This window comes from Haliotis asinina, chromosome 5 (genome assembly GCF_037392515.1).
Source record: "Haliotis asinina isolate JCU_RB_2024 chromosome 5, JCU_Hal_asi_v2, whole genome shotgun sequence".
In the NCBI taxonomy this organism is placed as follows: Eukaryota; Metazoa; Mollusca; class Gastropoda; order Lepetellida; family Haliotidae; genus Haliotis; species Haliotis asinina.
Window position 1 is genome coordinate 13,439,796 of NC_090284.1, and position 111,801 is coordinate 13,551,596.

The following is a 111,801-nucleotide window of genomic DNA, read 5'->3' on the forward strand; positions in this document are numbered from 1 at the left end:
ACCATGTTGAGCACTAGGTCTAGCAGGGACTCTACAGGTGCTTGTGCACTGTGTGTCCACTCCTCCCTTGTGTGTTATTTGACAAAACCTGGTGATCAGCCATGGATGGAGATCTTCACAGCAAATATCCAGTCTTCCTGAAGTTCTAACCACTCATTCTGTAGCATGATTAAGAAAGACAACAACAATATCCCATGGGGTTAATTCTATCAAAATTTATTTTTACTGAAAATAGAAAGAGCTGAGTGTGTGATCATTACATACAAACCTGGAGATGTCTGTGTCCATCTACAACAGCAGAGTATGGTAGGTCTGCATATCTGACAGTTTTACAAACATTTTTACATCTACACATCTATCAACAACATCCAAAGGGCCAGTATCATGCTGAGGCCTTCACAAACAAACTTTGTATGAAATGCTGAAGCTTTGAGAAGCATTCCACTAATGGATAGCTGTGGCGAAGGATGTATGCTTTCATTCCATGGCATTCCAGGAAATGAGAACTTCTTCCAATAATTTCTGGATGTTACAGACACAGACATGGCCCTTTTAGTGATATGTCTAGATGTGTAAATATAGTGAGGTTCCAAAACTGTCCAGCACACATTCTATAACATGAGATACAGGCAACTGGTTTTGAAGCAATGGAAAGAGCAGGAGCATATGTACACAGTGCATGTCTTGGGATAACTCGCTACCATTTCAAAATATAAAAAAAATCCTGTGAAACATCAACAGAACAAAACAGGAATTACAAAAGTTCTTTCAAAATCTTTTCATCTTACAATCGATTTCAGTCATGTTAACTATATATAATTAAAACTTGACACCTGAAGGAGCATCCACAACCTTACATTTAGACTTCTGATGTACATTACCTGGAGGTCTTAGTATCTAATAGTTCACTGCTAGCCCACTGTCATCCTACACAAACTAACAAGATTACTTCCTCTTTGGCATGTTTCTTTCAATTATGGGAGTAATTTAACAGTGGGAAAAATCCTTTAAAATTTAATTTGTTCTGCATTTGTAAAATTCCTCCAAATTATTGGAAGGAAACCAGTCTTCAATCTTCACCTGTGCACAAAAATATACATGCTCCATATTTTAATACGTCGTAAGGGTGAAAGTGGAGAACAGAATACAGATCATGACATACATGTTGGTATATCATAGTGATATTATATCGATATATATGACCATACTAATTTCCTAGTAAACATAGTATGTATACTGCTATATAGTTGAATATATTATGCAACAGATTCATTAGATAAACAATCACAAACAACTAAGGATATAACAGGAGTTAGTGCAAGTTGACAGTAACATGAGAAGTGTTGTGACCTCATTTAAACCCAATTTGTTGATATTGATATTACTTTCATATACTTCAAACAAGAGCCATTGAAGACTACAGGACATGAACAGTTGTAAGGATAATAGCGGTGTCTGTACCATATGGCTTTACATATTCATTGGCCTATTTACACAAGTGAAACAATATTTGGGGGCAACAACAGTGCAAACCGTTTTCAACTATCATGTACACGTAACAACAGCTGTACATTCTTGAGATCATGAGATAACCGATAAATCCACACTTTTATACTCTATTGAAACGGTCACAGAATCAGATATGGTCACTAGTATTTGAGGATCTATGTAAAACTGAACGTTTTCAGTAGGAACCAAATTTAGATGACAACCACTGCCTGTGTTCTGGACAGAATTTACTTATTTTTCAGAATTAAGTTGTTTCAAATATCTTTCTTTTAATCACCATGCATGCACACTTGGACATAAAGAGTGTATACATACTTTTCTATCATGTGAACATTGGCAGTTCTCTTATCAACGCTGACACTTTAAATATGTGTATTTCCTTTGGCAATGTTAGTCAAAATGGCCATGAAAGGAGGACACAGCAAGCCACTGCTACTATCATGGAGATAAAGGTGAAAGGCCAACAAAAACCAAAGCTGGAAAAAGAAGAGGCACCAATGGTCCTGGAATAAAGGAAATGTTTGACTCCAATAAAACAGACTATGCTGCTGACAATGTAGACACATCACTGCCATTCTGGAAACTATTCTAAACATGTGATGAACCTGACTTGTCTTGTCATTCAGCAGTAGTAAGGTAACATTAGTGAAGTGGTCATATGAGGCAGTCTTGATGGGAATCGGGGGACCACAACAGTTCACACAGGACATTCGGGATAAAAACTAAACAAATTCTGGTCATCACACTTGCATTCTGTCGGATTCAAACACTTTAAACAGAAGTGTATTAAGATACTATGTGCAAAAGATGAAAAAGCTGTTGGTTGTATTGAAGACTCAAAAATGTATCGCTCGGTGTGTGAAATCTATTACCAGTGCCTTTTAAACAAATTTGTAAGCAATTCTGGTTCTTATTTCCCCCCTAAACATGACTTTAGCTCAAATTGGGTTAGTGTTGTTGGATTCCTTATTAAAAACAGTCCATTGTTCTAATCCAGTTACAAAATCCTTCATATAAAACACATTTTTTGCACATAATATCTACAAAAACATGCCATTCAGATCTTGTATTTCAGTTACTGGCATTGACCTTGCTGACAGGTTCAAGGTACATCATCACAGCTAGAGGTATGGAGGTATGTCAAGCACTTCAGAACCTCGGTTTACTTTTACTCTAGTGTCTCACAAGTACCTGCTGACAGTGAGGTGTGCCTTAATTGCCCTTCAAACACTGAACAGTATTACAAGTGTTCACCAATAAATGTAGAACACATCATGCATGTAAATTTTAAACAGGGAGGAAACACCATCAATTTGGCCCCAATATAACCTTGACCAAGTTGGGTAAAAGCGAAATATATCAACTTGGAGCGAAACATTCCAGTCATGGTTTTGGGGATCACAGCTTGTATGCCTTGCAAGTAAACATTCCTATTTTTTCACATATTCTCTAACAAAAAAACCTTCCAACTTTTGTTATTTCCCTGTCATACACCACATCCACCCATTCATCAATGATGGCATCATCATGAGGCTTAGCATCAGATACCCTGTTGGATCCGCTGATACTGTGGGGTCAGCTTATAATACCAATGGCTCTCAACACAAATGTTTGTCTTAAAGCATATTACAGAACAGAACCTATCTGACATGATGAATATGTGTTTGGCTTTGCATTCTTGTTTATCTGCTTGAAAATTCATCTTTGATCCAAAGAAAGCATTCTGTTGGCTATACCTAAAACACATGTCGATAACACACCTTTGACAACTGAAAAAAAATACAACTAAAACTGTGAATTAATGCCAATATTTCACAAATCACAGATTATCCAGTTATCAATATTGATCATTAGTCTCACACTGAACACATACAGACACATGAGCAGCAGATTGGTACAGTCTAAGCCCCACAGTGAAAAAAACCCTCTTTAAAAATATCTATCACACATTTGTTTAAGGCAGAGGGTTATCTGGCATCACAACCTTAATACATACATTGGACTAATTTATTTCCTATGTTTTCCATAAACCTAACCACTCCTACACACTAAACAGGTGCCCTTTTCATGATAGACCTAAGACAATTGTTTTTCTCTTAAGTACATTGTGGGTTATTCAAAGAGACCATGTCCAATTTGTAGTGTAAAATCTTACTGAAAAACAACAAAATGTGTTTGACGTAAGTCACAGAAAAAAGCAATTCATCATTGTTGAAAATCAATCTGTGTAATCAGGATAAAGAAAATTACATTTCAAGTGTTTTGAAAAGTACATTAATTTAATGTGTTACTATTTTGAGATAAAAGTAAAACACGCCTAAATAAATGCAGGTGAAGAGGTTGTGCAAAGTAATAACAAGACGCGCTTTATGATCGTAACTGCCACAGCAATTGTACAGTCTAAAGCAGTGTAACCATAATACATAGATGTGAACAAGCAGACAACTACTTGTCACTTTTGTTATTCTTGTACCCTTTCAAATGGATAATGAGTATATGAAGTACTACACTACAGGACATTTTGAAATATGCAAAAATATACCATTCAAAACAAGTAGGAGATATTCGATTTAGCAAGCATCTCACCAGCCAATGCCTGGTTGCACGTGAGAAAATGTGATACATCTTCATCCAGATGAAACTTTTCCCAAAAAATGGGATAAATTGTCACACTTTCCCTTAATTTCTCTTCATCTGTTTCGTCCTTGGCTTCATCATTTGCATTGTATCTATCTTGTAAATCCTATATCCAGTACTTTATTTGAATGGTATATTTGATAACAAGTTAATTACAAGACTGAAATAGTAAACAGCATGTAAGAAGGTAATTTGAAGAATAACTAGCAGCTTCATATCTCAGTTACCATTCCCCAAATGTAACTCTAAAACTGCAATATTGGATAATTTACAGTTATTTCAAAAAGATTAGAATTAAAAGCTAAAACTTCAATTACATATGATACAAATATTCAAACATGCTCAAAACCACATAAGTTTAGAAAACTGGAGTAAGCTACTTCAGGAAAAAGTTACCTACAGAAAAAGTTTCACCCTTGAGAAAAAAGCTCCAATAATCAAACACTAGTTAAAGGGCTTCATCACTACTGAAAAGAAAGGTTTTGAACATGTTCTCAAATATCCTTTAAAGACCCTACGTTCCCTTTGGGGGAGAACTGTATGTATTTTAGTTGCATAGTGAGGTGATTTGTTCATTCAATGACATGTTCCAACAAAATCGACACATTCCACAACAAACTTGACAATTAAACCTTCAAAGGAGGAAAAGAGTCCAATATCAGGTGTGCAACCCTCCAGTACGAAATAGGACTAAAGTAACTGTAAACCACACAAAACAGGAGACAAAACACCTGCTTTGACACCCATGAAACCATTCCTTGAGTAACAACTGAAAACCACAATAACAGGAAGAAAAGGAGAAAACTCTAAAAAATATCACCTTTCAATAAAATGGACCAAAAGGAAGGTGACTGAACCAATCAAAACGATCTACCAATTACGTAATCTGTGGTATGAACAATTGCACTAGGCTGCAAGAACAACCTACAGCAAGATGCATGTATGATATGTATACTGAGAGAATCATACCTCGGAGACAATAAGCACAACAGAACACTGTTTGAAACCCTCGTCAGAATGTGAATAAGAACAAACAGGAAGAGAACAATACAACTGTGTATAAAAGACAAGCTTGGTTCCTGACAATTATTCTGTGGAGATACTTAACATGTTATACACAATTTCTAGAAGTATAAAACATCGTTGCGAGAGATTGCCATCAATTTCACCATTACCAGCAATGTTAACAGGAAATTCACCACTTCCACTAGATGACCAAGTACAGTACTGTGAATTTGTGTCTTTTCTCAACAGTTATGTTAACAGTAAGAACTTGACTAGCTCTTGTGTCTGTACTAGACGTATATCCAGTATAATGAAGGTTGTCACAGAGACCTATGGCCAACCTCTCGGCAGATTGTCCTAGTACTGAGGAATGACAGAGTAAGTAAACTTAGTCTCAGTACTTTTGTTACACTCCTACACTGAGTCACAACAAACCCTAGTAGGAGATCACGTTGTATAACCTTTGAGCAATCTTTGACCATCCAATCAAACGTGAGATGGCCAAACAGATTTAACCAATCAGACAATGGCTACAGCTTTGAGTTTGGTGGGACTTACAAAATTTCCCAGTCACGGACACTGATCACTCAACACATGAAAATCCGCATAAAAACACAGATATTTAACCTGCAGAATTTATACTTATGGGTTTCTGATGACATGCTTACCATAAGCCAATATTTCCGCAAGCTGGCATCCTTGAATATTGACAAAATCTCTATTTTCAGTGGCTGTTTACTCACTGTGTTGTAGCGTGCTCCATGTGCATCACCTCTAGTGATCATACGGAAAATAGCATATGGAATCATTCTGGTACAAACCTTTTCAAGGTAAAAGTTCAAAAGGTATGAATGAATGTCCACTTCTGCAATTTGGTAAGCAGTGATCTGATTGTTCAATCTCAAAAATTACCTGACGCAACCTCCTATTAAGGTTTGATAGACTCAGTGTAGGAGTGTAACGAATAATACTGATACTAAGTTTACTAAGACTGTGAGGAATGATTATAAAGGTTCTAACAGTAATGCTTCTATAAGGGTATAAACATGCTGGTATTTACAGGCAGTCCTTATGTGCACTGTAGGCAATCACAGGAATAAATTGACAACCAGGAACACATTCCACAAAACAGTCTCAGCACCACGGCAATCATACGTCTGTATTTAATACACATTTTAAGATTGTCAGAATGCTGACCTTGTACTGCGAACAATGTCCCAGAGCTTTATGATATATGACGTTTCTTACAGTGACTAATGTTCTGGCAAATATTCAAAAGAAATCCCACCAGATTAACCTGTACTGGTTGTTTTCTCAAAATGCTGTCAATTTTGTCTATTTTCACCCTCAACTGCAAGTATGGCAAATCTTAAGGAGTTCACTTACAGAGGAGTAGGGGCCTGTTCGTCACACCTGCCACAGTGACACAACTATTGCCGTCAGTACCATCCACTGTTAAATTTTATTGCTCATACTTAGTCTTCTTTCAACATCCAAAACAACTTTCATTCCCCAACAAAGGAAATAAAGACCTCTAGTCATTATACGACGGGGCCTCAGGTACCTGTTCCACGAGTCAATCTTAGGCCAACGCACTTCCAAATCGTGCCTACTAATACAGATAAGACAACCTCGTCAATGGCACCATCCTGCTAGCATTCTTTACTACTGATGTAACCCATAGTTAAACAACCAGTTAAGTAAGACAGAGCACTAAGATCATTTCATGGAACTGGGCCCTGGAGAGAGTCAGTAAACCCTTCGGATAACATCTTTTGTTCTCATGGTATAACAGTTACTATATTCCCCTATATTTCTGTGAATATGACAGATATGTCCCTTCTCCCTGATATGGACATCTCTGACTCCAACTACTCTCTGCAGTGCACTATACTATAGCAACATCTGTGCCTGTGCTTATGCCGAGTCCTGTTTGAACTTGATTTTCTCTAGTTCTGTGATCGGTAGGTGTAGCTGCAGGGGGTCACGAAGGCGACGGAGGTCATGTTCAACTTGCGAGACAGCGTCACGCAGTTCGTTGTACTTCTGAACATCCAGATTTTGCTTCTTTGCTTGCTTGTAGAATTTCAACAAGAACTGGCGATCTCTTACATCTGGGAAATTGTACTCCTGAAAATACATGAATTAATATTACCTCAAAGAGATCTTCACTCACCTTCAGTGTTCTGAATGTCTGAAACTTGTGATAAAGTAACTACCAATAGGGTAGTCTTGCTCGCAGACATGGCTGATACATGTCCTTGTATTTTAGTTGCCCATGTATGTAATGTCGATCTCGTGTCTGTCACAGGCTTGGATATTTATAGATCGCCATTACACACAACCCAAACCAACCTGTGAAGGTCCCAGGGTATAACAGGCCTTCAGCAACCCACGCTTGCCATAAAAGGCGACTAGTCGTAAGAGGCGACTGACAGGATCGGGTGGTCAGGCTCGCTGACATGATTGACACGTTTCCCAATTGTGCAGATTGGTGCTCAGATTGTTGATCACTGGATTGCGTGGTCCAGACTCAATTATTTACAGACCGCTGCCATATAGCTGGAATATTGCTGAGTGCGGCGTAAAACTAAACTCACTCATAAACCAAACCACATTACAGCTGCTATATTTATGTCAAATGATGTGAACAATTCATCAGGGTACCAAGGTGCTCAAACCTCTTCACTCGCTAAAGCATGATCAAATATTTTGCAATGACATACAAATCAGGTAGCTGAAAGCTGGGTTAACGAATACATCTGTCTGTTTGTTGCAGATACATGATGGCAGCCTGTAAATAGTCAAGTCTCAACCGGACAAACCAGTGATTGATATTATAATGAACAATTCACACCATGGGGCACGATGACATGCCAATGAATAAGTGAGTGAATTTAGCTTTTAGCAATATTCCAGCAATATCAGCAGGGAAGACCAGAAAACATCTGTGATATCTCCCTGGTATACGTTCCGATAAATCTCCACTATACCCTGAATACAACTACGGCTTGGTTTGATGAATTTATTACCTCCCTCAGCTGACTTTTTATCCAATCAGGTATCTATGCTGGGAAGTTGAATGTACCAAATCACTTTCACTTTTTAAATTACAATCAGTTAAACTTGGCCACACAAATGATGGACAGACATTCTGAAAGAGGTAGAAGGAGTTCTCGCATATTTATTTGAAAGTTTCGGACCTGTAAATGTGTATGATTCCTCCAAAATCTGAGTCACACTGCGAACAAACCTCTGCAGCTGCCATCTTTGTTGACACTGGCCAGCTCGGTTGTAACAGCGGCTTAGCTGATTCACTACTGTGAGAATGCAGTGCCATAAAGAGCGTAGATGCATCATGGCTATGCACAGTGGATATTTATCAGAACGTGTATCCTGGAGATATCGAGGATGACTAGAAATGGGCTTCGCACAATGCATCCCATCAATGAAGTGTTCCCCTCGATCCCAGGAAGGTGCCATAAAGGAATCTTAAAACACACAATGTCAGATATCCTAAGACCTGATGTGTAGATGAAAAATCTGTGAGCTGCTCCAAAATCTGTGAGCTGCTCATAGAATTACATTCATCAGTAACCTTATACGGAAGAGCATGGCCAAACTGCAAGAAATAGATACAAACATAGTGTTCCTGTGTTGATTCTTATGTGAACATTGTTTTGACCCACCTGTTTTGTGACAACAAAGTAAGCATACATGGCCATGGTGGTTCCATACGTGACGAAGTAGGTCACCGGCTCCATGATGTCCCAGGAATATTCCCACCAAGTCAGTCGGGCAAGGATGCCGAACTGAAGACCCATCAAACCAAGGCCCAGCCATGTCAGCTTTGACGTGTAGCTATTTGACTTCATAGCCAGTTCTTGTTTAACCTTAAACAAATAAATATGAAATGATCAGAAGTGAGTACTGATGGCCATACAACAGAAAGATTTCTTCCTTGACGTCAAGGTCACATTCTCAACAGAAATACACTGTTATTTTGCTGTAAAAGAAACAATTAAGACACTAAAATAATTAAATCTTTGGGGGAGTTGTGTTGTTAGCAAACTGAAGATACCAAGCCCTCCCTTTGTTATTAGAAAATATTGAAAGACAAGTATTTCCTTTTAAATTGCCCCTTCCAAAATAGACGTCAAACGATTTTTTTGTTACTTAATTTGGATACAACATCACAGATTCATTCAATATTTCTCCACCTACAATGATTGTGGGAGCAATGGTCAGCATTACACCATTCATATTTCAGTGGCATGTTTCAGTACATTGTACATGAATATCCAAGAGCCCAAGGGAAATAACTCGCCACCCCAAATTGAGGTGCCTTCGATGACAGTGCCAACAGTGTCCCTTACATACCATTCAAAAATAGGGAAAATGTTCAGAATCATTCCAGCCATGCAGAAACAAACAGTCTCCACAGAGAACTGGGCAAGTCTTAAGCTGCCTCTGAATGATATTGATGACTGAAACTAATCTTGTTTTAATTATGTGACTATTTGTAGGTTAGTGGAAGCATTAATGAGTCAGGTAATATTGACACTGTGAAAAAAAGATTAAAGTATTTCATAGGATTTTGATGGTGGATAAAACAGCTAGATATTGACAACCAAGTCTCTGACAAGGTAATAATGCTGTACATAATCCCCCTGTTTTCTCCAGAGGTGAGCTCATGGGAACATCACTGGCAGCTGAGGTGTGTGTAGATGGAACTTCACATTGATTTTAACATTAAGTCTGAGAGTACTGCTCCTATATTTTAGCCACATGACGTCCCAATATCCTGGTCCAGATTCAGATTTCACTCAAAATGCCGCCACCTGTTTAATTCACATAAATCACATTCATGATCAATTGGACCAGATCAATACTTGAGATAAATCTTCTTTTTATTTCTTTCACTCCAGACAAGTTGAGAAATAAAACTGATTAAAATCCGAGTAGGCATATGCAAACACAGCTGGATCAATGAGAACCAGCAGCCATGAGAACCATGTTACCACTGGATTACAATACTAGCCATAATGCCATGCTGGATTTCTTTTCCTGTCATGTTAATATTGATATATCAGCATGAGTTCAATGTCCTTTAGTAGTCAGGGGCGTTGGGGTAGCCTAGTGGTTAAAGCATCCATTCATCACAGTAGAGACCTGGGTTGGATTCACAACGTGGGTACAATGTGTGAAGGCCGTTTCTGGTACCCTATGATCTACTTGCCAAAAGCGGCATAAAAGTAAACTTACTCAACTTTAGTGAAATAACGTAGTTAGGTTTTATGATTGACTTGCGATACAATGAGCAACAATATGCTGTGAAGTGTTATGATACAAGAATCCATTGATTCTGGGTTTGAAATCCAAGATTCACTAAGGTGGGTGAGTGAGTGAGTTGAGTTTTACGCCGCACTCAGCAATATTACAGCTATATGGCGGCGGTCTGTAAATAATCAAGTCTGGACCAGACAATCCAGTGATCAACAACATGAGCATCGATCTGCGCAATTGGGAACCGATGACATGTGTCAACCAAGTCAGTGAGCCTGACCACCCGATCCCGTTAGTCGCCTCTTACGACAAGCTGAGTCGCCTTTTATGGCAAGCATGGGTTGCTGAAGGCCTATTCTACCCCGGGACCTTCACGGGTCGATTCACTAAGGACTTGATTTATCAGGTGTTGTACATAAGTATGTGTAATGTGATGCTATATGTGTTGCAGATGATGTGAAATGCCATATTGTGATGTGACTATATTATTCCTGTCTATCATATTGTGTACTGTGTTCTTGTATACCATGGGAGTGTGGCCTTCAGTATGAATACAGACTGATTGATCGATTCAAATAATGATTGGTTGATTGACTGAAATAATGATTGATTGAAATATAGACTGATTGATTGATTGAAATACAGACTGATTGATTGATTGAAATACAGACTGATTGATTGATTGAAATAAAGACGGATTGATTGATTGAAACAATGACTGATTGATTGATTGATTGAAATAATGATTCATAATAGTTTAAGTGATGTCTGTCAAGAATTTATTTGGTTTGATAAAAGTGACAGATATGAAGGGTAATTATCAAGGGCAGGGACTGGCAAAGTGTAACATATGCCAAAGGAAAAGGCGTGTGTGGGAGAGTTTAGTTTCACACACACACTCAGCAATATTCCAGTTTTATTACTCGCCTGGTAAAGATACTTCAGAGTAATACTTTAAGGCAATATTACAATAGTGTAATACCGCTTGACGTATGACGTCAAAATGGTTAAAAATTGTGACGTCACAATGCTAATGTTGCTGTTCCATTTTTTCTAGACCTGCTTGACTTGCGGAAAGCTGAGAGTCATCACACTGTAGACAATTTTGCTGCAGTTTCTGTCAATTTATTTTGGTGAGTAATAAACTGAATACTAAACTTGCTTCTGAGAAATACCATTTCTATTAAACTCGTTAAAGATTTAGTATTAAACTCACTTTGGCTCATTTGAAACCAAATAATTAACTTGTTTAATAAAAATGGTACTACACAAAAGGTCACTTAGTATCCTCTATATGGTGATGGTCTGTAAATTAATCCAGTTTGGACCAGACAATCCAGTGATCAACAGCAAGAACACTGATCTGTGCAACTGGGATCTGACGACAAATCAGTAAGGTTGACCACCCAATCCTTTTAGCTGCCTCCTAAGACAAGCATGGGTTACTGAAAATCACTTCTAAACTGGATCTTCATGTGTTCTAAGGAAAAGGAAGTAGAAAAAGAGGAAAACGTAGATGAGACCGTCATGTCAAGAAACAATAAACAACTCTAGTGGTGAGATGTTATCACCAAAGTTCACATCATCAATAACAAAGGGAAGACAACTGGAGGGGAAAGACTATTCTAAGGGAGATAACTACCCGTTCTAGAGGTGCCAGCTGCACTTTGAGGTCCTCCAGTTTCTGCTGCAGCTCTTTCTCCCGCTCCAGCTGATACTGCTCCACGTTCAGGGTGGAGAACAGGGTCGATATCAACGCCTTCACGTCGGACAACATCACAGCATCCTCACTCACCATGGGGCCTGCAAACAAAGTAAAAATATAGAAAATATTTTCATGCATTAACACTCCGAAATTAGCCAACACACCAAACCCACTAAACATGAATCGTCTACTGTTTTGAATTCAGTAAATGAACTAATTTCATGTACATCATCAATAATCAAAAATAATTTCACATCTATTTGGGGTAGTGACTTTGCCCAATGGTTCAAGAGTTTACTCATCACACTCCAAACATAGGTTATATACCACACAATGGTACCATTTTTTAAGATGATTTCTGGTGTCCCAATTTTGATGTAATATTGCTAAAAGCAGCAAAAAACCATAAACACTCATGAACACACTACAATTTGATATGAAAGGCATTGACAAACTCATGCACAATGTTTCATAACTGACAGGAAATTGTTGTTTCTAAAGAAGTAAAACCATGCTTCAAACATTCAATAACTTACACAGATTTAGACAAATGCAAACATCAAGTTTGACCATTGCAACAGGTCAAAATGGGCAACACATCGTCATTAGAAAGCATATCTTGTTTGACTCTTGTTTGCATCATATCGTTAACGAATAATTACACCCAATATCATAGCTATGCACATTTTTAGGCACATTTTTAGGTGAATTTGAGGTGACTTGATAAAAGGGTATTTGCGCATACATACATGATAGAAATTATTTGACAGACAGACAAAGATGTCACAGACAGATGACATGAAGAGACAGGCTCCAACATGATTTAAGTTGGTCTTTGATCTGGAGAACAACAACGTTAAGTGTAATATCACACTTTCAGACAACATTAGATCTGCTTGTGGACTAATCCCTTGATTGGTCTTGCTGTAATGCAGGGAAGACAGGCAAAGTGCGTAAATTTGCTTTCTCCTGTGTGTACAGACAGCAATCAGGTTACCTAAAAGCATGGCCAGACTCGTAGACTTAAAATCCCACTTCAAAGCTATAGTCACATTCCCCTGGATTTACTGAAGCAGTCATAAAATCAATCCACAGAGTCAAAACCTAATTATGGCTTGAGGTGCTTTTTCTATTCTGGTGGAAAGGGGTTAATGTGCTATCTGTGTGCTATGGTTCACCAGCACTGGTACTGTTTGCTGGTATGCCATCCTCCTACACATGTCATCACCATCATTACTGTCTATACGAGAGAAGATGCTGGATCAGTAATCCGCAATTCAGCAAACACCACACATATATACTGCTCACTAGAAGTATTACTATCTTGTATTACTGTATAAAAGTATTACTATATTGCAAGAAGTTAATTCAGTATGGCACTGAAGTAACATCAAAGAATCAAATAGTCCTTTATTTCTTTTGAGTAGCATATACACCAGCAAAAAGCACTTTCTAGGCTATGAAAGAATTATCCGTCAATTCCTTCACTGGTAATACAGAAGATATAGCAGCCGTACATAATTTATACTGTCAACACAAGGACAATACTGAGGTATAGAAGCTTACGGCTGTCAACTGAAGCCACTGTGTTTATATGTGTTGGGTTAGGAGAATGTAAGAGGCGTAAGGTCAGATCAAAGTCATGCATCAGTGAAAATATACATAGCTAATCATTCAAGCACAGAGAGGTAGTATAACTACACAAATTCTGTTTAGCAGACTGTCATCTTTTATAAATGTACTCTTGCACACATAACTGTCAAACAACTGCAACAAATTTTACAAAGTTTTATCTAGACCTGTCTAGAGCTGATACATGGCTGCAAGTTCAAAGTCAGTAAAACTTCACAAATTAACCTGTGGTATATCATGCATGGCTCCAAGTCCAAACTCAGCAAAACTTCACATATTAACCAATCAGTGTACTGATAATAATAGTTTACGTACTCAAGTGATATGACTCTATATTTCCCTGTATGCTATTTCTGATTTTATTTTCCCACACAGTTCCTCCAATGAGACAACTCTAAAACCTGTTCAGGTATTACATCACCAATGCAGCAGGATGATTCATTGCATGGAGATCTGTGAAAGGGACTGGTCATCCTTTATCATAGCATTTCAACATGATTGTATTACTGCAAACATCCAATGCTTTATACCTCTTCCCATAATGAGGCATTTGTTTCCGTCCTGTACATACATGCTTGTCTCACCAGTCTCAACAAATACCTGCCAACCATGACAGAATTTATATTCACTGATAGAGAGACCGTGCTGATGATTTCTGTACTTAGTGCCTAGTCAGTGGTATTTCCGCCATGAAGAGGTCACGATGTCCAGATGGTCTGGTACATACATCAAAGCATTATTCCCACCAAGTAACTGCTCTAGCCAACACTTCCCATTATAGACATTCATGCATCAATTATTGATTACTTGAGCCTCATTACGCTGGAGATGCCAGAACATCAGGATACACCAATCTGACACAAAGATATCATGGTTGCACTTTCCTTCCTTCACAGTTTAATCAAACAGGAAATAAAGAACAATGTCTACCAGAGATTGATCGTGTCTCATCTCTACACAAAACGTAGAAAATACTAGGCTCATAGAAAGCTTGATGTATAGTGTCAAGCCTTGAGAAACACTGAAAAAACATTTCTGACAAGTTTATTGTTTTCTGAAAGATTTCCTCCTCCTTTCTGGTTCTAGGTGCACAAAATTACACTGTGCTAAAGCAGTTATTTAAACATAAAAATGAGATGCTAATCCAACACTGTTTGTTCTTTACAGATGAACTCAATATTCCAGTCATGTCACAACATGACATGACATGACATGACAGTGATTGATAATGTAAGCAACATCTGGGGTACCAGTCAAATAATCCACATTGCATGATCAACATAGGTGTCTAGGGACAAACTTCTAACCTGGAATCCCCACAGGATACATTGATGCAGTGATGAAATCAGAGGTAGTATAATGATGAGAATCTTGGGTCCTAGTCAGGTTCAAGGTGAAACCCTTTTCTAGTTGGCATGCTGGGCTGATTGTGTGGAATTACCTCTCTACTTAATGCATTATCTATATGATTTTTTGGATCACAGAGAATGGAACTTACCTGCCTTTTTCAAGAAATGTTTTGACAATTGTCATCTGTAGGAGGACAAAATAATAGAAAATTATGGATCTAAAACTTGAGCACCATTATTTGCTAGAGAACTTCTTTTTTCTGACATTAACAGGAATACAAAGGTAGTTATTGCATAATGTCATGGGAGTCATGTCACTGTTGCGTGTGGGGCACAACAAGAAACTAATTACCCAATCATAATAACAACTAATAATGTGTGCATCAAGTTTCTATTTCTATTCAGTATATATGACTGCACCCTGTAAACAGTTCAGTGATGGCATCATGAGTTTTGGTCTACTTTCTTTGACACCCATCATCCAAGGCAGTGATTTTCACTACCCAATCATGCTGGTAGCCTCTCTTAACAATCATGGGTTGCTGAAAACACAGTCCTTATAATGATCTTCACAGGGGCAAGTCTTCTGAAAGTTCAACTAAAACTGACTATGGACTTCATACTTAGTGTGATGCAATATAACTGATATTATATATAACTGATGGATGCACCTGTCTGGCTAAAGGTTACAGATACATGTGCCCAGAAATATGCATCAATTCTCAATACTGGGTTACACTGTCATTAAAATATCATATTCCTGCTCTCCATGACACTGCTACTAGGCATGAAATATGTATGAAACTCGTAAACCTAGAAAAGGCAAGGAAAGCGCTTCACTTTCATCTATCATCTTTCTAGACTGTCTTCTGAATAACCATATAGATTCCCACACCCTTCAGTGTTCAAATACAGGCAAACCGTATCACGAGTGTAAGTAATACATTATTCAGCTTCACAACCCACAAGATCACATATCACATGCAGTCTTTCATCACAATAATACCATTACATGGGCATTGTTATTCCATCATTAGATTAGGCATTTGCATTCTTCTGGTTATATGGGTGTGAAGATCATTACTAGCACGCCAACCTTGCAGTGTGGCCAGACTGCAGGGACAAGAGATGGCTGTACACAGCTTAGACTTTCCTGCATCCATGTATGACCAGTGTTGGGATCAATACCCCATGTGGAGGTGTGGTATAACAGAACAGAAATGTACTGACCACAGATCACAGTGCCATGATACCTGGGCAGCAATATGAAGTATATCACCATAGGTGGGAGCGCATATTTGAGATACATCACCGTGACACGATGTTGCTGGAGGAACCACATCAACTTAGGATTAAGACTGATAATTGAGAAAATATCACAGTCCGATATTGTAAGGGCTGTGATATGATTTATATCTGATTCATATATTGTGAGAGTGAGTGAGGGAGGGAGGGAGCGAGCGAATGTATTCAGGCAATATCAGAAATGGCCTTCATACATTGTACACATGGGGGGGAATCAATCCCAGTGGAAGTGTAACCATGTAACCAGCATGGGAATAAAGCTTGAGGTGCTGCAGGTCTCAGACAATAACCGCCTTCTTGTAACCCAGAACCATGGGTATAGTGCTGACAGACCTAGCTAGACCAAACCAGGCCTGGAATTTCAATCAATATGAATACAGAGTATTGTCAAAAAGAAATTGATTATGATATATTTCAACATCAAGGAAACTCCCTCGGAGTAGACAGTCCTTCATTTCTAGCATCTGTAGAAACTTCCCTTAACTTCACACAAAGATAAATCTCCTTAAAACAGATAAAAGACTTTTCATTTCCAATTTTTTGCATTATTACATTACTGAGTGAATGGTATACTAACGCTCTGGAACACTCCTGAGTGAAACCAGAAGCCGTGAGTCCAGATATCCAATAATCATTAAACCAATAAATAGCATATGTCTACGTGCCAGAACTTCCAGAAAGGGCAACTTCTGGACTGTGAGCCAAGTCCTGAAGGATCCCATCATTCAGTTAAGAAAGTTTGATTCTCATTTCAGCAAATACAGTGGAAGCGGTCAAAACCGGCATTTGTCCATTCCGGTAAGCTGTCAACACAGGCATAAAATCTCAGTCCCATTTGAGGAATTCACATATATCACCAGCTCTCTAAACTGGCATATTGTCTAAAATGGATTACTTCTTCAGTCCTGATGCGTGCTGGTTTAGACAGCTCACTCTGTATGTCTTTCTCAAACCAACCTAGGTTATGGAATGAATCAAAGAGAAACTCTCCCATAAACAACAAACAGGAGCACACAATCAGCATAAGCGTCACAAAAATTTATCAAAGATGTAAGAAATTGGCAGGATAACAATTTCCAGCAGAGCTACACCCTGTATCAACCTTGATATATGGTCCGGAGAAAACTGTTGATGTATATCACAACACCAAACTCTGATTTGAATCCAGCATATTTGGATCCAGTGCACACTGACAAACTGACTGGGGAATCATATTGCAATTTAAGCATGCTTTATCAAGTGAACTCAATGCATCATATCAGACACATATATATGTACATGACCTACTTAAGATTTTCAAATTTGAACAAAAACCCCAAACCAAGTGTTTGCCACTAACATGGCAGTGTCCCCAGCTGACAAAGAAGAATGAAATCTTCATAACATATTCATTACTCCTTACTTTCTCCTCACACACACACAAGATGCGTAAAATGACTGGTGTCTGGATAATCACCTAACGTAGGCTGTCGACAAAATTCAGGACATTAGTTGCAATGATTTATTGAATATTGCGTTAACATAATTTCGAAAAGTGAACAAAGTGTTATGGTCATATGGAATAAGATCAAGGTCATCAAAATCCACCGGTGCCTGTATAATTCCCCAATGTAAGCTGTCAGCAAATTTGAAGACACTGGGTACAACAGTTCATGAGATAGCACATTTTCAAGAGTTAAAGCGGTCAAAGAGTCCTGATGACCTTGAATCAAGGTCAACAAAATCAACTGGTGTCTGTGTAATCCCCCAATGTAGGTTGTCACCAAATTTAAAGACATTCAGTACAACAGTTGATGAGGTATCGCATTAACAAGAGTTTGAAGAATGGTCAAAGAGTCGCTGTTACCTTGAAAATAAGGTCAAGGTCAACAAAATTGGCTGGTGTCTGCGCATTTTTCTAATGTAGGTTGTCACTAAATTTGAAGACACTGGGTACACCAGTTCATGAGATATCTCATTAACAAGAGTTTGAAGAGTGGTCAGAGAGTCGTGGTGACCTTGAAAATAAGGTCAAAGTCAACCAAATCTCCTGGTGTCTGTGTAATCCCCCTACGTAGGCTGTCACCAAACTTAAAGACATTGGGTACAACAGTTCATAAGATATTGTGTTAACAAGAAATGGGATGCATGTACAGACGAACGGACGGACGATGCTGAGTACATAGTCCCCCATTCCGCATTGTGAAAGCGGACAATAAAGCAGTGTTGGAAGCTTAACATAAAATCCAAGACGTCCTTATCACAATTCAAACATTTAGGAGGTTTCCCAATACAAATCCTAGAGATAACAACCTTATGAATCATGACTATTTTCATACCCTGTTGACTGAGTTATACAAGGTAAGCCTCAGAGACAAATAAACTGCTAGCACCAAACATATCTGAATTTACTACCTGAGCTTTTTGGTAGAATTCAGTGTGAACCTATGGACTGTTTGCTCAGTCTGTTAGAGCTAAACACTCTCAACTATCAAGCAAATCAAGTACATGCTGGCATATGTAAACAGTGTTCATGACTGACAGTTTGCTAGATCCCTAGAAGAATCTGCATCTAGTGGAAAGTTAGGGTGAAATATTTCCCATGTGCAGCGGTATCATAATAAACCATTCATTGCCAAGACATTACTGACATGGCACCTCGATCTATAGCTGTCCCATATACAACATTACCACGGACTAACGGCCAGCATAATGATATTCCACACTAAGAAACAGCCATCGTCAGACAATGAACAGTCTGCTTCATTAAATCAGTTGGAGGCACTTTGCACTAAGTCAAAGAATTACTCAAGTAATGGACACAAACTAAATATTCTGTGAGGGTATAAATCCTATATTGCTACAAGTAAAGTAATTGATATCATATAGAAAAAAAACAATCAGTTTTCAGGTTCCTATGAATGATTTTTATATGAATTAAGGGTGTTTTCTCAATGTTTCTGTCTATCAAGCTCATAACTGTGGAAGAAAGCCTAAAGTTTCTTTTCTGCTACTTTCAGAGTTTCATTTCAGCTGTAGAATGGAGGTTAGTAAACAAAAAAGTTTCATTCAATCAAGTTTTTGATACATATGTAACAACTGACATCACTAATTCATTCAAGTGACTGAAAGTATGCGGCCACCTGATCCTGTTACACATCTCAAATGTGAGAGATAGACAGAGAGAATGACAGGAGAGAGAGAGAGATTTTGCGCCGCTAATGGCAATATTCCAACAAAATCATGGCGAGGACACCAGAAAAAGGCTTCACTCTGTCTGTCCACTGAGAAGTAACAGTTAGACCACCAGCATGTTTGCCACACATGACACATTTCACAGAGTCTTTTCCTATGAATCTGAAGAAGAAACTGTTGAATATATGTGATGTAATTCCTGAACACTTTCTTGGAATATGAAATATATATACTGCTCATCAGAAGTTACAGGACACAGGACTCTAGTTTCTTTGTCATGGCCTTGACACACTGACTAGAGTCACAAGTTAAAAAGCTGGTTGGTCTTGACATTCACTTGATGAGTATACATTTTCTCTGTTCAATCAGCCTGACTCCCATCAGCCTCCACATGAGTTACCCTCGGTAAAGAAAATGACTTGAACAGCAGCAATAACAGCTCAACAACCCCTCTTAATTTGGCATTAAAACTGCAGAGGCATAAACTCTTAGCTCTTAAGTCTTGAACAAACAGTTTCAGAGATTGACACGTCAAGATTTTCCAAAATTAAAACAATGCAAAAAAATACTTCAAAATGAATGCCTCCAGTTAAAAGAAAATGATATCATTCCAGTAACACACTGGTTTCAGACATATTTCGAGCAAGACATAAATGCATAATTTCATACCAATACTGTTTCAACCCAGTAAATCTTGAAGTTTATTACTGAACAAGAGAAAAAACACAAACATTAGTTGTCAGAGTTATTGATAAACCATATATATCACAATATTAAATCCCTGAGCATGAAAACAAGAGACTTTTTAGGAAACTATCTCATGTGACCTCTTTTAAGTGCTTAGAGGACAGAAGGGCTTGCAGCTATCTGCTTTGAGTGTAAATCAATCCTATGTTAATACATTTTCCTTCAGATACTTCTGAACCTTGCAGATCTGTGACATCTCAATCACAGCTGCCAAATATGATTGCAGTATTTATACTCTCTCAGAGAATGTTTTTCTATCTACTTCAAGCACCATTACTCCAGTATTCTTGACACACAACTGATATCAATGGCTGTTCTGGAACAGATACCCTATTTGCGACCCAAAGATGAGCTAGTCATCAAGGTTGGAATTTTCAAAACCTAAATGGTTCACTACTGGTTCTCTGAAAACATCCACCCTCTGTTGACTATTTCAGCTCTGGGTCGAGAGACAACCTAAATGGTTCACTACTGGTTCTCTGAAAACATCCACCCTCTGTTGACTATCTCAGCTCTGGGTCGAGAGACAACCTAAATGGTTCACTACTGGTTCTCTGAAAACATCCACCCTCTGTTGACTATCTCAGCTCTGGGTCGAGAGACAACCTAAATGGTTCACTACTGGTTCTTTGAAAACATCCACCCTTTGTTGAGTAACTCAGCTCTGGGTCGAGAGAGAACCTAAATGGTTCACTACTGGTTCTCTGTTGACTATCTCAGCTCTGGGGTATCATTGTATCGGTTTAAATACTGATGATACTAAAATGCTTTCAATATGAGTTAGTAGACAATAATATATCTATTCCATACAAATGTCTTCTGTAATATATGCAAGAAAGCATAGATTCACATGTAAATTTTCACTGCCTTAGCAGTGCAATCTTTGGTCAATGGACACATATTTGAGCGTGATGCTTGAATCTGTGCATTTTACTGACTAGCTGGTCATTACATAAAGCTAAGCTATCTCTTCTGGCATGGTAATTTCACTACCAAGTTGCAAGACCACATTCAAAAGTTCTGTTCTATGCTGCAATCACAACCACTTTTTATTTACATCACCTCCAAAAAGATCTTGCATAAAGATAAACCCAAGGCTTATTCGAAGTGGCCACTTCAATGAGTTAGAGAAGTATCGGTTTAACTGCTCCAGACTTGCAGTACTAGATGTTTCATCAAAGCAGTAATTTGTCGATGTATATAGAAATAGATACACACAACCACTTACCAATATTCCAATTCTATTACAGCTGTCTAAAATAATCATGTCTGGACCAGTAAACAAGTATGGACCTCATAATCAGGTTATTGACATTATGGGCATTCATTTAGAATACAATGACATGCATGAACCAAATCAGTGAGTTTGACCATCCGATCCCCTCACTGCCTCTAAGAACAAACTGCAGCCCAGTTCTAGTAAGGATCTTCACAAGGGTCTCATTCTCAGAAAAAAAACAACTAAACTAGTATGTTTCTTAACTGGAAATATTGAGTGTGATGAGCTATTTCATATTATCAGTGCATGCTATAAATATTACCACATCTTACAAAGCAGATGGTTAGGCACTCTGTGTTGTCATGCATCTTTGGTAGTCTGAGGGTTAAAGTGTCACACAGGGGTAAAATGTGCGAGGTTCATTTCTGAGGTAATCCCCTGTGATATTGGTGGAATATTGAGAAAAGCAACATAAAACCATAACCCAGTCTTTCATACTCACTGTTTTCTCCTGTCACAGATGACCTTCTATTGTATTTTTGTAACATACCTATGAAATATTTGTAAGTGAGATATATTCCATATGGACCAACTGTCTTTGACACAGGAAGTACAGAGATTCAGGGAAGCTGTCCACATCCCAAAGACTATCATGTTTCTCAAACTACACATAAAAGCTCAGTGGGAGTAATGAGACTGATGACCATTCCATCATGTGGTTGTTACTCCATGCAACTGAAACATCTAACAACACTCATAGAAGACAATGTTCTCTTCCATGGAAACACGAGAAAGTTAATTTGTACTAAAATGTCCACTTGGCTTTGGTCTTAGAATGTATAAATGACATGAGTTCTTGTTTGAAGTGAGTGAAAGAGTGAGTTTGGTTTTATACCACTTTTAGGTATTTTCCAGCAATATCATGGCAGGGGTGACCAGAGTGAGTGAGTGAGTGGGCGGGCGGGTGAGTGCGTGAATGAGTGAGTATGGTTTTATGCCCCTTTTAGCAATGCTCCAGCAACATCATAACAGAGACACCAGAAATGTGCTTCACATGTAGCTACATGGGGAATAGAACCCAGGTCCTCTGCGTGACAAGCAAATGCTTTAACCACTACGCTTCCCCTACCTAAACTTGTCTGATAAAATTCTGTCAGGGAGTTAATCTTGTTTAACATGACAGTGAGCCATAATCCTTATGTGTTACACAGCATGTAAACACACAGCTATGATAAGGTGAAGGCACGAGTCACTGTGCAATGATTAATAAGTGTACCATTGTTAATCAGAGTACAATGGTACACCATTAGCCAAGGTGCAACCACCTGAACCCCATCTCAGACTCAACATGAAATACCAGAGCATTCTGGTAGACTGGCTAGCTGCTGGAGGCACATCACTACAATGTGCAGGTTACAGTGACAGTGAAGGTTATTATGTACTGACCTGTAGCTTCATGTTTCAGTGTGTAAATGGTGATTGAACACACATTTACACACAATACTTCCATCAATGCTTCCCTCACCAAATCACATGGACCAGTCATCTAAGGCAACGCAATTCGTTGTGAAGAGTTGCATCCCCTGGGTATGCAAAACACCTTCAACCATGGGTTTGAATCCTGCATGATTCTCTTTGATTACATTTCTAGACTTGTTGGTTTATCATAGATTTCATGGAAGCTGTAAACACCTGACAAATCAGTGATCAACAACAGGAGCATCGATCTGCACAACTGGGAACCAATGACGTGTCAACTAAGTCACCGAGTCTGACCCCCCGAACCCGTTAGTTGATTCTTATGACAGGCATAGTCACCTTTTATAGCAAGCATGGGTTGCTGAACAACTCTCCTACCCCCGTCTTCAAGGATCATACTGGAGTGGGTGAGTTTAGTTTTAAGCCATACTCGGCAATATTCCAGCTATATTGGGGTGCTTTGTTAACAGATGACTCTGGACCAAACATTCCAGTGATCAACAGCATATGCATTGATCTAAACAATTGGGACATGACAACATGTGTCCAAGTCAGCAAGCCTTACCACTTGATCCTGTTAGTCAGCTCTTAACGACAAGTACTGAGGGTCAAATCTAACCAGGATCTCCACTAGTCTAAACTGATCATAAATGACACAAAGTCTGAAATAGTACCCTGTAGATGACCATTTCAGACTGCTGCTTCCTCTGGCAAACCCAGGGGAAATATCCTATCCAAGGAACCACATGGTGCAAAGTAGACAGACCAAGAGATGGCAATACAACTAACTACACATAATATTCATCGATCAGTCCATATATTTCACCTCTCCATGCAGTGAAGATCTGCAAAGCGCTACATTCACATGACCATCTCTCCAGTTCAATCATCATCCAAGGGACAATAATAGAGCATCCGGTTTGGAAGATGGATTCTGCATTCTTTCAAGAAAACGTAAATAAATAATTCACTAATATTTGATATTTATTTTATGGTTTTCATCACAAATATTTCTCATCTTCTGTCTGGCTTTCATTCAAATGTTTGCATGGTCTGCAATATCAACACTGATGTCCTTGAGCTGTATGTGACACAGCAGTCTCGAGCCAGGCAGTCAGGTCATGAAGCGTCATACCCTCATGACAGCCATGAGTCAAACATGTTTGACTGGGCACATATTCCGACACTGGTATTACTAGTAGTGGTAGGATTAATTACAAAAATTGAAGATTGGTCACAATGACTAAATGGCCAATCATTCCATCAAGATTCCTCACAATCAAACACAAACAATTCTGGAGCACTTTCTGCATTGACAATACATTCACAAGCATGCCTAAAAACTTCCAGATCAATGATGTAATATGACATACACTACAATGAGGTTCATTGGAAACTTGGGTATGAACCTCTAAACGTAACAGATCTGTATCTGGTTTTGAAAAAAAATAGAAAAATATTTGTCACAAGGCTGGTTTTCACTGTTACATTTCATGAGCACACGTTTGTTCCAAGTCATGATTTTGTTTACCTTCAAGACCCCCTAAACACAATAGTCATTCTTTAAAGGATTGAAAAAAAACCCGAAGAACTACATGATTTTTTTCTTTATGTTACATAATAATAACCAGGAATTTCATAAATGACACTAATCAATTATTTTCGATGATTGATCGGTTGTAATGAACCAATTATTGACTTATATAACAAGCAAGATCAATGAATGACCAGCAGTCATCTAGTATTGTGTATGCTCAGTTGTCTATACTTCAGTCAAATTACACAGGAATACAGAAGGTGGTAAAATGTCTTTTAAGATCATGAACAAAAATTATTAACAAGAATTTTAAATGTTTTAATGGAAATAATGAAAAAAACAATGAGAGATATACTGAAAAAAGTGTCCAGTTTTAGTTTTCACATCTATCATGTTTTTCAATATGCATAAAAACATTAAAAGCTGTTTAGAAAAAAATTTGTACTGAATGACAGAAAATTAACACTGTCATGAAATTCACCCACTTCTTGAAAAAACGTATTAGTAACTGACTACCTAACTAATTCACTAAGACAATAATATTCTGATAGTCTCTATTTGAAACAGAACGTCTCTAATTCCAAAGAATGGTGACTCAAATGTCAGAACTGTTCCAGAGAAAATACTCCTGAAACATAACAAGCAAGATCTATTCCTATGGCAACCCACCAGATCGGCATATTGTCTGATCTCACAATTCCTTCTCACAATCTTGCAGATGACACAAATGCAGCCATCAGATCAAGAGTGATTTGATACAGACAAACAGGGAGCAGAACAAAAGATGTGAGTGGCTCCTGTTTACAGTATGACATTTCTGTTGGAGCCATTCCAGCTAAGAGGATCTGTGGTTATCAGAGGAGGCGTATCTGCACTTCAGTTTACATTTAGCAAATCACACATAAGCCGCAACTGCTCATTCTGCTGCATTAGAGACTGTGTGACTGTCTTGATGTGCAGGTTTTAAACATGGACAAAGGCCTGTTGATGGGACACAAGGAAATGATCATGTGTAGTCTGTTCGTGTCGCATTAATCATGCCATATAACAGGTCCACACTGATCCAGAGACACATACACACTGATTTCTTACAGGATTCTCAAGGCAATAATTACTCTTTCCAAGGCTAAAAGAAAGATCAAAGAGCTTTCAAACAGAATTAGACAGTTCAGATTGTGTTACTTATTCAGAATTATCCAGAAGTCACATTCAACGCTAAAGTTAACATAAAATGCCAACATGTCCTTCTTAGCCACTGATTTGGAAAAAAATAACGATTTCTTTTAACAATAGAAGTATCAAAAAGTCAGTTTAAGGTTGTGGTCCAAACAAGATGCCACCTTGGGCCAACCTACATTAATGCACACTGAGGAAGAACAAGATAAAGCTAACCAATATCAGGAAGCCTAGAGGTCTATGTTCCACATAAACAAACCTAAGATAATAAATATAATCTGCAAAATCATCTAAGTTATTCAAAATTCAAAGTACAAGGTTCTCATCACAGTCCACATACTGGGCTTGTAAGTAAAGGTTACGATACCTGACCCACTGACCCCCTCTCCCCCTCCACACTCACACAAACCACCACACACCCACCCCCACCCCCGAGGAAACAATAAAATGCCCAGCCTCCCCTGTTAACAACTTTACCTTGTAAATTGATAAATAAACTGCTTCAAATATATAATGTTTATAGTGTTTGAAAAACAGTCATGCTTAGATCAGTGTGTCAAATTGTCCATTAAAGTCTCAAAATTTGATTAATTTGGATCATTTGCCGTTTCTATATGTTTTCTCTGCTGAAAGCATGACTGCTGCTGACAAAAATCCAGTTAGTGAGATCTGGACATCACCAAATTAAGTCTATCTGTGACTAAGATATGTCACATGAGGTCTATCTGTGATTTAGAGACCTCAAACGAGGTCCATAAAGCACAGACAGACGTCATTTGAGGTCTTTAAGTCACAGATAGACCTATCTTTGTATCATGAAGGTATTACTGACAGATTCATGTTTCAGTGTGTAAATGGTGATTGAACACACATTTACACACAATACTTTCATCAATGCTTCCCTCACCAAATCACATGGACCAGTCATCTAAGGCAACGCAATTCGTTGTGAAGAGTTGTATCCCCTGGGTATGCAAAACACCTTCAACCATGGGTTTGAATCCTGCATGATTCTCTTTGATTACACTTCTAGACTTGTTGGTTTATCATAGATTTCATGGAAGCTGTAAACACCTGACAAATCAGTGATCAACAACAGGAGCATCGATCTGCACAACTGGGAACCAATGACGTGTCAACTAAGTCACCGAGTCTGACCCGCCGAACCCGTTAGTTGATTCTTATGACAGGCATAGTCACCTTTTGTAGCAAGCATGGGTTGCTGAACACCTATCCTACCCCCGTCTTCAAGGATCATACTGGAGTGAGTGAGTTTAGTTTTAAGCCATACTCGGCAATATTCCAGCTATATTCCAGATTAAGGTGCGGTGCTGAGATGACGTCACCAGAGGTTTATTAGTGTTGGGAGTGAAGGTCACAAATGCCTAGTCCTTGACACACAAAGTATCCTCTTTATTTCACACACTAATCCAGGGAAATGCTATCATCAACTGGTCCCCTATAACGCTGTCTACTCTGTCAAACATAAAATAATTAGTGTGTGGCAACATGCTACTAGTTAACTTCTAAATGCCTGCGAAATGTCAACACATGTCATGAGATTCATGCATCTATCCTTGGCCTTGTAGTGATCACACCTTAGTATCACGCCTAGAAGCCACCACCCAGATCTGTAGATAAAGAGCTATTGATTCTGGAATCACAAAGTGTGGCACAGAATGCACTCAGACTCTCTCCATCCTTACGTGTTTCTGGTGGGCTGACTGTAAACTGCTCCTCGTTGATGAGCAGCTTGAAGTCCGAGCGTAACAATATATCAATAGTGGTAGACCTCGCCACTCGACTGCCATCTGAAACAAACAAAAGTTGCCGTCAAAATTGTCTGACTGTAATAATGTAACAAGCATACTCACAACAGATGTCTTTAAGCTTTCACAAGAAGTGTTAAGGTGATCATCCGAGGTGTTGAGGTAGGTGTTAAAGTGATCAAGAAAGGTGTTGAGGTGATCATGTAAGGTGTAAAGGTGATCATGATAGGTGTTGAGGTGATTGTGGTAGGTGTTAAAGTGATCATGTAAGGTGTTGAGGTGATTGTGATAGGTGTTAAGGTAACAATGTAAGGTGTTGAGGTGATTGTGGTAGGTGTTAAGGTGATCATGTTAGGTATTAAGATGAGTGACCGAAGTTAGTTTAATGCCATACTGATTAATATTCCAGCTATATGGCAGTGGTCTAAATAATCAAGTCTGGATCAGACAATCCAATGATCAACAACATGAGCATCAACTGTGCCACGGGAAACCGATGACAGGTGTCAACCAAACCTGACCACCAGGGGTTGCTGAAGATCAAGTCTAACCTGGATGTTCACAGGGTAGGTGTTAAGATGATTATGGTTGGTGTTAAGGAGATTATGAATAGTGAGTGAGTGAGTGAGTGAGTGAGTGAGAGCGGTTTTCCGCCACTTCCAGCAATATTTCAGCATGCTTTAACCATTAGACAACCCCACTGCCCTTATGCAAAATGTAAGCTGATTAAGATGGATGTTCAGTGATAATGACAAGTGTACATGTTTTGTTACAGGTTAAATGTGTTATAAAGACATGTTCACATTAAATTTATGGAAGAAGAGGAAGAAATAAATAACATCAGTCTATTTCTTCACATGGGACATTTGCTTTTAAACATGTAAAAATATCCAACACAGGGCTGGTCATTCTAAGCTCATCTCCAAATAACTGAGCTCTGTATTTTAAAATGCTCCATTACTATTTTAACTTTTGAAATACAGGAGGAGCAAACTTTGAAAAAGGTCCTGTATATAAGGGTAATTACTTTCCTAAAACTTGTATGTATAATTTGTTCTTGGCTAAGATATTGCCAACATATGACTAACTTGTAACTAACTTACTTACTAACTAACTTGATTCTGGCCAATGATAAGGTTATTTGATAGAATACATACTGTCCTCATGCATTTCATTTTGCATTATCTTTCCAACAGCAGCATTCTGCTCAGAGGGAGCCAATAACATTATCTAGTACAGATGCTACATTCCTTCATGTCACGAGTCTTAATTACATGACAGAAAAAAAACTTGTGTAGACCTATCGAAACAATCATACTGTTGTACATCACGTCTTTATTTTTTGCTTTGTGCACTCATAAGCCAAAAAATACATCTGCATTTTAACGTGTATGGACCTGTCTGAATGAAACAAATGGGCTTCAGAAAATACGCTGACTCAGCAAAGATTTTCTTGATGCCATATTATGCATCATCTATCAGCAATGATGGATCTTTATGGCCTTAAACACTTCTTTAAAGCTGTGAAATATTTGATGCATGCTCCAAGTGATTTTTCAACTTAATCATGTCACATAAGATTTGATCAAACGGAGCTGAGTTGGTTAGATAACTCCTCTTGAAATCATCAAGTCACCAAACATCAATCAGGAAGTCCTTCCTGCCAAGGACATGAGTCTACAAAACTGAACATTTGCTGTTGTCCATCTAATCAGTTCAGCAATCTGTGATCATAAGAACACAGACTACACAAATCCGCCCCACAAACTAAGCAAACTCGGGCAAAGATTGACCAATGTTATTACAAAGACATCAACCATTCATGTGGCAATATTTACCCTAGAGAGATGGAGACTGTGATAACTTCACAGAGCCGACCTCATTCAGCTTTTAGATATATTGGTCACTTTGCTCAGTAAAGAGTCTCAAAGGTAAAATTGATCAGATGACCAACTGACTGGGGTTCTAGGTTTTCAAGAGATGTTGGCCACTACTCCATGACAGCCAATCTGACAGGTGAGGAACGTTTACTTATTGCTAAATGGCATTAACCCTCCTTGGTGAGCAATCAACTGGTGAGGCCCTGCACTCGGACAATGTAATCAAGATAATGGCGGTCCTGAAGAATAATGTCTATGTGTAGAAGAGTGAGTAAGTGTGTTAATGCCTCTCTGGACGTTATTTCAGTTAAACCACAGCAACTCAACTAAGGAAAGCAATGATGTGCTGAATGTTGGTGAATTTTGTTGAATGTCACTTTAAAAAGAATCCCAATTAGGTGACGGCACCACAGGTAGGCCTGAAGGAATAGAGATTTCAGGCATTTACCACTATGATGAAACCCAAGAGCAAGTGAGTGAATTTCATGCCGCTTTTAGCAATATTCCAGCAACATCCTGAGAGACACTAGAAAATGGGCTTCACACACTGAACCTATGTTGGGAATCGAACTCAGGTCTTTGGTAAGATGAGCAAATGCTTTAGCCACTCATCTACCCCACTGACCCTGTAACCCTAGAATGTGGATATGTAGTTGAAGAATCGAGTGAGGGATTCAAACCCACAATCACAGGCTTCTATGGAGGCGCCAACTGGTAAGCTTTAAGATAATTGGACCTTCTCTGCCCAGATGCATGTTGTAGATGCGAACCTCCTTGATAAAGTAAATGCAGGGCAGATCAAATTTTCTGTGCCACAATAATTTCCAGTGAGGAATATAAATTTACATTTGTCACTGCAGTGTAAGTTGTCTAATCAGCCATCTGGGAAGGAAACCTACAATCTGCTCAACAACAGTCTTCCATGAGGCTGAGATAGTGACAGACTCATCTGGCGCAAAGTGATAAGCAAGTGAAGAATGTTTTCAGCAGACTTGTCTTCCATTCACGGAAACCATGTAATCATGTTCATGGACATCATCATTGTATTGAAACACAGATGATACTCCGAGGGACAGTGTGATCAGCTCCATTTCAAGATGGCAAGGTTAATGAAACTGTGCAGAATATCAGGCTAATGACATGAAATAAGTACTTAGTCAATAAGCATTTGGAACATTTAGGTGTTTCAGCTACATTAGTGATGGTGCTAAGGACCCATGAGGACTGGCAAGGGCTTATCTGTGTGTTGTAGTGCAACAGCCATGCTAATAACACTATCAACTCAAATGGCCCATTTTCTGAATTTGCCTTATCAAGCTTCATCAAGTAAAGAATTAAGGACTACAGATGAGGCAAATGAGCCAAAATAAATTTCAATAATATTTTTTTCATTTCTTGAAAACAAGTCCATGAACTACTCAGAATGACACTTACATACTGTGAATACTTGACTAAGTTTTCTTATGAAGCAAGTACTTTACATGTACCAGAAAGAAAATTCCATCTCAGCAGAAGGACAGAACTGTGGAGGTCCAGCCGAACTGATCCAACTTGGCGGGGAAAAAACAAATTAATGAAATCCATTGAACACAAATGAAAAATCTAATTAAACCATGGAGTGCAGAAACCTGTAAAGCAGGATTTAGGGGCACACTAAAAGGATAAGTCTCAATACAAACTGAAACTAGGGAGAAGTAAAACCAAGTTAAATCACCTCTGAAAAAAAATCATGAATGTAAATGAAATGACCTCGACACACCTGCAGCTAAGGCAGTACAACCCAAATCTATTTTCAACTCAAGGATATTTTGACTGGTCGGCAAAGGACTTAACAGTGTGCTGGCTGTTATTAGTACTGACTACGTTTGCAGGTTTGCAACTGGCTTAACACTTGTTCTCTCCAACAACAAAGAAACAAGCTAGAAAAATATTCTCCTTTATTTTTTCTGTACTTCCCAAAACTGAGCTGTCTTTGAAAGTAAGCTTCTACGTCTTCATTTTAGATAATTACGACCAGCAGTGAATTGAAAGTGGCTGAATTTTGTGTAAAACAGCAGTGCCATGGTGGTCTGTAAATAATAGAGTCTAGACCACACAAACCATTAACGGAGACCATCACCAACATCCAAAGCCACAGGGCAAGCTGACACACAAGTCTCCGAGCCAAACCATTGTCAACACAACCAGTCTTAGCTATTTCTTAACCATTTGGCCCAGGAGTTCCAAATGGGTTATATGAATTCTCAAAAGTTTCACACCCCACCATATTCATTGTAAGCTTTAGAGACTGTGTAAGGATTGTGTTGACATAAATTGATTAAGTTAATAGCGGAAAAGAAGCAGTTTTTGATTGCCTGCTGAAACAAATTCATTTTGGTCTAAAAAGTGAAGAAAACTGAATGTATTGCAGACGAGCAGAGATAATACTTGAAGCCATGTGTCACTACACAACTGAATCATCTACAGGTCACCCTTTATATAAATATATGCAACTGTGGTCCTCAACAACTATCCAAGCAAGGTGACATGTGATTCTGGGACAGAAGCCTTTGAGTCATGTTTCTTATCAGCTGAATTACTGATAAAAGTGTCATTTATGGTCAATTTGATCCTGGAGTATTTTACTCCAGGAGTAAATATACCTTTACTTTACCTCCAGAGCACCCTGGAGTAATCTTACTTCAGGAGTATAAATACTTATGAGAATAAAGTCGTATGTGAAAGTCAATTTACTTACCGTAAGTAAGTTTACTTACATGTGAAAACATACTCCTGGAAGTAAATGTGTGCATGTAAAAGCGGTTTTGGAGTCACATAATGATTACATACAGATGCTGTTAAATCCTCATGTTCTGCCGTTTCACCATAATGCATATATCTTGAGTGGATATTCCCACTATTCATACAACAAGAAACACATCATTTTCAAATTATTGGTCCTTGAAGATCACCATTATTCACATTCCCTATTAAAAGTTCAGGGGCATATCACCAACATGATTAAGTTTGAAACACTCCCTTGACTGGAGCAGGAATTTAGAAATAAAATTTGAACTAGAAAAAAAATTTAAAAATTAAACACAAGCCTCCATATCAAATTAATTCAATCTTGCTTGAACTTTAAATGTTATTTTACCTTAGGAAGATAAATCCAAGTCTTCCCCAAGGTATCCCACTAGAACTGTCAGATCAATATATATACTGTATTAATCAGAACCCATGAACCAGCAACACAAAACAGAGGGCAACACATGCCAGGAGCACATAAAAACTTGGTGATACCTATTTCAATGCTTCAGTCGCTGCAACAAGAGAGCCAAATAAATTGGAAAATCATTTCCCACCTCATTTGTTGTAAACATTTTCCCAAGATGACCATTTCTAGAAATGATTTCCACTTAAAGTCCCCTAACTAGGTGATAAAGTATTTCTCAGTATTTCTTGGGAGGTTTGCAGAGTCAATTGTTCCAGTGGAACATGGGCGCTGATAACTTGTCCACATCAAGAAAGCTTTTTGCAGTTGTTTTACATTTTGGAAATTGTGCTTGCTTAGCAGCACTGGCACTTTAAACATTAGGCACTGACATGTATTCATTGACAAAGTTGTGCAAGACCAAAGGAGACTAGGTTTTAACAAAATCTAACAAAGATGTTTCTCTACAGCAGCTGTCTAATCAGATGGGGGCTTAAACAGAACAAGTTTACGACCATTTAAAGACCCTTTAAGGGACCAAAGCAAGCTATCTCCTAAAGGATGAGAGGCCAAGGAAATTAGTTTTCCCAAGCAAATCATCAGTATTGGTTGCAGTATCGATGTGTCATGAATAGAGATGGGGACATCGATCATAGAAAGGAACCATACCATCGAGCCAATGTGCCCATACTGTACAACTTAGATAATTTGCCGTACGCATTTGAGATAATTTCTGTCACATACCTCAGGATACTCCTAATGAATTTGACACAAATTGACATGACGGCTTAAAGCGGACACACTTGTTGCGGTATCTGCATCAATAAATGGGGGTCACATCATTGAGATGACGCTGACAGGTAGGGTGCTCAGGAATAACTGTGAAGGATTTGGATTATATTATAAACTATCAAGGCATAAAATATTTTCAGTCTTGGAGTGAAAAATCTTGACCATGGTTCAAATGGATTGTTTGAGTGAGTACGTTTAATCATACGAAGCTTTTATCAATATTTCAGCAATATCATGGCAAGGGAAACCACAATTGGACCTCACATACAGTATCTATGTGGGGAATTGAACCTTCAACTTCGGCAACACGAATGAACACTTAAAACACTAGACTACCCCAGACACTCTATCTGTTAGGCCACAGAGGCAACATATCAAAAGTGTCATCGGGAACATTCTTGATATCTCCAGGGTATACATTCCTATAAATCTCCACTATTTCCAGGATGCATCTACCCTGGGTGCCTTCATTACCTCTCTTTACCTCTGCATCATTTAAATCGGTTAAATAATTTAAAAAGCAGAAGTGATTGATACGCTCAACTTCCCAACATAGACACCTGATTGGATAAAAAGCCAGCCAAGGGAGGTAATAAACTCATCGGGCCAAGCCATAGATGCATTCTGGGTAGAGCTGAGATTTATCTGAACGTATACCTTGGAGATAGCAAGGATGCATCAGGAATAGATACAGTCACAACTCTGTAGTGAACAGCAAGGACTTGCTGTGCCACTAGCTTTGGTTGGGTGTCACCGATTAGTCATGCCCCTGTTCAGTACATGAGACAAAGGGAATACATATCTCCTCCATCGGTAGTCTGACATTCGTACTCAAGGATCATACAGAAAGGGACAGACAGCATATGATTTGAATGTTGATTCATTCAGTAAGCACTGGTTAAACAGGGCCATGAGCTTTGAAAAGGACATGTCATCAAAGCATCAAGGAACTAAATAGATTATTTTCTGTGCTAGCTTGCTTGAAGTGTGAACCAGTCCATGCAATGTAAACACTGAGTCAGACCAACATAAGTTCTGGCTTTATGAATTTTCTTGGAATATTATGTACTCAGGAGCAGTAGTCATATATTATGTTTTTGTCAGTGCTGAGTTGAAGTTCAATATAACATTTTCCAGTGTGCACTTGACGCAGATTTCATGAAAAATAATCACATAACAACAAAGATCATTTGTTCATACATATTAGTTAAATTTCATGTCAGCTTTTACGTGATTGACTTCAGACTCACAAAACAAGAAAATAAATTAGAAAATGGTTCAAAAGAGAACATACTGTAACAGGCACCTATACACACATTATTTCTTAATGTTTCGTACATGAAAGAGCCAAAAAAGGCAGCCTGCTAAAGTGATGATAAATGTCCTTGTCCTTGTTGACCACTGCAAACAGAAGGGACCTTCTCACAGACATCTCCTGACAGATCTAAGACTAAGTCATCACCAGGCTTCCATCGGGATCAGTATTAATGGAGGTAGCTGACAGTATGACCAGCACTAATGACCAGTGTCTTCAGATCGATGGCAACAAGGCAGAGTCCAGCTCTGTTGTACTAGAAACACTCATTCTCACACACTACATGTCAGCTACCTTTCCTTGATGTTTCCACCAAACAAACTCTACTAATTTTACACAAAGGCATCTCGAGACAAGGTTTATTCATTGTGGTCTTCAATTCAACATAAAGGTGGAGAGTCCCTGTTACAACAGTCTGCCATTCTGGCAAGAAGAAACATTTGTTCTGGACAAGAACGCTGCCGATGACCCTCGTCTTTCTCTCAGTCCCTGAACTACATTATTATCCCTTCTGCCCAGCGATTCCTACAATGCCATAGCACTACATGAAGTAGATTTCCCCAGGTCATAAATCTCCCAGCTCACTGGGACTGCTTTTCAATTTGATGGGTTTGTTGGTGACTATCAATATTATAGACACTATGGAAAGTCCCGGGATAGAACAGGCGTCTCTGCTTGTCGCAAGAAGCGACTAATGGGATCGGGTGGTCACACTCGCTGACTTGGTTGACACATGTCATCGGTTCCCAACTGCAAGACATTTCTCCCCTACAAGACATTTGCTCTGTGTGGCCTATTGTTGCCAGGATTCTATTGGCAGGAAACCAAAGACATAAACAAAATGGTAGATAAAATATTTCAAGCTATTCTGGCATAAAAGAGAAAATAAAAGTTTGTCTCGAGAGCAAAGTATTATCAAAATCGGTAGTTCATCCAGGCCCTTCAAATGTCAAGGTGCATGAAAATACACCTCTGCATATCCTTATTGATTATCAATTATTTGTTCAAACAAAAACTGTGTGTTGTCAATAATTGATTGAAACAGTTTCCATGCCAACTCTTTATTAACTTTCAAAAACATGCCCATGGCATGTTCAAGTGGACAGCATGATGCATTATAAAGCTGAGATAGTGTGGTTTGTCCTTTACAAAAAATCTCCTCTTCAACAGAATTTGGCAGGAAGAAAGACGAAAAAACGGCTCCTTCCTACCTACAATTTGTTTGCAGAAAATTAACCAGCCATGCTGTTAATATCGCTAGCTGACAGCACACCTTTGGCATTTGACTTAATTAAAACCAACTGTCCCCAAAGCCATGTAACTGTACTCACTCCAGTTAAAAAGAGAAGAAAATTGGTTGACGAAATAGCATTTGATGGGGTCTCCATCACAGAGTCTGCACTCCTGGAGATGAGCTTTGTTTCTCTTTCATCTTAGTTTGTCTGGATAAGGAAAAAGTGTGACACGCAAAACACCATGGTAGCTTGATAAACTGGTTTTGGATTGTTCAGATGTACAGCACTTTTATAACGTGCTATTAAATACAAACCAATATCCAATCATTGTGCCAGAGATGTTGTTTCTGTAAAGTTCACAAGTAAAATCGAGCTTAGTTCATTATCTGAATTTGAAATGGTAGCAGTAAAATGATACTAGTTATCAGAATATATTTATTCAATGCAGCAAGCATCATGTTTGCATTTAGCATGTATTTAAAATTACCACAAAATAAGATTTTCTGACAGTACAAGTCATGAAAGTTTGCTAAGCTCATGGTATCGAGTCTGTTTGCTGTTTAACACTTACGTGAGCAATATTCAAACCATATCATGGTAGCCTGAGTAAAGATAACTCAAAAGGTCATTTATACAGCAATAACTCCATGCCACACCAGCATGTTCTAAGCTTATAAAATATAATGGATATTATTACCTGGCTCACCCCTGAGGCTTTCAAAGTGAGAGAAGTTTGACAGTCACATCATTATTTTGTCCCACCAGGTACCCATTCATAGCTGGGTGAACAGAGACAATTAACAAACTAATTTGCCTAATGTCACATATGCTCAATATGGATGTGAAAAATGTCTCATATTTAAAATATGTTCATGATGGATAATTGTTATGGTAGTTCAGCATCATTAAGACTATCATATCACTGTAGAAAACGGTTTGTGCATGACTTGACTGACAGCAGAATAAGGACATGTCTATTATAAAGAAGCAGTTTTACATTATGTAAAATGCATTGCCAACTTGTGCATAAATCGACATCTAAGGAACACTTATCAAACAGTTCCTTGTCATACACACTACAGCAGATCACTTGATTTAACAAGGTCTTGGCCCTCTCTATTATTTAACGCCGCATTTATTTATTATGGAACGCCCCACTTCTCAATTTTCAGCTATTTGACATCGGTTTGTTAATCATAGAAGCTGAACAGGACAATCCCGAGATTGACATCACTAGCATCAGTCTTCACATTACAATACGATGACATGCATCAACTAAGCCAATGATCCTGAATACCCAATTGTCTCTTATGAAAAGCATGGATTACTGAAGATCAATTCTATCTAGGATCTTCACGGGTCCTAAGCACTGTGACTTCTGTAAGCCAAATGGAGCTCTGGAAGTAATAGCATTAAGACTGTTTTGTCTCTGCTGGTTTATAGTGAAGTGTCTTCACAACAAGATGTTGCGCAAATCTGGATGACAGGTCTTGCAAGTACATCTTTACAATGACAGGGGTCTTGATGAGGTGCTGACAGCTCTATGATTCTATTACAAGAGTTTGTTGAAGGGTGACAGTAGTCTGACTAAGATGACATATTACGCCTTTAAACCAAATGTCAATCTGGTATTAGTCCAATATCCCTGCTACAGAATGTGGTTATAAATTGTGTCAAGACATGTAACAGCCTACCCGTGACCTTTGGCAATCGATCATGGCCAGCTGATACATCATCACTTGGCAAAATTGACATGATGGCACTGAAATGCAGTGTGAAGAAAATAACTTGCTTCAAGAGGTAATGTATATATATATATATATATATATATATATATTACCTCTTGAAGCAAGTTGTACTTGTTGTATAGGCACTTGCTATATATATATATAACTTCTCATACATACGTTCATTTGACAGAAATTTTCACTTCACTCCAGTTTAGATGACTGGCTTCAACTTGGTAACATTCTCTTGTTTAGACGATTTCTTTGAAATTTTGAACAGTCCACAATGAGAAATAATTGCTATGATCCACATCACTGTCAACTTAATATCAAAGCCACATTGAAGAAATTGTCATCTTAAAATGTACATTTCAGTCAGGTTGACATCATAGTTTTTATCTCCATGACAACCATCTTTCATCAAATGAAAATAATATAGCTCTGCTGAACTGTTCCATCCTAATCTGACATTGTCACTCACCATGGCTACTCTAGTGACTTTGATGTCTGCATCTCTGTTCTCGTGGTCTCTGCATCCAGAAACATCAAGAAGAGTGCCATTCAATCATCTGACATATGAATTTGAAACAGAGCTGAAGATAAGTACAAATCCATTTAGAACTGATAAACAGAGTATGTAATTAGGCAACTGTGATTTCCTTTGACCCTGGTATCTTAAAATACTGAAAATAGGTTTGGGGAAACTTCTGCAGTCTCAACACGAAACTTTATATTTAGCAAACAAACAAAGTGATGTTCATAACATATGCATCTAACATAGTATCAAGCAGGAAGGCAATTCAGATTCAGTATACAAATTCCAATATTTCCCCCTCCATAGGATCCAGTAATGTCTATCTCAGCTTTGGAGGAGACAGGGACAGGTCTCAACAAGGTTCTGACCTCTCTATCATAATGGAAACATAAAGGTTACATGTCACTGCCCTACCATGAATTAACCAGCACCAGCAACCAGCACCAACAGGACAAAGAAATCAAAGTAAGGACTCCAGATATCAGAAGTAATGTCACCATGACATAAACAAGCATTTCCAGCTAAATGTAGGGTGTTGGGGGGATGGGGGATATGATACACAGCATCTGTCATGGACATGTAACTCTGCAAGATGGATGAGTTGCCTCCAGTCTTCTCAGGTCATCATAACAACCTGGCATAGATTCAGCTCACATTAAATGCTATTGCTGCATGGTGTGTTTCATCACTATAAAGGCCACATAGCAGCTTCCTCTTTCATAACCTTCTGTGAAGAACTCAAGGGCATACCAAAAAGAGAGTTAACAGCTAATAGCCCTGTCCACAGAGACCTGATTGATCCTAATCTTCAAATAGATGTGGACAGTTACTGTCTAAAATGCCGCTGATAAAAATGACTTGATGTTTCATAAAAAATGCAAGCACATAACATTTGCTCATAACTAGTTGGGCCAGTTTCATGTTGTGGCGTTGCTGAATAAATATTAAAGTAAGTGAGACAGTGTGTTCTGTTCTCACATAGCATTGATGATACACCAGAGCAGGTCATACCATCAACAGGTAGCAGGGATGCATCCAGCTCGTTTAGAAAACTGGTCCAATTAGCCCAAAGATTTCAGAAAGTGGGCCAACATCTATGTGAACAATGGTCACCATGATTCATGATCTTTCACAAGTTTCAGGCTTACATGAGTACTTCAAAGAAAGGCTGGCCCATGACCATCTTCAAGAATTCTGAGGAGGAAATCTGAGAATGATTTTATGCGACTGACACAATAATAACAAACATGTTCAGATTTTTGTTTTTGTGTGAATCATATCTGGCACTAGTACAACAGAGCCCCTAACCTCAACTTTATTTGCATGAAATTTGTTGCTATGACTTTTGAATTTGCTGAAGCAATGATACTCATATCCTGCAATCCTGTGGTCTGGATGCACCCTGGAGGTAAGGTGAGAAACTAAGATGAAAAGCTTTCTTGTCTGCCTATTGTTCTAAAGGGTGGTCTCAGCATTGTAACTTCTGACATTCATTGACAATAGTGACACAGCACTCACAGCTCACTGTATAAGTGAGTGAGTTCAAATATATCGTCATATCAGCCATATTCCAGCCATATCATGACTAAATCAAATTACAGCTAGTCAATAGTTGAAAGTAAATGAAAAATATCTGTCAGTGAAGGAGTTCACAGTATGAATGGCCCTTGGAGAATGACAAAGTCTCCCCCAGCTGGGGAAACTTTTAACATCCAACATATAATAAAAATACAACACATACAAAGCTCCAGATAAGGCACATATATGTATTTTTAACATGATAAAAATCACATTTACTCAATTAAGTACAAATATAAGAGTACAAAGACACATTAAAGTCACTTAAAACCCAATAGCTCTTTAATACCTTGCATACTTTACTCAATTAACTAAATCCTTTGTGTAGGATGATTTGTTGTGGTGCCCAAACTCTACAACAGCATTAGCAAATGTTATATTATGGCTATATATACATATACTAGTATGGCCATAGACACTGTCTGGAGTTTACTGCAGTAGTCACTTGAGTGTTTGAAAATGGCTGACGACTATATGGCAATACCAGAATTACTAAAAACTTAAGCCTATTGAGAAGCATTTGTATTTATATATTTAAAAGTCTTAATTACCCAATAAGGATGAAAAACTCTGAGCAAAAGTACCCGATTATTTAAATTATTGGGAGTATACCAAATGCTAGTAACTCCTTCAAACATGCAATTACTCATACATGAACAGACATGGGAATAAATACCCAATTGCTTGAAAAATTATCTGGAGCTCTGCATATATGTGGTAAATCCAACCCAAGTTACCCAAATGAATCAAAACAGCTAAGATGGCAACATGTACCTCAGCTGGGTAATTTGAAACTTGAAGCACTTGATGCTGTTTAATAACACTCCACTAGCACTCACGTCAACAAACTCAACATTTTGATCCTGTACCAGGATTCCTTCAGCTGCCAAGCCAAACAGATGAACTCATCCACTGCAAAGGTTGCTGTACCACATGGCACTTCCTGAAGTCAATTATACACTCTGACATGTGAATACAATCGTAGGAGGAGAAATTGACACACCCAACTCCATCGCTTTATTACAACATGGTTGTAAAACTTTATGCCACAGTCGGTGCAGTAGGTGCACCTTAATGAAATACATAATCACAAAACTGTCCTCCTGTTCTCAGTTCAGTTTTCAGACTCACAAGAAACATTTGTTGTATACTTGCAAAGGCCAGATCAGTTTTATTTCTTGTTTTACGGATGTGCCTGTCAAACCTTTTCAAGTTTAAGAAAAAAAGATAAAAATTAATTTTCCTAAATTTTCCTAAATCCCAAATTAAAAAAAGTGTTTTTTTATATGTTTTTGGGCCCCATATATTACCAAAAGTAGTAAAATGCTTTGAGCATCAAGAAGGAATATCACTTTGATTGGCAAGTTTATTTTTATCTTATTTTTTTCCGCCTGCCTTTAGGTTTTCTGAGAACAAGAATAAAACAATAAATAAAATTGATCTGGCCTAATCACATGAACCACTGGACGCCTCTTAAATACATGTCACGATTCAGGTTTTTACAATGTTTATGTGGTACACAACATCCTGCTTTAGCAGGTTTCAACACTGCCATCATAAAACATATTATCTATACAGATAAACATGTTCTGAACAGAAGTTACACTTGACCTTCTACTTTTCACTCTCTTAGCACTTCCCTGAGAGATAAAGAGCCACATACCTTTTAAACTGAGCACAAAATGCTTAACTCTAAATCTGCTTTCGAAAGAACTAGAAAACAGCATTTGATCATCGAGGAGTCCATTATCCAGTTATATCTGGACCATTTTATTTGGATCTTTGGATGATGAATTCAGTTGAAAGAGGCTGTGGAAATTTGAACATTTGAAGAAAGACGACACAGTGTTTCACAAGAGTAATAGTTGGATAAACCAGATTATGTCTGAATATTCTCAGAATGTTTTGTCTTTTCACTAAGTCATTACAAGACAAGCATCCAATGTTATTACACCTGACCTGAGTGAACATGGTGTAGTAAGTCACTAGGAGTTTGAAATGTAGGAATGGTTGGTTGCTTTGTTGTTTAATGTCAGACTCAGCAATATTCCAGCTATACGGTAGTGGTCTGTAAATAATCATGCCTGGACCAGACAATCCAGTGATCAACAGCATGAGTATCAATCGAAGCAATTTGTATATGGTCACATGTTTGAAATGTCAGAAAATCCACCACAACCACAATTCACTGAACTTCCATGAAAAGTGGGACATTATATTTATTAACTTAAGACTTGAATTTTACAGGGGTATGGTTATGACAAAAAATTACTGTAATGATCCAAACATTGATACAGTTTTCCCACTGTCAAGCCTGTCCACACCTATGAGTTTAAGATGTGCTAGGACCTGTGAGGGTCCGAGGTAGAATAGGCTTTCAGCAACCTGACTATCCTTATCATAAGATCTTTACTACTAACAGGATCGGGTGGTCAGACTCGCTGATTTGGTTGACACATCATCAGTTCCCAACTGCACAGATTGATGCTCATATTGTTGATCACTGGATTGTCTGATCCAGACTCAATTATTAACAGACTGCCACCATATAGCTGGAACATTGCTGAGTGCAGCATAAAACTCAACTGACTCACTCAGTAAGTTGTGCTGGGTATTCAATGGAAATGATCTTCCAGTGCACTAGTCACTCAGGTTTAATTAATATTTATTAGATGATATGTTACCACAGGTATTGGAGTTGTGAACTACTGACATTTAGCAACCATCATCTCCAAGGATAAATTCTAACCACAATATGAATGTTGCAATTATTGTGAATATTGATGCATGTGATAAAATGGTTGTCATTTCAGAAACCAACATGGGTATTCCATGAGGATTCCACAACAGGAGAGGTCCCCGGTAGTCCATGCTTTCTTCACTATGGCGTCTATAGGTCCCCTGTACTTGAATTTTGTTAAGAATGTGCATACCTTGACCAAAATTCTATATAGTACCATATGCTCTCCCAGGGCTTTTATAGGTGAGGTACTCAAGAAAATGCATTTGTATTAATGGAGATGATAAATGACAAGAAGGTTGTCAAAATAACTGGTTGGTTCAGCCTGTGGGTTCAATGAGTGACCTAGTTGGCTGTAGCTCTTGCGATCATCCAGAGGTTTGTCCCAGCTGATTAGTCACAGGTGGCCATTTTGAAAATGTTAGACACAGCACAAAGAAATAACCTTATACTGGGTCCACCTCAGGATACTTTGGTCACAAATCATCAGTGCTTCTGGGCAGATAATTGCAAAAGTTACCATGACCTTCATCCCCCAGCCTTGTTCAAATACACATGTTCCTTACACAACAAATAGTTCAAAGATTCTGGTTTGAGAACAACAAGGAGTGAACATTTCTCTGGCAAATACCAACACCAAGACCTTGATGTAACAGAGGATCGGTGACAATGTGACACGTTGTCATTACTACCTCTCTGTCATCACCCTAGATGCTCTATGATGGAGGTCTATGCGATGGTTACATCAGAGCTGCCACCAAGAATATCACATCTGTAGTGCTAGGGACAAAGGAATCTAATGCACCAAGAGCTATCGCACATGCTTTGAGGTGGTAATCCCCTTGATCTCAACATGGTTCGCCCAATTGAGATGTGACACTTTACCCTGGACAAGACACATCAATCTTGGGCTATATGACATGAGGCTTATTGAATATCATGGTCGTCTAGCAAATGTGATTGGTGCTGTGAAATATAACCTGTTCGGACATGCACTAGATAAAGCCCTCTTGAGAGGATTCAAGCTGAACTGTTGCAACTCGAGACAGATTCATTACCATCAACATGAGCACAAAGTGTGCATCCATGCAATTTACCATTTCAAACAAAAGACACTTACAAAAGGCCTGTTAGTGCCAATATTGTATGCACCTTTTCATGCAAGCACAATTACATTTGCAATACATGAAGATATATAGTTACAAATTGTATTCATTGTATTTAGCTCAGGTTGTCAGTCACCATGTCATTCCTAGTGCATCAGTAAAGAAAGTGATTTAGGGTTTCAAGACAATTTGCACAGTATCTTACATATAACACAACACAGCAGATCTGGTGATAGCAATCAGATGATCTGGATATGGCAAAAAGATTCAAATGTAAAAATACTAAGCATATCACATGGTAACCATTAATAACAGCTATACATATCTACACCAGCTTCATTAATAAACATGAAAAATTACATCTGAAATATGTCAATTATTGACATTTAATTGGTTTACACACAAATATATATTTTCTTATAGGATATGGCATGCTTTTTCAATATTGATTTTTTATGCTGTAATAACACAGCTGGGATGGGTTAACTTGTTGTCTATTGTATATGGATATTGTATATTGCGCTACAGAAATATTCTTTTTTTATTATAATCATTTATTATTGTTTCAGGTATTTAAGTCAAGTGGCTCCTGAGTAGCATTGGGGTACTCATGGTTAGTCAGACGACATATAGAGGACAATAACAATTGAATACATACTGCTTACACTACAGATCACTATGCTGTGATGTCAAAGCTAAGGGAGATAAATGCATTGGGCTTTATAAATAACATTAGGGATATCTATGACTTATCTAACATTTTTATTTCCATTCTGTAGTGTGTCTGTGGAATCTACATGAAGTGGCAGTAAGAGTTCCTCTCGTTCCCCTATCCCAAATAATATTTATAAATTGATAGACACTAGAATTACTTAAAAAATCTAACACAACAATTTCTAGAGGACTCACAAATATAACTATAAGCTCCCAAATTAAGTAAAATACATATGGTTGAACCACTTAGTGTTACCTCTGTTGATCTGAGGAAGAAAAAACATGGGGGAACTGAACTCTAACACTGCCATATCATAACCAAAAGCATCTATAATACTGTGCTCAACCTGTCCACATTTCTTACTTCCATTTAGCATGACATTTATAGTTAAGATGTCAAGACTGAACGTCCCTCATTATGACTTAAGAAACAGTTTAGAACCATTTATTATACATGTACATATCCAAATTTGGCTAAATGCCATGAGGGAGAATTTCTGTTTCTGTCACATTTGATTTTATGAAAAAGATGGATTAAGAACATTAGAAATGAATTGAACGAAATGAATTCAAATTTCATTTTCTCAGGTCTTCTGTATCTGAGGAGAAAACATTTGCAGATGACATACTGGTAATACAACACATCAAACCAGTCAAAATGATGCCCTACTTTGATTTTTACTATCATCCTTTCCTCCATTTTTCCTGAAGATAATGTGACTTGCCTTTGCATCTGATAAAAATGACAGATGATACCAACATGCAGGATGTTCAAGCATTAAAATATCAGAGATATAAAACAGACATGAACAAAATTGTGGAAATTCTACAACAGCATTTCAGTCGAGATTTCATACAATTACTGACATGAATTTTGTTGTCTTTCATTTACCCTAACTAAAACCAATAGATAGGCAACATGTTCACTTCAGAAGCCATTCTAGTACAGCAATAGCATAAGCCAACAGAAGCAATTACACAAACCTGAACAAGGAAGATGTTAAAGTAATGATAGCAACATCATCGAACTTATGAAGTGATACCCTTATAGTCAGGTTAGACTGATTGAATATAGAGGCTGGTCTCGAGTCTTGTCTGGATAAGCAAGTATGCGATAAACCCATGTCATCATCTCGAGAGCTGAAGCAGGAACATCACTGCACGTTGGCTTCATTCCACCATGTATCAAATGAATGCATCACAAGAGACCTCCAGCCCTCTGCCAAAACTGCATGAAGAACTAACTACTGTTTTTTTCACATGGGGTAAAAAGCCCCATAACCAGTTGTCACACTTTAGCAGACGTAAAACGTGCTACTGGCATATAATTGCTGTAATTGTATTCTTGCAGATTCTTCCACTGCGCCAGTAAATGTTGTCTGCTTGCGGCTCCAGGGATACACTGTAATTCTGGTGTTTCGTCCATCTCCAAATAACCTGTATACCCACTCACTCAGTTTCTCATGTGTTTAACTCCATCTTGAGGGTATCCCTTAATATTTGAGGTGCGTTCACTTTGGACAGCCATCTAGACGTTTAGATGTTCTGCACCCATGTAAGGAAACAGGGATTTGAAAAAGGTATGGGAGCAATACTACTTTCTGAGCTTGTTGCAAGCAATTCATCAGCTGAGTTAAAAATTACAACCACACATAATTCTTCACTAACATTTGCCATGAATGGCAAGTCACTTTGTCTAAGTCAGATGAAACATTGATTGACTGGGATAATTATTAATTCCAAACTAGGTATGTTTCAGGAGCTCTGGAGCACTTGATACTGTTCAAAATACTCTTCTGAGATCATTTTCCATTTTTATCTGAACAAATGACTTGCCTTTGCAAGCATATATAATGAAAACCACATCTGAAGTAGGATAAGCATTTCAGGTACACATATTTGATAGTGATTCTTAAACTCTTGCTCATGAGGTATCAGAATCATGCGATTAATTCTGCTCAGAAAACTTCCTCTGACTGTAGAAATGGTTTTGTTATTATTAAAACAGAACAAAACTACTTATCTGTAGCACCTTTCCAAATCTGTTGTTTAATGCTGCACTTAGCAATATTCAAGCTATATGGGGGTGGTCTGTAAAAATTACGTCTCGGCAAGACAATCCAGTGATAAACATCAAGACCATGATATACACAACTGAGACAAGATGACATGTCAGCCAAGTCAGAAAGTCTGACTATTCGATCCCAACAGTCACCACTTATGATAGGCTGAAGATTGAAGACCAGTTCTAATCCTGATCTTCATGGGTTTCCCAGTCTTAGTCTAAATATAGTAACTTGTGACCAGTCTTAAGTCTAGATATAGTACCTTGTGACTGGTCTTAGTCTAAATATAGTAACTTGTGACCAGTCTTAGTCTAAATATAGTACCTTGTGACAGTCAGTAAGGCACAGCATTTCTGTAATTTTCTGTAATTTGAACCAATAAGATCTGAATATAAAATATGAAAACAAACCAGATGGACATCAAATGACTTGAGGTGATCCGACTGACCTTCAATTTGCCCAAGCATAATCTATTTTTATCAAGACGACAGAGAACTAAAAAGAACTAATGAATTCCTCATATTAACACACTGTACATTCCCAAAGGAACAAATAATTTAAATAAGAGAAGAAAAAGTCTTCATCTAGCACTAGCTGGAAATTTAAGATTAACTTCCATGTCTCTTGTGTGTCTAATCCTTTGAAGCTTCAACCCCACAAAAACATGACCATGAAGACAGTATTCCTCGATGGGTCAAAGTTAGTTATCAGTTAAGTGCTATTTCTAAGAGATACTGTGGCTCCCAGGGACAAGTTTTCAAACTGAATACAATTTATCACGATAACCACGTAGCTTATTCCACTAATGAGTTTGTACACAGCACGATAACAAGAGTAGCTTAAACAGGAGTGAGAGGCAGACATGTTGCGTGAAAATGGTGAATTGGTTTATTCAGAGTTGCATGGTATTCCTCAGTTCCAGAGATGTCCTCTTTTTCTGGTTTGACAGCTTCATTAAAGTAATTGCACAGTGTTATGTTGGGGACAAATGAGGAGACATATCTCGAGAAGAAAGCCTGCCGTAAAAGCGCAAGGTCTTCAATGTACTTTTTAGCCTGGCTAGCTAGCCACCATGATAATATAACATTCAAACTGCATAAGTGAACTTAGTCAAGTATTCACCATCCTAGCAAGTGCAAATTAGCAAGCTTTCTGTTCATCGCTGCACCCTTCAACATCATTCAAGAAGGCATGACTGCTCAGCATCCCCTGAAATCCAGGTCTACAACCAACCATTTCAATCAAATATTTCAGTGTAACATTTAGCACACATCTCAAACCACAGCTTCTTCTTCTCGTAAACTTAATTACTCACCATTACTGTCTGATTTTTGTTGCAGATGCTGCATCCTTGGACAAGTTTCAAATAACCCCTTTGTTTTTGCTCCATGTAACATGACTAATAATGCCCTTCAATTTATACAATTCTGCTACTTGATGGTGATGACTATTCAATAACATGCATATCTAAGTTACACTCTGACAAAGATCAGCCCTAACATCCAAGTGAACAATACCATTATGTGATGGAGCTATCGCACACCTCTTACTTCCATAAACTTTGTGATGTTAAGGATAAAAGAGTAATAGAGATGAAATATAGCCTAGCACTGCACCAAAATAAAAGATGTAAAGATACAGTTTTGACACGACTGGGAAACTGATCACAGAAACAGAGTTTTGCTGGTTTCCATGGTTATGGCCGATTAATCAGAAAAATGAACAACCTCACTACTAGAATAACATGTATGCAATTGTTTCACATAGGAAAACTGAATGGGTTTAGAGTTATGCTGAGTATACAACATCATCACTGGCAGACGACATGTCTGCCGCTGATCCATATCTCCACCCACACACGATAAGCCAGGGAGCTCTCATTCAACAGTGTACCATCACTATCAACACAGCAATACAATAAGCAATATGCTTCTGTCCATATTGATCAACATACAGCTCCATTCTGGAGCAACATATACATTTCATTTGTAACATGAACAATGCATTGTGATGCATATCATGTTGTGATGTCTGACTCTGGCTACAGTTCGGAATGGGTTATTTTTGCTTTGCGCAGGTCACCTTTGGCTGATATGGGTTATCTGTCTCATTGTGAGTTGGTTTGTTGTTTTTTTGTTTTGTTGTTTAACGCTGCAGCAATATTCCAGCTATATGGCAGCAGTTCAGCCAATGAAGTGCTCAGCAGCACAGGCATCAAGCTACTCTTTTGGAATGCGATGACGTCTGTAAACCACGTCAGCAACAGGAGAAAGAAGGAGGATGTTTGTGTTATTAACATTAACTAAAAGTCCAATTACATGTCAACACCATGCAGCAGATTGAGTTTTTTCAAGATTTCAATGTTTGATTGTTATGTCATAGAATGATCAATATGTGATATATTATCCATGGCTGCTGCTGTTTTATACAATCTGTGCATCTCTTGAATGTCATGGTTTCAGTATTTGATGCATCATGTCATGATTTCAATGTTCGATGTATTATGTAAAAGCTTCAATGTAAGGTTCAATGTTCAATGCATTAAGAAAAGGTTCAATGTTTGATGTATTAAGTCAAGGTTCAATATTCAATGCATTAGGTCAAGGTTCAATATTCAATGCATTAGGTCAAGGTTCAATATTCAGTGCATTAGGTCAAGGCTTCAATGTCTGATGCATTAGGTCAACGTGCCATGATCGGGTTTTACATAATGGCTTTGCTATGTGGTGCCTTAGTCCATGAACTTGATGTCAAGGGGCTCATTCCTAAAAGCGATCTAAAAGCGACAGTAGCACCTCCCAAACTTCAACACAGACTTATGACTGTCATAGCACTAGGATCGCTTAGAGGAGCATGGCCCAGTTCATCATACCAAGACTTAGGTAGATAATTCAGCTGTGTTTACAAACGTGCTTCAGCATGGCAACTTACTGACCTTGTGTGTATATTGAGGCTCTGTCAATGCCTCCATCCTCTTCTCGGAGGAAGCGCAAGAAATCCCCCACTGTGTGGGTGATGGGCTTGAGGGTGAATTCACAGGTCTCCCTACGAGACGGTAAAGGCACTGAGAGGACTGGAAGGCCGTCAGAGTACTTGACAGTAACATCTGGAAAAGACAATGTCATCGTATCAATTGGGAATCAAATCTGCAGTATTAGCATATGCACATGCTATAAAAGCCTGGCCTTATTAACTGCCCTTTTGCCTTTCATCAAAAGTGAGTATGATTTTATGCTACTATTATCAATATTCCAACAATATCATGTGGGAATACAAGAAACTAGCTTGTGGGGAATCGAATGTCAGTCTCTGTGTACCAATCAGTCCCACTGTCCCATTTGACAAAAGAATAAATTCACAAATCCAAGGCCAGCACTAAAAAAATTGATAAACATAACTCTTATCTACAAATTTCAATGTCTCAGAGTCATTCATATTCATCAACCATTGTTGTCAAGACGATCGCAACAATAATCCACTAAGCACGCACAGACAAAAAAGTGTTAGGATTCAACAAAAGTTTTATATTATGGTTCATGAACATGTACAATGTTTCCTTTGCATCCTAAAACATAATCGTGTTTGTATATTCCCAAGCAAACTTTTACAATTAGGTTGTCACGATCAATTATCAATCTGTAAGTCCCTGCATAATTCAACAAGGCCTGGTGTAACAGAAGCAAGAACATACAACAAGAGAACACATAAACTCTTTCATTGGCACTAGACGACACAAAAATCAATATATCTCAAATAAAAGACACAAAGACACCCACTTAGGATTCAATTTCAAGTTTAAATATTGTGGGATTCTAGGCCTGTATAATATCATAGATCTCTATTCATAAATGACTTCAGCTATGATATGACAAATGACAAAGCAGTTGGTTCTTTTTTCAACTTCACTGACCAAGAGACCACATTCCACCTTAGGTTAAAATGAGTCAGTGAGTGAGTGAGTGAGTTTAGTTTTACGCCGCACTCAGCAATATTCCAGCTATATGGCGGCGGTCTGTAAATAATCGAGTCTGGACCAGACAATCCAGTGATCAACAACATGAGCATCGATCTGCGCAATTGGGAAACGATGACATGTGTCAACCAAGTCAGCGAGTCTGACCACCCGATCCCGTTAGTTGCCTCTTACGACAAGCATAGTCGCCTTTTATGGCAAACATGGGTTGCTGCAGGCCTATTCTACCCTGGAACCTTCACAGGTCAGGTTAAAATGAAAAAGTATCTAAAATAACACAAGATAATGATGACTGTTGAAAAGGGAAAATGTCTGAAAAATTAAAAACAATTCACATTCACATCAACTTCAAGGCTTAAGCAACTCTTCTCTAAACATTGATTGTCTCTTCAAATCTGACTTAAACATCGATTCATAATGTACCTCACTTTCAAAGAAAATTTTGAGAAACAATGATATATTCGTAATGACCTAATTGTGACATCTACGACTTTTTTACACATCTAATAGCTGTTTCGCACTGCTAGAAATGTATTGCTTCCATCACCCAAAAGATCAGAGAATTGACGCTGATATTCAGGATTAATAGAACACCATAGTCAATTCCACTTTTCATTCCTTCCCAAGACAGTCTCAAAATGGTGAATAAATGTGTCTCTGGATTCCCAAGGCCGAGAACCTGTCCTCTTTTCTGTCTGGTAAGAGGATCGTGTTGCAGCAGAATTAAAGAAACTACATTACAAGCAAGCTTTTTTCATGTCATGAAGCAGCACTGATCACTTAAAACAGGATCCTAGTTTATCTCAGTCATGCATACAAATGCCTATATTTGTTACCTTGATTGGAATAACATCAGAGTATTTATTGAGATAGCAACATAACTATCCGGAATTCCTATTAATGAAGTATATTTTCCATATCTCATTCTCCATGAATCACATTCAAAGCTTTAGCTCACACATAAGACTAAATCTCTAACTCTCCGAAAATTAGATAGAAATCCATTAAAAATAAATCTCTCTTGTTCTAAAGCTGCAGTAGAATATTTAGAATGCCTGAATGGACAAAAACTGCATCATTAAGTCAAAACCTACTTGAATATTATTTGTTTCATCTGATGATAGAAGAAGCTTCAACTTCAATCACTGAGTAATGTTTGATACCACTGCTACTACTAGCAATATTTGTGTGTATCAAAGACACCTGATGATATTCCCATCTTGGCCAGGTGTGGTTTATAACAGAAGCAAATATCTACACTGTTGCATAAGTGTACTTGCTTGTTTGTTGTTTACACCGCACTCAGCAATATTCTAACTACATGGCAGCAGTCTGTAAATAACTGGGTTTGGATTAGACAATCCAGTGATCAACAGCATGGACAATGATCTACACAGATGGGATACAATGACATCAGCCACTCTATCCACCTTATCATGTTAACAGCATGATCGTCAATCTACAACTGGGATATTATAAGTTATTCACTGGTCAGTTACCTCAACCCATGGTGCCCGAGGGGCCAGTGACCAACATACTGATCTCACCCAACACCTCAAAGTTAATTTTGAACTGTTTGAAGCATGGGTATCGGATCGTACACTTCAGCCAACCTGTGTGAACCAATCAATTCAAATCTTGCACCTTGCTGTTTTTTTCCCCTATAGGTATTGTCTTAGTAAAGCCGCTACGATGTAATTCCTGTTCTTAATATTCACAGGGACTATATTTGAAAGTTTTGTCAAAATCTTTTGGAATGCGAGCCAAATGTTTTCGTAGCCATAGCTAGACAGCACAAGAAAAACAGATTTAGAGTTATCTCCATTCCATCAATTTGTATTCGTAAAACATCGGTAATTTCCATGCATCATGCGTGATGCAATGTTATTTGAGGTAAGTACCACGAAGTAACGAATGAGTTGCTATTGGCAGCGGGGTGTACTACAATATACCTTGCTTGTACACAGGGTACACTGTAAATCATAGACGAGCGCTCAGCTAATCAGACAGTGACATTTATGTGCGAGGTATGATAACATAACATGTTTCAACCAAGTAATCAAACTAATCCCATTAGTCTCCTCTTGTGACAAGCATGGGTTGCTAAAGACCAATTCTAACCTGGATCTTCACGGGTTGTTGCATAAGATGAACACAAGATATCACCAGCCCCATTTTTTAAGAAATTCAGTGTGCTAAACTTAAATTGGGCGTTTGGGACCGACTTTCACCCTAGCTACGAGCTAAATCTAACATTACTTTAGGTCTCTAATGATGTCAAATCAGCATTTTCTAAATGTCAATTATGAAAATAAAAGCATCTAGCCTAGTGAAGTTTAAAAACCACAAGTGTCAGAATATCACCTTCACCTGTACCACCTTAGAAATGATTTTTTTAATTAACACCAACATTGAATTTTGTTACAACAACCCTTCAAACTGAAAACCACAACATAGAACCTTGAAACAACTTGCTATTTCTGTGATAATTCCAGCCTGACTTGATGTGTAATCACAACATAAACCAAATTACTGACAGCAACTCAAGTAAGTAACAGTGTTTATTCAATTTAACAAAAATAGCATGCTGGCAGTGTTCATCATTAATGCATGGTGAGGTTGACCTGCCAGAGCATAGACCTTGGAAGTGTTGTTCCAGCAATGACAACCTTAGGTGCCAGTCATGCAAAAACTCCATCTTTTCCTCAACAAGCTTGTACCTGGATTATAAGAGTCCATGTATCTACCACGATGTATGTCAGATATCTGATTGCCTTCTATTCCTAAGTATAGATTTGTCCTAGTAACAGACAGATTAATTTTCTTCCCACTAGTCAGACTGGGTGTCTAATGGTCTTGTGGCCAAGATTCCACGGCTATCAGCATCTCTGAGGAATGGCCTCGATTACTGACATCAATTGAACCTGAATGGCCCACACCATATAACAAGGAGTGGTGTCTGCCTGGTGCTTTATGGCCAAGTGTGTACAGGACATCAAGTTCACAATCTGTGTCACAATAACAGAACAGAATCAAACGATCATTCAATATAAATGTTCAATATAATTCCATGGTTGGATGGTCAGAAGACTAAGGTAACAAAGTGCATGTGTGCATGTGCACATGTGCACACACTTGTCATACAGCTTTGTTATAATGCTAGCTCAAAGAGATACCAACCAGCAGTTAAACACAAAAAACTTGCACATGCTACAATGCATACTCTTTACTTAAGACACTCTATCAAACCACATAAACAAATACTCCATTTCTCTCAATAATACTAACTATAAGCCCTCAGGGAAGCTACACATAGAGCATTCTCCACAAATTATGCATGTAGATTCCAATATTAAATTAAGAAATTCAAATGAATTAATCCAGTGTTGCATAAAATCAAGTCTTGCACCCGTTACCAGGTGAACATTATTTCAAGCCAACCCTATAGATACATGCCCCTCAGACTACTCCTGCACGTGTGATGGAACTTGTGATAGAAACCAGTTCAGGAAACACAGACAGCAGTGTGTGACAGTTTTCGATGTACAGCGCAAATGTTTACATTTCATATATGGCAAGTGTTCTCTGCTTGGAGAAGTTTCAGTTATTGATTACATGTAAGTTGTAAGTAATAATAAGTCTTTTATCGCGACAATACATAGCTAAAGTGAGGCATATGCCTTGATATATATACTATAGGCCAAAATATTGCTGAAAACATGTGACATTGTGCCTTTAATCATTACTGTGTAAATCACTTGAGATATCTCGGCCAGCTTGATTCCAGGAAGTATAAGAAGATTCCACAAGAAGGCATTGATGTGAGGTCTACCAGTACTTCAGCTCCTGCCAATATCAATGATGCACATCTGCCACAGTATCATGTTACATCAACAACAACGACATAATGCATGCACAGAATTCAAGCTGACATCAACCTTGAATATTAGTCAATTTGTTGCAAAAATGAAGATTCACTTCCACATGAACCGAGGACAAAGCTCTGTTTAATAAAGTCCGGAAACTGTTTCCATGTTGAGGGCCATTTGGAACAATTTTCATAAATTGGTAAGTCATGTAAAATGGGATATTTTCACAAAAAATCACAGTAGAGGCTGTATATACAGAGATGAATCTTTCCTGAAAATCATTTTCCAAGAAAAATTATTTTGGCCATCTGGGTTTTACTTAACATTTCATGCAAGTAGCTGTAGTTGGCAAACATGGAAATTGCATCATTAAGTCCAGGATTTGAATAGTTTAAAGATACAATTTCTTTCTCAAATCTTTTAACCTAACACTTACAGTAAGAACATAAAAGGAACCATTAAAATCTTTTCCTCTTTAATGGTTTTGTTATCAGTGAAATACAAGTCACTTTTACAAATGTAAACCTTTATATATATCTGAACAGAATAATTTGGAAATGGATTTTGAAATTCTCATCCATGTGCCGAGGAAAAGTGGCCACAAATCGCTCTCAAGGAGCAACCAAATTCATCGAAAGACAGAAAATACAATAAAACCAGTTCAGATGTAAATAATGTTAACACTCATAAGCAAAACAAATATGTTCCCACTCAATACCAACATTGTTAGTGGTTAAAGGGTCCTGTCCCACAAAGTGATCATTGCAATAGTCAAGCAATATCACAGCTGGGATCACTAGATATGGGCTTCACACACTGTACACATGTGGGGAACTGAACCCGGCCTTCAGCAAGATGAGAAAACACTTCAACTACTGGGCTAGCCCACCACCCCTTACCTGTAAAGTGATCATCTTAATGCTAAGATTGCCTTGTAAAGCAGGGTCAATGTCTAGTATGACAATCGAAGTAATGATGGTTCGTTTGTTCATTTGTTGGTTAACAATGTGCTCAGCAAGTTTTGCATGACAACAATCTGTAAAAAAATTGGTTTGAGTATAACACAGCAGGGGACAGCAAAAATGGGGCTTGATGTGTCCATGAGGGGAATTGAACCAAGATCTCTGGCATGATAAGTGGACACTTTTCCCACTGAAGCACCCTACTAGCCTTGCCGATGTAAGGGGTCCCCAATGAACCATCCTACCAGCCCTGCCGATGCAAGGGGTGCCCAATGAACCATCCTACCAGCCCTGCCGATGTAAGGGGTCCCCACTCAACCACCTTACCAGCCCTGCTGATGTAAGGGGTCCCCACTCAACTACCTTACTGGCCCTACTGATGTAAGGTGTCCCCACTCAACCACCTTACCGGCCCTGCCAGTGTAAGGGGTCCCTATTGAACCACCATACCGGCCCTGCTGATGTAAGGGGTCCTATGAGTAATTTACAATACTGTGACAACTGTCGACCTGATTGTAGTCATCTACTGCATACATCAGTACAAACTCATACATCAACCTATTTCTTCGGAAATTCAACATCACATCCAATCTAACTATTTGCTGGTTTGGGAGATGGCCCTGTATCATAGTGTGCTAAACACACTGCATGCCCAAGTTTCAGCTGAACTGCCCCTGATGTCCAATCTACATAAAACAACAGAGAAGCTCTCCCCTGTGTCATGCTGCATGTCATTTGAAAGGCTTGTTATTCCCTACTGGCAAGCACATGCTATAAATGGGTCCACATTTTATGCTTCTATTCATATTGCTCTATATTTGATAAAAAAACCCAGCACAGAGCTTTGCCAATGAAAGTTTCTAAGCAGGCTTTTCATGGTGAGTGAACTGACTTTCTTATCTCTTTGAGTGAGTGAGTGAGTGAGTGAGTGAGAGAGTGAGAGAGAGAGAGTGAGTGAGTGAGTGAGTGAGTGAGTGAGTGAGTGAGTGAGTGAGTGAGTGAGTGAGTGAGTGAGTTTAGTTTTACGTCACACTCAACAATATTCCAGCTATATGGCGGCGGTCTGTAAATAATCGAGTCTGGACCAGACAATCCAGTGATCAACACATGAGCATCGATTTGCACAATTGGGAACCAATGACATGCGTCAACCAAGTCAGCGAGCCTGACCACCTGATCCCGTTAGTCGCCTCTTAGTACAAGCATAGTCACCTTTTATGGCAAGCATGGGTTGCTGAAGGCCTATTCTACCCCAGGACCTTCATGGGCTTGAATCTTTGACAAACCAGTTGTATAACATTGTACAAGATTTGTGGAAAAAAGCCATAAGTGACATAGATTGCAGGTGTCCTGTTTTCGTATAATCACTCGATACTGACATGATGCAAATGTACACAAGTAAATTCATAGTCAGCAGATCCTGTACTGCAAAGGGCAGCAACTCTGCCCAGTAAACAGCAGCACCAAATACCACTGGGGTATCTATACCCTTCGTGTTCAATGCATGCCACTCAAATTGTGAAGCCACATAATGACTGATCAGTAGGGTATTGGTGATGATAGGTAGGCGTATCTAACACTGAGTGATTTGTAATTGGCAAATGAAAAAATTAATGCTGCTTTAGAAGTGATTTTAATCAAGAAATGTATGCTCGGTGGTGTTTCAACAGTGAAGTCTGGATGACAGAAATCCAGATATCCGGATATTCAGTTATCCAGAAGATTTACACAAAAATGAATGTGTCTGGACATCTGGGGTCTCACTGTATATCCAAGAGCTTTGAAGAGCTGATAAGGAAAGCTGTTGTCATAAACACAACATCTGAACAAATATGAACCCCACCATGATTTTGTTGATCAAGAAATATGTCAATATGAAGTCAACGATTAACAATTGTCTGTTTGCTGAACATGACAGCTTTTATTTCTCAAAGACAAGCTGATGGAAATGAGAAAAGCAATATTTATGTTGTGTTTACTAATTGAATATGCAAACCCAAAAGAACCGAACAACAGATTGCCTTGCATCAATATACATGTATATCACACCACACAACATATCTGTTGACAAATTATTGCTTAGTATTTAAAAAATAAGTATAGAACTGTACACTTTATTGTCTTTAATCTATTACATTATTCATCATCTTCTCATGCAAATTATCTGGTAGAGAATGATTCTGGTTAGGACATGTTTTTCAAACCTTAACTTTCATTGGCTGTAGTTACAAGAGAAATGTTTGCTCGACTTGCCAGGGTATATGCTGATGGGCCTGGGTATTGTGTAGCATGGAAGGGCACCATATATCATCATTAAAACCCTATGCCTCACAGAACACTACAACCTTAGCCTTAGGTTCATACTGGCCCATCAGGTTTCCATGGAATATAAAACAACCTGGAGGGTTTAAATAAATGTACAGCATTAGGACCATTTGATAAATTCAGCTATATTTTGTGATCTTTAGTGCTTTACAATGCCTGGCTATCCAACAGTCATGAATATTTCAAACAGTCATTTAAAAAGAAAACCACCATTTATCCCTTGAGCCAGAAATTCTACAGTGGCTTGTTATTGGTAGTAATACATGATGACAATGAGTATAAAGGTGACTATTCAGGGATTATCCTCCAACACAATAGTCATCACAGTCAGAAACCACTCAACACGTTTACAACTGTTTAACCTGACACCTTTCTAAAGTTGATAATTCCTGCTTTTTCTGGGCCGACCACTGTTACAAATGTTTGTCTATACTGCAGACTGTGTGCATACCTTAACACCCCAAGTTGATAATTCCTGCTTTATCGGGGCCAACCACTGTTACAAATGTTCACCTATACTGCAGACTGTGTGCATACCTTAACACCCCAAGTTGATAATTCCTGCTTCATCTGGGCCGACCACTGTTACAAATGTTCACCTATACTGCAGACTGTGTGCATACCTTAACACCCCAAGTTGATAATTCCTGCTTTATCTGAGCCAACCACTATTACAAACGTTCACCTATACTGCAGACTGTGTGCATACCTTAACACCCCCAAGTTGATAATTCCTGCTTTATCTGGGCCGACCACTGTTACAAACGTTCATCTAAACTGCAGACAGTGTGTGTACCTTAACACCCCCAAGTTGATAATTCCTGGTTTATCTGGGCCATCCACTATTACAAATGTTCATCTAAACTGCAGATGTGTGTGTGTGTGTGTACCTTAACCTTCTCAAGATGTTAATTTCATTATTTATTTGGCTTAACAACAAAGAACCATTTACTTGGTTCAGCTACAGTTGCTAGGGAGACTGCCTGAGTTCAGAGGCAGAAATCTGGTGAAAGCATTATGTAACACGCTGTTATGTTCTGAATGGATACACACAAGGTTCTAAAAACAAGGTATATTTGGGATGAATGAGTTTGGTTCACGTCACATCATGGCATTTAAGACTGATGTGTGAGGAAACCTGAGGTGATCTTACTCAAACACATTATTTAAATCCATACAAACAGGTATGGAGCTGATGAACTAAGTTCAAACCCAGTAACTTCTGAAATGAAACACTTCCCAATAAGATGTCAGACACGTCAAGGCCAACCATACCCATCACATGTATGTTTGTTTGATATTGTTTAACAACTCATCCAGCAATCTTTCAGATGAATGGCAATGGTCTGTAAATGATCCAGTCAAGAATAGACAATCCAGTGATTGACATCATGAGCATCGCTAAACATGATTGGGATACAATACCATTTGTCATACAATTCAGTAAGTCTGACCACCCGATTCCATTAGTTGCCTTTTAGAACAAGCAGGGGTAGCTGAAGAGCAATTCTAACACAGACAGTCACAGGTTCACATATAACGAGTGAGTGAGTGAGTTTAGATTTACCCCACACACAGCAATATTTCAGCTATATAATGAAAGCAGTAATATATTAAGCAAAGCGTATGGTAACAGTGTCTCATTATATTTCGACTAAATTTCAAAACCATTTAGATATTTAGGACCAACTGTCAATTCATAAACATAAATACTGGTATACTGTTCTCACATTCAGGAAAATGAAAGATGTTTACAGAGTCGCAAGGTCATGTGATCTACAGGCCCTGTTATTCATAATATCAACATGTGCAAGGCAACAACCCACCTCATTGATGAAAAATTCCAAGCATAAACTCGCAAAACACAAAAGGTCATGATGTACAGGAGTGTAATTGCATGACATTACACTAAAACATAATGGTCAAGTAAATAATGACATTCAACAAGAAAATCTAACTCATAAAACATTATACTGCATGCATGTGTAGTCTTTAGCATATATATTTTAATAGATTAGATAAAATACTATTTTTGCAGTCTTTCATCTGAAGTTTGTTGATCAATCTAGTCATTTGTGTTTACGAAAATAAGACCAACTAATTAAAGCAGAAGCTGTTTCATATCTCAAGTGGTTCAATAAAAACACACCAAAGCATTTATAATGTTTTCATCAAGAAGAGAAACTCTTACAATTACATTTTCAATCTGATTTCAAATCTGACAACACAAACAGAATCAACCAACAAGACAAGAGAAAGCTGATTTTTCAAAACATAAATGTTTAATAAATGATGCCAGAAAATTTAAACTGATATGAAAGGCACTAAATATTGGTGCATCATCTCAAGATGAATAGGCTTTGAGCAATATACATATTCAATCGACTTTTAACAAAGGGAGATAACTTTCCGACTTATGTGATGGTCAATCCTGTACAAAATTAGCATGTGCTGAAGTATCTTGAGAAATGCCACTACGGTAGCAAGCTGTAACAGCTGTCATCCTTCATCACCTTTATGGTTGTTCTACTGCTGTCTATCTAACATACACCTTGTACTGACTGTTTGTAAAAGGAAAGTTTGCTCAGTCTGAAACTAATACTGCAGGGATTATGTCAACAGCACCCTCACAGATTTCAACAATATCAGTTTTCAGTGTTACTGCTCAGCCATCTGTACATGTTGTAATAGTAAAAGGCACAAATCATGTTATGACACACCCTGTTACCTCAGTTAAAGGTTGTGCCAGAATGGTCAAGAGTCAATAAACACTGCCCACTGGCTAACAAAACCAAGTTCTACGGATAATCAACTTCCTGACTGAATGTGATAGTTCTATGCAGTCCTAACACTGTTAAGAAGTGATGATCCCTTGCTTGGAAACATAGTACCAACACTCATTGCAGTAAAGATGTTGACTAGCCATAGAACTTGGTTTTCCTTTACATATACAACTTCAAAAATGCCCCTCAAAGAAATGCACTCATCACTATATATTCAATACTTACAGCATTTGCTCATCACGCCTGACACCCACATACAATTTCCCACATGGGTACAATGTATGAAGTCTATTACTGGTGTCCCCTGCCGTGACCTTTCATCAGAAGTATTCTTTACACGACACAATGATATAGTATTTGCAACTACATCCTGTCCTGATGAGGATACAAGTCTTTCATGGCACACCCAACACAAACTTATCCGATGCAGTACACAATAGTTGGCAAATCCACCTTAGCGGTGTTTTCAGAATCTGTTTTATTAGCTTCCTCTTGAAGTTCTCTTAAAGTTTAATTTTATTTTTGTGTATCTTAAACATTTTTATTTCAGACAGCAAAATTTAGTTTAAAGCCAGTTTGAAAATGTAATGAACCAGAAAAAAGCAGTTGAAATCCATATCGTGTCTCCTTGCTTCTATGTACCTTGCTACGTCTAAGTAACAATGAGGAAATTGAATTGGCAAATGAGCCTAAAAGTACGCTTTATTACATGCTGCATAGAACTTATGGGGCACTTAATATTCAGCATCCATGCATTTCCTAGGACACTATTTGAATCTTCCCCTTGGGACTGAAACCTGAGTTCCTGATTTATATATTGAACTATGTGCAAAGCAAGATTGCTGTCCTGCAAAACCTTGCTTAACAACAGTTTTAATTGGCTTTAAGTTGTTACTTCAACAGCTTCAGTGTTTCATCTCATGTTACGGTCTAAATCAGTAATGTCTTGTTCTATAGACATGGGTTTAAGAAAAGATAATTGAAGATGCCATTTGAGATATACACACAAACACAACAAAACTATTAGTGATCATGAATAACTCTGGGGAATGTTTATGAAATTGTTTTCATAGTCTTCATCGCCAACAAATACCCCCACAAATATTCATGATTCTTAACATTTATGGTTGAGCATAGTTTTCAAGTATATCTTTAGTTCATATCGCCAAAATCTATCTAAAATACTTCCTCTTTACATCATTGAAGTAATAAAATGTGGAGACAGGGAGTCTGCGTTAATCAACATTCCTCACAGAAAATTAACAAAGAATGGAAAATTAAGAGGGAAGAAAACCACTTGTTATTCCAATCAATATGTATGTCACAGAATGTAACAAATATATTGAACTACATACTAGTGCATTTGGATGTTTGGGAAACAGAAGATGTCAATGTCATGTGAAAAGAGAAACGAGCTGGAAGAACATTTTCAGACATTTGGATGTAGATTCTCTATTATTGATTCAACAATTTTAAAAATGTTGATTCAACAGTGAGTCCTAGAATGTGACCTTGATATGTGTAATCGCTGACTCAGCACTCCACAGCAACTCAGATTCAAATGGCAGTTGTATAACATTGCCCAATAAAATCTGTAACAATTCTTGTATATGCTAACACAGCCCCTCTAGGATCAATGACAGCTGTTAATATCCGTTTCATGAGTACCAACAATAAAAACAACATTCAGAATAAAATTAATGCCCGATAAACATCGCCCACATATCTGTACAAATAGGTCTGAACACTTGATTACATTTAACCACGTGTGACTTTGCTGTGCAGTCCTACGATGATGCAAGCAGGGTTAATGCCTCACATTGCGATGTTGACAATGTGTACTCACCATCCACTGTCACTAATGTGGGAGCACAGACAGAAGGTCACAGTGATCCTAGGGGCCATATCAAAAGCCTCTACAGACTATTATTAAACCTTCAGTATTTACACAGATGAATTTGAATTTTGTATTCTCCACACATGAACTGAAAGTACAGGATAACAAAGAAATATATTCGAAAGATCACATTATATTATAGTTGCAGTGAATGCAAATTTAGCTGAAATTGATGCATGTGTTCATGAAACAGTCCCCTATCTTATTTGACATAAAGAAGGGTGTGTCCCAAATCCTCAAGACTTTGCCGGAGGGTGGAGCACCTGTTTGTGACACCTCACAATGCAGGTAGCGCTCTAGCTGACATTCATGTTTCCACACACACATTATCTCTTTCCTTCAGCATAACTATGTAAAACATGGCCAGCTTATTTTCAAACTTGTCAAATCCTGCACAAGTCGATTAAGTCCTGACTGTCAAATTCTCTCCTAAGTAATAAAAAGCTTGCTATGTAATCAATCTCAAAATATTAAACTCTAGAAAAAAGTCTCATATTTCCTCTGTGAGAAAGTGATTTTCACATTCTAGTTTGGTTCATTGTTTAACAAGCACTCAACAATATTACACTCTAGAGAACACATTGTTGCCTTGAATATTTTCTCTAAATATGATCCAGGTGGCAAAAAATATTCTTTTTTTCATTGTTGAATATAACAGATGAAATGACAGGGGATTGTAGAAATACTTTTTTTTATCACTGATGTTCAAAAACCCACACCAACAGTACAAATCAACACCGCATTCAGTGCATGCATTGACCAACACATTAATCATCTGCTTCAAGATGTTTGACTTGCAGTCATAAAAACTGAACCGGTAAACAAGATATGCCATGACAATGAAATTAATGTGAACAAGAACCGACTTTCAGGCATAAATCAATATGTCTAGAATGTCAAGAAAACTGTGAGCATCACAAGCCTCTTGACATGACAATACTAAACATATAACCAATTGTACAGCAACCACTCCAGCAACGCCAGACAGTTCTATCGTCTGATTTGTTGCTTGAATAATGATGCTGCTTTCCAAGCAACTTTCCACCATGGGTTAACTCAAAGAAGGGACGTTATCCAACAAAACATGAAATGGGACAAGGAAATAGGAAGTCAGCTGCTAGTGTAAGACAATGGTCAGGTTTGAAGAACATCTTCTGCTTGGCATGATCTAATTTGTTGTGGCTTGCATCACAATAGCATCTGAAGACTTCATTTCATTTTCTCCTTCATTGTCCCAGCAGCATTTCCACCAACGCAGTCTACAGGGGATACATAATGAGTAGGGATAAATTAATTACCTACTACCATGCTGGATTCCATCATCTGTGGGATCATCTAATATATAGTCACAGAAGATTTTCATGAAAAGAAAAACGCTCCTTCGTATCTCTGAAGCATGATCAATTTTACAAATAATTTTAAGGGAATGTATTTATTTCATTAAAAAACCTTCCAGATGAATTATTTGAAGCTGGAATTCAAAGGGATAAGAACCGTTGAATGGCATATCCATCTTGTGTTTACAGTATTAGCATCAAAAACAAATACTGTAAATCATGAAATTTTTGCGAGCATATTTTTGCAAAAATTGCGAATGACTTGAGCTCGCAAAAATATGACACAATTTGCTGGTAGAACGCAACAAATAATCAACAAACGTGTCCTATCATCGTTTTATTATTCACCAGTTCATATAAATAATAACAGATCTAGACAATACAAAAATTAAGCAATAACAACAAGGTGAAGACAGACTAATTACTAGCATTACTAGTACTCACATGTCACACGTCAAACAATGGAAACTTGAACAAAGGTCATTCAATCAGTACATCTGATAGTCCAAACAGGTACCAACCATGCAATAAACATTCTTTGTCCTTACAGACCCGGGGATCAATAGCTTTTGTGATGACACTGTCCTTCAAGCTTGCCGACACTTGGGCAAGTTGCAAAAATATCATGACGCAAAAACATCTGTTGGTCGCCACTCGCAAAAACACTGTGACGCAAAAATGTTCGGGATTTACAGTATTACAGATCATGTAAATTCTTCAATAGAGTTGTTTCCCTTAGTTATGCCAGGATTGCCAGATCATATCTCCTTAGATTCTAAACCTTGATAACATTTCCAGGTCTCAATGGTTTAACCCAATCACTATCAATTATCGAATAGCAGCAAGGAGGAAGCTCAGCTAACTAAATGACCAAAAACAGCACTGAGAACACACCAGTCACCTTAATAACAGCCAGAAGAATAAAAACTTTTAAATGAACTGAGTGAGTTTTATGACATTTTAGCAATATTCCTGCAGCATAACGACACAAGACTGTGACCAGAAAAGGGCTTCACAGTCACACACTGTACTTTAAACCAGCTGAAGCAAAACAGAAGCATCATACTCCTTAACAGACAGAATACAAAGACCACACACACACCTATACAACACTTCTCTTATCTTAAATGCTACAATCATGTTCCTGATGACAAGATTCACTTCCTCAGTGCTATCACTGCTTGAGGTCCTTTGGGGTTAAATCCAACCAATAAGGTCAGAGAGCTAACTCTGGTCACCTTGGAGGTCTTCCTTTGGGACTGCTACCAAGGACAAAGCCATTGTTACCTCTTTCTCCAGAATATCAGTACTCCCTGTTCAGCTTCAATAACACTTCTGTATCAGTCTGATTGGAACTAGTCTTGGCAGAACTGCTGAGCGAACAATAATGCATTTGATGATCGCTTCCATGAAAATGGGTCATACTGTGATCAGCCTAGAATGAGAGATAATGTCTCAAGTCATCACCAATTTCTTTACAGCTCTATGGGAGCATTTCTATGAGCAATTGATGCATATTTTCTTCCGCTCTGTCAACCAAATGTTCAAATTAGCAAGGACGAGCAAAAGATGTGGATTTACGAACTTTGCTGACACAGATTTACTGGCATATTGACAAAATCTGATCAAGGAAGATTTTATCACTTCAGGCCAAAGTTGGGAGATTAGAACAATAGCAACACTGTTATGCAAACTCAGTACCATGACAAAAGCTTTCTATTTTTTTCAAGTGAAACATCTATTTAAATCACAGAGTCTTTGGATACGTAACCGTGCCCTACAGCGAAGAATATTTACACTCACAGGGTCTCACGTTATGCAACTGAGTTCACCCATCAGTGAATGGGTACCCAGTGGGATAAGATGGTCATAAAAGTATTTACCTTCTAGCATCTCATAGGCATCTTAGCTTAAATGGGCTAAAAATGTCTTAGCACCTTCAGCAAGCACAAATGCATGGATACAGGGGCTGTATGATCATTATTATCATGACTAAATCTGGAGTAAATTGATCCACACAAAAAATGCATTTTTTTTCAAATTTTCAATATATTAACACATCTATATTCCTGGCAGCCAAGCATTCTCACAGCCTGCATGTCTTTCTCATACTCTAAGGAAAAAATGTTGTGAACCCCTTAAAAGAGTGTTATTTTCTCATAAACTCAACATTTTCCGAGGCATTAACTAAATACGTCGAAAGTATTGAGAGGTAAGTTCAGCAATACAGACAGTGAGAGCAGTTTGTTCAATACTTTTTCAGCAATATCATTGTTGGAAACAGCACCTCAACAGCCTCAAACCTTTCCACTAGAGATCAGGTTCTCTGAGAATACAGACTGCAGTATTTGTCCACCAGCTTATATGACACCATATTAAACTCTGATCTACTACCTTGTCTCAGAGCAAAATTGACCATCAATCTACTAAATTTGTCACAACAACGTAACAATTTCTGATTTCCTGTTCCTAACTGAAAACCCCTAAAGAGCAGTTAGTCAGCTTCTGTGGACCCATAAATACATGGACACAAGGATTGTAAAAACGTGTGAAAAATACAATATTTTGGTCACTTCACTTGATGAAGGGATCTGTAACAGTCCCGAAATGTTGTGTGGGAAAGAATAAAGAGTGAGTGAGTTAAGTTTTACGTCGCACTCAGCAATATTCCAGTCATATGGCGGCGGTCTGTAAATAATCGAATCTGGACCAGACAATCCAGTGACCAACAACATGAGCATCGATCTGCGCAATTGGGAACCAATGACATGTGTCAACCAAGTCAGCGAGCCTGACCACCCAATCCCGTTTGTCGCCTCATACGACAAGCATAGTTGCCTTTTATGACAAGCATGGGTTGCTGAAGGCCTATTCTACCCCGGAACCTTCACGGGTAGAAAGGATAAAGAAGCATAAACCCAGATACAATGTTGTTACCAAGAGGTTATCATCAACCTGTACAGAAACAACTTTATGAAGGGATGTGATCATGTATAAACATGTTTCCTGTCCTGAAACTAGTTCCAGGTCAAGCTCCAGTCATCATAACTATAGAGGGAAAGAGGCCATCATGATTTTTGTGTGTTTTGTACTGCTATTAACAGACTATATGTCGCAGATCTAACGGTGAGTATGGTATTATGATATTTTTAGTGCTATGCAACCAATATCACAGCAGTTGACACCAGAAATGGGTTTCAACCAATGTACTGGAATCACAACTGGGCCTTCAGCAAGACAAGTGAATGCTGAACAAGGCTATCCCACAGCTAAAGGAAGGACTATTTCCAGTACAACTGGGTGTAGACCATGTTTGTTTTCTATGTCCTAAGTGACCGTAACCACATAATGCCTGTGCTGCGTGTTTTGTTCTGTGCAACATGTGCACCTCTAATTAATCACTGGTGTTATAAATGGTCATGTATAGATATTCAGCACCATCTGTTGCCTTCTACCACAGCAAGAGCTCATATCTTGTCTGTGAAAAAAGCAATTACAAGACTTGTATGCTACTGACAAATGTTTTATCAATATCTGCTGTTTCCATATCTACCACTACAATTGATTTATCAGATTTTCACGTTCACTGGTTACGAAGACCGATAACACTCAAGCCTACATGGCATTACCTAATGAAGTATCTGTAAATCGGGGACATTAACACTTAACAATCTGCTGGTCCTAGGGAAAAAAGTACACTGACAAATTAAATGTTACTGTGCCCATTTGTCAAAATAGTCTGACGTGGTTTCAGTTATCCAGTACATGGCAGAACGCCACACTTAAGGTATAAATTCCTCAGTCTTCAATGAAACAAAAATCTGACAAAATATTCTTTTCCTCACAAAACATGAAATGATGACCCAAAATAATGATTTACCTTTTTAGGCAAACACAAGAGAACTGTTCGTACATGGAAAACAAACTGTTTCATCTTGGCCAACATAAGGCAGATGGATAAATGGCACCTAAATGATGTCATACATTATTCCGTTCATTAACACTTCTTGAGACACAGCAGGTGCTTGGTGACTTTTGTATGTCTGGACATGTATATGCCTAGCTTTATCTAATCTTCAACAGAGGGACAAATGAATTTCGAGCCATTCAGTGTCAACACTTAGTCATACTGACCCACAGCTGCTGTTGCTGAGCATGTGCAATAAACATAATACATACAACATGGTATCACAATGAGTGTATGGACAAATAAATTATACCATGATACAGATATCCATATTGCAATATGTACTGCAATACACATGGAGCTGAAGTATTTGATGGTGAGTTGGACTAATTGTGCATGCAGGTCCCAATCGAGTGCATACTAAAGACTACTAACACATAGTTAGTCTGGGATTCTTTGTCTCTGCTTTCATGCAGTTTATACTATGTAAAATATGTTGTTTTGTCAGTTATGACGGAAAACATCAGCCTTAAATGAAAGTCTGTGTAAATTTCAGCTGTAACAATGGAGATAGTCACAGGACTTGTTATATGTTTTACCCAAAAAACCAGTTCTCAGAAAAAATAAAAATTGTATCACCTGAAAAGGATATTGTGGTAGACTGTGCAGTTCTAGTTTTCACCCAGGCTTACTCAGGATGCATGGGGGGTTTCATCAGTTGAGTGGTGGAGACATGCTACCACCAGATGTGCTACCACATATCACTGCATCCCAGCAGCTATCATGCCACAACCTATCACAGATCAATACACACACACCCACACTGCTCTACCACCCACACTGAAATATTGATGACATTAAACACCTTGCATGCACTTACATACTCATGCATACTGATGGGAAGATGTACACATGGGTTCAAATTCAGCATGAAGGAAAATGCCCCTTGTCATATACACACTCTCACATACTTGCATACATTGAGAACCAGAAATATACAGTTTCAAACCTTAAGCATGAATACTGTATTTTTGTTGAAGATAATAGTACTGTTAAGAATCTACAGAGTAAGGGTTCCGATCTCCTTGCCGTTATAACCACTCTTATTTATAAACAGGATACTGAAGGCATACCCAAAATACAAGAGAGAATTAAACATTGGAACAATACTGTGTACACAATTAAAAAGTAAAAGAGATATTTACTCATGTGGGGTACAAAACCGATAAAATCACAAATTTCCTTCAGACTCTTTATATTGCATAACACAGAATGAACATGTTTGTATTTATGTTTAGTTCAGATTCTGCATTTTCACATTTTCACTCTTTCATTGACCTTATATGTGCGACTTTCCAGTTAAATGCATCAGTAAACATGGATACTATGCCAAACAAAAGTTGGGCATATTTATGAAGAAACTACTGGAACATACATCAAAGGAAATAAGTGATCAATGAGGCCCATTATTTATTCACATATTTATCAGCCTAATATTTCAAAAAACTCTCCTAATAAATATTATGCAGCAGTACACAACATATATTTATCCATGGTCAATTTATCCATCCATCCTACTTGATAATACTCTCAGGTATCAATTCCCATATATCATTTTACCATTCTCAACCACAAACACATGTATCCATGGATACACCAACTTCTACAAATGATCCTATTCAGAAAAAAATCATGGAGTAAGTCCTATACACCAGTATACAATTAAGCTAATCAAAGGGAAACGGCCTCAGAACACTTCTCAATCTACCCCACTTGGACCCATTAATGGAACACAAAGCCTCAATCAGCAGAGGGTTTCCAATCTGACGACACAGCAGTATTGAGCTCTTGTTTAGAGGATGAGTGCTGCTGCACACCTTGCCATATTGTATATGGGTTGGTAAATATTCAGCTTCTATTACATCCCGAACCTTGGCACAGATATCAAGCCCATCTGGAACAGGTATTATTTCTATCATGGTTTCGCCTAGGTGGTGTGATGGTGTAGGGTTACAGACACATCTTGCATGCCAAATTCGCACGAAGACACATTGCTGCATCCTTTGCACAGTCAGCATAATAGGACTGACAAATGTGTCAAATGATCAAAAATGCAGTTGCTATTTATTTCTTGTATTTCTGATTCACATCTTATGCCGACATCGTTGACATATTTTTCTGAATCACATCTTAGATAGATATCTTCAGCATATATTTCTAAATCACATCTGAGGTCAATAACTTCAACATATTTTTCTGATTCAGATCTCAGATCAGTAACTTCAGCATATTTTTCTAAATCACATCTTAGGTCAATAATTTCAGCATATTTTTCTGATTCCGATCTTACATAGGTAACTTCAACATATTTTTCTGAATCACGTCTTAGGTCAATATCTTAACCATATTTTTCTGATTTACATCTTAGGTCGACATCTTCAGAATATTTTTCTAATTCACTTAGGTAGATATCTTCAGCATACTTTTCTGATTAACATCTTAGGGCGATACTTTCATCATTACTTCAGGTATGGCATTTAGAAGTGATACACATTAGGAAAAAGGGATCTGGGTTGCAGCTAGTGCTCATTCAGACTAATGTCGGGTTTGTAGTGCTAGCTAGCTGAGATGCCATGTAGTGGTGTAACATTGATCCCACACACAGACACAGTTTACCCACTGAGCAGACCAAGTCTCTGTTTTATCCTTTAAAACCTACTGCCAACAAGATTAACATGTACCATCTCTTAAAAGTCATTTGGTATGGTGTTGAAAGTGGATCACTGAGAGAGTGACTTTAGTTTTATGCATTTTTTTAGCAATTCCATTAACATGACTGTGGGGACACCAGAAATGGCCTTCAGACATCCTACCCATATGGGGAATTAAACCTGGGTCTTCGAGGTGACAAGCAAATGCTTTAACTACTAAGCTAAGCTAATTCCTCACTCAGAGGATTAAACCACTAACCTGCAACTCTCTGGGAAATACTGGACCAACTAGGCCTTTTTCATCAGTTAACTTATAAAGAGAATTGATAAAATGAATGGATGTTTTATTGCATGTCATATACTCCAGTTCACACGCCCAGGCTGTCTACTATGACATCACAATGGTTTGTCACATCAGCTCCACTCAGTGATAGGTTCCTACCAAATTTGCCCAAGGAAAACATTTTCATCCAGACTCAATTCTTTATATTTCCTCCTTGTCTGGAATGGCCTTTTCTTATAAACCATTTTCAATGGCCCTAGAAGTTTGTTGCATTCCGAGTGATCATTTGCGCTATTTCTTTCTGCCCAGACCAAACAACATGATAAATCATGGCAACACAGTGGCTGTGACCTCCACTTTATAGACTCTTAACACAGAGCTGAAGTAGGCTCCATGAAAATAAACCAACTGCACATGAAGGGTGGGCTGTTATATAAAGTGTTATACTGTTTGAATACAGTTCTTAAACCCTAAACATGCCAGTCAACAGTCTAAAGGAAAGGGAGGCAATCCTGATATATGGATCTGGGTGATATGTTGTTTTAGTGCAGGCAAATGGGCATGAGACTGAGAGGGAGATTGTGGAGGTGACGAGGCAAGACAGATCAGTGAAATGTTGTCAATACACATTTTCAAATAACATAACCAGGACATAACAGACTATGTCATTTTAGTAAAAATAACATAATGAATGGACTTCCGTTTGACCTTGACCTCATACCTAAAAAGCTTCTATTTCATGTCTTTGAAGCCGACCTTGACCTCTGACATGATATATAAATGTGTTCAAAATAATTCCCAGTGTGTTTGTAAGAAAGACAATTGTACTGTTTGACATGCATACCACAGAGAAACTGGAGCGTGGTGAAACAAAGAAATATCTGACAACCGTGACCTTCGATCTCATTGAAGTTCTACAGACTGATTGCTGCTGTTTATCATCAGATTCAGCAATTTACAGACCCATGGATGTTGTAAGGTCAGCATAACACAGTTGAACTGAGTTAAGAATGTTACAAGAACTACTAATTCATACTTGTTAACTTTCTCAATTGGTGCTCTCTGTCAGATACAATACTTACAGAGATGTGAGGACTTCAACATATACAACAAATCAGCTGATTCACGATTACAAATGACCCCTTTAACAGTTTTTCAAGTTCAGCCTGGCCTCCTGCTGAAAGGACTATTGAATTTAAAAGTTGCAGTTAGTGCTTAGTGGTGCCACTGTGTGTGGGGGTATGACTTCTAAGGGCATGACTGCTGATGGTCTGAAATGATGAAATAGAAAACAAATGGATAATCTTCAAAACCCAGGTTCAGCTGGTGTAAAAATAGGTTTGATATCTATGAAAGAAAATCAGTGAGTATGGTTTTAAGCCCCCTTTAGCAATATTCCAACAATATCATCGCATTGTTCCCATGTGGGGAGTCAAACCTGGGTGTTCATCATGACGAGCTAATGTACTGACCACTAGGCTATCACACCACTCAAGAAAGAAAATGAATTAATCAATGAACATCCATTGCCTTTCCACTGCAAGCATTACAAAACTATGATCCATGGATGAGTAGTTGTTTCTTGCTTACATAATCCACATCCGCAACTGAAAACATGAAATTCAATATTATAAAGCACTGATGGGCATGGATCACTGTTTAGAAAGACTATTTTAGGATAGATTCCTAATAAAGCGTGAGACTGGGGAAAAGTGTCACCTTTCCACATTACTACCGTTCACAATACAGATCCATTAGGGCTACATCTTTTCTGAGTTCATAAATCACAATTGTCAATATGCATTTGACAATCAATATTTCATAATCTTGTCAACTTTCACTGAGTGCTCTGAAGTCTCGGTGACAGACCTTTCACTATTTTCAAACATATTTAGCGATCTGAATTTTCACAAATTTCAATCTAATAGCCTCCCAAATTCGTCTGAGATCAATAAGCATTAAGTTCTCTGTCAGCTCATACATCTGCATACTGCAACACAACACATATGGGCGACACTAGTGCTGGCACCGGGCGTTTACCATTGCCTCTAAGCCGATTTTCATTCTGACAATCATGTTAAACTAAAGCCATGGAAACTTGTATTTACATACCAGTGAAGTGTTTCAAAGATTTCGTATTATTAAATGGGAAATAAAATAGACCCGTGAAAGCATATTCTGCAATAACAGGATATTGAAGGTTGTTTTTATTCCTGCTGTTTTTTCTAAATGTGTGCGTTCTAGCTGGACAAGCAATGTTAATCTATGGGATGAAATGACCATGATCGCACAGTTCTTTTCCAGATTGTGAAATCAAAATAACTTTATTAGACTGAACATGTCCTGGGTGTATGGAGCTAGGAGTGAGTGAGAGTTTAGTTTCACAATGCCTTTAGCAATAATCCAGCGATATCATGATTGGGAGACACAAGAAAATTATTTCAAACATTGTACCCATGTGTGGAATTGACCCCAGTAATGAGCGACTGCTTTAACTACTAGGCTACTCCGCCGCCCTCTAAACGAATGGATTACCAATGAATGCAGAAGCTGATACATAAGTGAATATAGTTCCCTTTTTATGTTGCATGTGAGGAGACACCAGAAACAGGCTTCACACATTGTACCCACATCAGGAACCAAACCCGAGTCTTCGACATGATGAACACATCGACCACTGGGCTACCTCACTGACCAGGCACAAAGCTTTCAGATGTTTTTTCATGTTTTTTTATTTCTTAAAAATGTACACACAAAGTTATTGTTTTTTTTGGTATGTATTTAAAAGAAAAAAATATATTTGATCCTTGAAACAGTCTATTGAAAAAGAAAAAAACCCATTAAATTACACTACCATCGAACTCATTACATTTATTGTCAGATTTGCTCATACAGGATCAAGGTGGTTGCTTTTGGCTTGTTTTCAGAATCTTACCTGAATTAATATCTGCTCCCGATATCATTATTTATAAATTCAAACTCATCTTATGTTAAAATATAAAAATATTGCTGCATTATATTTAACAAGAGGTAACAGTATCATTACATAGTCACAGCTTGATCCAGTCCTCAGCACAAATTGTCCTGTAATCTACTTTTGCTCATGTCATAAAAAAATTGAGTAGTTAATTCCAAATTGGTTATATGGTTCTGGTCCACAAACTTTACACAATTTCTTCTCACATACATTGTTCAATACTTTCACAAACATTGTAAATTACGTCCTAGATTACTGAGACTGTATTTAGTGTTGAAAGGGACGCATGACTTATGCATCTCCTTCCAGCATAAAAATCAACAAGGGAACTTTAAAAGTGATCAGATGGCTTCACATTCCTATTTCCATTTTCTAAACCAATCAGTGATGCTGTTACAAACATGACAGGAGAAAACCCAATCAGATACATGCTTGCTGCTCTGCATTATCTGATAAACACAAAAGAGAATAAGTTCTGCATGAACTTAAACATTATTTAAAATGAAACAGAACTTCCAATACCTCTTAGAAGTTCCGTTTTTCATTTCTTTGTATTATAAATTAAATACTTTCGGATACAGGACAGCTTAAATACAAACACAGGCTCTATCTCATGGTAAATGATACAGAGTATTCATCTAGTTGAATTGTTCCATGACAAATTCATCACTGTCTGCCATTAATCAATCATTCAATTTTGAAGTAGGTCATACGTGAGTAAGTTCACAAGGAATCAGCAGCAATGATTATCAGGAATCCAATTTCCACATTAGCACACTTCCAGTCGGGCTGTCACACTGGGATAATAGTCGTTGAATGTTACTTCAAGTATATCCCTCTGAAATAGACCTTGATGTGAGGCCATTCACATGCTCATTCATGACAATAATAGCAAACACAATCAAGAGTCTTCAAAAGATGATAACAGTAATTTTGAACTTATAATGCACCCTTTCAATTTACAAGGTACACACAATCTGATTATTGTAATCCCAGATAATCCAAGCTGCTTGTGAGGCGCTTGAAGGTCAACAATTACATGACTTATTCTACCGGGTACCCATTTCCTGCTGGGTGAATACTGTCAATTTTGAACAAGCTCTCTTACCTAAGCAGTGAAACCACACGTATCAATCACAAGTGCTTCATTGACAAATCCTCCCTTCTCACATAACAAATTATATGTGCCACTGACCTTAGTGATAAGCACTAATCACTGATCATGTTATTTGTAAGTTATGTTATTTATGTCAATGTTTCTGCTTATATGCAATGAACTTAGCGTGATAATAAACTCCAATTTGTCAAGATAATGCTAATTGTAAGCTATGTTACTTATGTCAGTGGTTCCGCTTATATGCAAATGAACTTAACCTGATAGTAAACTCCCATATGTCATGATAATAATGTGTCAGGATATTAATGCCAGGAAGGGCAATAGATCACCTTCATTTCACGTGTTTCAGTAAGCACACAATACTGGCAGTAAACCAGGTCATCCACATAGGAAAGCTGAAATCACACTGTGTGTACTGGAAAACATCAGTAAGATCTGCTTTTTCAATGTGCCACTGCTGCCACGGAATTCTGTCTTCTTCATGCAAAACATACAGAAAAACAACGCTAACAAACTCAACTCTGAAAGTAGACTTACTGGAAGCATCACACATGCAGGGAGACATTAAAAAATGGAAATGCTCTTTCCAAGTGATCACTGGACCAAATGCATTTGCAACCAGTTGCAAACAGTTCAAGTTAATGACTTAAACAGATAAGGAAGATGTACTACAATGCAGACAATCTGGATCAGTTTCTTTATTGTAAGCAGGAGTATCTACAAGTAGTAGTTAGACAAGCAGCATTTATAACATACCATTCTACTAATATAATAATATAATATCTAAACCCAGAAACAACATGGCACGGACACAGAGACCCTGAAAAATAAAAAAAGAAATACAGCAGTTCCCCGAGGACCCTTGATTTCAGTACCAAGTGATAAGAATGAGAAGAGAATTGGCAGCTTGACTCACAGATGAGTATGAATGGCGTTATTGTTGTATTCAGCATGTGCTCTTAGTAGAAGATGTGGGTTAGAGTTGGTCTTCAGCAACGCATGCTTGTCCTAAGAGGTGACCAATGGGTTAGAGCGGTCAGACTCGCTGACTTGTTTGACATGTGTCATCGTGTCCCAATTGCGTAGATTGATGTTCATGCTGCTGATCACTTGATTGTCTGGTCCAGACTCAGCTACCCATGTAACCCAGGAAACTTAACAACATAGGGAGGTCAGGCTTGTTGATTTGATTGACACGTGTCATCATGTTCCAAATGCATAGATTGATTCTCATGATGTTGATCACTGGACTGCAGACTATTATTTACAGACTGCCATAATTTTCCCAGAATACTGCTGAGTGCAACAACAAACAATCTGTCAGAGAAGACAGCAGCTAAGAGAAACAACAGCTTCTAAGGAGATGCTGTCACAAAAGATGGCTTGAACGTAGTTGAAACACCACAGCAACGGCATAAATGCCTCATCCAATCACCTACAGTCCACTCTGACAAGAAAAGACGTTATTTCAATCTGAACCTTATACACATTTTAAACATAAAAACATTCCCCAGCATAATCAAAGATCATGATGAACAGTTTCTTGCAGGCACTGAGACTCAATGACGGCAAGCTACTTTCTATAAATCCATTGCCAAGAGCCTTGCATATTCATCATGACAGCGAAACCAATTCTCACATCAATGTCAGCCAGTGTTATAACTTTCATAATTGCCTTCATCAGCTGTTACTGCAATCACTACCTAATGTGATAATAGCTCTGTACTGCTATAAATCTGCATAACACCATTGCACACAAACACTATTAGGCCACATAATATAAAAATGTTTCAGGAACCGGACTTGCTCATCAATGGGCTGCGCCAGCATCACATATCCATCACACTTCCATCTACTCAAGGAAACGGAAAAAAACAAAAAAACACAATACATTTTTTTCTGATTTCATAATTCCTTACAAGGTAACAACTGACATATGTCAAGGGCATGTTACCCTAAACAAACTAATTTTGCAGTGCACACAATCACCGAGCGATAACCTTACACTGACAATTAACCCTTAGTCTAATATATTGCAGATCAAGCCATGTACTTCACATGATCATGAATAGTGTAAATAAATCTGCCATCGATAATTTATTATGCACGTCATAAAGAAAAGTGTCCTGTGTGTGAAAAAAGAAATTGTGATCCAAACTATTATGCTTTGCTCCTAAAGTGTACACTGGAAGTCAAAGAGACAATTAAAAAAAATAACTTGAACTTTAACCTTGCTCTGAGCATGCCAGTAATATAATGTCATGGGATCATTGTGGGGAGACGGCGGGGGGACCCCAAAGTGATGCCTATCTTATTTTCACAATTTCGATAAAACCTAAAGAAAACAGTTGACAGCATAATGAATGGTATATTATGATTGAAGTTATCCAGGATATGCCATTAGATCATACAGACAATTATAATATTTTATGACATAAACATAATTCTACCTTCCCCTAGACAAATAAAAAGACATCAAGAACAAATGAGAGGACAATGACACCAGCTCTGACAACGCAATGTCATTATCATGGCTGCTTTTATCAAACAAACACAATCATAGCTTCTGTAATTACTGTCTGCAAACAAACCTAACACCCCGAGGTTGCTATGCACAAAACATATGTCACTATTGGCCAGTTTGGTTAATACAATCATTGGTAAAACGTTATTTGATTTCTCTACCTGTTTCCATGGCATCATGCAGTAATACCAGGAACAGTCATGACTTTACTGTTTTAACTCATGTATACATATCTTGGCCAGATGGTCCAACATTCACAGAGCAAAAACAATGGAACACTTGCAGAACATATGTATTTCCAAAAACTTTTTTCCTGAATGGTGTGCTTGATGCTGGATGGTGACTATTTTCCCTTGTGAACTGACAGTAGGACATGGCTGAAGAAATGAGGCATCTGCATAATGTGACTCACATAATATACTGGAGTGAGTGAGTGACTGAGTAAGTTGGGATTAGCAATATTCCAGCAAACATCAAATCAAGATGACATAAGAAATTGGCCTCACACATTGTCCTCATGGGGAATCATGATTGTGACATTCAACTTGCATACAAGAAATACAATACTATGTTAAGCAAAGGAAAAACACTTGCCAAGCCAATATTGAAAAGTTGCCATGAAATACAAAATTTGTTGAGTGTCAGATAGACTTCAGATTCACACCTGCCCTTTCCTGACACTGCCCTTTCATCTCACCTGAGAACAGGAGCTCTCTACAAACACAACCATCATTGGACTTCATAAGGTTTGACCCATTATAAAGAGTTCCTTCTAGATGTCAGGTAGCAAGGTGATATCACTGATGGATTTCAAGTCAGAATGATATTGAATTATACACAGAAAAGCATTAGCTATTCCCTGAATGACCAATAGAAGTTGCTGATCCCATGCTAAGGAATTGAATTAGAATTTCAGAATTTTTTTTCATAATTAAAATTTGCCTTTTTATCAATCAGTTAGTGGTAAGCACCATATTCACTATATTAAATGCTCTGCACAAATGTGGGTTGGCAGACAAGACCATTTCAAAAAAGGTTTGCAAATAGAGAATACTGTTACAATATTATACATGTTTAGCTTAACTGAACTTCAGAAGAAATTACCTTCCTACTTTACTCTAAATATATATCTAACTTATTGTGAGTGCTTTTTTTCAGCACCAAGCATTGCTGTTGTGGTGGATACATTCAGTTATTTTCACTATCAGTGTGCTTTACAAAAAATGTGAAATACAGAGTTCAACAAATATCATCAGTAGTAAGGTAACTTCAGTTGCTGTCAATGACTAACACAGCACAACCAAGCAACACAACATCCAGCTTTTTGATTACTAGGCATATGAACCATATGTTACACATAAACAATCGGCAAAACATCAGAAATCCAAAATCCAGATGAACAGATGGATGAGCAATTGGTTCAGGTGGGAACAGATAAGCTTGCCATCGTGCAGATGCCATCTGCTCTATTTCAGTTTATCCTTCTATGTTAACTCTACAGTCTTTAGAACCAAATGGATGAACAACATGCCTTTTGGTGAAGGTGAGCTACAAGCTTGACATTGTATCAGTTTTTTCCCATCACAGCTAAAAGACATACTTCTCACAGCTACTGTGAACATTATTAAAAACTATAACTTTTGGACTGTAAGTAGATCAACAATGGCACTCAACCAACACAGAACAAGCTTCCTTTCCCACTGGGCATCATTAAAAGCGAAGCACATTCAAGTTCTAGCTATCATTGATTAAGTCCTGAATTACATACAGAACAGAGCCAAACAATCAATGCTGGACCCCATCACAGGTAGTGGTTGTTATCAGCAAGGCCTGCTTCCACTCTCAGGACTCCAGGGTTCTGTCCAGAATCACAGTACCGTCTGTCTACTGGCGGTTATCTGCCCTGTAACTTACCAAACTGGTCCCTGGCTGTGGAATGAAGTGATTACCAGTGTAATGACAGTCTCCTGATTAGAAGTCCAATAGCGAGTGAGTTATTGGAGTGAATGCATGTTGTTTAACATAACACTTACCAATATTACAGTGTGTTAATAAACAGTTTGATCCAGACAATGCAGTGATTGAGATGAACATCAGTCTATGCAATCAGAATCTGATGATAAGCATCAATTAGGCCAGAAAGCCTGACTACCCAATACCATCAGTCACACCTTAACACATGCAGGGGTTCCTGAAGACATGAGTGAGTGAGTGTTACTGGTTACATTCTGGATAATCAATGGTTCAGATATTTGAAAGAAGCGGGATTTAAAGCTGCCCTTAAAATTACTCTGTCCATATTATGAATCAAGAATCTAAGCAACAACATGTGCAGAACAAGGCTTTTCAGCATTTATTTTTGTGCAAATGACATTGAAAGACCATGCAAATGGCAGGGTAGACTGATCAAGTGACATAGTAGAGATTGTGCAAATGACAAGGAAAAGTCTGTGCAAATGGCATTATAGCTAATGAGAGCTAATGAGAAGGTAGAGTCTGCTCAAATGACATGGAAGAGATTGGGTAAATGACATTGTAGACAGTGAGCAAATGACATTGCAGAAAGCTCACAATTCTTTTGAGACTGCCCCAAATCATCAAAATCTACTTCCTGCATTGTCTCTTGAAAATCTGAAGATGTACACCATCATCCTACTTTCTAGCACTGTTCCATGATACGGTTGTAACTTCCTTTTGCCAGACAAAATTGCTCTTTTCCTTCAAAGATCACTTGCATGCCTGTTCATCATATCAAAGAAAGCATAAACATCACTATTTAAACATACATGAGCTAATTATTTCGTTGAAAACATCAAACCTCATTGTTCAACTTCATTGATTATGTGTTTTCTACCTTTCCATATTGACAGATGGGTCTACGTAAGCAGGAAACATAGCTGTCTGGAGCTCTGTACTTCAGAATAATGGTCCCTCTCCACCAGAATGCATTCAACTTTTATACAAAGCAGTATGCCTGACTGAACTTAAATGGGAGGACTCTCTTCCTGGCCTAGTTTTATAAAATCAATTTTGATATGAAAAAGCACAGAAAAAGAGTTTCATCAGCTTATCAATCACAGTCTCAGCTGTCAAGACTCCTAAGAAAGGTCTGCAAGAAATTAGGTCCTATTACCAACATTTCATTGATGTAAATATAAAGACGGATATAGAACTGAAAACCGACCAGAGCTGTAGTCCAAATAAAAACAGATCTCAGAACTAGATGTGACATTAACCAACACTCAATCACATCTTTGAGTCTTCTTGAAATAAGCATAGGACCAACAATCTAGTTTGTTGTTCACACCACACTCAGTAACTTTCCAGGCATATGGCACAGTCTGTAAATAATTTCTTCAGGACCAGACAACCCTGTGATCAACAGGAAAGACGATCTAGTTTGTTTGTTACTCACACCGCACTGAGTGATTTTCCAACCATATGGCAGCAGTCTGTAAATAACTGATTCTGGACCAGACAGCCCAGTGATGAACAAGACAGACAATGAATAAACACAGCCAGCATCAATCCTGGTCACAAACTGGGAAATCCTTCATAGCTGTACCTTCACCCATCAGTTAACTGTAGCCATTAGTTAAATCTTACAAAGCAGAAACACACAAAAACCTCTGTAATAGGTAAAATTTCTGTAGCTCCAAGCACTTACAAAGGAAAATTACATATCAACAGTTTTTAAGTTCGAGCTAAATTTATCCAAAGTGACAAAGTAATTTCGGTTGGATGGGTTGTTGTTTAACACCACACTCAGCAATGTTCCAGCTATATGGTGGCTGTAACTTAAGAAAGATGATCCAGTAGCGAAGCTGTAAAGATCCCCAATGACAGCACTGTTCAGTCACACGAGGTGATAACTTTAATGTTAAGAGTCCCCTCATATTTCAGTCAGTAGCATGACCAACACAGGCATCACAGAGTCAGTGTTGTTGAAGACGGTCATCGGCTCAGTGCATCAATTAGGAAGTGAATTAATCAAGGCAAAGTTGATATCTGGTGAACTCAACCCAAAGAGGCTAATCATTAGCGGAAATCTGAGCACATAACACCAGCCCATCACCTCAACATTTTGTCTGTACATTCTATTTCAGGAAAAAACTCTTTGTCACAACAGAAATTAGAACATGTTGAAGAACACTATTCACATAAAGGCAGTTAATTAAACAATTCATTTATAGAAAGATTGTTTCAATCATGGAAGGGCTTGTTATTGAGATCAGGGTTGGAAGGATGAAATGGCAGTTTTGTGAGGTGGAGATAATCAAACTCAACATCACAGGTTCGAGGTCATGACATGAATGCAGTCTTGACAAATTACCTTTTAACACATTACTGTGAGGACTGGCAATTTCTTATTTTAGGAAAGAGTTTATTCAAAATGTTCTTCCAAATAAACGAACTAAATTCTTTATCTTCTTGTAAGCATTATCTGTCAAACCCTTAACACATTTCACTTCAACTCGTACACTATTAACTGTTGCTGACTGGTATATAGTAGCCAAGAAGATCACAGAAAACAGAATCTGTCTGTCCTCAAAAGGACCAACATATGGTTTACTGTTCACTTCCTCATATCTGATTTTCTTCTGATCTGGATTTGTTTGTAATTTGATTTTAAGACACAGGTGAACCATCTATATTATTCCTGGGCTACCAGTCCATCAGTATTGATTTGCATGTAGTTATCTGAACAGAACAGTTGGATGTAGGACCTTGTTGTTGGGAGACACTTCCTGTCCCAAGGACCCTGCCTTCCTGGCCTGCGTCAGATGGCTGTGATGATGAAGAGGTCTCACAGTTGATACAGGCTGGCTGACAGAAGCCAGAGGCAATTCCTTACTGTTGTTCAATACAGTCACAACTACAACACTGGCCACTGATGACCAGCATACGACTTTATACATAAGAAAGATACATATTTTTTTTCTTGCCGAATCATGAGTGAGTGAGTGAGTGAGTGAGTGAGTGAGTTTAAGGCTGCTTTGATAGTGATTTCAATCTCAATAGAATCATCATAATACAGGAGACTGTCCGAGGATGTCGCTGATTCTATAAAAACATTTTGGTTTCATGGGAAGAGATGACAACAAAAAATGAACAGTTCATGGAGTCTAGTCAGTATGTTTACAACAATCCTTGATGAAAATATGTCTCCCGCGCCCATAACAGACTACCAATTCCTGATAATAGTCATATTACATGAAGACAGACCACAGTCTTGAGATGATTTGACAACAGAGACGACACTTTGTGGTGAGCAAGCGTAATGAGATGCAAAATGTTCTTGCTATTTTGTTGCCTCATCATGAACAAGCAGACAGAATCTCAATTTCAGGTATCATTAAAAATACTAAAGCATGGACATTGTAACCATGGTAACAAACTAAATTTATAAAGATGACATTTGCAAAATACGAAACACGCTTTCCTGATAACAAGTTCAAGACATTAATAAGATCTCTCACTGTTTCTCCATATGTTGGACTGTTATCAGGATGCTAGTATCCCTTCCAACATCAAACATCCAAATTCCACCACCAGCTAATTAATGCTAACAAGACAACCCAGACATGTTTGCTGATCATGTGGATCGAACAGAGAGCCAAGTTACATAAAGACCTAACTAACAATTACATGTGTAAATGAGCAAAACGTTTATTTGACATATTTTTCATGGAATCATCTTTGAATCACGCTCTCACTAATCTCTTACTTTCTTTCACTTTTCGCTGCTATCAATCTGACACTCTGCAACATCAGACATCAAGTAAAGTTAGTAAACTTGCCTCTCTCATTTCCCTCCATCAACCACTGCAATGTTTCATGGCGCCAAAAATCCAATTGATTTCAGGAAATCGATATTTTAAACAATCTACGAGCCAAGAAACCTTGTTATTTTCTCTACTAAAATCTATGACATGGGCAATGCTGTGAGCATAGTGACCACAAACTGGGACTGACAGGCACACCTACATATAAACCCAGTGCCAGACTGATAAAATCATGGACAGTTTCCCAGGCTGACTGAGACATTCCGAAACCAGTTCCTTATCAAATCACCTCCCTTCTCCATGCAGTCTCTGGAGTCTGTACCTCTTGTACCAAGGGCAACTGATTTGAAGATATCTACCAGAAATCATATCAATTCTTCCCACTGATTAAACATTCCAAACATCCCCCACACCATCGCTCAGCAAATCAATCCAGTCTATTCCATCAAAGTATGTTAAAAAAACATGTTTCCACTGGCCATGCAAACAGTGCATTACTGATTGGTGTGCGAACAGATATGAACACCCAGGTCCTTAATAGTCCACTGACCCTTAGTATGCCCTTACCATTAGTCAAAGAAGCATACTGTCTGTTGAACTAGTAAACTCTGCCCAAGGTTAAGAACTTGACATTGGAAACCCACTGGCCCAATTATCAACTGAACTGAAAGATTTCTGCAGCTTCAAACTTGGTACTTCCGATCCTCATTATTCATACCATATTGGAAAATCATGTCTTGACAGTCAAATGATTATAAAAAGAGGTGCCAAACTGGGTTCCCTTCAGAACATGTAGAAAGCTCTAGAAGGATTTCCATGCCAACACTACACATAAATACCACTGCATTATTCCACTAGGGTGTCTTCCTATCCAGATGCTGCTAAGGAGTAGGAAGTTGATTATATGGCAAGATGAGGTGTCCTAGTTCTTCTTGGGAAACAAATCTAAATGCAATAAGCTGCAGTCATAACCTACATATTAAAACTAAATTAGGAGATAAACCTTCCGAGGGTTGAAACTGGAGGTCGTCTCACTGTAGAATCGATAGCTTCGTGTTCTTAAATTGCGACCGAGAATTTCAATGAAGTGACATAATAAGCTACATAAGAAAAGTGACTTATCAATAATCCACAGACCTGCATGAAGAACAGCTGTTACACTTCTACTTGAAATGAAGTTGAATTCTGAGATGTGCTGAGAAGTGACTACCAACATTATCTCATGGATAAATCAAGGACATGTTGGGTGGTGGAATGGTGGTTAAGTTATTCACTTAGATCTGATTACCCACATGGTAGACTTCAACAAGTCATTAAAATAATAATTTATAACAAAATTAGGTTATTTCTAAAAAACATAAATTACAGACAATCCTTATCCATCAATCTCACTGTCTACGTATCTAAGTAAGCTTGGTACACTTTACGCTGCTTTTAACAATATTCCAGTAAATAACATGGCAGGGTGGACACCAAAGTCTGTTTTATCTGGACTCCACTTTAAATGATAGAATGACTGTACATCCATTGTCTTAGTATTCAGCACAGAATTGGAGCAAGGCTAACTACATGGGTACTGCGTGGAACACTAATATCTGGAGTCCCTGTCTGTGATACAGTTGAGACTATTGCTAAAAGCAGTGTAAAATCTTACTTATTCACTTACTCACTCATGGAGGAAGCAGTGCAATGATACTTGTTGCCGTGTGTGTTCTCATGAGTCGATATGATATACGATACAATTCTTTTCTGCACTGGTACACAAGATAGTATTGATAACATTGCATATTGTTATAACAGATTACTTTCCTCCTTTTTTATCTCTGAACTGTTGTAAAATGTGTTGAAAACAAGCACTTCAATTTCTCAACTAAAACTACCTGCTGAACCATGTCTACTAGCAGCTTTTCCATTTAAAAATTAATAATCAAGACACTTCGAGTGATTGGACACAAATACGTGTCCTGAAAATTATACTTGGGGCCATGTTCAACATGGAGTCTCAAAAATTCATAACAGACTGGTCACAGCACAAAGATATATTGCCATGTAAAATGTTTATTGGATTTTTGCGATATCTACCACTCAAACAGTTATTTATAGAAGACCATGTCTTTAGTTAGACTGTGATTATATCACCTTAACTGATCGTGGGCAACGGAAAAAATAAGAAAGGTGCTTTCGTCTTGAGGTTTGTACCCTTGGTCGACTAGCAGTTTATGCATTCCCTCATCACACCGAAAACCCAGGGTTGATTCCTGACACGAGTACAACATGTGAAGTATATGTCTGGTGTCTGCCACCATAATATTGCTAAAAACTGTGTAAAACCCAACTTACTCAGTCACTACCTCATTAGGATCTTGGAACAACCTAGAGTTGTAACACTCTCTCTGCATTAAGGTAATGACAAACGGCACCCTTGGGCTTCCATACTTTTTTTTCAAAACACTGTGTAATGAGTAGCCTCCCTTAAGGATTCAGAACAGCAAGCAGTTTTGGTTTTGTATGATGAAATCTCACACTTTTGAAGATGCCATCAATAAAGCTGCACCAAATAACCAGGACCATCACTTGATGTAGACATTATCAAATCTCAGGAGACACTTTGATACGAATCAGACAAGCATTAGTGCCGCTGCACCTTTCCTAGTTATCCTTCCTGTCAGTGTGATCTCCACAAGGCCACGAACGTACCATATGACAGAGCAAAACCTGTCAAGTATCACCTCAGTACTGTCATAAGTTTCAGCATCAGGAGCTACTGTTCACTAAAATGTCAGGTTTATCAGCAGCGTGAAATATAACATTCCCAGGTAATGGGTAAGCAGTTCATCTAAAGAACAATTGTTCAACATATCAGTAACTATCTCCAGATAACTTCGTCCCTAACACAAGCCATCATTCAATAGTTTACAATGTCTGTGGGACGCAACACCCCACAAGACAGTAATATCTGCATTATGATAACCTGTCCACTGTAATCAAGACTGAAAGGCATAAACTCACAATGCAAGCGGAGCTACAGGTTTATTTGAACAGTTTCCTAATATCAATGTACTCATTAGCCACAAAAGCAATTTGCCTATTTATGAACGATAGGAATATAGGATCAATTTGGCTCAGAAAAGAAGCTATGGGTGTAACCCCTGGCAAGCCAGAGTGCTGACCCCTGGTTAGACAGAGTGACACTGGCAGGCTGAAGCACTGACCTATGGGTGACAGAACAACAGTGACCTACATTACAGACAGTGGGGTAAGGCAGTTCAATGTTACTCACATCCAACACTGTCAAATACCATACTGAGCCTCTGTCATTCAGTGTAAGTGAAGTTTACTTGATTCTGTTAATCAGTGTAGACTTGGAAAGTCACCTTAATACTTATTTACAACTCAAGTGTGTCTCGGCATGTATACCAGTCTGCCCAATATATATCAACTCACATTAGATAATACCAGTCTCTAACCAATATATACCAATTTACATTAGATAATACCAGTCTACCCAGTATATACCAATTCACATTAGATAATACCAGTCTACCCAATGTAATACCAATCAACCCAATATATACCAATTCACATTAGATAATACCAGTCTACCCAAAATATACCAATTCACATTAGATAATACCAGCCAATCCAATAATTTCAAAGCACATTAGATAATACCAGCCAATCCAATAATTTCAAAGCACATTAGATAATACCATTCTCCCCTATGTATGTCAACACACATTGGATAATACCAGTCTACCCAATACATACCAATTCACATAAGATACTACCAGTCTACCCAATATATACCGGCCTACCCATATGCTAACGGCCCATCTCATATAATACCAGTCCATCCCCTATAATCAACAACCAGTGACGTGAACACTAAAACAAAGCAGCAGGAACTCATATAACCGCAAAAATCATTGTTGTTATCAGAGTCAATATTTCCCTAGGCAGTTTTGCATTTAGATCTAGCAGGAAGTAATATGCAGACCTCCCATTAAAATAAATCAATTCATTTGACAAATTGGTGGTTATATACAACAACTGCCTTGAACGCAATACTGTGTGCAAATCATCTAAGCAAACAAATTGCAAAGTCCTCACTGGCAACTCAAAACTAACCAAACGGTCATGAAACGATTATTCAAACATGAATTATCTGTTCTAAAACGTTGAATGAAAATATAATAACTGAAACAAACTGGTATTTTAGTTTCAAAATGTACGTCAGTTCCTGAAAACAAAAGAATAAATAACACCCAAGACTAATTCTTCCACTTCATGCTGTAGCATTTTCCTACACAACATAATAGTTCTGTTAAAATCATTGTTCTGATTATAATAATTGAGTTTTAATGTTTTTATCAGTAGATCAGTACTTTCCACAAAGACAGCCATAAGATACATCTGAGAGGCCTTTCTCTAAATTCTGACTATGAATTTGTCCCACTGAAGGTGAATGTCTTCAGCATGTAAGTGCATTTGGTTTTGTGTCCTATATCTTTCAATATTTTCACATTCATCATTCTAGACATAAGATGGGCTCCTATTCAATATATTTTCCATGGCCTGTGAGACACATTGAGGTATGTTGGTAACCACTGCATTAATAAGTAAAGTGCAATGTGCTTCCGATAAGATACTGAAACATCATTTATTTTCAGACACTTCTTATTTACATCATCTACAAATACTCAACACACTGGATCTGGACAGAGCTTATTAAAGGTAAAAACATCCACTGACATTACCAAAAGCATTTGTGATTTTACAAAAGTTTGTTCCAGGATCATAAGTATGACCTTGACCCTGGACAAAGCACTGTAGTACTAACAAATAAAGGCAGAGTTTGACACTGGTAACGTGTGATATGGCTATGAATTGTGTTTCCAATCAATGTTTGGATGTGTGTGTCTCGGCTAATGTCTCCTAAATAGATATGGCAATACAACAACGCATCATGAAGTTCACCTGCATACAATTTTCCTCCTGAGGAACAAAACTGGCCAATATTTTAATACTTGTCCCCAAATGGTTCTAAACAATCGCATTCATGACACAGATCATGTTTGAAATGTTCATGAAAACTAGTTTTCATTCCCTAATCAATGTTTTAAAAAAGACCCAGTAGAAAAATGAGCCTAATTAGATCAAAAAGTTTTACATTTCAAAATCATAATTTATGTAAGAATACTTTCTTTGATAAACAGATTATGTTTATCTTTTATGAAATTAGGTTTTGTAAAATGGATTTTTTCCATTCCATGAAATACTGTTAATGTCACCTCTGTCTATTACATCTTTCAAACTGCTCATGAAGGGCGGAGGGGTAGCCCAGTGGTTAAACCGTTCGCTCGTCACACCAATGACCCGGGTTCAGTTCCCAACATGGGTACAATGTGTGAAGCCCATTTTCTGGTGTCCCGCCGTGATATTGCTGGAATATTGCTAAAAGCACCATAAAACTGAACTCACTCACTCACTCAAACTGTTCATGTAGCATGTTGCTAGTTAAGTTACTGCAAATACAGCTATCACTGAAATTTCCCATATAAAGGATTTCACTGCCCATATCCTGGAGTATTTGGATCATACCGGATGTGTTAATCCTGTACCAGAAACATTACTTTGAGACATCATCTGATGACTCAGTCTCTTCATCTTCACCACTTCAATAGCTGTGGAAAAACCATTCCAAATATCACACTTCAGGATTGTTTGTTGCTTAACTCCACACTTAGCAATGTTCTAGCGATATGGCGGTGATCTGTAAATAATCAAGTCTGGACAGACAACCCAGTGATCAGCAGCATGAACATCTACACATCTGGGATACGATGATGTATGTCAACTAAGTCAGCAAGTCTGACCTCCTGATCCTGTTAGTGACCTTTTATGTCAAGCATGGGTTGTTGAAGATCTAACCCAGATCACACTTCAGAATGTCTTTCATAGATGTAAACATATAAATATCCAAACATTTACATACATTTTTCCTCAGTAAACTCACAGTGGACTAGTACTATAGTTCACTAGATTGTTTGGTCCAAGACTTGATTATTTACAGACCACTTCCATAAAAATGAAATATTGCTGTTTTCTGCACTGAACAACAAACAAGCCCATACCACATTTGAACATGGATACAACACTGACACAATGTGTTGTCTTACTCAATAGTTTTCACATTAATGCCCAGCACCAACCTGGGTTACAATATCATCTTTGAACATCATTTGGTTTGATGGCCTTGTTGAACTACCAACCTTCTGTGTTTCTGTTAGATGCTGTATCTGCACTTCAGGCAATCACATATACAACTTACAGTCATTGTTTCAGTAACAATCCTCAGCCAATATTCACAAGGTCAGCAAACAGTTTCCTGCAGGCCAATTACAAATATAAATTCAGGAGATGAAGAAACTGAGATGCCACAAAGGTATCACTAAAGATGTTTTTGTTCTGGAAAGTAAGTTACTAGCACTAATGAAGAAATACTGCCCAAGTGGCCAGAGTGAACATCTGACAGTATGACACAGCCAAAGGGATAATGCCACCGTCGGACAAGCAGATGCAAAATCCACTACACTACTTTTTCTTGATTTGGGAGAGATGCAACGTACATAACAGGGTTCAAACTTAACACTTTGAGTTTGTAAATTTGCTATTTAAAATCATATTTTGCTACCTGAAAGGAGAACACAGTAGCAACAACTTGCTACCTGGTATTTTTTGAGTCACATTGCTTACTTTCATCAATTTTCAAATGATAGATCTGCACTTGACTGACGACAGGTACCCTTGAAGATTTGATGTAAATCAAACTTGCAGACCTACGGACCTTTAGAGAATTCGATCCTATAAACCACTAGTGAACAGGTGGTGTGTGAGTGGTGAGATGGTCTGGAGACCTAATACAGTTCCAAAGACAGTAATGGAACTGGGAGGGATTAATTATGAAAGAATGCACCTACCAGGTATGGGATTTTACTACCTATTTTTTAAACCAGGTAGCAAGTACTTGGTAGAGGCTAAAAACGTTTCGAACACTGTATAAGCTTCTTTGACAGTCTGATGAACAGATAACCATGTCCACTTATAATCTAGACAAACTGTCAGAGTGAACATAACAATACCACACAAAATTAACCAAATATCATGCTATCTATTATTCAAACCATACATGAGGAAGGATTAATTTTGTAGCTCCTTGTCAGAGCCCATGTATTTCACCATTATTCCACAAAGCCATGAAGATGCTAGCGAAGCTCAGGGCTGAAGAGTTGAAGCAATGGTTGGTGAGAAGTATCCCTGCCGCTGATATCCAAAGAGGCAGTAAACCCCTGAAATCCACATTGAAAGTCTAACTGCTTGCTAAATCTCCAATTAGGATTGCAGTACCAGTTCCGGGGATTATTTGCAACACTAGGAATGTTGTTTGATTGTGGAACCACTCAACAGGACTCCATACTTAGCCAGACAGTGCAGTTGGCTGTAGAACCTCGGTTCTGGTCGGAACCTAATCTGCTCTGGAACAAATATACCTAGAACACCTAGTCTTGATTATCTCCAAAACAGATGCAAAGACAGTCAGTGGTGAAATGTATGTGAATGGATTATGGAATATGAGTGAGTGCGTGAGTGCGTTCGTGCATGCATGCGTGTTTGAGTGAGCATGATTTTTTCATTTTTCATGTTTCTGAGCAATATTCTCTCAAGATCATGGCAGGGGGACACCAGATCTTACATCAGTGATGAAACAAGTATCCATGAAATATAGAAAATGGTGAAAACAAGTTATCCAAGAAATCTTGTCCTAAACCAAGAAATCAGGGAAATATTATCCCACCCAAGAAAGCAACCAGGAAGATGTTTATGATTATCACTTGAACACAATTTATCAAAATACTTCCTTAGGAAAACAGGAAATAAGGGACCAAGACACAATGAATCATTATGTTTATACAGCCACAGCAGTTGTACTTCTTTAGTGCAGACTGCTAGCTATTGATGAAATGAAGCTGTCAAAGACTGGACTCTTGGGGGCATCGGCAAGTGAAAAACTTACTTCCCAACCAAGTTCATTTTCCATTACCACCAATCATTAATCTGACAACATTCAATTCAGCTTTGTCCTCCCTGCCAGAACCAATCATGGACATCTTGGCTGGATTGTAGTATTTCACTCAACCTCGACACACATCTTCAGGTCAAGGGTTTGCCTCAAGTGGAAACCTACCCTTGTCTAACTTGCAGACAAACACACATTCCAAGCTTGGTTCTGTGGATATCATTTGAAGTCAAACATACCTTTTATGCCTGGCTCTCTTGTCTCATTTACATACACACATTTAGAAAAAAGCACTGTGGATTCAGTTGCAGATAAACATACATTTTACAGCAACCTCTGTATCTCAATTGAAGACAAACTCATTTTCTATCTGCAAAAGAAAATTACATTAATCCAGGGAGCCGAGAACAATTCAAAATTTCTGGAACTAACCAAAAGCATAATTTTGTCAGAATGTCTGTAAACAAGCCTCTGTCAGCCATTAGTCCTGTTCACATGATAATGATCTGAAGTCAGCATGTTTATGACCACTACCCGCAATTGCCCTTGGTATCTGGCCTCCTCTTCTCCTCAGACAATCCAATCTTTCTAGACTTGGACCAGACTCCTTACTTTATGTATTCTCTAGGGTCTGGGAAGAAGACTCACAACACACTCTAACCAAAGTTTTGTGTCTGTGTCATTTTGTGAAGTATTTACAACAAAACCTGTGTAAACTTCATCTGATAACAGTTTATAAAGCATACTATCCAACTTCTGCAAAATTATGATTAATCCCTCATTGCTGAGTTCATACATGATCAGAACATCAATCATTTATTCCGTGTGAATCTAAGGTCATGGATGCCACATTGTTTTGATTGATAAATAATTCAGCTTTGAGAAATGTCAAGCTTTAGCAATATCAGAAACAAAAAATGCAGCATGGTGATACTGTAATTGAATCTTCAAAAAAGATATAAAGTGTACTTAGAGATGAGGTGAAATGGGGTTTAACCTTAAGCTTAAGAATATTTCTTTCACAGAATGATGTGCATATGTGTGTATGTGTGGTTGCTTGTACCAGGCGAGACTCAAACTGGCTGTACAGTGGTAGCTCACAAAGATACCTTGTAGTTTAGCATGAATATCCCACTCAGACATATTAAACTGACTCTGAGCTGACCTTATTGTACCCTCTAATGCTAAGCGCCAGGTAGGGACCAACAGCTAAAATATTTTAATGTCTTTTGGTATTATGTGGATGGCAATCAAACCTGCAACCTTCTGCTCTCTGGACAGACATTCTAATCAACAGTCTTCTACATGGAAACAACACAAACATAAGAATATATCTGATGATGATGGAACTTCAACTTTTACAAGCTGAGTTCCAATTTCATATTAAAATCACCTTGAAAACATTGTTGGCAAGACCAGTAGATTTAACTATCTCATCACTGAATTTTTTATCATCTAACATTCTTCTGCATATGCGAAGGAAAGGTTTGATGTATATTCCAAATGCAGACATCTGACATTTTCCACAAGTTACTAGCCAAAATAACTGTCACCCAGGCATACAATATGGCCGACAGAATCAGAGATGTCACCTCTCATTCTATTGTGTCAGATCCATCTGCCCCACCATCAACATAACTTGGAGCGGGCCACACTCAATCTTACACTGATGGAATATTCATACATGTCAGTACCACCACCTCATCTGTGCTGCTGTGTTTCAGCATCCTTGCCACTCAGGCACCCTAACTGATGCTGACAGGCAATCTAAGGTTCAGGTCTCAAATGATTTGTTAACAGGCTTCAGATAGTAGATTAGATTGAGATCTGATGTGACCAAGTCGCTGTAAAGACAGAACACCTTTACATTGCCAGCTCTCGTCAGAGACCTGCATTTGACAAAAATACAGCTCAACAAGCCTTGGCAAAACATTTAAAACCTTTTGTTCTGTGCTAGTATCTCATGCCAACATCTCATGTCATGCAAGAAATGAACTCTAATTGCACTAGAAGAACCTATGCTGTCAAAAACACATGAGTCACTTTTCAGGCCTCTCTTACAAGAGTAAGGGATCCCTCAGCTTAGGTAGAAATCAGAGTGTAAGGTCAAAAACCCACACAATGATACCAACCAAAACATAAAAAGAAAGTTTATCAGCCACCGTGTTTATTTGAATGCAAGCTTTTTCATGTCCAAACTTGAATGGGTTAATGTATTGTCCTCTATAGTTAACAAATATATCAGACAAAAACAATCCTTGCACAATCGATATAGAGGTGAATAAAAAATGTACTAGTCCAAGGCGATACAGGGATTACAGGTAAATAATCAAACATTGCAATCAATCAATGAAATAAATTCTTCTGACCCATTCCAATACTGAGAAAACATTCTGAGCAACCTGGAGTAATAAGAGAAATCTACATAAGCTGGGTAGTCACACTTGAGAGATTGCATGCGATTGTATCCAAACAGTCTGTCATACAGACACTGAAGCAAATATATCCAGAAAGTCCACACAAGTCTAGAAAATGTGGCAAGTTCCACAGTTTCAGGCTAAAAATGAAGAAATGCTACATTTCACTACATATATATTTTTTTTTAAATAATGAACTTTTTATTGAAAAATATGTTCTTTTCAAAGACTAGTTGTTAGTCTTATATCCCAACAGTGTGATTAGATGCTCATGACATCAATCACTAGAGTAGTCCAGACCAGATATTTAAAGATCTAAAGGAATACAAGGAATCAAGGATAAACAAAATGTAAAAAATAGTCAGTGTAATTTTACAGGAGACCCTTGAAGAATAGATTCAGTATCAGGTTACTTTGAACATTATTTCTGTTATATCACCGAGTGTAATGATCATAAAATTGTCTTAATAGACAAACATCTACCATAAACCTTCTGATATACACAACACATAATGCTGAAGCAGTTCTTGCCTCTCATTATTTGCCATTACCTCCCTTCTGGAGCCTCTCTATGGAATAATGCACACATTACATAACAGTATCTGTTTGCATGTACAGATTTATCACCCTCCCATGGTATAACTCTGAAATTAGCCTCAGCTGGTACAACTGTCAGCCAGGAAACAGGAAACCGTACGTGTCTATTGAGAACATTAATAATGATCAATAACCCTGTGTTTGAGAAGCCAGTGATGTCGACTTGACAATCCATTCATTACCACCTGAAAGTGTTGGACACATAATGTTGATTACTTAGAACCCATACAATTACCATAGTATTACTAAACATTCTGGTCATTGAGGATTCCATGGCTGACCTATTTCGGGTAAAATAGGATACAAAATTAGCAATCCCTTTGAGTTTGTTACAACTGCAGTTTACTGTAATAATTTACATAAGAAAAGTTTGTTTGAAGGAAAAGGTGTTTTAACTTTGAGTTTGGTTCTTAATGCCACCAACAGCAAGATCCTATGACAGGTGCAATTAAACAAATCTGGACTAGACAATCTTGTGACCAATATCGTAAGCATAATCCTTGTTGTTAACGTAGGAAGACATGCAATGGACCAAATCACAATGTGTGACCACCCAATTCACTGTCATCATTTATGACCAGCAAATCCAAAATGTCCTTAGGAGGTAAGTGTACCTTCCTTCATACATGTGAATGAATGAGTATGGTTTAGTGCTTTCAGCAATATTCAAACAATTTCATGACAGAGCCTTCACACACAGCACCCATGTGGGGATTTAAACCCTGGCCTTCAGCATGATGAGCGAATGCTTTAACCAATAGGCAACTCAACTACTACTCTTCATTTATGTACCGACAGTGGAATCTTCAGTAACATAAATAAACCTCTTGAATTCTGTGTCAGTGTTTGGGAAGAAAGCTGAATGAACATTGAGTAAGAGAGTTAAATTCAACCCTGCTTTGAACAGGATTCCCAATACTTCTCTGCATGTCAGCTTAATAAGGAAATAAATCCCAAGTGATAAAGGTCTCAGACATATACCACTTAAAGAACTTCAACAGCATGGGTATTGTGCTGACAGACCTTGAAACATAATCTGGGTGAAATGGGATTCAAACTCAAGATAATGGGTTTCTGTAAGCCAAAGTGACATTTGTGGCACCGAGCCAATTGTGGCACCATAGATGATTTGGCTAACCATGGTCCCCTGTGAACAAGGAACGAGTGAGTGAGTTTAGTTTTATGCCACTTTTTGCAACAATCCAGCAAAATCACACCTGGGGACACCAGAAATGGGCTTCATACATTGTGTCCTTGTAGGGAATCAAACCCCGGCCCTTGTGGCTGACGGGCTAACACCTTAACCACTAGACTACCCCACTGCCTCATTGAACATAAAACCTGAAACCTATGACAGTGTTCCTGCAAAAACTACGCAAACAGCACTATGAACATAAGTAACTTTAGTCCACACAAGTAGTACATCCAAGACATTATAGCTAGTAGTCCAGAAATGATGATAAATTGTTAATTGCCTTACAGCTTCTCACTTGCAACAGGGTGTTCCACAAACGCCTAACCAACTGTCAGAGCTACTTTAAAGGTTTCACTCTACTACCATTCATATAACGGTACAGTTGGCATCCCTCTTATTCACACTCCCTTGATAACTGGCCTCCGTTCTAACAGAAGCAGTGGTGTATACACATTATATACACCTTCTGAACTGTCCCTTCTAATACTCGGGGGTATCTCACAGGAGTAGGGAAGTACATGGGTGTCATTAACCTTGCACGTCTGTCTGACAATAGTGCTTGTGCTGATGAGACTGGGCTGCAAGACAACTGAGAAAAAGTTCAGAGGTGTGTGTCAAACGACCAATGAGATACAGACACAATTACAACATTTATGGCATCACTGAGTGCTAATTATGCCGCTTTTAGCAACATTTCCTGAAATAATGTCAGTGAGACACCTAAGGAGGATTTCTTTATTGGAAAATGACTGCATTATTGTGCTACCCTGCTGTTCACTGTCTGATCAATAAGTCAAACATGATAAAATCGGCAAGTTCTTCAATTTCTTGGCAATAAAGTCTTCTACAGTGGTCCAAAACATTTTGTTAAACCATGGTGTAAGTGTATAAACCTTTTTACATAATCAAGTCGAAGGGTCATAACCAGTTTATAACATAATCAAGACTAAACAAACCACCTGTTAATACAGATGACTCCAAGCCTGATGTAACTGCAACAGTCCACAGAAAGAGCATTTTCACCCACAGAGTTTTCCATCCCATTAGCTATAATTGCACTGATGTACTTGTCACCATGTATGAAATAAAGAGGCCCATTGCACTTCATATCCTCATGAGACAGTTGTTCCAATTCCACTTGACGGACCGTTCTATTCAATCATCATCAAGCAATTATGATGACAGGGAGCAGTACAACCATCCGAAGCATCTGCTCTTGTCATAAAACACTGTCCTGCAGCTGGACTGGAAACCTTCCATGGCGGCCCCCATTAATATCATAACTATCACACAAACATGAACTGCAGCAAACTCACTGCTCTGACAGTTACATTCTTACTCTGAAAATGATGGTTGTAAAATGATGATTCAAACTGTTAGAAGATGTTGTTCCTCTCTGCTTCTCTTCTCTTCTCTTAACACCCAATCCCAAACAGCACTCCAAAACCCTCTTCCCAAATTTTCTCCTTCAAAACCCAATCTTGCCACAAATAACAGCAAAACTGCAGATGCCGCATTAAGCCATACTCACTCACTCACTCGAAAACAAATCACGATCCCAACCCTTCTTCCCAACATCTACTCAAAACCCACTCCTTTGTCACCGATCAATCCCAAACTCCCAATTCCCAAATTCCAATCTCAGCAACATTTCGAACCACACCACGTACCAGCCCTACATATTGGATATAGGCAGTTAGGACTGATTACCATTGCAAAAATTATATTTGTACTCAACACATTGTGCCCATATTGGACCAATGATGTAACATGTATCAGTACTGTATACCATTAACCATCACACTGCCAACACAACTACATTATCATATTGTCTGTTTGCTGTAATAAACACACTGACACCAGTGTTGTAACCATAGTTCCCATATTGTTCCCATACCGTATCCCACTGTGTCAAGGTTGTAATAACAGATTGTGCCTCTGATGTAATAACCATGTTATACCACAGCTTCATACTGAGCCACTGGTCAATTCAGCAACGCATTACATGGTCAAATGCAATGATATATCACAGCTACCCAATCCATGATATAAATACCATTCAACATAATGATCTTGCTTCATACACAATTAAGCAGTATATTTATCATAAATACAGCTGAGGACAAAATAACATACAATGTTCTTATCTAGGATCGCTAAAGTAGAAATATCTCCAATTTTATCATTTGCCTCAGTGCTCTTGATAAATCTAGGAAAATTCTGGAAAATCCATAGAAACCTGATTGATGCCACCATGACAAACAAAGGCTTCATATTTCAGTGTCCTGAGCTAACACAAGTCCTTTAAATCAAACATATCCTCAGCCAGTCGTTTAGATTTCACCCCACAAAATATCCTGAAGTAAATGCTTGGTGAAATAATTGTTTCAATTTCATAAATAGCTCCCGATCTTGGAGAAAATGGACCTCTTCCATTCAGAGGCATACATCACATTACACAGTGTAAAGACAGGAAGTTTGTCATAGCACTGCTCCTTCTCAACATCATGTCAATTATTGTTGTCAAGAAACACTTATATATTCTGACAAGTTATCAAATAGATGAAGATTCTGCCCCAAAGAAACAAATAACTGACTGAACTTCATCATGGAATGTTTAAAAAACAATTACCCCAAAAACATATTCAAGTTTTCCTTTTCCTTCCTTCTCTGATAGGTAACAGGTGTGTTATAAGTGTTACAAAAAAAGCCTCCATTTGTGTGCATGCTGCTATAAACTTTAAACAACAGTCTTTCATTATTGGCATGTCTGTTATAAGAGTTATACAACAGCCTTATGTTGTGATGACTGTTGCTGTAACCAGGGACACAAGACATCAGAGACACTTACCATTCCTGAATAACACTTGGGTACAGTAGAAGTAACAGGGGCAGCTATGGTCTCCTATTTGGCTGCTTTCCTGAAACACAGTCAAAAATACCCCATCATTATCAGCTATCTGCAGATGCTAACAACAGTGACACAGGGCTTATACCTGTCACATCATATCTTCATGCTGAAGCTGGGGAGGTTGGTACATGTGATGCACATCATGTAAGAATGGCATGTTGGTAATATGTAGGTGAAATGTTCCTGGTGCTAAAACAGACTGGAAATGTGCTGTGTGTACATTATAACATGTGTTTTCAACTTGTGTTTGTGTTTTAGCTTCAGTGGTTTGTTTTCAGTCAGCTCTTCATCTGTATCTAGTCCCTCCAGGTCTGTGGTATATGCTTAAAGTATCCAGTAAGTAATGTGCTGGCTGTACAACCACCTTGTAGCTATCTGACACCAGCTAAAGCTTCTGCTGGATCTGAAGCAGTTTTTTTCTGAACCCTCACAGCATTATAATGGGTAAAGACTACCTATAAGTTGATAACTAATCACTAGTAGAAACATCATTATATTCTGTCAGAGTAGAAATATACCTGACCCTACAAACTTGTCCCTATGTGGCAATTTCTGACACTATCCAAACGACCCACTTGTAGCACCTTTTCCAAATCGAGACACTACCTCCACAATCGATAGCACTCTATTCAACTTCTAACCCCACAAACCCTCACTGACTCTCAATTCAAATGGAGAAACCACTACCACAATCTTGGCACTCTACTTTTAGACAACAACCAGCAACTTTTAAAGCTATGTATATCAAGGATCACTGCATAAGCTTGTGTATCAGTACACATACTGTGTAGAGCTACCTGATGGAAAGGCTGTGAAACTACAGTGTTTATAAATATGGCATCAATGTTGCAACTTTACAAATTCACAGAATGACATAATAATTTCCCACAACTCCAAAAGCAAAAGTTCTGCCAAGAAAGAAAATTACTCGATGTTATTCTGGTTTTAAGTTACATGTTGAATGCTCTTACCTGCATCCATGTTCACAATCAGATCAAAATACAATAAGTACATAGATATACCATTGCTAGAATCACACTTTCAGCACCATACACTTCTCGACAGATGCATTAGATCTTTAGTTATGGTAAATCAAAAATCAAAACACTTTAGTTTTTATGTGAGGCCTAATGACACAATATCAACCGATCTATCAAATTTATGCCGAACAGTCTATGCATGACAACTCATGGCCAAGCCCTGGGGGCAAAATTAACCAGCAACCACTCACTTAAACCAGTGTGACCCAATTCTCACAGGTTACCATATTCATTATTCAGGCAAGCATATAGAAGATGAATTTGTTTTCCCATTACCTTTAGGAACAAGTGTTTTATCATAACTACGGCCATGAAATGTGTTTCCATGGTGAAGCAGGGTTAACCACCATTGACCATATCCAACTTCACTCAGATCTTTTCAGAGAAGTGCTTTACACAAATTACTGTAAACTATGTTATAACAATCGCAAAAAAACAACTAAAATATCAATTTATTCTGCTTTTGTTATATGCATTTCGACTAAAATATACTGCAAACTGCAAGTACCAATAAAATTGTGTTTGGCTATATTCAACATAATATACTATACTACGATTTTGACAGAAAAAATTCACTCTGAATTTTAACCAGTCTCGGATTAAGACACCACGGGACATGCCTATGCATCAGTATACACTGGTACAGTGGGGTGATAATGACACATTAGTAAAAAGTATGGCTCGGGTTGCAGGCCAATCCAGGCTGGTCTGGCCAATCCAACAAGCTCTAACTATCACCACGAGGAGCTCCCTGTCTGAATTCTGCTGTGATCTGTGGAGCACAGACTGTCAAGGCTTACAAGAGCTGTCCAGCTAATGTTGTAACATGGGAAAGATCTGAATAATTCATCATCAGTTCTATGACTGGCTTCTAGGATTTTACATGGCTGACCTTACCAATGGTAATGTCTTTAAACCGTTCCGATGAACATGATGATAGCATGAAAAGTCCTGAGTGTAGAAATCAGAAACCTGATGAGATCTGCATGTCAGTTGGGCTTTGGTGGAACATTGAACAGAAGGTCATATGCTGAGGTTAACAGTTTCATACATGCACATACCAGTAGGCGTTAAGTGTATTCCTCACCAGTATAGTGGAGATCATGGGTATGATTAGTTGGTTGGTTGGTTGGTTGGTTGGTTAATGCCCCATTCAGCAATATTCCAGCTACATGGAAGCGGTCTGTATACAATCGTGTCTGGAGCAGACAATCCAGTGATTAACAGCATGAGCTTCGACTTACACAATTTAAATACAATGACATGTATCAACCAAGTTAGCAAGCCTGTTCACCCGGTAGTCGCCTTTTGAAAGTCAATTCTAACACGGATCTTGAGGGTAACACGGGTTTAAAGGGCAAGAGTCTAGGCTCCCCAGAACCAATTGATTGTCGTAAGTGAAGACTTAATCTACTGAATGATGCTCATGACGTCAAGCACATGATCATGTGTGACACAGAACATTGACAGACCATAATCATACAGGGGCTAACAACAATAACTACAACCAAGTATTTGCAGAGTGCTAGGATCTAGTTGAATTCAGAGATTGAATGATGCTAGAAATCAGAAGTCTATGTGTAGGTCTCGGTAAACAGGTTTAAGTTGGGAATGAAAGTTAGAATTAAATAGCACATATGCACCTCATCAGTATGGGTATCAAGGTAACATGCAACGTAACGAAGCTTTGGCTTCAATAACCTGGCAACAGCTGAGGACTACGAACAATCCTTTTGTCCACACTGAAACTTTCATGCAACAGAGGACATTTTTTTAAGCTTTATGTACGAGCTGGTAGTGAATTGTTGTTGGTTGATCTTTTGAATCAATCAAATATCAGATAGTTAAATATTTTGAGCTCCCGTGATCATCTGTTGAAAGTGAGTGAGTGAGTGAGTAGGTGGGTGAGTGAGTGAGAGTGAGTTTAGTTTTACGCCGCACTCAGCAATATTACAGCTATATGGCGGCGGTCTGTAGTTAATCAAGTCTGGACCAGACAATCCGGTGATCAACAACATAAGCATCAATCTGTGCAACTGGGAACCAATGACATGTGTCAACCAAGTCAGCGAGCCTGACCACTCGATCCCATTAGTCGCCTCTCACGACATGTACACTCACCTTTTATGGCAAGCATGGGTTGCTGAAGGAATATTCTACCCTGGGAAATGCTTAGTTTTTGATCATTTTTACCCAAGATGGTGCATATATAAGTTGTTGCAAGCAGCTTTCAACAATGGTTCAGTTACATATTGTAGTGAGACTTCTTGAAATCACAGCAACTCAAAAGAGATGCAGGTAAGAGACATTTCCATCCTTGGTTATCCTGGGATGGGTGTCCTCATATTATAATGAATACTTCGTACTCTTTCCATACCGTGGCTTGATTTGACCAGATTCCATTCGCACAATCCAAAACAGACACTCAGTAATGTTGGCCATCTAAGTGACTGAGGTTGTGGCGTAACATCCAAAAGAAGCTTTCTTGCTAAATGAGTCCCAAGGTATTTATTAGAGAACAGGATACATGACATTGGAGGGTTCAAGATGAGACAGTTTGGAAAAATCATCAAGCATTGCAATGTTACTAAAACACTAAGAACCCAAATGAAATTTCCGATACAATGTACTATTTTAATAACTTCATTGGCCTTTCTTCTAATTCTGTGAAGAAAAAGCTGGGAAGAGAGTGTCGTGTCTACACTGCGAAACAGTAAAATGTGAAAACAACAATAGCTATTTTAAGAAAGCTTTGAAATACCATTTACATTTTCAGATCTTAACAAAATATTATCACAATCAGAAGAAATAGGCCAAAGTCCAACTCCCAAGTCTGGTAATTTCAGGACATTAAGGGGCCAAATATGCATTTTGAAAGGACTTAAAAGAATGGTAAAAAATATGTCCAAATTTCAACTTTTGCATTATGTGGGCAAAAATGAACATACCAATATACATTAAAACTAAACAAATCCCAGTTTTCATTGCATTTAGAACTGAAGTGACAAAACCTAGTTTCACATAAGTGAGTCCTACTACTGAATATACAGTGGAAGCTGCCAAAACCAGCACCTGTCTAATCCGGCAAGTTGTCAACATCGGCGTAAAATCTCAGTCCCGTCCGTGGCTTGTACATTTATCTTCAGCTCCACAATCTGGCATGTTGCCTAAAGTGGATTATTTCCTCAGTTCTGATGAGTGCCGGTTTAGACAGCTTCCACTGTACATGTGCCAAATTTCCATGGAAACTGAATGAAAATGACTGAGAAATGTTCCTCAAAGTTTTTTTCTGTGCAATATTTCTTTAAAAATCCTCAGCTAATCTTTCAATGGAAACACCAAGACAGAAATTGTTGATAAAAAACTTCCTTCTCATATGGTAAAACTCCACTAAAATGATCTTAGGGACCCCACTACTCAACAACAAACATGGCAAATAACCACCAGCTCTACAAGTTTCTTTCCAAATATGATGCTTCAGGCAGATAGAACAACCATTCTTTTTTATAAATTCTTATCTGAAAGATCTTACACTATACAAAATGTACATAAATCAAATCTCTTTATGACGACCTTAGGTCTTGAATGTGGAATAGCAATTTCAATCAATTCTAAGAGACTTTCAAAATCCAATAAAATGAATATTTATTACTTTTTTCACGAATCTCAGAACTGGCTTTAAGACTTACTGTCCTTGTGAAGTTCTGGGCAAAATCATGATTAAGATCAGACTAATCAAGATGAAAGGGTTACATGACGTACCATGCAGGATCTGGTAAGTGTTTATCTATGTACCGTAATGGTGTGGATCATTGCTCATTGTTTACATGAGCATAAGCACTGATTTACATGACCCAGACAGGATTATCTCCAGGTCACTGGGATAGTAGAGCTTTACTACTGCTGGCAAAGCTTACATATTGCTGACACAGGTTAAATACTGCATACTGCATCATAAACCAGCAATCATTCATCACTGGGATAGTACAGCTTCAATATTGTTGGCACAGCTTACACATTGCTGATATAGGTTAAATACTGCATATTGCATTACAAACCAGCAATTGTCCATCACTGGGATAGTACAACTTCAACACTGTTGGCAAAGCTTACATATTGCTGATACAGGTTAAATACTGCATATTGCATCATAAACCAGCAATCATTCATCACTGGGATAGCAAAGCTTCAATATTGTTGGCACAGCTTACACATTGCTGATACAGGTTAAATACTGCATACTGCATCATAAACCACCAATTGTCCATCACTAGGATAGTACAGCTTCACTACTGTTGGCAAAGCTTACATACTGCTGATTCAGGTTAAATACTGCATATTGCATCATAAACCAGCAATCATTCATCACTGGGATAGCAAAGCTTCAATATTGTTGGCACAGCTTACACATTGCTGATATAGGTTAAATACTGCATACTGCATCATAAACCACCAATTGTCCATCACTAGGATAGTACAGCTTCACTACTGTTGGCAAACCTTACATACTGCTGATTCAGGTTAAATACTGCATATTGCATCATAAACCAGCAATCATTCATCACTGGGATAGCAAAGCTTCAATATTGTTGGCACAGCTTACACATTGCTGATACAGGTTAAATACTGCATACTGCATCATAAACCACCAATTGTCCATCACTAGGATAGTACAGCTTCACTACTGTTGGCAAAGCTTACATACTGCTGATTCAGGTTAAACCAAGATTCATTCATTACTTGAAAGGACTGTGAAACCAATTTCTCTGAATGAGGTAGGTTTCACATCACTCTGAACAGACATCAGCTTCACCACAGCATGTCAGCTCAATGTCAAAGGGAAGCCTGCCTATATGCCGGTCCCACACATTTACCATTTTGGTGAAGCCCTTGAGCCGTATAGTACAGACAAACCTAGAAAAATGAAAAGTGCAAACCAGGAATCAACCCTCATACAGTACTGTACAAAAAACTTGCACAAGGCTCCCAAAGAAATAATGAATACTATACATTTTCAAAAACATAGATATACCTCTAACAGACTGGAGTACTGTCAACTTATCTAGACATGCCTTTACAAAAGACAAAATTACTAAACAATTATAGATTTAGCCTTCAGCAGGCTAACAGTACAATACAAGCCAGAGCTGTCAAGCATTCACTGAACACATTCACTTCTAACTTTCACCCATGGTGACCCCAAGGGGTGTTTCATACAGACAGGGCATTAAAAAGTCTGTTATCCAATGACATTTAAAGCACTGCCCCTTGTTTCATCAAAACGGTAATACTGGCAATTAAAACACACCTTTCTGAATTCAACTGCAGACCACAAATGTGCAAGAGAGTCTTGAAACATTTGATTAATAGGGCCACCAGTATTGATCATCAACTTAACCGCCTCAGTAATATTTCACATTGTTCCCGTTCTGCAGAGTCAACATCAAACATCAAGCATTAGCCAAATATAGATTTATAGATTATGAATGACAAGTGAGACGAAGTCTCTATGGCTGACAATAGTGTAAGCTAACTGCTATACTGCCACACAGCCATTCTGCTTGCTGAACCTTTACACCTTGACTTTTCACTCGTCACACTTCGGCAGTGAGACTGTCCAATTGTTAAATGATTTGCCTGTCACGCCTAAGACCTGGGTCCCAGTCACAACATGGACACGATATGCGAAGACCATTTCTGTGCCTTGACCATCATACTGCTGGAACACTCACTCTCTTCACACCAACAGGTAGTACTCAAAGTCTTTCACAAAACTACAATATGTACTTTCTGCCTTAGAATTTCAAGTCACTTCATTTCCAATACTATGCTCAATAAAAAGTGAATACACCACCCTAAACATATCCTGCAGCAAGTTTAAACTTCAGTGAAATAATGGCTGTAATTGTAAAGCCGATTTGAAATAATTTTGTCCATCAAAACATTTAATGTTTTCAGGTGGAAAATATTCTCTGTATCTGTTGACTGATTTCCAACATATTGCACATTTTGTAATTACAGACAACATTTATACATTAAAACAAAAACAGCCTCTGAAAACATATAACAAGCCCAGGATCCAAGTGACTATGTCAAGGTATGGCTGAACTACACAATCTCACATCTCAAGATCAGACGTGATATTATAATTACATAAACAATTTTATATGACAGTAATTCATGAAGACAGAGAGAGGCATTAAGCCACACAAAAAAATTAAAATGGTGTGCTGATGGTAAAAAAGTGTTCAAGCGTTCATTGATCACTCATGATTAGATTTTTACTTTCCGGAACCTACCAGTGCCTTTCATGATGTTTATTGTTATCTTGGGATCTAGCCCCATATTAATCTGTTACACGAGTAGCGTATCTCTTGAACAGGTCCTATCTATAATTAAATCATTTGGTGAACAACCTACATGACCGATGCACTTAAGTTATCGCAGGATGAACTTGACCTTTTTTATGTATCATATTCGGTAAATTTTTGCATCATCATATGGACTTTTATATGCTGTGATTACACTCAAGGGTATATTTTCATCAGGATTGTGGTTCACAATACTGGCTGAGGTCACAGACTGTAATAATGTTTATTGTAAATCCTACCAGAGGAAACATTCATGACAGTATAAAATGTTCATTTTATCCAATATCCTGATATGCCACAACAGTCCATTCAAGGAGCAGGTTCATTCTGACTATACCATATCATATGACACACTTATGCCTCATAAAAGCAAAGAAGTTGATATCCAGAAATCCATTCATAACAAAATTGCATGGTCACTTGCAAATCTTGGTAGGAAGCTGTAGTCTGCAGCTCATCTCAGATGCATCTGTTGTTTATACATTTCATCACGTTCACACTCATGGCAGAATCAGTTTTTCTTAGTGGACACACCTTTCATAGCTGTTAATGTCTATTTGAAAAATCTATGTGGATATTTACATATACATTTGGGCAATTTCTGAAATAATACATGAACATGTCATACTGAAATTAACAACGATTTGTACGATTGTATATAATAACTTAGCACACTATGCGCAAGTGATAGTCATAGTTTTATATGTTCCTAGAATGCACAGGTAAGTTCAAGTGCATTCCATACATGTCATGAAGCGGACAATTTCATACGGCCAATCTGAACAAAACAGATTTGCATGTGAGGTGACTGCATCATTAGAAACTACTTGAGACAATAAGCTTGTACATCCATAGACACTGCAACAAACATTTTACGCGAACTCAAGTCATTGACAGTTGCTGAATATCGGTTGGCAAGAAGCAGCTTGAACCAGCGTAACAGTCATCGGACAACGAACCAAACTTCCTGTTAAAAACACTGACAGTGGATATAAGTTGCATTTTGCATCAAATAAAACACATTGTCCTTACCCTGAAGTTGCTTAGTAAAGGTCTCACTTTTTTCCGAACGAAATGTTTTCCTATATTTCGCCTCAGCAACAGCGTGAGCGGAGAAGTCGCCATTATTGACATAAACTTTGGAGAGGTACTACCGTCGTGACGACAAGCAATGCTGTCTGGACTACATTGGGATTGCTCGGCCGTCAGACGAAACCGCATGTGGCGTAGGGTGTATCGATTTCTGCTTTCATAGTAATTGAATGGCACCAGTAGAGTGGCCTGAAAAATTATTACGAGATTTTAATCGACTTTAAAACACATGCAGTAATATGTTTATTAAAGTGCATAATCGAGTTACAGTCGATGATCTCCAAGAATAGTTGATGTATTAATGAAGACGAGTCCATTTCCCAGCATTAATCCTCGCGCTGTTTTTTCACAATGAAACTGAGTTCCTTGTTCAGATGTCGACATGGACATACGTATATTTATGTTGAACGAAAACAGTCTAAAGCCGTCCAAAATCCTGGATTTACATGAACTGCTGATATTTCGACCTATGTGTACAAATGAATGTCGCAAGGGTTTGATTAATACGTTGTCTCCATGACATGACATTCATATCAGTCAAACTGAAAACAGGTCTCAGTGAAACCTCAAAATATCGTAGCCAGCCTTAGAAGACGCAGTGACATACTAATACTCATGATATGTAGTGTCAAGTATAAACTTGTCTTATTAAATATATATCTACAAAGAAAAAATAAGTGAAAAGCAACAGATAACGGTTAATTTCTATCAAAAGTTGATGTAATCTAGACTTGCCCATTCATTCCACACTTGAGTTAATACACGTGTAATACATTCTCTTGACTCTGGATGACGGATTTTATTGGTAAAATTGAAACTGACAAGGTTTATGGGTGACGTTGTAAGCCACTTCTCATTGTATGTCAGTAACACTATTATAAATTGATGTTTGGTCAAACTACTTAGATGCAATCTAAAGAGCGCATTAATTAAAATATTGTAAGTGTAATGGTCCCTGTGCTGGGACCAGGAGTATAAGGACAGTTGAGTTTTTGCGCCGCCTTATGCAAAATTGCAATATAACAGTGGGAGACAGCAGAAATGGATATTTGTATAAAAACAAAGACAAGACGTTAAAATGCATATTCATTTAACCATTTGTTTCAAAGTTTCTATTCTGCTCAAAAGAAATTACACTCATGAAATACCAAGCAGCTCCATGGTAGTGGGATTAGTGATGTAACCAGTGTTGTCATAGACGATGAACGAACGCGCGCACACGCGCGCGCACGCACATACATGGACACCTATATAAACGAGTTTTACGCCGCACTCAACAGTATTCCAGCTATTTGGCGGCTATCTGTGAATAATCGACTGCACCAGGCAATCCAGTGATCAACAACATGAACATCGGTCTGTGCGACTGGGAACCGATGACACGTGTCAGCGAAGTCAGCGAGCCTGACCGCCCAATCCTGTTAGTCGCCTCTTACAACAGGTATAGTCGCCTTTTGTGGCAAGCATGGGTTGCTGAAGGCCTATTCTACCCCGGACCTTCACGGGTCACATGTTTATTGGTATGTACGTGAGTGTTCATAATGTGATGGCGACGGTGGGATAGCCTAGTGGTTAAGACGTTTACCCTTCAGGCCATAGACCGGGTTTGATTCCCCAGCTGCAGGGGTAGAATGTGTGAAGCCAATTTCTGATGTCCCTTGCCATGCGGAGTAAAACTAAACTTATACTATTATAATATACAGCATCTCACAATATATCATATCAGGTACTCCAAAAACATACAACCGATTGCTGGTGGCCAGTGTGTGTCATGCACTCACACACCCTCCTGTCAGGTTTGTACTCAATACACTGCAGTTCTGTAAGCTTGCATTGTAGATCTAATCTCGTGGAGATTGGTGCATTATCGGTTGTGGTGCACGCTTCCACAAAGTTGTCGACTACCACAGAGTAATGTGTTTAGTGTCAGTGTGTTATAAGATACGCCTAAGTGATCAGAGAAAAAGATGATCATGTTGCATGAAATGAATCGAAAAACCGTTGCGCTTCTCAGAGCCAGCGACTTTGAAGTAGTAAGGTTGGCAGAGTTATCTCCCCTCACACTTAACCCGCCAGTGTCGGATTTTACGTATTCTTTAGCAGAAAGGGCGATGCGGTAGCATCTTGGTTAAAGCGTTCGCTCGTTACGTCGAAAACCTGGGTTCGGTTCCTCACATTGGTGTCCCCTGCCATCATATTGCTGGAACGTACACTCATACACCCCACTGTCAGATCTGCCAGTGTGTGTCCTGCACTGATACACCCCACTGTCAGGTGTGCACTCCGTTCAATACACTGCAGTTCTGTAACCTTGCATTGCAAATCTAATCTCGTGGTGATTGGTGCTTTGGTTGAAGGCGGCTTTCAACCAAAAGTCTACTCACCAAAGTCACTATTTCACTTCAACAGACATTCATATGTATGAAAAGAATACATTCAAGCAAATATAACATTGCATGTAGTAATCCGTTTGCACGCGCACACACGCACGCACGTTATCAGTATTAAAGCACCGATTGTGTCTTGCACGTTTTCAGAATAAATACTACAGCAAAATTACTTCAGTGATTCAAATGGAGTCTTCTGTATGTTCATTTTGATACCTTGTCTGTTTCCTTCGTGACTTCATGCAAATATGATATGTAGCCATGCCTGGCCTTGGTCCTGTCGCAGAAATGAGAAATCTGCCGTCGACTTTCCTGTAACAACAGATGGGTTGAGTGACTGAGAATTAAACATAACGTATTGACGAACTACTTCTTTACTTGGCATCCTTGAAGGTGGGGAGATGAAGAATTTTCTGTTGCTGACACCTAGGGCTGTGCAATATTTACCGATTTAGCCATGAAAACGATACGTATTGCTCTGATCGAAAACCGGTATCTTGACATGCATTTGGGAAACCTTCGGATATCCACACCGGAAGTCAAGCTGAGTTCCGTTTTAAGTTGTGTTCTTAATTTTCACTCAAGTGCTTCACAGTGTTTTGGATCTGAATGTTTTAAATATTTACTCACTTATGACCTCTAGTTGCTATTATGTCCTGAACAGGTCAAGTTGCAGTAAAAAATCTTAGGGCTTTTTTGAAAGTGGAGAAACTAGTTCAAACTAGTAACCACTGTGTTGATGTTAAATTGTTCTCTTCCATGTTCCATTGCAATACCCACCCCTACTGACAACTGTGCAAGTTAACTGCTATACTGCCAGACAGCCAGTGTCTCTACAGAATTTTGCACCTTGACCATTCTCTCGTCACACTTCACCAGTGAGACAGCCTAATGGTTAAAGGATTTGCGTGTCATGCCAAAGGTCCCATGACACCCGTGTCCCGTGTCATGCCAAAGGTCCCATGACACCCGTGTGCCATGTCATGCCAAAGGTCCCATGACACCCGTGTCCCGTGTCATGGACCCAGCCTCTATGTGGATACATTGTGTGAAGCGCGTTTCTAGTGTTCCCGTCCATGACATTGCTGGATAAATGTTAAAAGCGGCATAAAACCATACTCACTCACCCTCTTCACTCTAACATGTTCTACAAATGGTATTGAAACTCCCTCACAGGAATCAAATCCACGTCCCCCGCCGTGATATTGTTGGACTATTGCTGAAAACGGCGTAAAACAATACTCATTCGATTAATACATTTGGATACATGTTTACTCGGAATCAACGATACTGCAAAGAGGCGTAACTCCGCACAGCAAACTGGGCCTCTTGAGGCAACTTGAAAACCTGAATCCCGAAGTAAGCCATAGAAATCAGCCTCAGAAATAATGCACTCAGTGTCCTAACCCATGACAATAACTATCAATTCATTTTCATTTGAGAAGTGTTCCCATTGTGAATATGCTTAAACCTTCCAATAAAATTGTAACCGGGTGACCTCGGTAACATTGATGAACCAGCCTGCAGGAACATCTGTGAATGACGTCATACTGAATGGCTGCGATGGAGTTTGCTAATATTCGCTGTCTCTCACTAATATATCTTCCTCTCTTTACAGTGAATTCTATAACTGAACACAAAAAAGAAGACAAATTGAAATAAATTAATACTTTTTTTCTGAACACAATTCATTGTATTATTTCTATAAAAATAGTTGTTTTTTTTTCAAATAATAGTTAGTTGGGTTTTCTTAAAATAATAGTAGTTTTCTACAAAATTAATATTTTCTCAGTACATGTCATATCGGACTGCAGTTGATAACAATGTATACGCGAACATAATTATTGATGGTTTTACCTTGCACATCTTCAACATCGCATTGTTTGCGGTGTTGGTCAACAACATCACACAAACTCCGTAAAGCAAATTCTTCAAAGGAAGATAACAAATGAATCCATTTCACTGACACTCACCCCACTGCACGTAAACTTTTCGACTATATTATCCACCCCCTTCACATATAGTCAGAAGCCCGTAGAAATGATTTTCAGTTCCCCCTGCCTTTTGTTAGAGGCGACTTACAGGATCGGGTAGTCAGACTCGTGGGTTGGTTGCCAATGTCATCGTACTCCAATTGTTTAGATCGATGCTCATGTTTTTGATCACTCGATTATCTGGTCTAGACTCGATTATTTCCACACCGCCGCCCTGCAACTGGAATATCGCTGAGTTCGGCGTTAAAACAAAACCAAACCAAAACACGCACAACGTAGTCAGTATATATCATTGGATTGGGTTTAGATGAGATTAATCAGTGACCAGTGCACAAATGTACTGTTATATTGTTTCATTTCAGTCAGCAATACATCAGTTGTATAACGGGGATAAATAATTTCACCCTGATCACCTATTTCTATTTCTCTATTTCTATGGTTCAATAAACTAACGCTTGATCTCTGCAAATATAATATTTTGAAAGCCATCAGCAAATAAACATGAAAGGGAAATCAAAAGGGCGGAAAATTCAGAAAGTATTCACTTCCAAAATACGCTTTCTTCGTTTGAGTCTAAATGCAGCACAATAAGGCTGGATCGAACAGGAAAATTAACGTGAGGCAGTCTATAGATAGTTCACCAGCCACGACACTACTATCATTTTTCTTTATAACTTTAAGCCGAGGCCGTACTGGATGCTGAGCCAGTATCGATATGTGGTAACTCTTTTCTTCTTGAGGCAGGTCCAGACAAGCGGACCGCATATCTATGGACCCCAGTCTCTTAATTATTTAGAAATTATCGTTTAAAGTATTTATTTTTACTATAGAGACTCATGCAAATGTACACTGCTATCAG

General features: G+C 38.3%; 1 protein-coding gene across 1 annotated transcript; it reads right to left on the minus strand.

The window, feature by feature from the left end:
- Positions 1–200: 200 nt before the first annotated feature.
- On the minus strand, positions 201–106,643 carry LOC137283392 (calcium uniporter protein, mitochondrial-like). Its single transcript, XM_067814857.1, has 7 exons — positions 106,502–106,643; positions 97,999–98,068; positions 49,346–49,516; positions 27,467–27,571; positions 12,080–12,240; positions 8,841–9,044; positions 201–7,281 (listed from the first exon to the last, which is right to left on the minus strand). Exons 1-7 carry the CDS (start codon positions 106,601–106,603, stop codon positions 7,069–7,071), a joined length of 1,026 nt encoding a protein of 341 aa, XP_067670958.1. The 5' UTR covers positions 106,604–106,643; the 3' UTR covers positions 201–7,068.
- Positions 106,644–111,801: the final 5,158 nt, after the last annotated feature.

Excerpts from the sequence above, each read along its gene's own strand:
- LOC137283392 (XM_067814857.1), bottom strand. The coding sequence starts at position 106,603 with ATGTCAATAATGGCGACTTCTCCGCTCACGCTGTTGCTGAGGCGAAAT. Across the intron at positions 98,069-106,501 it reads CTTTACTAAGCAACTTCAGG|GAAAGCAGCCAAATAGGAGA; the intron begins GTAAGGACAATG and ends ACTGTGTTTCAG. Across the intron at positions 9,045-12,079 it reads AGCTGGCACCTCTAGAACGG|GTTAAACAAGAACTGGCTAT; the intron begins GTAGTTATCTCC and ends TATTTGTTTAAG.